This window comes from Solea senegalensis, linkage group LG16 (assembly GCF_019176455.1).
Source record: "Solea senegalensis isolate Sse05_10M linkage group LG16, IFAPA_SoseM_1, whole genome shotgun sequence".
NCBI classification, from domain to species: Eukaryota; Metazoa; Chordata; class Actinopteri; order Pleuronectiformes; family Soleidae; genus Solea; species Solea senegalensis.
The window spans coordinates 1-142,974 of NC_058036.1; the positions used below are offsets into that span (position 1 = coordinate 1).

Here is a 142,974-nt window from a genome sequence, read left to right on the forward strand (position 1 = left end):
AAATCAGTCAAAAAAGTCATAGTATTGTATGTTGTCCAAAACGAGACAAAAAAGTCATAGAATAGTATGTTGTCCAACATCAGTCAAAAAAGTCATAGTATCGTATGTCTTCCAAAATGAGACAAAAAAGTCATAACATAGTATGTCGTCCAAAATCTGTCAAAAAGTCGATAGTAAAAAGTTTGACATTATAGAAAGAACGAAAATTTCATGGATGGTTTTTGTCATTTTTCCAGCACCTGTACAGTATTCACCTGACGGAGCAGAACGAGGACTGCACTATGCAGTTGGCTGATCACATCAGAGTGAGTATCAATAGTCAGTGTGAACAGTAGAAACACTTACAATCACAAAGGATGTAAATTCTGCTTCTTTTTAAACTCAAGTTGATGTAGCTTCTTTGTCACAAATGGACACAGTGAACGTCTCTTGTACGTTCTCAGTTTACCCAGAGTGCCTTGGACTGCATGGCCGTGGAGGTCGGGCGTCTGCGCTTGTTCCTGCACGCTGGTCAGGAGAAGGCCGACCTCGCCGTGCTGCTCAAAGACCTGGAGACGTCCTGCAGCGACATCAGACAGTTCTGTAAGAAGATCCGCAGGAGGATGCCAGGGACCGACGCACCCGGCATCCCAGCGGCACTCAACTTTGGCCAACAGGTAACCCACTAACCAACTAACCTTAACTTACCTGCTGGGTTGTTTGAATCATCACTACAACTCTGTTAGTTGCAGTGTTGGGGTTAACCCCGCACTACGCGCACGCGTGCGTGTGTGAGACAGGGTTAACCTCGCACTACACGTGTGTGTGTGTGTGAGAGACAGGGTTAACCCCACACTACACGTGTGTATGTGAGACAGGGTTAACCCCACACTACACAAAAGACAATGTTTGTAATCTGTGGTTTTCCTCCAAACAAAAATTATAGTGAAGTATATAAAAATACTTTGTGTTTTATTGTTAGAAACTGGAAATTTCAACAGTTAAAAAGAATAAAATGTATATTTTTGCACAGTCAGTGATTTAATTTCGCAAGAAGAAAATAAAATTTGTAATATTAGCCCTATAACGCTAAACGTATCATATGTGATACATGAGTTTTTGAGCCCTCCACATGAGCAGTGTGACATTTTTTTCCCTGAAAAACCCGATGTATACGATTATATACATGCAGTACACGGATAATCCACCAGAGGGCAGTAATCTGCTCACTAGAGGGCTTTCCAGCCATGCTACAAGACTGCCATTAACCAAGAAGTGGTCTCATGTGGTATTTGCAGAAGAACTTTGCCAATTTTGAAAAGGTTAAGGTAAGAATTTTTCTTTTTTTTTGTGAAACATCAATTGGAACAGTTACTGGGTTGATGCAACGTGAAATTACTTAATATTTCATAATCTATGGTTTAATAAAACCGTGTTAAAAATGACGCATCAAATTTGATACAGCGCGTGTATAAGTTCATGTAACTCTAAATCAGTCAATTGTCATTTTATTGTATTTCATGCATTATAAATATCATCAAGCAACATACAGTCTTTTTATTTTTCAAGTAAACTAATTAAATGTTTAAATTACATCATTTGGTCCGTTCGGAGCAATAAATTAGATATGCAACTTGCTGTATCATGATGACTAGTTGGGTGTTGCAATGGTATGATTGATAGCAACTTTGTTTTGCTTACTGATTTTCACTAAAAACTGACCAATTCAAGAAACACACAATGATCTGTTTTTGGTATGCATGTGTGTTTTAGATGGCAAAAAAATACAGTGTTGAAGATTATTATGGATGGGAATTCAAGTGACTTTGAGCAGCTCGGGGAAGATGATGATGAGGAGGATGAGGAGGATGAGGAATGGACCCCAACTGCAAGGATTGGGGGAAACCCAGATAGTAGTGATGATGAGGAAGAGGAAGGCCCAGAGGTCCCAGAAGAGGACACAACACCAAAGCAGTTGGCAAGGGGCAAAGTGAAAAAGAACAGTTTGAACCTCCATCTGTTGAGTTTGTGGAATGTGTTGAGGAAGACTCTGAAGAGAGGCTTGACTGGACACCATATATGTATTTCAAAGATATTGTGACTGAGGAAATGCTACAGTATCTTGCAGAAGAAACAAACTTGTACAGTGTGCAGAAAAATGGAAAGTCAGTGAACACAAATGCCCAAAAAATTGAGCAAATTCTGGGTATGTACATGCACATGGGGTTAGTACAGATGCCCAACATACGAGCTTACTGGGAGATGGAGACAAGGTACCCCCCAGTGTGTGATGTGATGTCACGGGGTCGATTCCTGAATTTGTTGACGTTGGTTCACTTTCAGGACAACCTCAACGTGTCTGAGGATGCAAAAAAGGATAAAGTGTGGAAACTCAGGCTATGGTTGGAGAAACTACGCCGACAATTTCTTTGCATACCTCCTGAAGAATGTCACGCTGTTGATGAAATCATGGTGCCTTTCAAAGGAAAATCACATCTACGATGCTACATGCCAGGAAAACCTCACAAGTGGGGGTTCAAGATGTGGGGACGTGCCGGCCAAAGTGGCTATCTCTATGATTGTGACGTGTGCCAAGGGAGAGAAAATCCAGACCAAGAGAAATCTGATGTTGGTGCAACAGGAGATAAAAAATCACAAAGTTTTGCTGACAACTTCTTTACATCAGTTCCATTGGTGGAGCATCTGAAACAAAGAGGAATCTACTACATAGGGACAGTCCGAAAAACTGCAAACTGATGGATGAGAAAGAACTGAAGACAAAGGGAAGGGGGTCTCTGGATTTCAGAGTAAATCAGGAAGAAAACATCATTGTGAGATGTTATGACAACAAAGCTGTGAACCTGCTCTCTTTTGTTGGTGTTGAACCACTGGGCAATGGGAAACGTTGGGATCGGAAAGCCAAAACCTACATCATGGTTCCCAGACCAGCCATTGTTGACACATACAACAGGTTCATGGGAGCTGTTGACCTTCTTGATATGATATCTGCACTGTACAAGTTCAACTTCAGATCCCGAAGATGGTACATCTATATTTGGTGGCACACCGTTACAGTGGCATTAATCAATGCATGGATCCGCTACAGAAGAGACCTGGAGAAACTGCAGCCCAGACAGAAAGCCCTGCCCTCACAAGCGCAGGAAAGGTCAAAAAGTGTGGCAGACCACTGTCCTCTCCAGAAGCAACGCCAACCCCTCCCTGGAAGAGGGAAACCCGACAGAGATGCAAGCACTGCGTAGGCCACTTTGCCCATGTGTACTGTAATAAATGCAGAGCGCATCTTTGTCTAAATAAGGACAGAAACTGTTTTCAAGCCTACCATCACTCAAAATAAAAAGGTTGTGAACAGCAAAATGAGTAAAAATAACTGAGATGTTATGTCTTCCAGACTTCCACCCTGCCAGTTCCATTGCTGCATTGTTTTTGTTGCATCTGTTTGTCCAAGAAAAAAAAGAATCTCTGAGAATTGTGACCCGCTGTATAAAATATGATACAAATTAAAACTCTTTTTTTTTTTTGTTGTTGTTGTTCAGAAGGACCACTAAAGGCTCCAGTTTCAAACTATTTTTTTCATGGTTTGGGCTTTACAGGGTTAATTGCGTTTTAAATGTTTCTGAACTTGAGATGATGATGATGATGATGATGATGCGCAGGTGTCGGACACGCTGTCAGACTGCAGGAAACACCTGACCTGGGTGGTCGCCGTGCTGCAGGAAGTGGCTGCAGCAGGAGCTCAGATGATGTCGCCTCTCGCTGAACAGGACGGACTGACGGCCGTCAAACTGGAGGACGTGGCGTTCAAGGCGGGAGAACAGGTGCGTACATCACAGATTAGATTATTGATCCCACACTGGGTTACAACAGCAGGATTACGATCAAATATCAACACACAAATGTTCAGTAACTAAACTATAACAATAATAATTATAATAATATCATTACTCACTTACACTGTCCACTCATTTCAGATTTATGGATCTCAGGGCGCTAACCCCTACGAGTATCTGCGACAGTCCTGTAGCATCGTCATAGCAACCATGAACAAGATGGCCACCGCCATGCAGGAGGGAGAGTACGACTCTGAGAGGCCTCAGAGCAAGGTAACTATTTATGTCTCTTCAGGATCTAGGGACTGAGGTGACACAGGTGTGCGTTCTCAGTCCATCTGATCGCTCACGTTTCTCTCTGTCGTCTCCCAGAATCCTCCACCAGTGGACGTGCGAGCAGCCGCTCTGCGAGCAGAGATCACAGACGCTGAGGGTCTGGGTCTGAAGCTGGAGGACAGAGAGACGGTCATCAAAGAGCTGAAGAAGTCGCTGAAGATCAAGGTGAACAGAAAGCAGGTTTAGTGAAAACTCTTGAGTTAGTCAATCCTGAGATGAGCCTGAAGCAGCTGACACTCGTCTCATGTCCTCATTCATACAGTCGATATCAGAGCGTTCACCTGCAGAATGAATGAAATCCCAATCACATGTTACTTCCAGTGTGAGAAGAACTGTACAGACTCCTAACACGGCACGGGTTCATACTCAACTCAGCACATATCACACACACACACACACACACCTTAATCAAATCAATCAAAAAAACAATATTTTAGAGACGCCCCCAAAATCTCACAAATCATGTTTCAGGGGAGCGCGTGTCTCATGTCGGGGGCTGTGTCAGATTGTGTTACTGTCACAGATCACTGATCATGATGATGTGAGTATTTCTGATGCAGCTGGAAACACTTTAACTCCACTGTAGCTTAAAAGTGACTTTTTGGATCTCAATGTTTGACAGTGTTCATATTTACACGTGGAAATATAGTGTTGAGCAAAATGGTTTCATGTAAAATAGAGTCAAAAAAAGTGAGTCAGTCGGACTTTATATTTCTGCCCAACTGGATTAAAATGGAGGCTGTGCTCTTTGTTTACCTGTTGCCATGGTGAATTGTAGTATCAGAGCTCCATTGATGAAACATTTGGTTCATTTGGATTCACAGACTTGTGTTTAAAGTTTTTTAAACACAAGTGCAGTTATTTTGTATAAAACTAAAACAGCTTTTGAATTATCATTGAATTCTTTACTTTCCATAATAATCACGCACATCTGTCTTTGTCATTTTTAAATTGACTTGGACGTTTTTCAGCGTCTTGAACATGAAATGGACATTTGTGTGTTTGTCTTTTACTCACTGACATGAAAACAAACTCAAACAGCTGATCGTAAACACCTGTGCGCGTGCGTGTTGTTTAGGGGGAGGAGCTGAGCGAGGCCAACATCCGCCTTAGTCTGCTGGAGAAGAAACTGGACAGTTCGTCCAAGGACGCAGACGAACGCGTGGAGAAGATTCAGACTCGACTGGACGAGACGCAGACTCTGCTGAAGAAGAAAGAAAAGTGAGAACGAGCACAAACGTCTCTGCACGTTTGTTCAGGCTGACGTGAAGTCACTGTTGTTTTTTTTACTCAACAGGGAGTTTGAGGAGACGATGGACGCTCTGCAGGCCGACATCGACCAGCTGGAGTCAGAGAAGGCGGAGCTAAAGCAGAGAATCAACAGCCAATCAAAGATGACGGTGGACGGACTGAGAGGAAGCAGCCAACCAGGAATCGCCTCCATCATCACAGGAGGTGAGTGGAGGGGAAACCATAATGTGATTATAGTCACATGCTCTCACATCTTTGTGCAAATCTAGAAGAGTTTTAATCTATGATTGTTGTATTCTGGTGTTAATGATTTTTTTTTCTTTGTCTTAATGTTTTATCTTCAGCAGAGGAACAAAAAGGTATCCATCGGGCTGCTCTGCATGTGACATTCTGATGATATTTGAATTGATTATTATTTTCTTAGCTTCTTAAATGTGAATAATTGCTGTTTCTTTGCTCCACGTAACAAAGAAATCGTTCAAAAATGCAGAAAACACATAAACTAACGTCCGACACCTGGTCCACAGGAGCCATGATGTCTGGAGCGGGTTCATCCTCAGGAGTCCAGGTGATCGACTCTCCTCTGCTGACTCAGCAGATCCACGCTCAGAGACTCTGCATCAAACACCTGAAGAACGACAACAACAGGATGAAGGTAACAGTCTGTCTGACACTCGTCCTGAACCTGTCTGTCTGACGTTTCTCACTGTGGCGTTTGCGTGCCCCTCACAGGCTGAGAAGATGCGCGCTCAGCTCGCCGCTCTGCCTCCGCTCCACGTGACCAAACTTCCCTCCAGAGATGGAGGACGTCCCGAAGTGCTCTCCAGCGCCCTCTACCGCAAGACTGAGCAGCTCCTGGAGACTCTGCTGCAGATGAGCGCCAACATGAAGGTGGTGGACATCACCGGAAAATCTCCAGGTACCAAGAAGACACGAGGTTTAAAGACTTTTAACAGTTTGTGATGTTGGCTTTGTTTTGAGTAAAATGATAATTGTGTGCTGCAGTGACACCTGGTGGTCAGCTCCTGGAACAAACTGCTAGATTACAGTCTCTGAGGGACACGCTGGACAGACTGAGGGTAAAAGTTTAAAATGATTCATCACTTCAAACAAAGTTCTCACCTTAAACTGAAACTTTTCACCCGTCAGGACGAAGTCGCCGAACACGTCGTCAACCAACAACCTGGAGCTCGAGTGTCGTCAGACTTTGCCACGTTTCCTTCCACGTTGTTTGTTAAGGTACAGCAGGAGCGTTAGGCGGCTGATTTAGTGTCATCCGCTTCCATAAACATGACGTTATTTATTTCTCTCCGTCGTTCAGGTGAAGGAGGAGAAACAGGGCGACGCGGTTCTGGTGGGTCGGGTCATGGTGCCGTGTCTCCGTGGTCAGGAGCAGGTCCACCGTCTCGTCATGTCTCAGTCTCAGCTGCACAGAGTTCACAGTCTGCTGCGAAACTAAAGCCTCAGCTGTCCTTCTGTCCTGCATCTTCATCATCATCATCCTCAGAGCAGACGTCAGATTACAATCTTTTGTCCAATTAAGCGTTCAGTCATAAATTTGTGTCATAACAGACGACATGGAAGAGGGGCGGAGCAATGGGGCGGAGTACTGTAAGCAAACAACAGCATGTGTTTGGAAATGGCTGAAAAATACTTCAACTCGCTGCTGATTTAATTAAGTAATTGATTAATTATTGTTGCCCTACTTTTGGTTTGTCTATGCTCGTGACTGATGTAGAGGAATCAAACACGCCAGACTGCTTTCCTGTGAGGGGGAGGAGTGGGGGGCGTGGTCTGTGACCTGACCTCGAGTGCTTTCAGCCACTTAAATATTGACGACTGATCGTGACTTTATTGGTTTTATCCTTTGACTGAGTGATACTGAATTTTGACAGTAATTAGAAGTTAAATTAATGATGAACTGTATTTACATGTCTGCTGCATGTGTCCACTGAAAACTACTGTGTGTTTGTTGCTGAATATATATTGAGAACTGGCTCTGGTGTGGAAGCTGCAGTTCACGCTTGAACCACTGGATGGCGATTTCTGTGTTCAACTCCATTTTTATAACCCGGCTGTTTTAAAGGGAAAAGAAACTAAACTTGTCACTGACGACAAAGTTTATGATTAAAGCAGGTTAATCTTTACTTTACTGTGTAAAAAGAAAGCTAAATTATGTCACAGATTTATGCACTTTAGTCTGATAAACGGTAAAATATGGTTTAAATGATTTACTATTTATTACTGTGTACTGTTACATGCTTGAAGTAGAAAGACAGTCTTTGTCCGAGCGTTAAACCTTAAAGCTGTCATGTGACAGAGAGCGACGGTCACATGACTTCACCTGTTTTCAAAGCAAATCCACATCTTTGCCAAAGAATGTGTTTGAATTTATTTCTGATATTTGTGTTCTGATAAAAGGGCCGAGTGCATTGATGTGACTGTTGTACGTGTTGTGGCTTCCTGCTCGTGCACAAACCAATAACTGATCAATAAAGACGGTTAAATCCACTTCATCACTGTCAGCCTCCTGTCTTAAATCAATCAAATGCATTTTTCAGTAACTTGGTTTATTTTATCTTCTACTTTACAACATTTGACTGCTAAAAATAAATATCTGTTTTTAAAAATGATTTGTTTGATTATTGCCAGGCTGTTCGCCTGCCCAGGACGTGGTTGGTGATTCTCTGAAAAATTAAAATAAACAAATGTGTGTTCATTACTTTCCATCAGCGACTGTCACAGTCTCTCTCAGGTTAATGTGTGTTTGTACCTTGTTGTAGAGTTGTGCGTTTAGACGGTAAGATTTGTACTCTGCTTTCCTTCGTTCCTCCTCTTTCCTCCTCTGAACCTCGGGCAGACTCTCATAGATCCTGGAGGTGAAACATGTACGAATCACTTTCACAAATTAAAACACTACTGTGATTCATCTGCTTTAAATCATTGAAAAGGTTCAGAGAAACACTGGTTAAACATTAGAACTGTGTGTCTTCAAGGGCTTTCTATAAACATGTATTTAAATATATACACTTTCAAAGAAAGGACTCACAGTTTGGATCTCTGGATCATCTCCTTCCTGGGAACAGCTCTCCTGAGCAGAGCAGCACCTGAACAAAGTTAACAAAGCAGTGAGTGAGTGAGTGAGTGAGTGAGTGCACTTGCAGAACCTAAAGACAGATTGCAGTGAAACACTGTTTCGTCCTCTCGTACCTGCAGGCTTCAGCCTCACTGCTCCTCCAGCCTCGTCTCTCTCCCCGGTGAAGACGTTGTGCAGCTTCCTCTTCTCCACCTGCAGAGTCAGACGCTTCAGACGCTGCATGGACCGAGAGATGAAGTCTGGACGCCGCATCGCCAGCGCCTCCTGCAGGATTGTCACAGTTAAGTAACAGTGAAGAACATTTACTAACCATCATTCAAATCTCCAAGGACGACAAAAAACTTAAATATCGTAAGAATGGTGACGATATTTAAGTCTCAGCTTTGCGTTCTAAGGGTTAAAGGTCAAGTGCATAACAATAGAATGTCTTATATTCTTTTTTTCCAGCACAACCTGATGAAATTATTGTTATTATTATTGTTGTTGTTGTTGTTGTTGTTATTAGTATATACTGCCATGAAAACCATCCATCAAACAGCTACTGTATAACCTGCCCTGTAAGTGAGGTTTGATTAAAAAGCCAAAAATAACCTGTAAAGAGACTTGTGTGAGACCAGAGGATGTGGTCTTGGTTCTGGAGTGTTGATGAGGTTCATGGTGGTGTATGAGGTGATGCTGCAGGTTTCTGTCTTCATGGACTTGTCTCAGTCTGAGGGGTTCTCTCCACGGTCGTGTTCTGCTGTACGGTACAAACATGGCAGTGCTTGGCCCTGGCCTCCACTCTGCCACCGCCTCCTCCTCCTCCTCCTCCTGGTTCTCCTTCCTGGCCTCTGACCTCAGGTCGTCGGCAGAGACAAACCATGAAACTCCTGGAGGAAACAGAGTCACATTCACGTCAGTAAATTTCAGCCTGGTTTTATTCTGCTAAAACTCGACAGATAAAAACAAACCTGCAGGGTAAAACTTTGACGGACTGCGCTTGTTCTTTCTCTGTTTATGTGACGACTGACATTTCGAAGGAGTCTTGTTTCCTCCTCTCCCTCCTCTTCCTCTCTCTGCTCTGGATGATGACGTGAAAACATGTCTCGGTGCTCTGGATTCATGGGGCGAGGGAAAAGTGGTGCCGACGTCTCTGGTGTGGCGCAGAGTCCCGTTACTAACAATCTCCAGGTCACTGGCTAAAAAAAAGAAAAGAAAATGTTGTTACGTGTGTGTGAACACTTTTGATCAATCTGTTTCCCTCATTACGTTCAGTTCAATCTAAACAAACACTCCTTTATTCAAACATAATTATTATTATCATTATTAATAATCATCATCATCATCATAATACAATTAAAAATAACAATAATAATGATAATAAAAATAACAATAATAATAATAATAATAATAATAACCAGCTCACAACAGGCCTCACACATGTGTTCTATAGGATTTTTGAATCAGTATCAGATCAGCACTGATAAAAAGTACAGTTAGTTAGTTAGTTAGTGATGGTTGACTGACCGGTCTGAATGCCTTTGCTGAGCAGTTTCACCGTCAGAGTTCCTGAGAGTCCTCGCTCTGATGAGACGGTGAAGGTGGACGACGTAGAATCAGGGAGAATCTAAAGAAAAACAAAAAGCTCATCATCAATGACATGTTTTTAGTTAGACAACTATATTTTTTCTTTTAAAATAATAAGACTAATAAGTTTACTTTAAAGGGCAGTTTTTAAATGAACTATTAAGCAGCACATGAAACATACCGAGGACTGCTCTGTCTCTGATGGAGGGCGTCTCCCTCTCCTCTGCTCCCTCCCTTCTTTCTGCTTGTTGATGGTCTTGTAGAGTTTACTGAGGCTGGAGCTGCTTCTCTGGTTCTGGACTCTGCGAGTGCCGAACACTCGGACCAGCCGGTCCGTGTCAATGGTGGACGTGGTCTCTGACTCGTCTCTGTCAGCTGGAGTGAAGCCCAGACTCTGGGAGGAGCTGTGAGACAGAGCGGAGGTGGAGGAGGCGCGACTGTCTTCTTCTGCAGGCTGTGGCTGCAGCGTCTGTGTCCAGGCCTGACGGGGGTCAAACTTCCCACTTCCTCCCACTTTCCTCTGCATTCCTCTGACCTCAGTGTGAAAACTGCTGCTGTCCTGACTTTTTCCTTGCTTGGGTTTTGTGTTGTTAGCATCACGACGCTCCTCCTGTGCCCCTGACACGTTAGCCGCCCTCTTGCTATGAATGAAACGAGACAGAAGCTCCAGTCGCTCCAGCAGCGACGCCTCTCTGTCACTGGTTGGGCGAGAGTCGTCCATGTTCCTCTGCTCACAGAACCTTTGCCACAGCTGCTCCAGATTGCTGCTGCTGCTGTGTTGAGGATGAGGATCATCATGGTCTCTTTCCTGCAGGTCAGCTGAGCTTTGGTTGACGTGACGTCTCGTCTTGATAAAGACAGTTGTTTGAGGATCATCGTGATGGAAGAAGTGCACTGGGCTGGTTCCCTGGTCTCTCACAGACACCCGCTTTGGAGTCTGGTTCACACTTGTTTGTGAGCTTTTATCTGCTGTCACACAACAGAGTGGTTTAAACTATATTACACAGACAAACACTTTTTTGTTCCAGCTTCAAAACACACTAATATTATAATAGGTTTGTAATAAAAGAACATGAATGGAGAGAAGTGAAGACTAGTCTGGACTTTACTGATCCCACATCTGGGAAACCTCCACTGGAGATTTAAAATGTGTTTTCTCTTGTTCTTCATTGTGTTATGATTGTTTTTTGTTCTAAGGTCTCTCTGCTTGACTCTGTGTGTGTGTGTGTGTGTGTACCTCTGTGTCCAGACTCTTGCATTTTAAAGGTGGCTGTTTTTGACCTCTTGCTGTAGATGCCCTCCGTGTGTCTGATGGTGACGCCTCGGTCTAACCCCGGGTCCTGGTGCCCGAGGACGTCGCTGCTGAAGCGGGGGGGCACAGCGTCGTCTGAGCCTGTTCACATTTAATGTTCAAAAAACTCTCTTCATATCTGAGATGAAGGACTGATCACAAATGAACAGAAGCTGTTGCCTGCATATCTCTCGCGCTCTCTCTCCCCCGTCTCCCTCTCTGCTGGGCCCGAGCTCTGCCTTTGTCTGTGGAAGGCCCTGAACATGAATAATTAATGCTGTGCCTGGTGTACGTTACAATAGAGCAGCTGCGACTCACTGGGGCTCAGGGGAAATGAGAGCGGAGCCTCTTTACTCATCACAGCTTCAACTGACAAATCAACTCTGTGGACTCATAAATTCCTGATTTTCTAATTTGCAGAGTTTAAGGCAGTTTTTAATCCTGAGGCTGCAGCTGAATCCACAGAGACACAATGATGACACACAACAAATAAAGCATTGACATCAGAGCAGGTTCCAATCCCTGCTAACACAGAGAGCACAGTGTCTGTGACAGCACAATATTCACCTCATCTTTTTGAACATTATAAAGCACAGATGTGTTTAATCAGAATAAACTAGGACTGAACGATTTCAGTCAAATATAAAATATTATTGAATATAACACACTCTGATGCAAGGATGATCCTCACTTTGTGCAGTCATCATTTCCATGTTGATAAAAGCGAGTCGTCAGAAGGAGATAATAATTACAGAGCTTATATTGGCCGTGTATTATTTCTAATAATGTACAGAATAAAAGTGAAAAGTGTGCCGCACCTGTGTGTGAGCTCTCCATTGTGGTGTCAGAGGTGTTTGAAGAGGAGACGTCGGCTTCTAACTGAGGGACGTAGAAGAAGTCCTCGCTGCCGTGAGGTTTGTACGGTAACAGAACTGTGAGAGGGACAATCACACACACACACCAATGTTAGCTGAGCATGTAGCACCACATACAGTTGTCTCGTTTTAGGGTTCTTTTAATGGAGAAATGCTGTATATTTGATCTGTAAAGCTGGTTCTTTCCATATAAAGTCTACCTGGTAATTCACTGGTTACAGGTCTTTTGGAAACATCGGGTGTGAGATGTGGTGTAAACGTTTGTTTGGACGTGGAGGTCATTCTTTCCTGCGGTGCCGCCGTTTTAAAAAGGGTGGATGTGTCAACTCTTTCAATCGTCCTCTGTTTCTGTGGTTCTCTGACCTCGCGCCACTCTGCAGGACTGGACAAACCAGCACCTTCATCTGGACTGCTGGCAGCAGAAGGAGAGCGTCGGAGGGAAATGAATTCTCGACGCGTCAGCCCAGAAAGAACCTCAGCTTGAGTGGCCGAGCTACGATCAGTGGCTTTGGGAGACAGAGTGACATGGACGTGTGAGACGTGACCTGACCTGGTGAGGGATTCACAGGTTTGTCCTGAATCTGAGGTGTTGTGGACTCTCAGATAATCTTTGACATTCAGATCTTTTCTCCTTAAACCCTGAGAAGCATCATGGCCACACACAGCTTCTCTCCTCTTCTGATTTCCTGACATTAAGTGAGATGTTACGTTGCTGGGTGGATCAAACACTGATGTTGGATCTGTGGTGGGAGCTTTGTTAGTTTGCGGGTGTTCAGCTGCCTCTGTGGAGAGCTCTGGGCTCGGGCTGATTGCAGGTACAGGTGACGGAGAGGGAGAGGGGGAGGTTGAACGCCGGCAGTCGGAGATGGAGATGGATGTGAGGGTTACTCCTTCTCTAGCAGCTATCTTCTGTACCTGAGCTTCTAGAGTTTCTGAGGAATGAGGGACGTGAGAGTCAACGAGGTGTGTTCTGATGCCCGAAAGAGGCGGAGCCAGCTGCCTGTTTAAATCAGCGGGGTCAGTGAATGTCTCTGCACTGGTAGGTGGAGCCTTTTCATTTGGGACTCTGACACTGGATACTGCACTGCTGTCAGTATCTGTGCTCAGCTGACTCTGGCAGAACAAACACACACAAACATAGTTAGAGACACAGAGATACAGTTTAGCTTGTTAGTTAAAGCTATAGTGTCTGTCAGCTACACACACAGTGTCTGTCAGCTACACACACAGTGTCTGTCAGCTACACACACAGTGTCTGTCAGCTACACACACTTTTGTCTCTCTGCATGGAAACCTGCTCAGACAAAAAGCAGGTTTCACACAGAAATGATTGTCGGTCACCTCGTTTGACATCGTCATTTACAGTTTTTTAAGTGAAACAGAGTCTAATATATTGCTTTTTTTTTTTAATCACAGTGTGAACAATAATAAATAGATGTATAATCAGTCAAAATAAGTGATAAGAAGAAAATGATAAGTGATTGACCTGCACACACACACACACACGCACACGCACACACACACACACACCAACTCCAAATAAACTATGAGGGATGAATTATGTACATGTTGTCAGCTGAACTGATGATCGTTGAAATGTTTGAATATTCATAGCAGCTTCCTGTTGGATGTAACGATGCCGTCACCGTGAATAAAGTGGAACAAACACTGTGAGACAGACTCAGAGGATATTTCCTCAAAGTTTCAGATGAATGCTTCTCGTCTGAAAAAGGACGCAGCATAGAAATGACAAAGTTACACACTGCAGCTTTAAAACACCGCTCAAGAGGATTTGCATGAAAAAAAGCATCAGCACTGCAACCACTCCTGAATCAGAACAGGGAAGAGTTTGTCCGACATGCGTGAATGAAGGAAGCCAGATTTGAACTTAAGCGTCACTGACACACAGCAGTTACCTTCACTGTGAGACCTGGACTGTCCAGACAAGAAACATCAAAAAACAAACACAATTACATGATTTTAATAAAGAAACCTTTTGTTTTCTAAACTGAACTAAGCTTGTAGTCACTGTTTCATAAGCTACAGATGTTTTTATTTACCTTCATAGGATATTTCAGCAGCAGCTCTCTCGTGATCTCTTCAATCCGTTTTTTATCTTCTTCGTCCAACTCCAGAGGCTCACACTGCCGTCCTGAGAGCTTCTGCTTGATCCACTCTGCAACATCACAATGGACTAACAGTCATTTTCTGAAAGTCTTCTCCTTCTGTGAGGAACATTGTATTTAACACAGAATCTCTAAATCTCTGTTTTTCCTGCAGGTTTCCGCTGATCAAATCAAATAAAAGTGAACAGTTGAATATAATGGAGAATCAGCATGAATTCAATTATTATTTACCAAGTTGTGTTGCATGACAGACCAATAAGTAGATTTTATAAAACGACTAATATAATGACCTTTAACCTCTAACACTACGACAGCTACAGGATCAGGAGTTGTAGATTCTATGGATGCCAATGTCATTCTGACTGTTTTGGACTCGGTCCTTGCAAAAGTTAAAATCGAATAATTTCCTGCTTATTTTCCTAGACTGGTCATGAGGGTTTTGTATTTTGAGGTGTTGCTATCAGCCCCTGCCGCCTCTGAACCATCATACCTCTGGCTCTGCTCTCCTCCTGGTCGGTGCTGCTGGCTGTGCTGGACATCATGGTGGCTGGAGGTTCCCTCTGGAGTAACTCGGCCACTCGGGCTGCCAGTGAGCTCTCACTGCTCCCGTCACTCAACACTCCCTGATCCGTGTCCTCAGGGGCAGCGGATGAGGAGTTACTCTGTGAAGCATCTCCAAGTGCAGCCTGTTGTTCCTCCACTGAGGCGTTCTCTGGCTCTGCAGGTGCAGAGGTGAGCTGTTGTGCAGGCTGTGTTGGCACAGTACTGTCAGGAGGTGCAGCGCTGCAGCCCTCAGGTTCTGCTCGACGCGCTGATTTGGAGAGGACGGACCCTGCAGAGGGTGCAGTAACCACAGCTGATGTGGATGGATAATCTGGTTGCCATGACGAGGCCACACTCTCCTGACCCATAGAGCTTTGCCTCAGATTATCTGAGGTCAGCATGGAATCGGACGAGGACCTGGTCCACAGTGAGGAAGATCGAGTTTTGCGATCTTCAGCTGCAGAGGAGGAGAAAGAGGAATCCTGGGGTTTACTGGTTTTCTTCATGGATGAGAGAAAAATGTCACCATCCGACAGCAGATGGCGCTTCGCTGCCGAAGCTGAGGAGGCTGCAGAGGAGCGAGCAGACACCACGTTGTCTGCCTGAGAGAGTTCTTTTTGGAGGTTAGACAAGGCCTTGGAGCCGACAAAAGAATCCTCTCTACTTTTGTCCAGGCTGCAGTTTGACCGCAAGGGTAACTCAAAGTCTTTTTGTGTGCACCTCGGCTTAGTAAATAATGACAGGTCAGACCTTTTGCCCACCTGGACAGCACTCTGGCTGCTGATTAAACTGCTGTGCTGCTGCTGCCGAGTGGGCTGCAAAATGGAGGCGCGACAGTCTTCATCAGGATGGAAGTTGGCTTCTTGTCTGCATTCACTCTGGAAAGCTTGTGTGTCTGTTGAAGGAGAAGTTCGTCGGGTCTGATCCGGCATCGATAAAGCTGGAGCAAGACTGTCCAGACTTAAAGGTATGGATATACTCGAGTCCACCGACAGAACACTGCACCTGGAAAACTCTCCCTTATGAGGACTCTCAGCTGAAAACACAAGTTTATTTTAAATGAATTACATAGCTTCATTATGGATTATGAACATCTGAGAATAATCCATGACATAGACATTTAACAAAAGACATTAGATATAACATAGATAACCATGTAACTGTAGATAAAGTAAAAACCTTTATAACTTTTGTCAGTACAGATGTAATGTTCAAGGATTTTGGATTCACGCACCTTCAGAGGGTTGTGTGCTCTTGGTCGGCGTTCCAATAGATCCTTTAATCGTACAGATGTCAGTGGGAGAGAATTCAGGTTCTCTGATTGGCCCTCTGGGTGCAAATGGAGTCAAGATTGTTGATGGAGACTGGTCAATACCCAAGTTGTGGAGATATAACTGTGAAAAAAAGAGAATCAGATAAATGTATTCATGGTGTTGTTCAGATTCAGGAGTTAGCTGAATTAAGATGTTCTTAACATATTCTTTAGGTTATTTTTTACACTCGTTCATGCCGGATTTTCAATTTTTCAATTACCGGAATGCGCTCGTCAATGTTGAGCTGAGGTGGTGTTGACGGTGGTCTTGAAGTCCAGAACGGAGCGTAGTTATCAACCTCAAGGCTGATGATAGATGAAGCTCCAATGGAAGTTCCCAACTTCAACCCACTGTTGTAACTTTCTTGTGAACTTGAAAGTGTCAAATTTCTATCGTCCGACACGTCACTGAAGTGACCGAGGCTCAGAAGAGGTGACAGTTGAGCTTGACCAGTTTCCTTGTCTTTCTGGCTCGACATGACGACCGTGTTGAGAGAGGAGTGGGACTGCGACATACCAAAGGGTGAGTTGGATGGTCTTGCTGCAGACCCGAGGTTATCTTTGTCACTGGGAGCTCTACCTACTGCCTCCCCTCTTCTTGGAGAAACGGAGGTAGATGGAGCATCAGAGGGGCTCTGTGTGACATTCTGCGTAGCAGCACTCTGTAGATGCTCACTCAGTATGCGATTCAGGGAGTCAGAAACTGCGTCATACGCTTTCTTTTTCGGAGATACCCCAGAAAAACCTTGCAGTGCTAAACTATCAAACAGTGAAGTTTTGCAGGAACTGTGATTGGCCCGCCAAGCGTCTACTTTCTGCATGTAGTTGAGACTTGGAAGCGATTGGACTTTTGCAGAGGTGTTTTCTTCACGGCACTGACTTGCTGTGCCTGGGTGATGGACATCACGTTCAGAAATAGCTGGTTGTGGAGAGATCCTGGAACTTGATGGATTAGAGTCCTCTTTATCAGATTCTATGGCAGAAAGTCGGCCTAATGTAGCCTTGACACTGGATTTAGGTGGGGCCTTAAAAACCCCTGGAGTTGACTGAGACTGTGGCAGGAAACCCAGGTAGGACCCATCAATGCCCGTTTGGTTCCCTGAGGACCAGATGTCTTGCTCTCTGTGAAGCCGTTCAACACCGGCTGAAAACGGCCCCGTCGACGGCTGCACTGTTGCACTGTTTTTTTCTTCAGATGCTTTTGTGGGATACGGAGTGACACATGGACCAAGAAGTGGTTGGTTTCTTGATTCAGCTTCAAGGTTGCTGTGCCTCGTGACCTCAGACAGCAGCTCCCTGTGTAACATTTCACTGCTGGTATCAGGCCGGGTGCTGCGGGAGCCCATGGTGATGTTGGAGACCTCAGATGATAGTTCCCGTGACTGGTCAGCTTGCTGTGCCTGCTGTTCCGGCAGAGAGGCTTCACCTGGAGGACGTTCTCTTCTAAATTGGCTTTGGTGAATGTCTGATTTACAAACATTGGTGCTTTTTGACACAGTTTTCTTCACAGACACCTCAGAAGCAGAGGAAACTGCACTACTGCTGGTGTTAGGCACGCCGACATCTTTCTCAAGGAGCTCCAGAAGATGCTGGGCAGGAATATCCTTACTCAGAAAGTATGTGTCATCATCCAGTGCCTCTTCTGCTAGTCGGTCAGATTGTGTCTCTGAGTCCTTCTTTAGTGCTTCCTGTCTGTCAGTGATGGCAGTCAGTAGGGAGTGATCAATTTCTTCTTGTCTGGCTTTGTCCACTGGTGGTAAACTGTATAGTGACAGAGAGCAGCAGCTGCTTGTTGCTTCCTCAGAGAGAATAGTTGTCTGAGCCAAAGGGTGTTGAAACAGCGAGCCACTCTCTGAGGCCTGAGAGGTGCGACCCTGGAGTGAAGAATGAAACCTCTCTGATGCCATGGAGACGTCAGGATATGCCCTGAAAAAAAAAAAACACCAATAATTTAATCCAAAAAAAATTGGTTGTTGAAATATGGATTGTTGAAATTGTCCATGGGAGAAATTATTAACATTTATGAGGGTTTTTTTTTTTACCTTAAAGGTGCAAATTCATTGTCACTTTGTTGGAATAAAGAATATTCAGTGAGGTTGGGTTCCACTCCTGAGTTTACAGGCATCAGGAAAAGGGCTGGAGACAAGTTACTGTCCTGAAATTCTAATAGAACAGATGAATGTTATCCACAGACCATGAAAATCATGTAGTCAAAACCAACCAAACCTTATTCAACCCCTAACTGTCACAGACTTCCAGTTGTAATGAGATCTAATTAAATTAATTGTTAAAAATAGAAATGAAATGTGATTTCCTACATGTACAAACATAAAAGAATGACATGTACATGAATGTTAACAGTATTTTATGAATTAAGCCAAAACAGGTTTCCAATAACACATCAACCAATCAATATAAACTATTCTGAAAAGCACAAGAAAGTGCAATTCAACATACATACCCAAGTCCAGAGAGTGAAGCCGTTGATGCTCCAAATCATCAGTGGTTAGTCTGGGATGACTCTGCTCCTGACTGGTACCATGTTGACTAGAAGGATCCAGATGACTCATGGATGAATGTTCAGACTGACTCACGTCGTTGTCTTCATCTTCTGGCATGTGAGGAGAGGCCTCCACTCTCTGTGAAATAATTAGTAACAACTTCATGAAAAACTGGAATGTTTCAAAACAGAGCTGCACAATTAAAAGCATAATAATCAAAAATGCAATCTGATCAAGTACATGAATCAATTATTAGATGAAGATGAAATGTGTGAACAAACAGCTGGTGATACACGTCTTGCATTTCTCACCAAACACCACCAAAATCAGCCCCGCACACACACACACACACACACGCGCACACCGCCCCTTAGTAAGTAGGGATGCACGATATTGAACTTTTTGACGATATCCAAGATAGCGATATATCGGGAGTGCTGGACACGTATACGTTTTTCCCTGTGCCCGTCTGCAGCGGTCCCAAACAGTTTGTGTGAGTGATGCATCTATTGTTTATCTTTACTTAGTGAAATACACAAATTCAATATTTTTACATAACAGGCCCAGACCCTTAAGTCCCAGTTTAAATACAAGGTTACAGTTAGGGCTGAACAATTAACCTATATTAACTGGGTTTTTTCACTCCTAGTTCTGTTGTGGGATAAATTCACTTAAAAGATTTCATACAAGGATCAATGTTCTCTTCTTCTGTGAGTCACAAAATCTGCTTCCTAAAAAAAATGATTTTTTTTTTAAAATCAAAATAGCAATATGACAACAAAATGTGCATCAAATGACTATTTTAGATTAAATATTGTCCTGATTAATACACATCATATTCTACAGACTGAAAATCTAAATGTATTATTTAAATGAGAGTTAGAATAATTATGTAAAATAAACTATTCCCTCTCATATCATGAATCACATCGCAATTTCAGTCAAAATAATCCCAATTACATATTTATATGAAATTGTTGAGCCCTAGTAACAGCTGCTCAACTCATTGACATGTCATTTAAAGCACGGTTTCCCACAACTGGTCCAACACACCTGATTCAAATCAAGAGCTCGTTACCAGACTTTCACAGAGCCTGAAGATGAGTGGACTTGAATGAGGTGTGTTGCAGCAGGGCATCCTTTAAAACATGCTGGGAAACACTGATTAAAGCATGATGTTAGCTAGAGTCACACGTATATTAAAATACAACAGCCAGACATACGCTAAAATGAGCTAACAGTCTGGTTTTGCTATTAGCAGCTAGCTAGCCGCTAACAAACGCCAGCGCTAAGTAAACTTTAACCGGGTTTCGTAAAAGCTCACCAACGCAGAAGTGTTGTATTATATCCTCTTTTTTTTATCAACAACACAAAGTTAGAGGAATCACCTGTGGAGTCTCCATGTTGATGTTGTCGTCTACAGACCGCCACAGTGCGCGCGCTTCCGCCAGCTCGTATCCAAGCGGCGTCGCCAAGACATTAAATCGCGCGAGAAGAGATTTGAACTGACGGGAGAGGACAAAGATCGTGTATTTAACAGATTAATCACTCCATCTATTATTGATGGCGCCATTGTTATTGTTGTAATAATAATAATAACAACAATAATGATAATAATAATAAATTCATTGTCTACAGTTTCATCCTCCACCGGAGGGTCACGGAGGTGCTGCGCCAATCTCTGCTGACATAGGGCGAGAGGTGGGTTCATACCCTGGACAGTCAATGTGGCCCTGCAATGATAATAATAATAATCATTTTATCTTGACTTTTATCTTGTTTTTTGTGTGCAATTTGTAATTGGGTCTGACATTACACACATCCTACTGAACTCCTGTATTCCTGTTTTCTTTATTATTAAATCGTAATTTCTCTTTTTTTGGTCATTGTCTCCTACTTTTTTTCCTGCCAATTGCAAGAGACAATGCCACATTAGGCAGTTTGGACACTCAGATTGACCAGAGGGGTGAGTGTGGGAGGTTGTGATGGACCTGTCCAGGTTGTACCCTTTCTTTTACCCTATGCCAGCTGGGATTGGCACCAGCGCTCCCTGCAACCCTCATGTGGAAGAACAAGGCCTTCATTTGTTGGGTTTAGGGCATCAGATAATTAAACAATGCCAATAGTTTTTTTTTTGTGATGTATTAATATGTATACTTTTTAAGTATTTTTGCTGTTAAGTTGTACCTGACAGAACTTTTGTTTTCAGTTGCACGTTTCCTTATTGTCCGTTTTTCTGGGTGCACCTGTGTATAAACCGAGAGGTTGTATTTAGGTTGTATAAATCTAACAACCATATTCCCGTCTAAAAAGCGCCGGTTGTAGCAGTAACCAGTACTCTCTTAAACTGGTGCAAAAAGGGGGAACTATATATCACAGAACCGGAACTGCACAGCATCCAATCAGAGCCCCGGACGAGAGCAAAGCCTGCTCATTGGCTGAGATTTGTTCGAAGGCGGGGAAAGGAGCCTGTAAGGTAAAAACCAGGGCAACACAACCTTACAATTCAAACACGGAAAAGGAGACGTTTAACGTTTAAACTTATAGAAATCAACACAATGCCGAAAAGGAAGAACATAGTTAAAGGTAAGATAAACGCAGTGGCTGCTGTCTGTTTGATTTTTGTAATTAACTGAGAACTTGACCTGCTTTTATTTAGTAATCTCTTCAGCTAGCTAGAAGCTAGTTAGCTTCCAAGTGTCCTAACAGCTTGTCGTAGCTTTGAAATGTTTCAGACAAACTTTGAAAAATAGTCTGTATATTTAGAATCCTCCTTGTCAGGGGTTGTCATCTAACCCGTAGATATCCACAATGGCATTCTTCATTGTATTATGTCCATGACAAATGACCCAATTCCCCCAGTTTGTCATCTCACAAACCTTTAATTCACCAAAAATATGATGAGCCATAATGTCATCTTATAATATCTGTCCCAATTTACATTGAACGGGTAATTATGGCTAGTGGCCACAATTACATAGTCATAATCTCACACTAGGATTATGATTTCTATTTCTATTATTTTTTAACCTTTATTTTACCATGTGAGTTAAGTCTTTAGAAACCTAAAAACAGTGTCAAATCATGGTCAAACATGTTCAGTATACATATATACATATACAAGTGTCATTAAGACATGCCTTTAAGAGCAGAGACAGGGATAAAACAATCCAGTTTCAGTGTTTTCCAGTCATTTGATGATTAAAATCTAAAGAGAATTCCACTGACAGACCCCATATGCACAAATGGAAAAAGTTACATTATTTGTCTTAATAATAAACAATGAAGTAGAGGACAGCTAAGATGACAAGTGTGTCTATGTAAACATTTGAATTGTTAATTTTAACCAGAAATAATTTAATTATTGATACCTGTAATACATATTATTCCTACTAGATAATAAATGTTAAAAGACCAATTTTTTACCAATTGTTGTTCTTTACTTTTGTGGGCCTTTTGTAAAAGTACTATATAAAAGTATTATTATTGTTATTATTATCATCATTATTATTATTATTATTATCATTATTATTATAATACATGACATTGTTTTTTTTCTACATTTCAGCTCCTATATCCAGAATCAAGGACGACTCCAGGATAATGTTGGCTCATGTGAGTATGATGCAAGCACCTGTAAGTACATAATAAGTGATCTTCCTGCTGGCACAGGTACATGGCACCAGGTCAGTTCTTCCTCAAAACAGTATCGTGAATCATGTAATTGGTATGTGACTGTGAGTCGCTGTGTTTGTTGTCAGGCAGTTCATAAACTGGCATCCTTTAGGAGAAAGACACTACGTCATTAAGATAGAAATCCCATTCAATGCATTAAATCAGTCAATTTATTAGGTACATCTATCTAAAACTGAAACATTTTCCATCATCTTAAACACGGTATATATTATTGAGATTTAATTTCATTTCATATTGTAAAAAAATCTAATTTTAATAATTTCTTATGGCTAAATTTGACACAAACCCTATTTGTCAGTTAGTCAGTTGTCTAATTTAAAGCTCTGTTAAATTGCTGATCATTTTGCATTTCAGGAATCCATGGTGGATTTTATCAAGGCCACAGCCAACCCCATGCATCAACACCATGCTGCAGACTCCTTCATGAATGTCCTGACCTCTGGCATGTTTGGTATGGCCTTTTATAGATGGTCACTGTTAAAAAAATATACAGCTCATAAATCCTAAATTCTGTGGATTTAATTGCATTTGTTTTACAAGGAGTTCGACCTTAGACTGTTGTTAAACTCAAATATGTCGTATGAAATCATTAGTAAGTTAATGTAGCAAATGCCATTATCACAGCGCTCCAGTAAGATCCAGTAAAATCAACGTGAAGAAAACAGCATTATGTTTGAGCACTTTGTTCATTTACAGATTTTACGTCTTATAACCTGGAGGATGACCTCATATATTCAGATGATGATAATGACGAAGGTGTTGCTGCTACAAGGCTTTTGGAGCCACATCCACAAATTAGACAACTCACCGAAGAGGTAACGCACTTGTGTTGTGGAAGGAAAATGTTAGTCAGTCAGAGAGTAGCTGTTATTTCATTTAAAAGTGTGTTCTTTCATTTTTAACATAACATAATGACACATTTTAAATAAAAGTTAACTTCTATTAAAAGTTCATTTTAATCTATTTTTTTTCTATTGGGCTCATATGAAATATTAAAGTAATGACATGATTTCTGTGGATGTCAACTGTAACTTAACGTAAATAGTTGAAAAATAAGTGACGTTAAAACGTGGATGTTCTTTTTCAGGAGGCTGAGAAACACGCAGCAGAATTGATAGCAGAAGAAGAGCGACGTAAGGAGAAAACAGAAAAGAACAAGCGTAAAAAAATGGTGAGTGCTCACATGATACTGACTTTTTCATTGAACAGCCTCTAACAACACATTTTTTATTCTTTCTGTTCTAGCGTAAAAAAGAAAAGAAGCGATTAAAAAAAGAGAACGTGGTTAAAAACAATTTACCTGTAAGTTCTGTTTTACATGAATTGCATGATCTAGAAAGTAAAGCCTCTTCTCATTAGTGAACTTCTTTTTGTTTTCACGTTTTAGGAGGAAGAACAAGGCAAATCTGACTCTGACTCAGAAAATGAAGAAGAAAATCATTCAAAAAAATTTATTCAAAGTAACATAGAAGTAAATGAAGAGGAACAATCTCAACATGCAACTGCAGGTGCTGAATGTGATGAATGCAGTGGTGAGAATAATAATGAAGAAGAAGAAGGAATTCAGGTGAAGATAATTGAGGAAGATGAGGATGAGAAGGTTTGTGGAAAACTGACATGCATCTCAAATGAGATTTGGTTTTATAACTGTAATCATTGATAAAACATTAGTTTTTTATCTGATCGACTTTTGACTTTCAATTGGGGGTGCATCTATTATTAATCAATTACTAAATAAATTGTTTATAATTGTACTCATTAACACTCATATTACGCTTTATTGGAAATGTTTTTATAATTAAAAAGTTCTGGGGATTTTTCAGCTTCTTTAAAGTCAATATTTTTGGGGGTTTTTTTTTCTCCATATAACAAAGATTATTAAAACTGACTGATTTTAATTTGAGAACAATCATATCACTGATCAACATTTTCTTCGGCCCAAAGGATGACTCTAATCATCACTGCAGCCCTATTATTAATCCAATAATCAAATATGATGAGGTGATGAATGGCCTTAGCTTTTATTCTTCTATAAACATGTTAGCAGTGGTTTTCAGTGTGTTTTTAATGCTAAGACATGTTAGCAGTGGTTTTTCAGTGTGTTTTTAATGCTAAGACATGTTAACAGTGGTTTTTCAGTGTGTTTTTAATGCTAAGACATGTTAGCAGTGGTGTTTCAGTGTCTTTTTAATGCTAAGACATGTTAGCAGTGGTTTTTCAGTGTTTTTAATGCTACACGTTAGCAGTGGTTTTCAGTGTGTTTTAATGCTAAGGCATGTTAGCAGTGTTTTTCAGTGTGTTTTAGTGATAAACATTTTAGCAGTGGTGTTTCAGTGTGTTTTTAATGCTAAGACATGTTAGCAGTGTTTTTCATTGTGTTTTTAATGATAAACATTTTAGCAGAAGTGTTTCAGTGTGTTTTAATGCTAAGACATGTTAGCGGTGTTTTCAGTGTGTTTTTAATGATAAACATTTTAGCAGTGGTGTTTCAGTGTGTTTTTAATGCTAAGACATGTTAGCAGTGTTTTTCAGTGTGTTTTTAATGATAAACATTTTAGCAGAAGTGTTTCAGTGTGTTTTAATGCTAAGACATGTTAACAGTGGGTTTTCAGTGTGTTTTTAATGCTAAGACATGTCAACAGTGGTTTTTCAGTGTGTTTTTAATGCTAAGACATGTTAGCAGTGTTTTTCAGTGTGTTTTAATGCTAAGACATGTTAGCAGTAGTGTTTCAGTGTGTTTTTAATGCTAAGACATGTTAGCAGTGGTGTTTCAATCATAAACATTTTAGAACTGACCTGGAGAGTGCTCCAAAAACAACTGTGTTCAATCACCCACAGGAGTTGGATTTCAATAATTCATATGCTCGTTTGCCTGAATTGGAATCTGAGGCGACGTGTAACCAGAAGCCTCCAGAAAGAGAAAAGGACGAAAACAATGAATTAACGGTGGTTCAGATGCACAAACAGGAAAAGCCAAAAGTTGTGGGGAAAAAAGCTGAAGTTAAAAAGAAAGATGAACCTGATGCAGAGGTTAGTCATTTATATTGAAACGTGTTCTAAATAATCATTTACCTGTATATTTGGGAATTAGGTTGTTTTGAAGTCTGTCAATAAAATAAGTAAATAAAATTCTCAACAAACTAATGGAAATAAACTTATTCTTTGACAGAAATCCATCGATTCCACTCTGGAGGAGTTTGCAAAGAGAAGCAGAGAGCTGGCTCGTAAGTTCCATTTTTCACTGAACCGTGAGATTTGAATATAAATGAATGTAAAACAAACCTCTTCTCTCAGGTTCAGGGAATCGTCTGGCCGCCTCTGGTCAGTATGAGATGGCGGTGAAGTGCTTCACTGATGCCATTAAATTCAACCCAAAGGAATTCCGGTGAGAACGCAAACCTACACTGACTTCAGCTTTTTATTAAAGCAAACAGAAGCCATGAGTGTTATTGAATCCTGTTTCAGGTTGTTTGGAAATCGCTCGCTGTGTTATGAACGAATGCAGCAGCATGAAAAGGCTCTGAGAGACGCTGATGTGGCTCTGTCCATGGAGCCAGACTGGATCAAAGGTTTATTCAGGAAAGGCAAAGCTCTGTGTGGGCTCAAGGTAAATTATTATCACTTCTTATACTTTCAATAATTATAAAGATTATAAAACATTTTGGACGAATACACTACAGCTGACATTGAACCAACGATGTAAACGAACATGTGTTGTCTAAGAGATTCTTATCAGACAAATGAATGTGGGATAATGGAGGGTTTTCATTTGGCACGTGATCCACTTTACTGAAAGTGAGTCAAAGACCGAAGGACGAGCCTCTCGGATGGTTTTGGATCGTAAATTGTTTGGTCCCTAAAATGCCAGAAGAAGTCAAAAAAAAAGATCAGTGTTTCTCAAACCTGATTGGGCTGAATGACTTTCAAGGTCTTATTACACATTCTTCCTTTAAGACTGAAGTTTTAGGTTTTGAAATAAATCCCTCCCTGCTGTGATTCCTCCTCCTCTTCTTCTGCAGAAATACTATGAAGCCTCGCTGGTTTACAGGGCAGTGCTGAACCTGGAGCCTTCAAGTGCTGAAGCTGCACAGGAGCTGAAACGAGCACAGACGTTACACCTCATGGTGAGAGTTTCTCTGTTGCTGATCCCGAGAGTAACATCTGACTGATTTACCCACAATTTACACTTCCGTCCATTTGGCATGGTGTTTCAGAGTTGTTGTGCTTCAATCTTAGGAAATGGGCTTCTCCTGGGCTCAGAGCAATGAGGCGTTGAAAGTTCACGCCACATTAGAGGACGCTGTGGAAGCTCTGTTTGGAGGCGTCACTCATCGGGATCCTGCAGGTAAATGTCACCAAACCTTTGTCAAAGTTGAAAGCTGTTAAGATGAAGGCAACTTTAACGAGGTTCCTTGTCTTCAGATACTGGTGCCAGCAGAGACAACGTGGTCCAACCAGTGGTGAGGGAGGAACAGGGTCAGGATGGAGAGTGGACTGTCCTTCAATCAAACCGCACAAGAATGCAGCACGTCAAAGAATTTGATGCTCTGGTTCAAAGCAGATCAAAATCTCAATCACCAACCCATCCTGTAAAGAATCCTGGGAAACTGTAAGTCCACTGCTCGCAGATCTGCACTAAATCACCCTGGAGATACTTAACTAGATGTGTCCATGCTGGGAGCTACTACTGGAGTTTTCCACTAGGGGGCACACCACAGAATCCACACTGTTCATAGAACTAACTTGTGCCCAGGAGCAGTGATTGGTTTCTTTGCTCAGGGAAAAGCAGCCCTTGACCCATACTGGGATTTGATCCTGTGATCCTCTTTCCCCCCCGCCCCTGTGCCCTCTGACCCCCTGCTGACAGGGAATGTGGGCGAAATGATTCTAATTTTGCTGAAATTGATAAAGTCATTAGATATATGAGCAGCTGTTTCTATAAAAGCCCACAGTGATGAGATTATTTATGCTGGAATGAGTTTAATCTCTTTTTTGTCTTTTTACTTCCATAAAGGGAGCATTTCTCCATCTGGGTCGGATCCTTGTCTCCCACCGTCACTTACCCAGCACTTCACGAGCTCTTCAGCAGGTGAAGTAGCACAGACAGCAAAACAAACTTCTGTTCGGTCAGGTTCAATGAAACTGTGATAGAAGACGAGCGTTTGTTTGTTTCTTGTCTTAATCATAGCTGATATTCTTTATGTCCAGTATAAAATATGAAGAACTCTGAATGGAGTTGTGTGATTTGCCCTCTCTGTGCCTGCAACAATATTCCAAACATGACTCTTCTTACTTTCCTGTGTGTGTCTCAGAGTTGGAGCCGTTCACGGCATTAAGATGCTGCTGGAGCATCAGTGTGCGTTTGTGCATTACATAAGGAAAGAAGACTGTGACCGAGCCATCCAGTCTTTTAACGTATGTCGTCTCTGTAAACTCTGTACTTTTCTTTTCTAAAGTGACAGAAACGGACTGAAGCTCAGTGTCTGTTTGCTCTGCAGGGAATTGTGTTTGAGGGAACTCCTCTGTCTGTGCGGTATCCCATCAAAGGCCACAATGACTCCTATTCACGCGCTGGGTAAGAACATGCACGTCGTTGTAAAAACTGTGTGAAGATACAAGTGAAAAACATCCTGGTGGTGGTGGTGGTGACGATGATGAGAGATGATGAGAGATGATGAGAGATGAGGATTTGTTTCTGTCCTAGTCCGTACAAGAAGGAGTGTTTTTTCTGGAGGACGTCGGGCTGCACGAGGCAGGACTGCACCTTCAGACACGTCCCCGAGCACAAGAACATCGACCGCGTCAAGTTCACCAGCAGACTGGGACAATTCTAACACGTACCAGCTGTTCTTCTTCTTCTTCTTCTTCTTCTTCTGTGGTGTTTGTCATTTGCCTTTAAAAAAAAAAGAAAAGAAAAGAGGATTCCTTTATAATTACTCCAGGGATTATTTGTGATCTAATCTGTTTAAAGATTTCGTCAAAGTGCTTATTAGTTGTTTCTTTTATTTTAATTTAATATAATTTTAACAGATTTTTCTGTTTGACCTTTTAGTCGCCACTTGGTGGCAGTGTTTATTAATAATAATAACAATAATAATAATAATCTCTTATCGCTCAACTTTGGGGCAACAAACTGATCTGCTTTCATTTTTAAAGGCTGTGATTAAGTAGTTACACTAAAGGCACATTTAATATGCCATGTTTATGTTTATCTTGTGCTGTGATCAGACTGCAGGGGGCGCTGTGTTTGTTAGGGTTAGTGTCAATAGCTTGGACACAGACTATCACACAGTAAGTGCAGGCTAAAGCAGGATTCAGGATTGTTTAAGCCTCACTGTGTCATTCTGAGACATTACAGAATAATCCTCTCCACAGGCGGAGAGACAGTCAGAGAGACAGTCTGTCTCTCTGACTGTCTCTCTTTTCTGCTTAAAGCTCTGCACAGTTCACACCTGTGTCACTTCTGTGACTCCTGTGACGGTGAATTACAGAACTGTTTGGGATAATTACACTAAAAATGAGGCAGCAGCAGCAGCAGCAGCACAGTGTGTGGATTAAAACACCAAAGTTCTATACTTATTTAATCCTAAAGGGACGTAGTTTTCTTCTTTCTAATGTTTGATGTAATGAGGGTTTTTAAGCAGATGAAGTCGTCTCTTTGTGAACTGCAGCTTCTCTTTATGTTAAAGTGGCAACAGTCAAAATGAACAATCGTTTGTCTGGAAGATGTTTAGCCAGGATTTTGAGTGTTTGAACACATGGGCTTTCTTTCTTTCTTTCTTTCTTTCTTTCTTTCCTTCTTTCTTTCTTTCCTTCTTTCTTTCTTTCTTTCTTTCTGTCACTGATATAGAGCAGTTCAGTCAACTCAATCATCTTAATGTGAGTGTTTATTTTGGTAACGTCTTAAAAACAGAGCTGTACTTACGCTTCATTCTTCATTCTGTTGTGTGCAGATCACTGAGACTCACAGTGTGGACGCCTTTGTTTCTCTGTGAAATAAATACAGTAATTGTCACAATGAGACATTGACCTTCACTTTAATGGAGACGTTAAATAGCACTAACCCAATGAGGGAATTGATTGCTTGCTTTCATTTTCCTTCTGTGCGTCAGAGTCGTAGAGAGAAGATAAATGAACGTCGCCGTCACTCGAGGATTGTGACACACAGGTGACTGGGGCTTCACACGGAAATCTTTTATGATGACTGTGATCAGTTCTTCAAATAAAAAAATAAACTCTGAAATAACATGAGTCATCTTTATTAGCACCAGTGTGAGGAACCTGTGGTTATCCTTCACATTATTATTATATTCCGGTCATTTTTGAGGGGGTTCCTGTGCAAAAATGCAAAAACCGCCTCAGGGCCACCACAGGCCACCTCGGTAACATAGGGGATAGGCTCTTGCTGGCCTTTATGCAAGCAAACATGACAGATCAGTCAAAGTGAGCCCCCGTGTGGCTGGCTGTAGTGGCCACAGTTCATAACTCCCGCACCCTTCATCAAAGTCACACTAAAGTACTCTTCAAATACACATTTAACCTTTAGATTTAACATTTAGATTTAGCATTTAGATTTAACATTTAGGTATAACATTAATATTTGGATATACGTAGATATTTAAAATATCTCTCTCTAAGTTGACAAATGTTGTAAATGTGCAAAAATTCCTACCAGTTTTTTAAACATTGTTTGAAGCTAAATGTGACAAAATGTCGCTGTTATTTTCAGCGTGAGCCGCTTTACAAATGTCACCGCATACCAGACCAGTTCTGGATTCATTGAGAAAACAAGTGTTATCTGACATTTAAAGAGGGTTAGAGAAGCACAGAGAGAATGTCAATGATCTTAAATGACTCTTTTCTTCTTCATGCTTTCATAGACTGGGTTTTTCACCTGTCAGTCACACTGTTGTGCGTTATTGTCGACTTCCTCTAAACGAGAACATGATTTTCTTCAGAAAAAACGTTTACTGATGTTATAAATCTGGGTTTAGTTTAACAAAGTCTGTTGTAATTGTAGCCTACAGTTGTATTAGTCTGCATTATTTACATTATATATACATATTCATGTTTGTGTTGTAAGCTTTAAAATGTGAAGTACAATTAAAGGCTTATTTTTTATAGGAGGGGGAGGAGGAGGAGGAGGAGGAGGAGACTGTAGTCAGGCTGTATTTCATGTTGATATGCAGCTACATATCTGCAGGTCACTTGTACAAGAGCCTGTAAATTCTCTCATTGTTGCTTTGAAGGAGTTTGACTTGTAACAATCGTCACTCCGGCTCTTTCACACACTGTCCGCTGGCTTTTCTCCTGTTTTCTGTGATTCATTTCTCAAAAAACAACAACACCGTAAATTAACCTCTTTCAACACCAAGATAAATAATGTCACCATTAATCTTCAGGTTATTCCTCAGTGATTTACAACAGGAGACACTTGTAATAAAACTTCACCAAACTGTGAGCTTCCTGTTCAAATGAAATCTGCTTCCTTTCACACAGACGAAGCCGAAGTAACGTCGTCAGACACGTCATTTAGTCTTTAAAGGCACAACAACACAAACAACACAACACAAGCAACACAAACAACACAAACAACACAAGCAACACAACACAAGCAACACAAACAACACAACACAAGCAACACAAACAAGACAACACAAACAAGACAACACAAACAAGACAACACAAACAAGACAAGCAACATGAGGCAGTTTGTTGTGTGGTGTTTAGCAGACGCACTGAGGAGGCTGTTAATCTCTCTTGAGGTTAAAGTGTCTGTGTAGTAACCAGGATGTCTTCCTCCTGCTCTGCTTGCAGAGGATCCATCTCTTCCTCGTCTGTCAACTTCCCCTGGCCCCTGGGGGAAGTTTCCCTGATCGTTCCCCTGATCCTCTCACGATAGACCAGTGAATAACAGCCACTCTGCAGCTCTGTGTCTCTGTGTCTCTGTGTTTCTGTGTCTCTGCAGCTCTCTGTCTGCAGCTCTGTGTCTCTGCAGCTCTGTGTCTCACTCTGCAGCTCTGTCTCTGTGTCTCTGTAGCTCTGTGTTTCTGTGTCTCTGTGTCTCTGTGCTCTCTGCAGTCTCTGTGTCTCTGTGTTTCTGTGTCTCTGTAGCTCTGTGTCTCTGTGTCTCTGTGTCTCTGCTGTAGCTCCTTTACTCCGGGGACTCTCCCACTGTTGATCCGTTGCTGCTGTGGTACAGTGACCTCTGGTTATAAATAAAGCCTCCATTTGCATGATGTCATTTCATGCATTATTCAGAGCTTCAGTGAGGAGACGACTGTTAGTGACAGGACCAGCTCAACCTCCCAGTCTGCCTCCATCACTCACACACTCACACACTCACTGCTGTTTTTATATCATATCTGTTTCACGCTGCTCGTGACCATGAGAAACACGCACACACACGCACACACGCGCACACACGCGCGCACACACACACACACTCTTCTGCAGCAGTTACATGGCGCTCTTGTCATTAGAGGAAAAGTGTAAAGATGTTATTGTCATAAACGCTCATGAGCTGCTCACAGCGACTGAAACAGTCGTTATCACGGTAACACGAGAGCTTTCCTCTGCTCATCAAACACAATAGAGTGTATGTCATTAAGCCAGATAATGGTGTGTGCATTTCATTACCATAGATAACTAGGAATATTTAGATGAGGCATGAGGTGCTAATAAAGTGCCAGTGGGTCACCATGGTAACCTGGATCTTGGCAAACAAAAGCGTTGGGGAGAAATGTTTGCTAGGCGATGGAAAGAAAAGGGGAACAGAGAAAAAAGAGGGAAGGAGTCAGAGTGAAAGATTCAGGCGACATCATTACTGCTCACAGCAGATCTGTTTCCACACGACGGTGATTCAGCTGTGAACAGATGCTTTACACGTCCATGTGTCCACAGAGGTCAGTGAGAGGTCAGTGAGAGGTCAGTGAGTGAACACACGCCGCACATGCTCCCTGTTACTACACTATCAAGTCCAGCTGGTGGCTCACTATTGTTTTGGTCTAAAGAGACAATAAAGAAGACGGTAACCATGGTTGCACAAGGAAGTCTCGCTGGTACAAAGAATGCAAGGACGTACAAAAGCAGACAAAGTCCTCATGAGAAATCACTGAGTACATGTGTGGAAAACTGCACTGATGCAAACCTGCGTTTTGGAAGTTTGCTATTACCCAATAAAATATGGTCCAAACACGACCTGCGCCCTGAGTCAGATCCAATCTTGAGTCAAGTCAAGTTCACGATGACCGTCACCGTGGTCGAAGCCTTCTGGAAACATCCAGACAAAAACTGACGCTTGTAATTCTAGAAAAGTTCAGAAGTCAACTCTTTGATTTTCTACCATGGTTGATTGTTGTTAGCAACACTCAAATCCACCGTTTCCTTTAGTGTGGATGTTTCTATCTGAGAATGAAGCTGTCGTGTGGATGTGGCCTCAGGTGACCTCCAGAATCCTGCTCTGACCTCACAAGTTAAAGATGCTCCTCTTTAGGAGACCAAGGATGATCACATGCTAATGCGTCAGCGAGCCAAATAAAAAACGTAATCATCCGAATGTGAGAATCAGTGCGCAGTAAGAAAACCTCTGATCCATCCTGCTCCGCTCCTGTGAATATTACAACCGCCTCTGCCTGTGCTGCTTTCTGACAATAAGAAGCAGCATGGAGCCTAAATCAGAGCCAAACTGTGACCTTGACCTTGGGAGACAATTCTCATTCATCTCATTCATCCTGTTTCAAGTGGTTTCAGCCACTGACGATAATCACAACTGTGTTTTCATTGAACAACATCTCGTCATAAAGTGGTGAAATTATATTTGTTTCCTCTCCAAACCAACAATGTGACAACATGATACATATCAATCAGCCATAAATCACAACTGTGTTTTCATTGAACAACATCTCGTCATAAAGTGGTGAAATTATATTTGTTTCCTCTCCAAACCAACAATGTGACAACATGATACATATATACCATAAATATGATCAACTGGGATTTTTCAACAATAACAAGCATAAAAGTGTGAGTGTGTGAGTGCTGTGGTCGGACAAAACGCATGAATATTTCCATAACTACGTGATATTTTGTAGTCATTTAGTGTTTAGAATTAAAGAAGAATTTTATTATTATTAATCCCCTTTAGGATTATTGATTCTATACCCAGGGTCAAAATAGATTATATTTTGAGAAAAATTCTCCAGAGTAAAAAATATTGATGTCACATAAACAAGAATATTAACACCAAAAAAAATTCAGCCATTTAAAGAAAGACTACAGTATCACGCCATGAAATATTGCAATACTTTAGTGTCTATTAGAGTAGAATGATTTCAGCTTTTCATCTTTGGTTTCTCCTCATGGTATAAGGAGAATGTTGACAGATGGTCGATGTAAGGAGGATCCATCCTCTGGGAACATGAATGTCTACACAAGAATTCACAGAATTCCAGTCAATAGTTGCAGAGTTATTTCCATCTGGACTAAAGTTGTGGAAAACAGATCGTCTGACATCCACGTTCACTGTGCAGTCTCACAACAGCGCGGCTAAAAACCCTGCAACAGATGACACGGTAACCAGAAAACAACTCCAAATGACCTGCACACGGGGGTTCAGCCATTATATGAAAGCAGATCGGAAACCATATGGACAACTCACATCCTCCACTTTAACACCAACAGAGAGGTGCTTTCAGAAACTTTCATGTTCTCCACCAGAACTCATCACATTCATCAGAACTCATCACATTCATCACATTCACCAGAACTCATCATGTTCACCAGAACTCATCACATTCATCAGAACTCATCACATTCCACCAGAACTCATCACGTTCACCAGAACTCATCACGTTATCACATTTATCATTCACCAGAACTCATCACATTCATCAGAACTCACATTCATTCATCACCACATTTATCACATTCACCAGAACTCATCACATTCATCACCACCAGAACTCATCACATTCACCAGAACTCATCACATTTATCACATTCACCAGAACTCATCACATTCATCACATTCACCAGAACTCATCACATTCACCAGAACTCATCACATTCACAATGGAAACACCTGACAATCCACACAGGTGAACACACACACACACACACACAGGAGAGGGTGAACTCAGTCTGTGACATTCAAGTGTGATAATGTGGATTCCCCTGATTATGTATATATGTGTGTGTGTGTGTGTGTGTGTGTGTGTGTGTAATAGGATCAGCCTGTTTGGGCCTGTGAAGCCGAGCCTCTCTCTCATGGTGGCCCATCTGATCAGGACCCAGACTGTGGTGCCAGCGCTCACTGTGCAGGGACCCATCTGTGGTCCTGTGTGTGTGTGTGTGTGTGTGTGTGCATGTGCTTGTGCGTGTGCGTGTGCGTGCGTGTGCATGCGTGTGCGTGCGTGTGCGTGCATGTGTGTGTTCTGCAGATGGGATCGTTGGGTTAACTAATAACAGGAAATCACTGTGAGTGAATGAACGTGCTGAGGTGAATGCTCCACGACAGCTAGTGTTTCACTCAGGATCAGAGAAGATGTTGTTGATGATGATGATGATGATGATGAAAAAGCACAGCTGGTAAAATTCATACTTTTGGTTCCATTGAAAATGTAATATTCTTTAAGTGTTTAAGAAATAGTTCCACAGTTGATTTATTGCTAAAAAAAAAGGTTTATTTTCCAGATTTGGAGAAGAAGAAATGAAGTCTGAAGGAAGTTTCACAACATCGGTCATGAAAAAATCAAAACAACCTGTTTTCACTGAAACAAATAAACTGCAGTGATTTAGAATCATGATATTATTGTATTTCTTTATTTTTTTTTAATGAGTTTGAGTTTACACTGTTTTGCTCATGTTGTTGAGTTTGTGGTAATACGACTTCATACGAGCTCAGTAAATCAAACACATGTTTACATACATGTGTCCTCTGGGGGGCGGGGCTTTCACTGAGCTGCTGCTCATCACAAAACACTTGACAGAACTCAAAACCACCTCTTCATTTCAGGCTGACCTTGGTTTGTTTAGCATTCCTCACTGCGCTGGGTGACACTCACACGTGTGTGTGCGTGTGTGTGTGTGCGTACACGGGTATTACTAATGTTGTGGGGACCTAAAACTGTTTACACAGTCACATTATGGGGACTTGTCTTCCTTGTGGGGACAAAAATCAAGTCCCCACAATGTAAATGACTACATTTTAAGGTGAAGATATGTTTTATGGTTAGGATCAGGATTAGGATCAGGGTTAGGATTAGGCCAGTAGTAATTGTGGTTAAGGTTAAAGTAAGTCTCCAGGAAATGAATGTAAGTCAGTGCAATGTCCAACTGTGTGCGTGCGTGCGTGCGTGTGTGTGTGTGTGTGTGTGTGTGTGTGTGTGTGTGTGTGTGTGTGTGTGTGTGTGTGTGTGTGTGTGTGTGTGTGTGCAGATGGACGGACCGTTGGGGATGCAGTCTCACATTCCCAGGAGAGGTGACAGAGGTCAGGGATCAAAGCCTCCACTGACTCCTCCCAGCTCAGTGTCTGGGGAGGAGCAGAGAAGCAGACGCACAATCTGACCACATTATACACTACACAAGTAATTAATGCAGGAGCAGCTCTGTGTGTGTGTGTGTGTGTGTGTGTGTCTCTTGTGCAAGCTGCAGCAGCCTGGCACAAGACACACACACACACACACACACACACACAGAGCAGAGTGTAGGGAGGTGTGTTAATGAAGGGATTTGTTAATGTTCTATTCACCCTGACACTGATGAATGGGTGAACGGTGCCTGTGAGGCCGTCACTGTGATCACACTGTGTAAGTCAAAGGTTTTCATCCATTTGAACTGTTATTAGTAGTAGTATTATTTAAATGATGTAAACCCACAGTTTTCTTCTCAGTGGTTGGACCTGAATGTAAAAGTGAATGTGTTACATATTCATGATCAATATTTGCTTCATGTCATATTTATCTATTGTGCTGTGGCAGCCATTCATCTTTGAAACGCTCTCTCATGATTTCCTTTGTGCACACGGAGCTGGAGGTGACCTTGGAAATGGGTGATGATAATGTATTCTCACACAGAGCATGATTTTTGTGATAGTTGAGAAAGAAATTTGCTTTTTAAAAGAATCTGCAGATGTTTTCTGGATTTATGAGACTTCTCTGTAAGACTAAAGTCACATTCTTTTCCTTTGTGACAACAAATAGACATTCTCTCACTTTTGATTTTACAGAGACAAAAAATAAATGAAATAAACACTAAAACAAAATGCTCTTAAATCTGTGATAAATATAAAACTGAATCCAGGCAACAGAAACAATAGATTCTGCTTTTATTTAACAGAATTATAAACTATTCTAAAGATATTGACATATATAAAATTTCACCAGTTTGAAAATGTAACACAAAGTTTAATAATATAGTCATCATCATCATCATCATCATCATCATTATCCTATGCAGTCAGGTCAGTTATCAAGCCTGTCTTTGAGTGGAACACACACACACACACACACACACACACACGTGTCACACTCTGTATTAATGCATATTAATGAAGTTAAACGGCGCTCGCTGCAGACAATGGAGCAGAGGAAAAAGCTGGTTGTGAGCACAAAGCCGTGGACTCGGGGGAAGCAGAACAGGTGCAGGAGATCATGGTTCATCAGAGCAGGAAGGAAGTGACTCAAATAAACAATGCAGCATTTTCTGCTGTTGTTATTAATGTGTTCATCAACGTCACCTCATAAATGTACCATCGACCAAACAAAGACGAGACGTGCAGTCCACGTTTGTTTTACTTCAAATTAAAAATCCTTTTCTTCAGAATTATTTGATTCATTGTTAGTTGTTTGCACCAAATTCCAAAAAGTCCTTTTCAGAATATAATCTGACATCTTTACATAAAAAGCACCAGATTCTTTTCTTGTTTGGCCAAAAAAAAGAAAATGATTTCTTTGTTACATGTTTGATGTAAAAAGAGTAAAAAGGTCAAAGTGTCTTCACTGCAGGAGTGAAGCTGTTTGTGTTCATGTTGTTGATTCCTGCACCTGCTGTGTGTGCTCATTGTTAAAAAGACACAGCAGTAGCAACATGATGGCATAAGAACAAAGGTACTTTAGTTCTGTCATAATAAGCAAAACCATGATGGATTAAAATATTCTCTTCATTGTTTAGGGTACAGAATAATGAAGTTCCTTTGTGCTGTAAATGTGTGGCGTCATCATTTTAGAGAGTAAAAACTCAGTGAGGCGTTAAATAAAATGTATATTATAATATATATATATATGTATATATATATGATTAATATCAACATTACAGTGAACGTTAAATAAATGTATATTATAATATATATATGATTAATATCAACATTACAGTGAACGTTAAATAAATGTATATTATAATATATATATGATTAATATCAACATTACAGTGTTAAATAAATGTATATTATAATATATATATATGATTAATATCAATATTACAGTGAACGTTAAATAAATGTATATTATAATATATATATATGATTAATATCAACATTACAGTGAACGTTAAATAAATGTATATTATAATATATATATGATTAATATCAATATTACAGTGAACGTTAAATAAATGTATATTATAATATATATATGATAATATATATATATATGATTAATATAAACACTACAGTGAACGTTAAATAAATGTATATTATAATATATATATATGATTAATATCAACACATGTAAATAAATGTATTATATATATATATATGATTAATATCAACATTACAGTGTATATTACGTACAGTGAAAATAAATGTATATTATAATATATATATGATTAATATCAACACTACAGTGAACGTTAAATAAATGTATATTATAATATATATATGATTAATATCAACACTACAGTGAACGTTAAATAAATGTATATTATAATATATATATGATTAATATCAATATTACAGAAATGTTTAAGGCAGAGGTGTCAAACTCTCACCCTTCATTTTAGTAACAGATTTGATTTTGCGTCATAAAAACATGACTTTTCCTTTTATTTGGACATTCTGTGAAATATCGATCATTGATATCATGATGGAATATTGTGAGATTGTTTTAAAACAGACAGACAGTAATAGTCTGCTTTTCCCAGCTGAGACAAACCACGCCCCCCTGTTTTATCCGCGTGCACATGTGGACTGATCCTCATTCCAGACCCAGGGACAGAAGAGAGAACATCAGCTCCACAGGTTCCTCATCATCATCATCGTCATCATCATCATCAGACTGTGCTGCTGTGACACCATGGAGTTTTTAGATCACGGCTTCCTGGGCACGCGCTCGCCCTATGATTCCACTTTTAATTTTTGGAACGACTACCTCGGCCTGTCCACACTTGTCGCCAAAACCAAGATCCACAGTTCGCCCTTCAGCCCCAACTCTATCACAGAGTCCCTGAAGGCGACGCTGGGCTTGGAGGACGATTCCCCGGATTGCTCGTGCGTAATTGGGCACGGCAGGGACAGCGACGCGCACTCGGACTGCTGCTGCGCGGCCGCAGCCTCTCCGCAGATCTCCATCTGCGATCTCAAGGAGCGCATCTCGCTCCTCCAGCCCTACGAGCACCTGAGCGGAGATTCTCCCTCCTACGGAGGCAGCTTCGCGGGCCTGGACCTGCTCTCCATGGAGCCGCGGCGCAAACAGACTCAGAGGTGTAAGCCGGAGCCCAAGGTGTGCGTCTTCTGTCGGAATAACGGCGCACCGGAGGAAGTTTACGGCACTCACATCCTGAAGACAGCGGAGGGCAGAGTGCTGTGTCCGATCCTGCGCGCATACACCTGCCCGCTCTGCAGCGCCAACGGCGACAACGCGCACACCATCAAATACTGCCCGCTGTCCAAGGAGCAGCCGGGCCACAGGGTGGCGAGGGGGGGGCCCGGGGGGGCCAGGGTCATCGGGAAGAGGCTGAAAATCTTCTAACACAACAAAGACCACATGATCCACTTTGATTTGCACTGTGCGCGCGTGCGCGCGCGGCATTAATGTTGCCCCAATTCATGCACAAGACAAACCTGAGAGAGAGAGAGAGATTTAAAAGAAAACACTGGCTCACAGACCATAATATCTGCCTGCTTTTCAGGCCCGTGTGTGTGTGTGTGTGTGAGCAGTGATCTGCTCTGATCCACAGGTTGTGTCCAAAAACTGACGTCAGCACAGAACAGATGAGCAGGTTTTTCATATTCTAACTGTGAAAGAGTGATCGAGGGGAAAGAGTTCAGGAGTTTGAACTAAAGAAAGTTCACTGTTAAACTCCTGAAAGAACTGTGGATTGAAATGAATGCATGAAATTGTCAGAATAATCCCACAGTGGAAAAGCACTTCATTCACACATGCATCTTTAAGGCCAGGCAGAGTCAGTTTAACGTTCATTTGTAATGTTTTTTTTTTAGTTTACATTTGGACGCATTGTGCACAACATACAGAACATATATCATTTCAACTTTGCCCAAACAGCACAACAGAAATCTCCAATCCATTCATCAGAGTGTTTTCATGATTTACTTGTTTACAGCTTCTTAACTGTGAATATGTTCTGGTTTCTTTGCTTCACAGAACAAATCAATCATTGAAACTGAATCATTAATATAGTTGACATATGAAACCCAGCACTCTGAGGACTTGAATGCTGCAGCTTCAGTGAAGACACATTGGTCCTGATGTGAGCTGAATGTCTCACAGACTCTGGGGCACATCGTCGTTGTTGTTCTTTTCTTTTTCTCTTGAGATGAAATATTTTCTACCAAAGAAATTCACTTTTGTATTTAGCATTTCAGTGCGTTTATATCTGTTGGATGTCTTATATTCTTTAGTCTATCAATGTGATTTTAGTACTTTGCAGACTTGAACTGAATGTAAACATTAGATGAAGCTCTGTTGATGTTCTTCGGATCTGTCACAGGTTCATATGTAACTGCAGTTCTTGTGTAAAGTTGTAGAAAAGCTTGACATTCCAAAGTCTATCTGTCAATAAAAGTGTTTTATGTACTTATTTTTACCTGATGTATCAAATATCTTCACTGTAAATAACCTCTGAATAAACAACTCCTTTTCTGTACAATAACCGGACTGATGACTGTTGAAAAACTGAGAGGATTTTACATGTGATGCAAACACGCCACCTAGTGTTCAAAGCCTCCAGTTTGCATGTATTAAAGGGGACATATTATGCAAAATCAACTTTTTAACCATTTCAATACTTATATTTGGGACTCTGGAGGCCCTACCAGTCGCCAAAGTGTGGATAAACAATACTCAGTCATGTTTTCGTGGTCCCTCTTAGTGTAAGTATAGGCCATAAAACACTCCATGTTGAATTCCCTGCGCTTATGACGGCAGCATGCGCATTTCACCGCGAATGTTACCGCCCACCAGTAAGTTTACTTGGAGAGCTCCACCTTAGCTCCACCTTGTCCCTGCGAGAGTGCAGGCGAGGGAGGAAGAGCGCTGTTATGTCAACGCGGTGGGACAAGTGTGCTGTTGGTGGCTGCACAGTGGAGCACAGTGTTTTACAGAGGATTTTATATATGAAGCTAATGTGCCGGATAAAGTCAGCAAACGTGTGTTTCTTAACACACATTGTTAAGAAAAGGTCACACAGAGGTCATAACTGACCATTCTGACACGTCCTAATTAAACATATTTGTTCAGTACGTCCTCCATGACCGGAGCACACACTCAGTCTGATACAGTCACATACAGCAGCTGTTTATGCAGCGATCAGCGGTGGATCAGCGGTGGATCAGCGGTGCTGCACTCTCTGTGAAAATCAGTTAGGGGCATAGGGACAGCAGCGACAGTAAAGCAGCCTTTACTGTCGCTGTATGTGTGAGTGCCGTCACAGGGACAGACCTCCGACACATGGATACCACTAAAATTCAACATAAATCACAGTTTAAACTAAAGCATTATTCTTCCTTTTTAAATGCTGGAAAAAAATGTCACAAAGCAAACACACTATTGAATATTAATGTCAGGAAATACTGCACGGCTTTTTATTAAACTGTCAAAACAAGATGATTTGTATGAAAACTGGTTTTCTTCATAGTTTTTTGGGGGTTTGGGATTAAAAATGACTACATTTCATTAAATTAGCGACAATTCTGTAAGAATTATTAAATGTCTCCATTAATCGCTGACTAAGCCACTACTCTAGGTGTTTCTTTTACTGCACTTTTTTAAACGATGGTGTTTATCTGTAAGTATGACCTATGACTTTTTAACAAACAACAAACTGATAAAATCATTTGGATGATTTCTATTCTTTATTTAAAGATATCTAAAGAGCACAGATGTAATGTTATGTTGTTCATGATGAGTCACAGATTTACAGCTAAACTCTGAGAGGTCAAAGGTCAAAAAGGTTTCATTGTGTTTCTGTGGTAGTAAATAACTTTCCTTGACCTCTACTGGCAGCTGCGGGGAACTGCAACTACATTAGCTCCACCTCACCCTGCTCTATAATAGAATACACAATCATATATAATATATAAAAGCCTCTGGATGTAACTGAGAAGGGCGTGTCTGCAATATCTATGGTTCCAAGACAATGACTGAACTGCAGAGGAAGACTTTCACTTCATTGTTCACTCACAATTAAAGTTAAATCTCTAACAATGCTTATATTTTATCACAGCTGAAAAGATTCACCCAAAAATAACATCACACAATAATTTACCTCCAAATTTGACCTGATAATGAGTGAATTGTTCTAATGACACAGATTATGTCACATGCAACTCTCATATTTATTATTATTATTATTATTAGTAGTGTTTGTGTAGAATAAACCTTTAGAACTCAGTCATTAGCTTAATGTGGTCATTAGCTGGAATAACCACTTCCAGAATCATTATTCTTTTTTCAGTGTTTGGAGTTTATCTAAGTGTTTGTAAAAAAAACACTCTTATTTTCATATGTTGCACTTCACTGAAGATAACAAATGTTATTGAACTAAACTTTTAAATAAAGTCAGAAACTGCAGTCTTCTACGTCGTTAGGTGGCGCTGTTAAGGTGAAACGTGTGGCCGACTGGGACTACTGTCTCCGGTTCTGCAGACGCATACTATTGCAATCAGTGAGTTTCATTGACCTCTACTGGCAGCTGCTGGAACTGCAACAACATCCTGCTCTACTGTATAATAAATATATATATATATATATATATACATATAGATTGTATATATAACTCCATGAAAAGAATGAGCGACTGAAACCAACACGTGTGTATTTACAGAAACTACAAACTAACAAAACCTTAAAAACAGACACTAATGTTGAATAAATCCTCAAAAATGAGCCATGAAAGTGTCAGAAATCCTCAATGATGACGTTAACATGATGAAATCATAAGATAAGATAAGAGACGAGAGCTCAGAGATCACAGACCAGAGATGAGAGATGAGAGACGGGAGATCAGAGATCAGAGATCAGAGACGAGAGATCAGAGATCAGAAACCAGAAATCAGAGACCAGAGATGAGAGATGATCTTTGTAAGGACCAAAAGAAGTCATAAACCATAAGGAGTGAGGAGACTATATAAGGACCATAACTCGAACATTATTTAAATCCACATACTTTCTCAAGCATGCGCTGCATAAAATTCAAGCATTGTTTGATTTATTTCGACGTTGGTTACTTTTTCTTTGACCAATTTTCCACAGATAATATAAGGACACAAATAAGTCTCCATGCTTCTGTGTTTGAGTGTTTTCCTTTGTCAAGTTGAAATATCAACAGCTACATTTTATATATATATATATATTATATGTAATATTAAAAGTTATTTCATTTTATGGCTCCTCTGATGCTAAACACCTGGGCTATGTCTGTGAGGAGTGAAGAACTTCTTTATCTTCAAACGTTTGTTTGAGTCCAGCCAAACCTCACCGATTTACAACTATTGATAATAAGTCCTGCCTTGGTCCTACAGGGGGAGGTGTTGCTCTGCAGGGGCAGTAGTAAGAAGAGAGCAGCTGAGGTGAGAGACAGAGGGCGGCAGCCGCAGTGTAAAGCCTCACCACAGTAATCTTATCAGCTGTTTCACAGACTTCACACGCACACGCATTTCTGGGAATGGAGAAGCCTCATTTTCAGGTATTTTCCTCATGTCATGTGATAACCTTCAGGTGTCTGAACACAGGTGAGCGATTCCCCTGCACAGTGTTTTTGGTTGATTTGGATCTTTATTTATTATGCTGCTGTTTCCAAATAAAGCATTTGTTATTGTTATAAAACACTTCATTGCAAACTAAATGCTATAATGCTATGAGATATCATTATTATCATCATTTCATTATGAGAGTTTCATTACGGACTCAGCTGGCACAAGAGAAGACTGGAGCGGAGTTCTGACAGTGAAGTCAGTGCAGGTCAGACTGTCCGTGAGCATCATATTCATCCTGTCATTGCATCATATTTGCATTATGACAATGGTGTTCAGCTGAGTAATGCATTCACACTGTGGGTCAAAGTAAAACTACTGTAGGAGCCAGAGCTCAGTTAGTTTTAGATTTGACACTTGTTACAATGTAATGTATGAACAGTTGAAGTAGTTAACGGTTAGTCTTAAGCCTTTGATTAAATATAAATATTCTCACAAGGAAAGGAACGTGGCTTTGTGGCCCTTCTGATGTGATTTTGTTCTTTAGATAAAAGCTACCATGGACACTTTGATATCTTTGATATCTTCGACAGCTATGATAGATAACTGAAAATGATCTAGCAGTTGGATGGATGTGTTCTTGTTTTAGAAGCTCTACTATGTTTTGGTGTAACTACGTGACATTAGGTTGTGTTGTCTTTCTGTTGGAATCTTTAGATCGTCATTCACAAAGTGAACATCAAGGGAATAGTTCTATGTGTTGTTGAAATAAATGTGCAAACCCTTCACACAACTCTCTCTCGTCCTCGTGATTGATGAATTAAAACAATTCAAACCTGCTCACAGCTAACAACTATTCAGTGGCTTTGGAATTAAGTGTACTTTCACCGCTACAACTACATATTATGCAGAATGGCACATTGCAAAATGAAATGTATTCTTTTATAATTAGAGTTTACTTGAATGTCTTGATACAATATTTGAATATTTCAGTAGGAGCTAATTCTATTCAACTTTAGGTCTTAAATAAAGTGAGTGTTGGAACATGTTCTCTGTAATCATATCAAAGAAGCAGGTGAACATCTGAATCATTTTTGTTACAATTTTTTACCAAATTTGTGATGTTTTGGCAAATCAATGAGTGATTGTAGCATCAAACAACGTTATAATGCAGCGATTTAGCTTAGGAACAGTGTTCTGCTGAAGTCCTGAGACAATAAAGAGATCGTACTGAGCGACGTCCCGCTGAAGCCACGCCTCCAGCGTCGCTTTCACACAGATTCACAAGCTCTGTGCAGCATGGCTAACTTTCACTACTTTTCAGTAACAAAACTTGTTCACATGACAACGTGAAGCCAAAAAACAACAAATACTGAAAAGACCACAGACATGAAGTGAACCTGCCTATCTAGTAGAAACAGCGCCACCATGGTCCCCAGTGTTCAAACGCAGCACGACGTTCACGCGGCATCAGACTTGTTCTCGTCTTTGTTGCTGTTCAGTTATCTACAGTTGTCTTTTATGTATAATGTGGAAGAATCTGAGCTTAAGTGCACAGAGAGCGGTCCATGCATGGAGGGGCGGAGTCAGTGTGACTGATGCATCACCATGCAATGAATGAGCTCGGGCTGCTGAGATGATGTTTTTACTGACATTTCTCATTTTTGGTTACAATCAGAGTGTGAAGAGGATTTTAACCTTTAAGATGAAGAATGAAAAGGTTTTAACTCTTTTATGGACAAACTCAACAGAGCTGGATGAAATGATCTGTGCTTAACAAAAATAACACAACAAAATAATGTGGCAGCCAGATTTAGCACAAATAAAAACAAGCAACTTGAATTGAATCTTTCATTTCTGTCACTTTATAGTGGAAGTGAAAATCCTTCAGTGATTGCAGCTGAACGAGTTCATGTAATCTGCACTCTATGAATCATCACAGTGGCTCTATAATGTGTGTGGCATGTTCTCCTGTGGTCAAAACAATGAAACATCACCGACGCATTAAAACACTCATGATCAGAAATATAATAAGTATTGTGCTCATATTGTTCAGTAATTGAATAATAATCCATTTAAACAGCTAAAGTTGAAGTGACTGACTAATGACGTCTCCTGCTGATCTCTGCACATGCTCCATATGTTTGACCGCTCTAACTCTCACATCAATTTCCAGGACGAGGTGACAGAGAACGTCATATTTGAAGGTGTTTAAACGTGTAATCATGTGCAGGCCTGCACACCTTGTGTAATGTGTTTCTGAATATTGCTTAAACATGAGAGATTCATGGTTTGAGCTTCACTTATGACGTCAATGGTGAGGAAACATGTTCATACCGACACTTCAGTAACAACCGTGTTTGTTGAATTATGTCCACGTCCACATGGTGAAGCAGAGCGACAGGTTATGTGAGGTGTGAAAGTGAAACCTTTTATTATGTGCCAAGGACTACCATTGTCTTTATGAGACACATATTCTAGAAATGTAAAATTTGAGCCAGCTAATGATGGGCTGGTAATGTAGTACAGTAAGTGTGTGATTATTATAGGTTCATCTTTGAAGAAGACCTAGGAACAAACTCTGAGACACTGAGACGTCTTGTTCCAATGTAAACAGGAACTATCAAGAACACTTACACATACACTTGGAACAGGCCTCTTTTGTGGTATTAGAGCAGGAGAACTCATGTTCTTACAGTGTTTGTCATGTCAAAGGAAGGAGAGTAACTGGCATGTATGTGCACACTCGTCTAATCACAACCTTATGTGTAAATGTGTGAGTGGAAAACTGTGGTACTAAGTACTAATGCTGCGTTAATAATACAGTGTCATTCAGATGTTAAAGTATTTTCTTTAACTTCCTGTGTGGATGTGCATGTTTCTCTCTGAGTACGACGGCTGGGTTTTACTGGATTCTCTAATGGTGTTTTGTGCAGATCCATGTGTATCTGAAGACTTATCATAAAGTTGTTTCCAGTCTTCATTTTCTCAGATGTGCATAGATATCTGTAAATGTTGGAAGATGAGTGGGGCTTCACCAGAACACTCTCTCTCTGTGTCTCTCTCTCTGTTTTCACCACCTCAGTGATGATGATGAATGAATGACATTCCTTCTCTTTAGATTTTTCCATACCCATAAATATAACTATTGATGAAGTTTGTTGTTCATGGACGGTTTCACAGATGGATGATGTTTCATCCACATGCATCATAGCCTGGAATTCCTTAAGTCCACAAACATCAAACCTCATTGCATGCTCACTTTTATTAGATCTATGTGGTTTGTGATTGCTGAAGTCTTCAAGCACCTTCGATCAAGACGGAGGAGAGAAGGAGAGGAGAGGAGAGTCTGCTCAATATCAGTCCTCACTTTGAACTGTGATGTTGTTGATGTCTGCTGTGGGCAGCCCTACCCTCGTGTGTGTGTGTGTGTGTGTGTGTGTGTGTCTGAAATGGTTACAAATTCAATTTTTGCTTTGAAGTCCAATTTAAATTCATTCATCACCTCTTCTCTCTTCAAATGTCAGCTGTACATCAGAGATAAATAAGCAGTCATCAGATTATGAATGGCATTATGCAGGTATGTTAGTCTGATTAAGCTCGATTTTTGTCGGACTAACGTGTTTATGTGACATTAAAGAGGACATATTATACCCCGGTGTCCTAATGAACATGTCAGTGACATGCTTTGGCCAAAATACCATAAGGATGAAGCACCATAGCAGTTCAATAACCCTGCGAAACCCTGCGTGGTCCCTTTATATGCAAATTAGACACAGGCAAACACACGCCCACTTCTTCCAGGGGGTTTCTGATTTGTCCTCTTTATAGCGCTCACTCGCTCATCTCCTATTCCCTCAGCTCTATTTCTCTTCCCTATTCCCTCCCTCCACTAGTTCTCTGACAATATCAACATGGCAGCGTGAGCAGAAAACAGCGAGAGTGCCGTCACAGGAAGAGACGTCCTACATAAGGATGGAGCCGAACGCTGTCCAACTGTAAATCAGTTAAAAACACAGGGACAGCACCACTGATCCACCGCTGATCGCTGCATAAACTGCCGCTGTATGTGACTGTATGCTCCGGAGCGGCAGTTTATGCAGCTCACGCGCGCCGGTGGCGATCAGTGGTGCTGTCCGTCACAGGAAGAGACCTCCGACACATGGACACTTAGGGACAGCACCGCTGATCCACCGCTGATCGCTGCATAAACTGCTGCTCTATATGACTGTATCAGACTGAGTCTGTGCTCCGGTCATGGAGGACGTACTGAACAAATATTTTTAATTAGGACGTGTCAGAATGGTCAGTTATGACCTCTATGTGACCTTTTCTTAACAATGTGTGTGTTTGTACGTCCCCTAACTAAATACTAAGTCTGATGTGAAGTGGTGCGAACACACGAACACACGTTTGCTGACTTTGTCCGGCACATTAGCTTCATATATAAAATCCTCTGTAAAACACTGTGCTCCACTGTGCAGCCACCAACAGCACACTTGTCCCTCCGCGTTGACATAATACCGCTCTTCCTCCCTCGCCTGCACTCTCGCAGGGACAAGGTGGAGCTAAGGTGGAGCTTGCGAAGTAAACTTACTGGTGGGCGGTAACATTCACGGTGAAAATGCGCATGCTGCCGTCATAAGCGCAGGGAATTCAACATTGCGTGTTTTATCACCTATACTTACACTAAGGGGGACCACGAAAACATGACAGAGTATTCTTTTTCCACACTTTGGCGACTGGTAGGGCCTCCAGAGTCCCAAATATAAGCATTAAAATGGTTAAAAAGTTGATTTTGCATAATATGTCCCCTTTAAGAAAACCAAATCATTGTCTTAGTATTTGCATGTAAACACACTGACTGCATTCACACCAAACCACTCACGATTCTGTAGCTAAAGAAAATCCTACGGGCCAGCACGAGCTTCTGTCATAACTTCACCCTTTGCCAAGTGGAACCCTGAGGTGAAATGAGTCCAGTAGGGTGAAGGGAGCACTGCATTGTCATAGCTGAGCTTTGCAGGGATTTAAACACGACTACTTAGCGGCTCTTAACCTCACTGTCCTCTAATACAGATCGTGTTGTGCTAGAGAATTACAGTAAGCTGTAAGCCCTTTGAACCATGGACAGGAATATTCATGTGGGCTACCAGTAATCACACCTTCATGTCATGTGCTCTACTGGAGCTGGATTCACTGGTTGAAGATAGGCCACACATAATAACCACTGTTATGTTATTTTAATAAAGCTTGTCAAACCTCTACAAGTACAGAGATGTTCAATGATTTGTGCCTCATCATGCATCTGCTCATGTTTTATCTCTGGACTTGTGTCACAATCTAAACAGTTAACTTCAGCTCCATGTTTCAGTCTCACCTCGTGGAGTCTGTGCTGCAGGTGCTGGCTTTCACTTTTGTTTGCATTTTCTTTTTCCTTCTTTTTCTTGTCTCAAAAGTGATCTGGAGCTCATTTTGTCAGTGAGTTTCTCTCAGCACCAAGTGAGCAGTGAGATGGTGAACGACAGTAACTGCTGACATGATTCAACTGTCCAACACAATCAACGGACGCAATTCACAATTTATTCTGAAATTATGGTGCCATCGGACTTGTATCTGATTTATTTATTTCACCAGGTATATACTATACTATAGTATAGTATATATCCTACATATACTAGGGGGTTGGAGTGGCTCAGTGGTTAAGACCGCCTGTGGTTAAGACCCTGTGTACAAAGACTTCATGGTCGAAGTTCAACTCCACTTCAACTCAATTCCCTTCCCTTCCCGCTTTGGATAAAAACGTCTGCTAAATGACATTTAATGTAATGTAATAATAGTATACTATATATACTATACTATAGTAATAGTATAATATAGTATTAGCATGTTTGTCACACTTAAATGTTTCAGATTATCAAACAAATTTAAATATTATACAAAGACAACACAAGTTAACACAAAATGCAGTTTTTAAGTGATTTCATTTATTATGGGGAAAAACCTATCCAAACCTACATGGCCCCATGTGAAAAAGTAATTGCCCCCCCATTGTAAAATCATCAGGTCACAAAGTGAAGTCGAACAAAAGATCCCAAAAAAGTAAGACATCATGCCGCGATCTAAAGCAAGTCAGGAACAAATGAGAAACAAAGTAATTGATATCTATCGGTCTGGAAAAGGTTACAAAGACATTTCTAAAGCTTTGGGACTCCAGAGAACCACGGCGAGGGCCATTATTCACAAATGGAGAAAACATGGAACGGTGGGCAACCTTCCCATGAGGGGCCAGCCGACAAGAATTACCCCAAGAGTGCAGCGACGACTCATCTAAGAGGTCACAAAAGAACCCAGAACAACATCTAAAGAACTGCAGGCCTCACTCAGTGTTCATGACTCCACCATAAGAAAGAGACTGGGCAGAAATGGCCTCTATGGCAGAGTTCAAGACCAAAACAAACAAATATTATTAAACTATTACAGAAGAAATCATCTGCCTCACACTACAAATAACAAATATTATTAAACTATTACAGAAGAAATCATCTGCCTCACACTACAAATAACAAATATTATTAAACTACTACAGAAGAAATGATCTGCCTCACACCACAACAAATATTATTAAATCTATAAGAAATGATCTGCTCACACCACAAATAACAAATATTATTAACTATTACAGAAGAAATGATCTGCCTCACACCAAATAACAAATATTATTAAACTATTACAGAAGAAATGATCTGCCTCACACCACAAATAACAAATATTATTGAACTATTACAGAAGAAATGATCTGCTCTCACACCACAAATAACAAATATTATTGAACTATTACAGAAGAAATGATCTCTACACCACAAATAACAAATATTATTGAACTATTACAGAAGAAATGATCTGCCCACACCACAAATAACAAATATTATTAAACTATTACAGAAGAAATGATCTGCCTACACCACAAATAACAAATTATTAAACTATTACAGAAGAAATGATCTGCCTCACACCACAAATAACAAATATTATTAAACTATTACAGAAGAAATGATCTGCCTCACACTACAAATAACAAATATTATTAAACTATTACAGAAGAAATGATCTGCCTCACACCACAAATAACAAATATTATTAAACTATTACAGAAGAAATGATCTGCCTCACATCACAAATAACAAATATTAAACTATTACAGAAGAAATGATCTGCCTCACACCACAAATAACAAATATTATTAAACTATTACAGAAGAAATGATCTGCCTCACACTACAAATAACAAATATTATTAAACTATTACAGAAGAAATGATCTGCCTCACACTACAAATAACAAATATTATTATATTATTAAATTACAGAAGAAATGATCTGCCTCACACCACAAATAACAAATATTATTAAACAAATCTGCCACACCACAAATAACAAATATTATTGAACTATTACAGAAGAAATGATCTGATAACTATTAAACTATTACACACACTACAAATAACAAATATTATTAAACTATTACAGAAGAAATGATCTGCCTCACACAACAAATAACAAATATTATTAAACTATTACAGAAGAAATGATCTGCCTCACACCACAAATAACAAATATTATTAAACTATTACAGAAGAAATGATCTGCCTCACACTACAAATAACAAATATTATTAAACTACCACCTAATGGCATTGTTCACAATCTCACAATATCAAATCCTCAAGATAAAAACAACAACGTGACAACAATAACAACAATGCACAACAACACACACACACACACACACACACGTATCGCCAGTTACACATTACAGAAATTCCACTATAATTCAAACAACATGTAAACTACATGATCAATGACAAGTAAACTAAATTAATAAACATAATTGAGAGCGACGCTCTGCGCTCCTTCATGTGCACAAACCAGTGACCGCCCTCGCTTCAAATCAACCAATGAGAAGCGCTCTGGGTCCCTGAACTTCTGACCCCACTGCTGAAACTGAAGCGTGCGCTGCACACGCACACATACACGCACACGCAGCAGTTCAGCAACACACAACACTGCAGGCGCTGGGAGGATATCTCGACCGGAAACGGAGGAAGCGCAGCATCCGGCACGACGACTATTCACATACAACTACACCGTGTGTCTACAGAATGAAAATGAAAACTTGAAGTTATTATTGACTTGTGCTCCACGACATTTTTGACACAGGAAAACAGAAAAGCTTATAATCCTCCCCTGCACAGCAGCGCCCTCTGGTGGGCCCTTTATGCAAAGACAGGTTAGTGTTTAGTCTTAGTGAGTGGGTTAATGTTTAGTGTTAGTGAGTCGGTTAGTGTTTAGTGTTGGTGAGTAGGGTTAATGTTTAGTCTTAGTGAGTAGGTTAGTGTTTTTTAGTCCAGTGTTTAGTGTTAGTGAGTAGGTTAGCAGTTTGTCTTAGTGAAGTTTTCCCCTAGTGTTAGTGAGTGGTTAGTGTTTAAGTAGTTTAGTTAAGTTTGTCTTAGTGAGTAGGTTAGTGTTTAGTCTTAGTGAGTGGGTTAGTGTTAGTCGTAGGTTAGTGTTTTAGTGAGTTAGGTTAGTGTTAGTGAGTTTATGTCTTAGTGAGTAGTTGTTTAGTGTTAGTGAGAGTGAGTTTAGTGTGAGTAGTGTTAGTGTGGTAGTGAGTAGTAGGTTAGTTGTTAGTGAGTCTTAGTGTAGTCTTAGTAGGTTAGTGTTTAGTCTTAGTGAGTCGGTTAGTGTTTAGTCTTAGTAGGTTAGTGTAGTTAGGTTGTTTAGTGTTTTAGTGTTAGTGAGTAGGGTTAGTTTAGTGTTAGTGAGTCGGTTAGTGTTTAGTCTTTAGTGTTAGGTGTTTAGTAGGAGTGGTTAGTGTTTAGTCTTAGTGAGTAGGTTAGTGTTTAGTGTTAGTGAGTGGGTTAGTGTTTAGTCTTAGTGAGTAGTGTTAGGTTAGTGAGTGGTTAAGTCGGTTAGTGTTAGTTTAGTGTTAGTGTTTAGTGAGGTGAGTTAGTGTTTAGTCTTAGTGAGTAGGTTAGTGTTTAGTGTTTAGTCTTAGTGAGTAGGTTAGTGTTTAGTTAGTGGTTAGTTAGTCTTAGTGAGTAGGTTAGTGTTTAAGTTAGTGTTTAGTCTTAGTGAGTAGGGTTGAGTGTTTAGTGTTAGTGAGTAGGTTAGTGTTTAGTAGTGAGTTTAGTGTTAGTGAGTAGGGTTTAGTGTAGTGAGTAGGTTAGTGTTAGTGTTAGTGAGTAGGTTAGTGTTTAGTGTTAGTGGTTAATGTTTAGTGTTAGTGGTAGGGTTAGTGTTTAGTGTTAGTGAGTGTTAGTGTTTTAGTCTTAGTGAGTAGGGTTAGTTTAGTGTTAGTGAGTAGTTAGCTTAGTGTAGGTTAGTGTTTAGTCTTAGTGAGTGTTAGTGCTTAGTTAGTGTTTAGGTGAGTAGGGTTAGTGTTTAGTCTTAGTGAGTAGGGTTAGTGCTTAGTCTTAGTAGGGTTAGTGTTTAGTAGTGAGTAGGTTAGTGTTTAGTGAGTAGGGTTAGTGTTTAGTGTTAGTGAGTAGGGTTAGTGTTTAGTCTTAGTGAGTAGGTTAGTGTTTAGTGTTAGTGAGTAGGTTAGTGTTTAGTGTTAGTGAGTAGTTAGTGGTTAGGGTTAGTTTAGTCTTAGTGAGTAGGGTTAGTGTTTAGTGAGTAGGGTTAGTGTTTAGTCTTAGTGAGTAGGGTTAGTGTTTAGTGAGTAGGGTTAGTGTTTAGTCTTAGAGAGTAGGGTTAGTGTTTAGTGTTTGACTCAACACACACATATTTTAGCACAAAGTGAAAACCCCCAGAAGCAGAGATATTTTAGCTGAACTTTGGTGAGTCAACCATTCTTTGGTTCTTCCAGTAAGAGAATCTTAACTGGTGGCAAACATCTACTGGAAATGCATCACTCCTGCTTCATTGTAAGCTGAGACGCGGCTGAGGCAACAGCAAATCACCAAAGCATGCCCTCGTCTACGAATCATTGTCTTCTTACAAATAATTTCCTCAGTCATGAGTAAAGAGCATCTGTGTGACATTTACAGTAAGTACTTGACAAAAGAGATTAAAGAGTTCATACAAGTTAACATGAATCTGAGAGAAAGATGTTCATTCAGCTTTAAAGGCTGCTGTCTTTCTTCTTCTTCTTTAAATCCAGGAGGCCGGCTGTTACTAATTGATGTGCATCATTCTTTGTTTGTCCTCCCTCTCATTTGACAGCTTCTAACTCCTTCTTAATATCCAGAAAAAAAAACATTCACACAGGGAAGTTAGCAGCAGCAGACTTTAGGCCGCGCTATATTCTTCTAAACTCATCTCAGATATGAAACCTAAACACTTACTGGAGGAAAAGACTAAGGTTCTCCTTCACCAGACTCTGCTGGGCTGACATTCAATAGTTCTTTTTCTGGCACGGAAAAGCTGTTTTATGTTAACACCCTCACCCCCCATCTCCAGGGAATCTTTGAGGGTCTGTACTGTAGACCCGCTACGCATATTTTATGGAAACCTAAGGGAAAAGCTTGCAGCAAATGTAGGAGGACATAACAGAGGACAACAGCCAGGACACAAAGTTCTTCTGTCAGGTTTTCATCACATGTGCTTTTCAACCACATGTGATGAATACAATCAAGTAGCAAGTGCAATTGTAAACAGGGTCAAACTCAAAGAAATGAAGGTATAAATGAAGGTAGTGTGTATGCTGAGCATCCCTCCACATACATTCTGCTTCTCCCCGCCCCCAAAGTCCTGTAGCCTTTCATCCATTTATGTGTCAACAGAATTAGCAGAGAATCGCCTCAGTGTCCCCAACACACGACACATTTCTGTGACAGAATCTGTTTTTCTCTCATGATTTCCATCAGGAAAGCAAATTTAGTTTCATATTAAAAAAATGCATTTTGTGAGGTTGAAATTCACCCTCTCCTCTGCCATCTGCTGCCAAACCCCGCCCCCCAAAAACTGTGGCTAATCTCAACACTGAGTCTACAAATCTGTCCTCATCTGAACTTGGGTGGATGAAATCGTCCTGAAGCCTCTCTACCTTTCCATCTGTCTGTCTCTCTCACTCATCTGTCTGTCTGTCTTTCTCTCTCTCCGTCTGCCTGTCTGTCTCCCTCCCTCCTGTAAGATCTGAGGTGTGACTGTAATGTTGGACTTGTATCTGGTCTAAATATTCCAGAGAAATGTCATTTAGAATTCTCAGCAGGGGACGGTGAGAGAGAGAGACAGACAGACAGACGAGAGAGAGACAGACAGAGACAGACGGAGAGAGAAACACACACACACACACACACACACACACACAAACGCTGCACAGCGCTTTTCTATAAACAGGAGGATGTAACAAGTTATCTGTTCATCTCACTCCTGATGACATGGATGCAGAAACCACGGTGCAACCACGGTGCAACCACGGTGCAACCACGGTGCAACCAAAGGAGCAGGAAAACCAGAAATACTGCACTGTGTCATAGAGTTTAATCCCAGCAACTTGTGTTTGCACGGCCACCGTCCTGCTAATCCTGAATGACTTCAGAACATGGAGGATGATGATTATGATGATGATGAAGATGATCACTCACTCACACTGGGCTAAAGTGCTTCTTACTTATCCTCTCTTTAAAATGGAACTATAGCAGTAGCAGTTATCGTTGTTCTTTGGACTTTTGTGATCAGTTGTTGCTGAAGTAGGAAAAACATCTTAGGTTTTCAGCACCTGATACTTTATAATAAGAAATAAATGACAGTCTGATGTAAATTCCAGAATTACTAGTTTAAAGAGTCAAATGTTTTATATCATCAAATCTTAATGTTATTCATGACTTTAAATATGACGTATACCAGGTCTAGATAAGATACTTTTTAAAGATGTAACTCAGTGCTTTTGTCTTCAGTGGTCAGCATCACAGTTTAGTATCAGCTCATTAAAACCTCACTAGAACAGGGACTAGAAACAAAGCACCAGGTAGCAGTTTCCATGTCAAACACATTTCATGTGAACTGTATGTATACATACATACGATACATGTATGCATACATATACTGTATGTATGCATACATACAGTATATACACACACATACATATATACAGTATATACACATACATACATACAGTATATACACATACACACATACAGTATATACACATACACACATACAGTATATACACATACACACATAAAGTATATACACATACATACATACATACAGTATATGCACATACATACATACAGTATATACACATACACACATAAAGTATATACACATACATACATACATACAGTATATACACATACATACATACACACATACATACAGTATATACACATACATACATACATACAGTATACATACACATACATACAGTATATACACATACATACAGTACATACATACATACATACAGTATATACACATGCACACATACAGTATATACACATACATACATACATACATACACGTACATACATACATACAGTTTATACACATACATACATACACACATACATACAGTATATACACATACATAAATGTATATCCAGATCAGAATATCTCACAGTCAGACACATTTGCTGGCACATACACTGGCACAGACATTTTAAATAATATATAGTTTGTGAAAGGAGGAAGTTCTGTTTTCATCGCTCTTGCAGAAGGTAACACTTATGAAAAATGATTTGTTGCAACATTAGACTTCTTGCAGCTGTGGGAAAGTAATTCAAGTGTGACAAGAGAAGTGAGTTATATACACATACACATATATACGTGTATGTGTATATATACACACACATATGTGTATATTTACACCCATGTATATATGACCTGTCACAAACCTGACCAACGCCCTGAATGGATTATATGATATTACAGCTATCATGCTGTGGGTGAGACGTGGTCAGTGTGAGCCAGAGAACTCTGGACGTACACACGCGCGCGCACGCACGCACAACACACACCTGATATCAGGTGTGTGTTGTTGTAACGTTGCGCTAGTTTGTGATAACAACCATGTTTTGTGTATAGTTGTTTTTCTTGATTTTAAATGTGATACAGAATCTGAACATTGACACACGATTGACTAAATGATTAGCGCACAAGTAGAAACGTGTTTGTTCTCTCACACGCTGGCTGGTACGTAGGTAGGTGTTCACTCCTTAAAAAACCTCTCACCTCCTCCACAAACACATTAAATATGGAATCACAAATTGAAAGTGGACTTGTGTTGACTCCTTATGTAACCAGATGATTTGAACAGAAAGTTTCTCTGTAGACCGCGTAGGAGGCTGTGGACATCGACAAGATCTTTTGCCAGACTGAAACTCATGGTTTGTTTTCATTCTCTGTCTCTGTCCCTTCTGTAAGACACAGTGGAGATAAACCGTCGTCTTTGGTTTATTAAAGTCCTGCAGGTTGTGGAGTCAGTGAACGGAGCGTCTGACGCTAATATCACAATGATGAACCGTACTGTTCTGTAATATTATCATTCCTTTGTAGAAAGTAGAAAGTTGTGCGGCTCATTCTTTTAAAAACATCATCAGAATTTCCTGCAGGTTTGGTGAGAATCTGTCGCACCACAAGCATCTTTCTGTAAATAACAGTCTAAACATGGCTCCTCACATTTATTCAACTGTTGGTGTCTTTCAGTTTATATATAGAGTTTATTTTCTTTTAAATATATATATACTTTCATTTAAACAACAAAGAACATTAACTAAGCAACACTTTTGGTTCAGTTCTCACACTTGAGTTTGTTGTGAGCGACTTACCTGATCATCAAATCGCTGCATTGTGAGAGGGAGTTCTGGTCCAGTGATCCACAGACGAGTGTGTGATTCTCTGCAAATCAAAATCAGGCCTTCAGATTTGTGCTGTGCCTGTATTATGGTCTGTAAACACCCCAGGGTCTGGTGGTTATTCCTGCTGCTGCGTTTACGTTTTTCTTCACAACTCTGTCATCAACTCTTATTCCTGAGCAGCAAACAACTATTTATTTTGGGGGGGAAATTGCGGGTCACATGGTTGGTGTAGTGATTAGCGCTCTTACCATTGCAGCAGGAAGATCTGGGTTCACAACCAGGTCAGAACCAGGCTCTGTGTTCATGGAGGTCATGTGCTCTCCCCGTGTGTGCGTGGGTTTTCTCCTCGTTCTCCGGCTTCTTTCCACCGTCCAAAAACATGTGGATTACCTGGAAAATACAAACCAATGTGATGAAACTTCACACAAATGTGTTTATATGTTACAAAGTGTATGCTTGATACAGTAGTGTCACATGATCCATCTATCAAGACTTGAGCAACATTTCAGAATTCCTTTATTGTGCAAATCGTTCTTGAATCAGAATTCTTTTCTAATCCTCGGGTCAGATGGTTGGTGTTGTTCTCCACGTATGTGCGTGGGTTTTCTCCGGTTTCCTCCCACAATCCAAAAAAACATGCAGATTTGGGCATTAGGTCGATTGGAAACTCTAAATTGACAGTGAGAGTAATTGGCTGTTTGTCTCTGTGTCCCTGTGATGGACTGGCCACGTGTTCAGGGTGTAACCCCGCCTGGGATTGGAACCAGCGCCTTCATGACCTTCATGTGGAGGATAAATGGCAATAATGGAGAGGAGAGGGGAGTGAGGGGGAGGGAGGGGGAGAGAGGAGGTGTGAGGCTGCAGATTGGTGAGACTGAGGGAGACGAGATGATGGGGTTTTTATTATTTTATTAATAATGTGCAATAATGTCATTTCTGACAGTCATGGTCCTTTAAAAGAAATTCTGAAATAAATCTGAGTTAAACAACAAATTCAAAAGCAAGACAAGAAGAAGTCTGTTGGATTTTAACACTGTACATTACTGAACTAACTTCCTGCTCCTTGTTTATATTCTACTGACACCTGGAAAACATGCACTAAAGAGACCATGTTTGTCCCTTTAGACACCAACGTCCCCCAACTGGGGACCCAGAGAAATCTGGTGAAAATATTGTATAAACGTCTTTTAAATGTGACAAATAGCTCAAATAACAACTAAATGAATGATAACATATCAAACTAATGACGGCACAGCTGTGTAAACCCACTCGTCACATTTCTGGGTCTAATGCTGACACACAACACACCACACAACACAACACACAGCTGAAGAAGCGATTCTGAGGATTTAAGTGAAAACGCTCGACACTAAAACAAGCACAGAGATAAAAGTCAAAGAATAAAGACAACAGAAGTCGCTCGTGCTGTAAAATGTCTCTTACCTTTGATATTTCTCCGTCAACAGTTGATTTAACAGCGAAAACAACGCTGTGTGTGTCACACGGACTTCCTGTGTTACACTCAAATCATTCCGGGCGTCTATAACTGACATTAGGACCCTGGAGGAAGCATTACGATCTCTATCATGCAGCTGCCTGTTCCGGTCACATGACGGCATTCTGCTGATTCTGATTGGCTGACAGTTCTGCCAATCTCATTTTGGCCATGATAGCTTCTTTATGAGCTATATACACACACACACACACACACACACATATATATATATATGATCATATTTATATATATGATATTATATATATAATCATAGATATATGATTATATATATATATATATATATATATGATTCTATACATATATATGATTATATATATATGATTATATATATATGATTATATATATATAATCATATATATATGATTATATATATATGATCATATATATATAATCATATATATATGATTATATATATAATTATATATATTTAGTAATAGTTAGAAAAGAAAAGACTCAATCAACTCAAAAACAGACACAAATAGATCAATAAAGAAACTGTGAGTGTGTGTGTGTGTGTGTGTGTGTGTGTGTGGGAGGGGGTCAAAACTTGATTTTAGGGCAAGAATTAGGTTATGGTGACTACAGGGAGTACAGAAGGTATTATGTCACAGGGAGAGTGAGAAACAGGTGTGTGTGTGTGCATGCGTGTGCGTGTGTGCGTGCGTGTGTGACAGGTTTTCTCACTCACCGTCTTGCCACCATCTGTCCTGTGGACTGGCATCAATGACTGTACAGACGGGCACTGACTAATAAGCTCAGACGAGGACACAGGAGGACACATGAGGACAAGCTCACCATCATTGCCGAGTGCAAACCAGGGCAGTGACAATTGGAGACATTAAGTGGTGTGAAGGATTTCTACAGACGTTATAGTGTATCTTTGAGGAATGGACACTTTTTCAAACAAGATTTTTGTGAGTATTTCTGCAAACATATGTGAAGTCAATCCATTATTAAAAATAAATGCATATTGTTGAATGTGCTTGCAACAGCTTCAACATCTTCACAGACTCCTTTTGTCTTACAAAGTTATTAATGCTGCATCATGTCAGGTTATTCCAGAAGTCGACAGAGAGAGTCAACGTCCACAGAGCACAGAATCAGTCTTCTGTGACAATAGAACATTTAAAAATATAATAAAACACAGGTAACGATGTACTGCTTCAAAAAAAGATGAAAGGTAAATTAAAAAAAACAAAAAAAAAACGTGATGAAAAATGAGAGGAAATCTCCTCCTTAGATGACGTGTGACGCTCCATCATGTTGCTGCATAAAAGCTAAAAGCTCGTTGTTCACTGGGTTTTTCTTCCCCTGGAAAAACAGCCTTAGCAAACCTGAGTGGGTAATTAAGGTAAGAAAAGATCTGAGATGAAAGAAAGCACAACATTGTTCACAGTTTTGTGAATAAACGGACACGGAAAAGCAATTCTAAAAGAAAAAGGAAGCTGTGCACGGAACATAATTCTCTCTCTCTCTCTCTGATTGACACTGATGCAAACCACTAGAAACTAGGCCGAGCCAAACTCATTTAACTGCAGCAGCAGAGACAGCAGCAGCAGAAACATCAGCAGCAGAGACAGCAGCAGCAGCAGCAGCAGCAGAGACAGCAGCAGCAGCAGACAGCAGCAGCAGAGCAGCAGCAGAGAGACAGCAGCAGAAACAGCAGCAGCAGAAACAGCAGCAGCAGCAGAAACAGTAGCAGTAGAGAGACAGCAGTAGTATATAGAAACAGCAGCAGAAACAGCAGCAGCAGCAGAAACAGCAGCAGCAGAGACAGCAGCAGAGATAAAATAGCAGAGAGACAGCAGCAGCAGAGAAGTAGCAGCAGAAACAGCAACAGCAGAGACAGGCAGCAGAGACACAGCAGCAGAGACAGCAACAGCAGAGACAGCAGCAGCAGAGACAAAGCAAATAGCAGAAAGTCAGCAGCAGCAGAGACAGCAGCAGCAGCAGAGACAGCAGCAGCAGAGAGACAGCAATAAAGAAGAACAGCAGCAGCAGAAACAGCAGCAGCAGAACAGCAGCAGAGACAGCAGCAGACTCCACACACACACACACATGATCCCAGAAAAGTTGAAGTAAACGCTGTTTATCAGAGTAAAAGTATTTAAATACATTTCAGTGTCTTCTCATAAACATATTGTCGCTCTCCATAGTGCGCAGAAGCTCTGCGTCTCTTGGCTGTGTCTCTGCAGCTTTGTGTCTCTGCGTCTCCGTGTCTCTTGGCTGTGTCTCTGCATCTCTTGGCTGTGTCTCTGGGTCAGCTCTGTGTCTCTGTGTCTCTGTGTCTCCTTCATGCCTCTGTGTCTCTAAGTGCCTCAAGGCTTCCCCTGTGTTCCCCTCATGCCTCTAAGGCCCCTGCGCCTCTGGCTGTGTCTCCTGGCTGAATCTCCGCGCCTCTTACAAGGCCTCTTTGGCTGCGTCTCTTGGCTGCGCGTCTCTGTCTCTTGGCTGCCCCTGTGTTCCCCAAGGCCTCTGTGTCTCTGCTGCCTCTTGGCTGTGGCCCTTTTGGCTGAATCTCAAGGCCTCTTTGACACCCCCCAAGGCCTCTTGGCTGGCGCCTCTTGGCTGGCGCCTCTGGCTGCGCCCCTCTAAGGCTCTCAGGTCTCATGGGCTCTGTGTCTCTTCTGGCCCTTGGCTAAGCAGGCTTCTGCCTCTCTGTGTCTCTGTGTCTCCTGCTGCCCCTGTGTCTCTTCATAGCTCTTGGCTGCCTCAGGTCTCCTTTGGCCGCGCCTCTGTGTCTCTCATGCCTCTGTGTCTCTTCTGCTGCCTCTTTGGCTGTGGGCTCCTGGCTGAATCTCTGTCTCTTGGCTGCATCTCTGCGTCTCTGTGTTCCCCTGTGTCTCTCAAGGCCTCTGTGTCTCTGTGTCTCTTGGTCATGCCTCTCAAGGTCAGGCCCCCAAGGCTTCCCCAGGTTCCCTCATGCGTCTCTTGGCTGAATCTCTGCGTCTCTTGGCTGTGTCTCTGCGTCTCTGCGTCTCAGAGGAGTGGACAGAAGGTAAACCCTCGCCATGTGAGGCCTCAGTTTGGAGGCGGAGAGTGAATGATTCAAATCTGCCGCTGCTATAAAAAGAGGGGAAGCGTGACGAGTTCACACTGGAGCTCAGCACCATCACACTTGTTGTGCTGTGATGATGAAAACGATCAAAGCTGTCAAAAGGACACTCGTGTGTCTCGCGCTGCTGCCTCGCTTCCTGATGACCGCAGTCATGTTCTGGCTGCTGGACTTCATCTGCATCCGGAAAGGGCTCTTGTTCAGGATGAAGGAGCAGGAGGGGGACGCCATGGATCCTCCTCTCTGCATCTCAGACTCCAACCGCTTCTTCAGCCTGGAGTCGCTGAAAGCAGTGTGGCACGGACACAAACTGGACTTCCTGAAAGCAGCGCGTCTCGGACACGGAGCGCCCAACACCGAAGTCGTCCAGCTCGAGGACCAGCGGCGCAGCCGCATCCTCGATTACGCAAAGGACAAGAGACCGCTCATCCTCAACTTTGGCAGCTGCACCTGACCGCCGTTCATGGCGCGTCTCAAGGCTTTCCGGGGAGTTGTGCAGCAGAACGCAGACATCGCGGACTCTGTGGTCGTGTACATTGAGGAAGCGCATCCTTCAGACGGCTGGATGAGCACTGACGCGCCTTATCAGATCCCCACACACCGGTGTCTGGAGGACAGGCTGAACGCAGCGCGGCTGATGCGCGTGGAGGTGCCGGACTGCGCGGTGGTGGTCGACAGCATGGAGAACTCCTCCAACGCGGCGTACGGAGCTTATTTCGACAGACTTTATATCCTGAGTGAGGGGAAGATCGTTTACCAGGGCGGCAGAGGACCCGAGGACTACCGCGTCTCTGAGCTCAGAGACTGGCTCGACCAGTACAGACACACGCTGGAGACATCCAAGCCTCCAGTTATTCACGTGTAGATTGATTCGATTCGATTATATAGGATATGACTTTATATTGTAGTATATTATATTTTATAATAATACATTATATTATATTTGATGATGTTATATTATATGATATCTTTTTACAGATCAGTAGTATAGCTCCATTTAGATTTTCTTCACTTATCATTGATTTACGTGTATTTATTTTCTTTTAATAGTTGGATCAAAGTATTATGGGATGTCCCGGACAGTTAGGTTCTGTTAAACATCCACAAAGACAATCGTTTGCCCGTGTTTCTGTTCCTTCTCCGTGCGTAATCGCGCCGCCAGGATCTTGGGTTTTACGCGTCACTGTGCTCATCAGCATTGTTGTGAAGTTCGGTTTTTAAGCGGAATCAGTCCAGAGAACCGGTACTGATGTGTTCTGATGTTGGTGATCACAGTGAAGCTGCTGCTCTCTGTCCTGCACGGAACAAACTAACTGTTGTGTAAATATAGATCTATTTTTCATACAATAAAAACACTTTCATCTACTCGACCTTTTTATTGATGTACATAAGTTACATATCCTCTATAAGCTGCATTACAGCTCATATTTCTGTCCTATAGGTTCCACAGACATATGCTCTCTTATACATAACAGGGACTTAAAGAGGCAATGTTTCATTTCCTGTGGAGCAGCACAGTCAGACCTCCACCTCTCATCAACCCTTGTTGTCTTTTCAGTGTTTGATGAAACAATGATCAGATTTCACCAAATCTACAAACATTAAATGAGTAGAGGAAACTCTCAGGATGACCGTGGCTGATTAGGCGTCAGCCTCCTTTAACACTGATGGTGATTATCAGTCGTTGGTTTAAGCTCAAGCAAACACACTGTCCTCTCTTAAGTGAGGATAATCACACCTGATCCTGTGATGATTGATAAATCCACCTGTAAGGATCCAAACACAGCTTAGCTCCACAAAGACACTTAACTGTGAGTCTCCATGAATCTGCTTTACTCTACACTTCCTCCCTCGCCCACCTGTCTCACCTCTATGTGAGATCAGGAGGTGTACTTGAACATGAAGTCCGCAGAACACGGACCGTCTTGTGATTGGCCAGTGACCTGGAAGTGACGTAATTGGCACGTCAGCTCTCAGACCCGCAGCTCCCCCTGTGGTAAGGCAGACGCACCGTCGGCAATGATCAAAACATCGAGTAATGTCGTAATGTCAGTGAGGGACTGCTGCAGGACGCCTGGAGCTTGGATCAGGTTGTGGTTACTGAGATGATAAACACACATGCAAATCAAACACCAGCGTAGCGTGTAGCTTAGCCTTTAGCCGGCTATCGCTAATGCTAAACGACAAAACAAGCACACAAAGACAGTTATATACGTATTGTTGGCACTGCTCCTTCTTTAAGTGAAGTTTGATGCTGTGTCCTGCTTTATATGTACTGAAGAAGAAGAACTACTCTCATTGTAGCTGCTGAGCGTACAACGAGAGTAGTTCTTCTTCTATGGTTGAAAGTAAGTCATGTGCTCTATGTCACCCATGTCACTCTAGTGACTGGGACTCTCGTGACCGGGACTCTCGTGACCGGGACTCTCGTGACCGGGACTCTAGTGCCCGGACTCTAGTGACTGGACTCTAGTGCCCGGACTCTAGTGCCCGGACTCTAGTGACCGGACTCTAGTGACTGGGACTCTAGTGCCCGGATTCCCCAGTGAGACTCTGTGGACTCTGCTGAGTGCCCGGAGTGCCCGGACTCAGTGACTCGAGGACTGATTCCCCGGATTCCTCTAGTGAGTGAAACCTAGTGACTAGTGACCGGACTCTAGTGACCGGACTGAGGACCTAGTGACCGGTGACCGACAGTGACCGGACTATAGTGCCCGGAGTGACCGGAGTGACCTCATAGTGACCGGACTCTAGTGACCGGACTATAGTGACCGGACTATAGTGCCCGGACCAAGAGGTGCTGCTGTTTAGGAGTGGTGAAATTTGCCATTGACATAACTAGTCAACAGAAGTGCTGTTCCACTTTGTAGAACAATCAAACCTGCGCTCTCAGCAGTGGCTGAACTGATTGATCTGGACTTTTAGGGCTTCATAAACGAGGCCATGAGGCAGATACACACAGAAACGCAGCGTTAATTGGCACTTCTGGGCTATGGGTTCTTTAATTCTTTTACTTCTAAAACTTCAGTAGATTTTGTATCAGAAAATGATAAGTAAATGTCATAAACTTTAAGACTTTTACTTCAGTCATTTTAATAAAATAATGTGTATATATATATACATATATATATATATATATGTATATATATATGCTGATTTCAGCTCATTAATATACTTTGACTTCTTTTAAAGTTCAACATTAATCATTTAAAAAAGAAAAGAATCCACCTTTCATTGACACAGAAAACAAACCCCTGTGGATTCGTTTGAATCTGGATTCTTTCCATGCATGATTTTCCATGGAGATCAAGTTTCATTTGTCAGAAGACACAAAGCCGGGGTTAAGGGTCTCAAGTTTAACTTGTGCTTTATGACTCGTCCTCGCTCAGTCAGAGGTTTGGAGGCGAGGGCCCCTCTCTCTGGGCCATAACTCCACAAATGAATGTCTAGTGGCAGGAGGTTGAGAGGCCCCAGCAACCACAGAGGAACCTACATCAGCATGTTGTTTCACTTTGAACCAAGAATCTACTCACGGTTACACCACTGTGCACAAGTGTCAGCCTTCACTGGAGTTTGTGTTACAATGAACATTCTATATATCCATATAGATATATACATACATAGATATATAGATTTATTCTCAACACGAAATAAAACATAGGTTTGAACAATAACATTAATTCGAATTTAACTTTAGCTTTAAGAGAGTCAGGGTCATTGCTGCAGGAAAATGTGTCAAACATGAGAAACAATGACACTGTGTGGTCATTGCACAGTACTGCACATGTTTCAGAGGTCAGAGGTCACTTGCAGAGTTTATGATCAAACATGAATAAACATAATAACACGTTCACCTGCTCGTCCTCGTCTCCTCTGATGATCGTCAGGACCAGTTGTCCTCATGCAGAGCAAAACCTGGTCCTAACGAGGCCTCATTTCTGAGGACCTGGTTAAGGTTAAGGTTAGGCATTAACTAGTTATGGTTAAGGTTAACACTTTTGACTGTGTGTGTGTTGCAATGAACCCATGGACAGAGGATGAAAAGCTGTAAATGAGTGACACCCTGTGGTCACAGAGTGAGACTGCATGTCCTGACAAACAGCTGAGTAAAGATTTCAAAATACAACAGTTCTATGTTAACTTCACATATTTCTGTGACTAGTTATGAAATGAACAGTTGAAAGTTGAGTGTTGAATTTGAATAACTATGATTCAAATAAGTCATCACTTTCTGTACGAAACATCACAAACGACAAACTAAAGGTTCAATCACATCACAGACTATGATGTGATATCACGTTCTAATCACGATATATATACATATACATATATATATAGACAGACAGACAGACAGACAGGTGAGCGCAGTATATATATATATATATATATACGTACATATATACATAAACATGTATATATCTATATGGATATATATAATGTTCATTGTAACACAAACTCCAGTGAAGGCTGACACTTGTGCACAGTGGTGTAACCGTGAGTAGATTCTTGGTTCAAAGTGAAACAACATGCTGATGTAGGTTCCTCTGTGGTTGCTGGGGCCTCTCAACCTCCTGCCACTAGACATTCATTTGTGGAGTTATGGCCCAGAGAGAGGGGCCCTCGCCTCCAAACCTCTGACTGAGCGAGGACGAGTCATAAAGCACAAGTTAAACTTGAGACCCTTAACCCCGGCTTTGTGTCTTCTGACAAATGAAAGTTTTTATGCTCTAGTTAGTTTGGTTAGCGGAGACCGACGCACAGTAACCTGGTAGTTTTTAATGATCTAGTTAGTTTGGTTAGCGGAGACCGACGCACAGTAACCTGGTAGTTTTTATGCTCTAGTTAGTTTGGTTAGCGGAGACCAACACACACAGTAACCTGTTAGCTTTTAATGATCTTTGCTAGCCTGCGAGTGCTAAACACTTCCTCTTTATTGATTTCCTGCAGTTTGATTGGATGTTGTGCCGACAGCGCACGTACACACACACACACACACACACACACACACACACACACACACAGGGAAAGATACAGAGCGTTTCGTTAATAACATACTTTGTAATCTTTGAGTCTTTTCAAAGGCAAGTGAAGTCACGTGTCGCTGATGTTAAAGTATAACGTCTTTTTTCTTTCAAACATCATTTCTGTCAGTGTGGAGATGAGATGTTGCTGACCTCTGACCTGATGATGTCATGACACAGTTCAGATCCTCTTAGATCCTGAACCCAGAGCCTCAGTCCTGCTTGTGTTTGTTGAATAATGATATTATTGAGTGTATTTGTTCACTGTGAAACATTAGCAGACATTCACATGTAGTTATACTGCCATCTTGTGGTACATGTACTCAACTACAGGTCTGAGACATTAACTCATGCAGCACACTTTGAAGTCAGGTGGAATTCTATCCTATAATATCCTATAATAACAAATACGACACAGTCAGAGTCTGGATCAGGTTTTCCTGACGTCGTCGCTCCAGAGGAAAAACTCTTCATTACCTTGATGTTTTTCAGCTGTTCCTGTCACCTGGTTTAAAATGTATTGATTTTTTGGAGCAATTAGTGTGTGGAAAATGTCTTTTTAGTCATTGTTAACTTGTCAACTTTAATTTCTGTTTGTTAGTCCCGCTCAACTCAGTGTGTATTTCATTGTTCCTCATCTCACAAAGTTCCCAGGGTTACTCCTTGCCTTTGTCACGTCCTGTTCTGTTGTCGGTCATTCACATGTGAGCAGAAGTAGTTTAATCTTTGTAGATGTTGTGGACGTGTTTTCACGTCTTGTTGCTGAAACACCATCAACAGAAACAGCTGTGTTAGTAGAAGTTAGTCGATGAACCGTCTTTATTTGAACCCAGTGGTTTCCTGTCCCATAGATAATGGAGATTTTAACAGAACTATGAAATCATTCTGCAATAACAGCAAGTATTTAACATTTGTGTAAAAGAAGAAGAAACAAAAGGAGACAGTCAACCTCACATTCCATCAGTTGCCGGGGGAAACGTAGTGAATTATGTGTGAAGACGTCCACTGACCCGTCTCTGTCTGCTGCTTCCGCCCGGGCCTCTGTGTGTGTGTGTGTGTGTGTGTGTGTGTTGTGTGTGTGTGGCTGACAGTAAGTCCACCTCCTCTGTTGAGTGACGCTTCCTTCTTCAGACGTAGGTGGACAGCTAAGTTCTGTCCAGATCTTCTGTGCTTAAATGGAGGTTGGAACATTTCTCATTAGTCAGAAATGAAGAAGGTGAAAGTCTTCAGTCCAGTTACCTCCAGATAACTACAGAAGAGTGAGAACCTTCACAGGTTCTTCAGGTTCTTCACATTTCATTTACACCACACACTTTTTCTTCTTGTGAATTATTTGCATTTAATACCATTTTTCTAAACTGTATCCAGTCAATGCAAGCGTTATCATCAGTGATGGACAGTGATGCTGAGCAATTTTACACCTTTTATTTATTTAAAACTAAGTCAGTTAACGACAGATCCTCTGCCATTAACTGTCTCCTTCATGAGTGAAAGATTGCCACTCACAGGGAACATGACACCGACTTAGAGAAGAATAAATATCTTTTCACGTTACACACACACACACACATGTAGAAATATTGTGACATTCTAAATGTGAATGTGTCCAGAGTGAGTGTGTCAGTGTGCAGGCCTAACACTGACGGCTCCAGCTGTGATCATTCTAATTATAATATGTCATTTAGAAATAAAGGGGTTATTAATCTATCCCATCTTCACATGAAAACAATAATATACGTATATGGGAGTTTCATGTGATTCAGGGTTTGAGTGTGGGAGCGCCGGTGCTCCTGCGTTTATCAATGGCTGAGTTATCAAATGGATAATTAACATAATTATAGAAGAAAGTGGAAATAAAATGTGTTTCAACATAATGAACCGTATATAAAGAACAAAAACATTCTGGTCTCTCCCAGAGGGACGGACAGTTGGCATGAGAGACAGGAGCATGTGCACTAAACCAACACAACTCACTTCCTTCCTCTCTTTTATGTTTCTTTACCACTCTTTGTTCTCCTTCATTCACGCTTTTTCTCCTCCTCGGATTAATCGGTAAATTTGAACAAACAAAAGTTCAGCCTGGTTGAACAGGGTCAGCCAGAGCGCACCGTAAGCTTCTCTAGTTCACATGACCCCACACATTTCCATGTCCTTACAAAACACGCTTTCATCTCCTTAGAGTTTTATAAATCATGGAATCGCTGCCTCTAACCCGGAACACATCCTGTTTTATTCTGATATGGTCACCACCTTCTCACATTGCACACGCCCTCTCTCTCCCTCTGGTGTTGCTCTCTTCCTGTATTATTTCAATTTTTAACTCAGATTCAGTTCAGACTCAGCTCACTGTCACTTTACCTGCACGTGTTCCAGCAACAGTCTTGTGTGTTGTGTTGGTGTGATTGTGTGTCTGTGATTGTGTGGTTGTGTGTAGGTGAGACTGCATGCAGTTCTCATGTAAACAGCTTCTTCTTCAGTTCTGTGGTAAAAAGGTGTGCAGGTGTGCAGGTGTGCAGGTGTGCAGGTGTACAGGTGTGCAGGTGTGCAGGTGTGCAGGTGCAGGGTCCAAACCCTGGCACTTGTGAGAGTGAGAGACACTGTATGTTTTTCAGCTGGTTGTCATGTGCAACTAAATCCTCCCTCTAAGAAAATGATGCCTTGTTATAATAAACTTGATTCACACCCATGTTCGTGACTACACCTGGTGATACTGACTCCACCTCTATCTTTAGGCTGACACTTGTCTTTACATGTCGGTGTAAGCATGAGAGGACAGTGGAAGCATGAGAGGACAGTGGAAGCATGAGAGGACAGTGGAAACATGAGGACAGTGGAAGCATGAGAGGACAGTAGAAGCATGAGAGGACAGTGGAAACATGAGAGGACAGTGGAAGCATGAGAGGACAGTAGAAGCATGAGAGGACAGTGGAAACATGAGGGACAGTGGAAGCATGAGAGGACAGTGAAAGCATGGAGGACAGTAGAAGCATGAGGAGAGGACAGTGGGAAGCATGAGAGGACAGGAAGCATGAGAGGACAGTGGAAGCATGAGAGGATGCAGAGGACAGCATGAGAGGACAGTGAAGCATGAGGAGGACAGTGGAAACATGAGAGGACAGTGGAAGCATGAGAGGACAGTGAGAGACAGTGTGAGAGACAGTGAAGCATGAGAGGACAGTGGAAACATGAGAGGACAACATGAGAGGACAGTGGAAACATGAGAGGACAGTGGAAGCATGAGAGACAGTGCGAGGACAGTGGAAACATGAGAGGACAGTGGAAGCATGAGAGGACAGTGGAAACATGAGAGGACAGTAGAAGCATGAGAGGACAGTGGAAACATGAGAGGACAGTGGAAACATGAGAGGACAGTGGAAGCATGAGAGCAGCATTGAAGCAGCTGCATCTCTGAAACAACACGTGAAGCAAAACAACATTAGAGAGGTTTTAGTGCAGACTCGTCTGTGCCATTTTCTCATGTATTAAACTTTTATATCACTGTCAGTGTTCAATAAAACACTATACATTTGTTTCAAAGTTCAATAAACAAAAACGAACACCAGGGGGCTGCACTGAGCTGAATCTCCGCCGGTTTAGTGAACGACAGCTCATTTTGCACTGTCAGTCAATCAGAAGCAGCGAAATGGCGTCATGTGACCGGAACGGCTGCGGGTCGGCAGGTGGACCTACTTGTCCTAATGTCCAACATAAACGCCCGGAATGATTTGAGTGTAACACCGGAAGACCTCCTGCATTGTTTTCGCTGGAACATAAAAAAGGTAAGAGACGTATTTTACAGCAGCAGCGACTTTTGTCTTTATGTTGTGACTTTTATCTCTGTGATGTTTTTAAATCCTCTGTCGTATTTAAAAGAGGTTTTTAAAGTGTCGTACTTTCATTCATGTAGTTGTTGTCTTGCTGTGTTTGTCGTATTTAAAAGAGGTTTATAAAGTGTCGTACTTTCATTCATGTAGTTGTTGTCTTGATGCACTTTCATTCACAGTTGTTGTCTTGATGTGTTTGTCGTATTTAAAAAGAGGTTTAAAGTGTCGACATTCATTCATGTAGTTGTTGTCTTGATGTGTTTGTCAAAAGAGGTTTATAAAGTGTCGTGACTTTCATTCATGTAGTTGCTGTCTTGATGTGTTTGTCGTGATTTAAAGAGGTTTATAAAGTGTCAGACTTTCATTCATGTAGTTGTTGTCTTGATGCTTGTCGCATTTAAAAGAGGTTATAAAGTGTCGCATTCTTCATTCATGTCGCTTTTGCTGTCTTGCTGTGTTCTTGTCAGATGAAGAGGTTTATAAAGTGTCAGACTTCATTCATGTAGTTGTTGTCTTGATGTGTTTGTCGATTTAAAAGAGGTTTTAAAGTGTCAGACTTTCATTCATGTCGTTGTTGTCTCTGATGTGTTTGTCGATTTTTAAAAAGAGGTTTATAAAGGTCGACTTTCATCATGTCGTTGTTGTCTTGCGTTTTTGTCGATGAAGAGGTTTATAAAGTAACGACTTTCATTCATGTCGTGCTGTTGTCTTGATGTGTTTGTCGCATTTAAAAGAGGTTTATAAAGGGGTCGTGACTTTCATTCATGTCGTTGTTGTTCTGATGTGTTTGTCGATTAAAAGAGGTTTATAAAGTGTCGACTTTCTTTAATATGAAGCTGTTGGCTTGCTGTGTTTGTCGATTTAAAAGAGGTTTATAAAGTGTCGCATTTCTCATTCATGTAGTTGTTGTCTTGATGTGTTTGTCGTATTTAAAAGAGGTTTATAAAGTGTCGTACTTTCATTCATGTCGTTGTTGTCTTGCTGTGTTTGTCGTATTTAAAAGAGGTTTATAAAGTGCTGTAGCTGTGAATCATCTCTATATTCTCTGGTGTTTAGTTCAGGTTCAGCCTCAATCGGGGGACCTTCAGGTTTAAAGGGCTTCACTGATGAGTGCAGGACTCTTAAATGAGCAAATCAATCCATCCTTACATGTACACAAGAAGAAAAACCATTTCTGTAGCAAACACTGACTTTATTACTTTCCTTTGACACTAGAAAAATAAAACCTTGCACTAAACAGGAATAAGAAAAGGCCAGTTGTTGAAATAGTCACAGAGATACAGGTGTGTTAGAGCACACACAGATGAAATGGTTCTAGTCTTCACTGACCAAGTGCAGTTCACATCCAACCAGAGGCCGAGTCTGGGACTCTTTCACCAAAGGCTTTCATTGGCACACCTTTGTCACTGAGACCAGAACTAAAGCATCTGTGCGTCCTTCACAGCACTCACTCCACCAACGTCTCAGTTTTCTTATACTTTTCATTTTATCCAGATAAATTCAAACCTTTAAATCTCCGTCTGTCCTTTTACTTCCTCATAGTCTCCTTCTTGACCTTCTGTGCCCGTGTGTGGAGTCTTGACTAGTTTCTACTGTAACTGTAACACTGTTTTGCTGCTTGTTTGTTAGTTAGTTAGTTAGTTAGTTAGTGAGTGAATCATCTCTAGTTGATCCTGGACTGAAAGTCACATCTAGGCTGGAGGCCTGTATCACAAAGCAGGATTATGTTATTCTTCTGTGGGCTTCTCCTCTTATCTCTGGATTTAACTCAGATTTCCCTGTGTCAAGAAGCTTCAACAATGAATCACCATGGTAACCAATGCTGAGTCTAATCTTCTCTGAAGCAGCCACTATAAAGGCTCAGATTAACAACTGTCAATCTACCGAAAAACAAAAGTCCTCACTCCTACTGACGGGAACAATGTCAGTCACATGACAACAGCAAAGTTAGAATTATACGTAGATAACTGTGTTTTAACTGCACAGTTTTAATGTGGCAATAAAGTAGAGCTGAAACGATTAATCGATGAATCGGTTATTAATCGATTACTAAATCAATCGACAACTATTTTGATAATCGAATGATCGGTTTGAAGTTTTTTTCAAGATTAAAAAAAAGATTTCTGATTGTTTAAGCTTCTTAAATGTGAATATTTTCTTCATTTCTTTGCTCTGGAGAACAAAGAAATCATCAAAAGTTTATGGACAAAACAAGACATTTGAGAACATCATCATTTCCAGGTTTGACGAACGCCGATCCACATTTTTTAAGGTTTTCTAATATTCTGAACATCAAACGATTCACTGATTGATCAAGAAAATAATCGACAGATTAATCGATTATGAAAATAATCGTTAGTTGCAGCTCTATAATAAAGTTGTTTATGTCTGAGGGAGCTGGAAAATCTGAAGAATCAGTAAAAGTAAAAGTTAACTGTGAATAAATGATGATGTTTAGAAATAGCATGAAGTTGCAACTTCTGCTTATCTTGATGAACTGCTGTGTAATGCTTTTATTTTGAAAAGCACTTTGGTCAACTGTGTCCACACAGCAGCAGTGAATAATCCATCAAACAAAAGCACACCCTCCTACAGGACATGATCTTTAGGTCTCATTTCATATCAACAACATTCTTCTTCTCTGTGTCGTGTTCATCAACTGAACACACAAGTAAACCCAGAGTTAACTAGTTGCTAATCTGCTTTGTGATCCAGGTCATCCAGGAGTTTTAGAGACGCTGACAAAGTGGATCAAATGTCAAATCTGCCACATCTCATCGGAACAGAATCACAACATGGTTCAGACTTCAGCGCGGCGGTCTGTGGAAGATGACAAAGGTAATGAACAGTCCAATGATTCACAAAACCAAACCAATGCTGATGTGATTTATCTTTCTCTAACAAGAGTTTTAGTGTCTGAACTCTGGTTACTGGTGTCATATTAACTACAGTTAACTAGTTGTTTTCCAGAGAGCAAACCAGGTGACAGCGCTGTTTACCAATGCCATTCATCATTTCATGTCCACATGTTTTTCTGTGCGCGACGTCAGAGCCGTGTTTCCATCACGTGAACAGGATGTTATGTGTGGTTTGAAATGGTAACAAAATGTCGTTACCCTGAGGTAGTCCAGTAAAGTAAGCTCCACCCACGACAGTCAGCTGGTCTTCTGTCGCTTTCTCTCCAACATCCGTAGTCTGTTCTCACACTGACCTGCTGATTTCATCACACTGACCTGCTGATTTCATCACACTGATCTGCTGATTTCATCACACTGACCTGCTGATTTCATCACACTGACCTGCTGATTTCATCACACTGAGGTGGTCATCAGGCACAGCCCACACCCCCGCCATGTATATACCGTGTATATACCATGTATATACTGTTTATATACCATGTATATACTGTGTATATACCGTGTATATACCGTGTATACCATGTATACCGTGTATATACCATGTATACCGTGTATATACCGTGTATATACCATGTATACGTGTATATACCGTGTATATACCGTGTATATACTGTTTATATACCGTGTATAGCATGTATACCGTGTATATACCGGTGAGTTACATTACATGTCATTTAGCAGATGCTTTTATCCGACTTACAATGGAATTGAGTACAATCAACCAGGGGTGGAGTCGAACTTGCGACCATGTTGCCTTTCACACACAGGGTACCGGTCTTAACCACTGAGCCACTTTACCCCCTGAAGGTAGGAAATAAAACAAGCAGCCTGTGCACAGAAGAAAAACATTTGTTGGACAGATCTTTTCTACATTGCCTGTAGTTTGAGAGTGAATGCTTGTCCATTGCCTTTCACTCTGTGTCAGCTGGGATTGGCACCAGCAGCCCCTGACCCTCATGTGGACGATGGATGAATGGATATACAGTATCCTCTCTGTTTCTCACCCAAATATAAGGTAAAGTGATATAAGTGCGTGTGAATTGCTGTTTAGTCAGAATAATTGTCACGTGGAATTGTCGGATTCATTTGGTCCCATGGACATTATAGCCGAGCATCGTCAAAGCTACACAGGAAACATGTTTCGTGTCAGAAGCCAAACCTCCAGCCGGAAGGAAGTGAGTGGCTGGAGTTTTCTGTCACTAGTGATCTCCAGCTGCCACTAGTGACTCCATGCATGTAAAAGGCTCTTGTTGTTGTTGTTGTTGTCGTCGTCGTCGTCGTTGTCATTGTCCATCAAAGCCACATTTGATGGACTCTGGTTCAGTGCTGTACACAGGAAAATACTTTTTATGGGCACTATAAAAAAATAGTTATCAAACGATTTTGTATCAATGAATTTTTTCCCAGAAAGGAAAAGAATGATTGAATTGAAGATGTTGAAATAGTGAATACGAAGGTGACATTAAAAAACCTTAAGAAGCAGGTTCATAAAAATAGGAACGTTTGAGCTCTTCCTAAGTTATTTGGTTAGTAGCCGGCATAAATCCAGGTGAAGCAGAGACGTGATCTGTGTCTTTGTTTTTTAAGTGCTGGTCTCAGAGTGGGGGCAGTTTTGGCCTGAGTTCACAGTCGTCCTCTTCTCCTACCGTTTACCGTAGCTCTGCTCCAGCCACTGCCGCACGTCCTTCAGACTGTAGAAGAAAGGGCCTTTCCCCCCCAGGTAAGCAATCTTTTTGTGCTGCACTATGCACACCCGTTCATTGGCCACGCCGTACGCCACGTTAGCGTTGTTGTCCATGCAGTCCGCCACCAGCCGGCACTGTGGCGGCAGCGAGAAATGCTCCGTGAGCTTCCGCGCTGCTCCCAGCCTCTCCTCCAGGTTCTGGTGCTTACGTACATTGAAAGAGGACGAGCCCATGGGAGGAGCCACCCAGCCGTCAGACGGGTGAGCCTCGTCAATGTACACCAGCAGGAAGTCTGCCACGTCACTGAAGTCCTCCACCAGCTGCCGGAAAGCTGGCAGGTGACTGATGAAGGGGGGTCAGGTGGCTGAGCCAAAGTTGACCACCAGAGGGCGGTCTAATGACTCAAAATCCAGAAGATGGCATTCGTCCCCATTCCGGGTCCTGGCAGCGTTTGGCAGAGTGGTGGCGTTACTGCGGGGGCCACCAGGCACCACCACCACCTTAGAGTTTGGTGCTTCATGGCCAAGTTTGACCTGAGGAGACAAATAAGGAGGTCATTTTTACTCTTTAAAAGTCCAGTGAAATAGAATTTATAAGTCTGTTTCACATTAGTGTTTAATCCAGGGCTTCATTTGAATCGGATCCTGCTGGAGCACAGTCCAGAGGCTGAGACCTTTCAAGTGGATCCAGCTCCACCCATCAAACAGCGTCACAGCCTTCAAACTGTTTGTGCAGTTCAGATAAATGCGATGCTGCTGTATACACACAAACGCTCCCTCAGTCAGGTCTGATAGTATTGCTTGACGGAGCTGGTGTTCAGATGAAGGATGCAGCATACAAATCATGTTACATGGTTAGAGTTCACGAGGCCAAACAGCTTTAATCAAATAGCTTTAAAGTCTCTCAGAGTGGATCACAGCTGCAGCTGATACTGTGTTTATGTGCAGTGAAATGAAAACAATAATTACAAGATCATTCAAGAGAGTGCAAATCTTCATTGGTGACACACAAGTTAACTTGGTTATTTTGTTAACTGTTAACAAAATTAACATTTAACAAAAGTTAACTGTTAACAAAAGTTAACTTGGTTATTTTGTTAACTGTTAACAAAAGTTAACTTGGTTATTTTGTTAACTGTTAACAAATTAACATTTAACAAAAGTTAACTGTTAATAAAATTAACTGTTAACACAAGTTAACTTGGTTATTTTGTTAACTGTTAACAAAATTAACATTTAACAAAAGTTAACTGTTAACAAAATTAACTGTTAACAAAAGTTAACTTGGTTATTTTGTTAACTGTTAACAAATTAACATTTAACAAAAGTTAACTGTTAATAAAATTAACTGTTAACAAAAGTTAACTTGGTTATTTTGTTAACTGTTAACAAAATTAACATTTAACAAAAGTTAACTGTTAACAAAAGTTAACTTGGTTATTTTGTTAACTGTTAACAAAATTAACATTTAACAAAAGTTAACTGTTAACAAAAGTTAACTTGGTTATTTTTTTAACTGTTAATAAAAGTTAACTTGGTTATTTTGTTAACAGTTAACAAAAGTTAACTGTTAACAAAAGTTAACTTGGTTATTTTGTTAACTGTTAACAAAATTAACATTTAACAAAAGTTAACTGTTAACAAAATTAACATTTAACAAAAGTTAACTGTTAACAAAAGTTAACTTGGTTATTTTGTTAACTGTTAACAAAAGTTAACTTGGTTATTTTGTTAACTGTTAACAAATTAACATTTAACAAAAGTTAACTGTTAATAAAATTAACTGTTAACACAAGTTAACTTGGTTATTTTGTTAACTGTTAACAAAATTAACATTTAACAAAAGTTAACTGTTAACAAAATTAACTGTTAACAAAAGTTAACTTGGTTATTTTGTTAACTGTTAACAAATTAACATTTAACAAAAGTTAACTGTTAATAAAATTAACTGTTAACAAAAGTTAACTTGGTTATTTTGTTAACTGTTAACAAAATTAACATTTAACAAAAGTTAACTGTTAACAAAAGTTAACTTGGTTATTTTGTTAACTGTTAACAAAATTAACATTTAACAAAAGTTAACTGTTAACAAAAGTTAACTTGGTTATTTTGTTAACTGTTAATAAAAGTTAACTTGGTTATTTTGTTAACAGTTAACAAAAGTTAACTGTTAACAAAAGTTAACTTGGTTATTTTGTTAACTGTTAACAAAATTAACATTTAACAAAAGTTAACTGTTAACAAAATTAACATTTAACAAAAGTTAACTTGGTTATTTTGTTAACTGTTAACAAAAGTTAACTGTTAACAAAAATTAACTAATACATAGATTTTTATTTTGTAATCTGAAATTGTTCATTAATTACAGTCTAATGAAAAAGACATCTCCTGATGTATAAACTGAGATTAAATATCAATAAAACGAGTATTAAATGACAGCTTGACACTAGCAAATGTACTTGTATACTTAAAATGTGTAATTGCTTTGATAGCATTTAAATAAATGTTCATATAGACAGTGTGTGGTCTAGATTTAGAAATGGTGGCAGGTTCCCAGCAGAGAATCTTTAGATTCAGGTTTCCAAACGCCTCAGGGATGATTTTCACAGGTAGACTGGGTCATGTGCTAATCCATGCACTCTGATTTATTATGTTTTAATTCCTCTGTGACGACGTCACAATTGTCAGATCTAATTAAATGTTGTTATTGCAATAGGTTTAAAAATAGATCTTTTTTTTGGTGTGAACATTTTCACCTTTAACACCAAAGCCTTTTTCATTCTTTTTTGCTTATTTAAACCATAAAAGGGCCAGAAAAAGTCCTGTGACTTCAGTGATTTTGTCCAGTTTTCCAGAATAACTTTCAATATCTGACAGTTATTTCCAATTTACCGCATGTTGAAATAGTGCATTAACAATTTAAAATCAAGTTTTATTTCGAAAAAAACACCTGTGAATTTAAAATAACATGTGTTAGAGTTTTTGACTCAATGTCCAGAAACAGGACAAAAAATGGAACGTTGAGTCCAACTCTGTCCTCTCTGATAACCACACGACGGCTTTTACTAGAAACTAGAGTTGGAATTTTCCCCGTCGTGTGATCACAGTCATGCAAACGTGTCGTCAGTGATGTGCTCACTGTTAAAGAGTTTAATCCTTCACCTGGGATTCTGTGCGGCTCACACTGACCTAGCTCCACATGTAGATATCATCAGTAATCACTAGGACTGTAAGTGGACGTCTGTGTGTTTGCGTTGTGTTAAAACTTGATTTAGTTGTGATGCAGTGAGAGAGACAGTGATGTGAGGGAGGAGCTGGAGACAGCAGGAGCATCTGCGCTCATTCTGTTTGTGGAAATAACTACAATGAAGTACGAGGTCACACTATTTTTATTTACTCATTGTAATTTGGACGTGAACATATGGGCTTTTTATTCTAGTGGAGTATTGTTGTAGTAGTTTTACATTGATTTATTATTTATCAATATATTTATGATATTATTTATGTTGCTTTATGTCTATATTTCGGTTTCTGTTAAAAGATATAAACAAAACATTTTTAAAACATCTTCTTAAATGTGAATATTTTCTGGTTTCTTTGCTCCATAAAACAACAAAATGAGTAAAACTCGTTCATTTTTTCATCATTTATTTTTGTCTGTGTTTTAAAATGTTTAAAGTGATTGTACAGCACTTATATTAAACATGCTCTATAAATAATCAATAATGAAAATAATCTTGTTGTTTAGCTGTTTCTGTTACTATGGAAACATCAAAACAACATGTACGTGTATAATATACATATCTATGTGTGTATATATATGAAAAGATGTGAGCAGGTGGCTTCTGATGTTCTTATGAAGCCACCTGTGATTTCATGGAATGACTTGTTACCTGGAGCTCAGCAGTTTGGGAATAAACGACATGTTTTAAACTGCAGACACAAAGTAAAGTGCAGCGGTTTACCTGCTTGTGCGCGTCCAGCAGGAAACTGTTCCAGATGGAGCGCAGACCCGCGGAGGTGAACATGCGGCGCCACTCAGCGGAACCTCCGGACCTGGAGCTGCTGAGCAGCGCCACGACGCGCTTCAGCAGCACCACAGAGTCATAGAGCATGAAGAAGAGACAGTTGGAAAAGAAACCAGGGAGAATCTGCAGCGTCACGAGCACGTCCTCACTCGCCGTTCCCATTTTCTTTCTTTGGTCTTTTCCGCGTTTATGTCAGACTGTCGTGGAGCTTCATTACGCACAACTCCGCTGCTTCTCTCTCAGTCATGTTCCGTGGACTGTTGCAGACACACATAGACAGACAGGGAGGTCAGGTGTGTGTGTGTGTGTTTGAGTGAGAGAGAGTGTGTGTGTGTGTGTGTGAGAGAGAGTGTGTGTGTGTGCGCGCGCGCGCTCAGGTGCTCCGCGCCACCACAGGCTGCCTGAGCTCCACGCTCCTGATAAAGAGACGAACATTGTAGTTCAGATGAATCCTTATCTTTGCAGAAACACTGTGACGTCAGAGGCAGCCTGTCCCCTCCCCCCCTCCCTGAGTGAGTCCTGTGCACCGTTTTCCACATGGAGCACAGCTGATGTGAGAGTTTAGACTTCTGCAACAGTTATTCTGTAATCGATCATTAATCAATAACTAAATTAATCGTCAAGTATTTTGATAATTGTAATAATAACTAATGTGACATTTTTGTATCACATTACCAAGTAAGTGTGATGATACTGAACTGGAATTATATAAGTCAACCAAATCTTCAACTACAAAATAAAACCAAATAACTTAAGATGGTAAAAGTTGGGCAGCGGCAGCAGCAGCAGCAGCAGCAGCAGCAGCAGCAGCATGGATAGACTGATGTCAGAATTAAAGCAAAGAACAGAAGCAGTAAAATACACCGGAGCACTCGTTCACCTTTCTGAAAAGACGTTAACCTCCTGAACATGAGACCTGCAGACACTTCCCTCTCATGTGACGCAGCCTGAGACGCTCTGCCACCAATAATGAGATAAAGCATTGAAATTCCAGCTGTGCAAAGCCTGTAGAAACCTGCCCCTGAAGCTGCTGCCAAAGGGGATTTCACCCTATGTGTGTGTGTGTGTGTCCAGAGTCATTCTTCATCATAGTTACATCACACACTCTTCATTTACATTAATCACTGCCAATGAAAGACACATTAACTGAGATTACATTACATGTCATTTAGCCGACACTTTTATCCAAAGCGACTCACAAGGGAATTGAGTACAACCTGCTAGGGGTGGAGTTGAACTTGCGACCATGAAGTCTTTTGCACCCAGGGTACCAGTCCACTGAGCTACTCCACCCCGAGAGAACACAACAGCATCCGTTCTTCAGGTTCTTCATTACTGGAAACTGTTCTTTAAGATTTCACTGCTTTTGACAACTTGATCGACTGCATAATTCAAGCTAATTTGTCTGCTTTAATGAATGCTGTCAATCACAGGTTTGACCACACCCTCAACAACACTGGAGACATCAGAATGTTTCACTGCAGTCTAATCCCACCTTTCACCTCATTCACTCACTCACTCACTCACTCACTCACTCACTCACACTTGGATAAAAGATAATGTTTAACAGATTCAGCCTGGTGTGTGTGTGTGTGTGTGTGTGCGTGTGCGTGTGCGCGCACATATATACAGAACATGTTTCTCTGACATAAACACTGACCTTGTTAGGACCAGTTGTCCTCATGGAGACCAAAACCTGGTCCTACTGTGGCAGATTTGAATTGTGGTGAGGTTAAGGTTGGGGTTAGACATTATCTGGTTAAGGTTAAGGTTATTGTTAAGGTTAAGGCTAAGGTTAAGGTTATTGTTAAGGCTAAGGTTAAGGTTGAGGTTAATGTTGTGTAGCCTGTCCAAATGAATGGAAGTCCATGTCCTCAGGCCGTACTGTGCTCTGGTTCTGGTTTGAACACAGACCTGGTCTATTCCATTAGGCTCCTCCCTCACTATAACATTAGTTATAGTTATTAGTTTTTGGTGCTTTAAAAACTTTAAAGCTATAAATATTAAATAGCAGAAAAAACAGTGAATGACAAGAAGACCTGAACATGGTCCCAGAACCAGAACGATCTGGTTCTGTGGCCTGTAGTGAAGTGGAATTTGTCAACATGATCTGTCCTGATGGTCATTGCTCTTCTCTGATCAGATGAGTTCCTGGGTATCAAAGGTAATCAAGAGATCAGCGAGCAAACATTTACTACTCATGTAAAAACGGACACAAGTCAGAAAATGAAGAGCCAACTCTGATGATCTCTGCATGTATGAGTGGAAATGGAGTCGGGCTTTGTGTTCTGTGCAGAAACTAAAATGTCCTCTCTGGTCTTTGACCTGAAAGCAGAAGCAGACGACGTGTAAACTGCAGGCCACGACATCTGTGAGAGAAAACGCTCACTCTCACGTTCACTCTTTGTTTTTCTGTGACGTAAAAGGTGAACAGTAAGCACTACGCTATAAGCTTCTAGAGATACAGCGCCACCTATGGAGGCGGAGTCAGACGCGGTGCGCGGTCAATAAATCAAATTTCTACTCCGCACTCGGACTTGGAAAGTTGTCCAATTGAGAGCATGTAAGCGTGAAGAGCTTTACGACAGGAAGACGAACAAACCAAACTCTGAGCGAGAGTCAGGACACTCACTGACGATGAAAGGCTGAATACTGAATGATCTGAAGTGATAAATAAACTCACGCGGGACCTGAACTCACCACTGTGTGACGAGGGTGAACGCATACGTACGTATACATTAACATTCTCTGTCCTCAGGACAACGACCCTGACGTATAGAATCCAAACAAGGTGAGGGACTCGCACGCGGTGGATCAGTGACGACGACTGTGCTGTATCTGAAGGGTAAGTTTGTTGTTGTCTATGAACACATTAACATTCTGTGTCCTCAGATTCATCCAAATGCAGGACAACGACCCTGACGTATGGAATCTTGTTGGGTGAAGGTTGGCTGCTTATACACACACACGCACACACACACACGCACACACACACACACACACACACGCACACACGCACACACACACACGCACACACACCACACACGCTGCACACACACAGACACACACACGCACACACACACACACAGTCTGAAAACATGGTTTTCCACTTTTAACTAAAGTCTGGAGCTTTTAGAATGAAGAGTTTGAATATTCTGACGTCTCAGTCATACTCCTGTAATCCTCATCACATCTCTGACTCCAACTTAGATTAAGTTTGCTGAGACCCAGATCTTTGAAGTTAAGCTTTATTCATCCATCATGTCCTCGCATGAGACTTTTATTCTGTCCGTCATCATGAAGAATTCCTGTGTGTGTGAAAATGTGGCCTTTGTGAAATTCATGCTTTTCATCGTGTAAAATAAAAATATTTAAAGTTCCTGTAAATCCTCACCTGCTCACACACTAACCAGGGAAGTTTCTGTGGTCTACGCTGTGAAGAATCATCCACACGGATGTTTTTGTCCCTGTTTCTTTGTTCTTTGATCAACTGTATGTTTCTGTCACCAGCACACGTGTGTGTGTGTGTGTGTGTGTGTGTGTGTGGCAGTGAACGCAGAACACACTGAAGCAGGTCCAACAGGAACTTACACCCCTACTCCAGAGGACACACCCCCAGCGTCTCAGAACAGAGAGTGTGAAACTTGAATCACTTTAATCCCTTAGATTACAGACCATCAGCAGCCTGTGAGAGATTCTTTTTTAATTGTTTGTCACAGAGCAGCACTAGTAACATACTTTTATAAACCATTTTTGTACAAAAAGGTTAGTAGAAAATGAAGATATGACGTTTTGGCCAAACTTTATAAATACAGGATACGATGCAGTCTGAAGTAAACTGCTCTTTCTCTCCTCTGCACCAAATCTGTGTTTTTAGCAGGAACTCAGGATTAGTTACAGAAAATCCAGAGAAAAGCAGGACTAATGGCCTTTTCCACTATGGTCCTGGCACGGCACGGCACGGCACGGCACGGCACAGGTTTAGGTTGGTTTACGTGACAGTGACTTGTAAAGCAGTTGTTTTCAGTGTAACTGAATCCCAGCTGCAGGTCTGTGATCATCAGTGATGTCTCTAAATAAACCAGACTCCTGTTAGAACATCTTAGACATTTGGAACCCAGGTGTTTAGGATTAAGTCTTTGGAACTGAACCGTGCCGAGCTGGTGGAAACGTGCCATCAGTGAATTCTGATTTTTACAAGATGAATTCCCAGTGTTTGGTTGAGCAGTTATATCATGTGTTTCGTGTCTTTATTTCTGACACACAAAAATGCTTCACTAAAATCTAAACAATCTTAAAACAGTAACTTTTGGACCACTCATGGTGACGATCATGTTACTTTATTAAACGTAAAATAAATCAGTTTAACCTCACAGTCATTGAGATGAAGCAATGATGAGGTTTTCCTTCAACACGTCAATCTAACGTTACCTAATTATATAATTACATGACAAAGACAGTCAAACAGTTTTTGTAATATTCTGAGTAACAGTTTTGTCTGCTTCCTTTATGCAGGACAGGTGTGTGTGCGTGTGCGGGTATTACTAATGTTGTGGGGACCTAAAACTGTTTACACAGTCACATTATGGGGACTTGTCTTCCTTGTGGGGACAAAAACCAAGTCCCCACAACGTAAATAACTACACTTTAAGGTGAAGATATGTTTGAAGGTTAGGATTAGGCCAGTAGTAATAGTGGTAAAAAGTAAGTCTCCAGGAAATGAATGTAAGTCAATGCAATGTCCCCTCAAGTCATGAATGTCCAACGTGTGTGTGTGTGTGTGTGTGTGTAGTGGACGGTACTGAGAAGAGACAGAATCAATAATTGTGACACAGTGCGCTGGCCTCGCTCTCATAACCTTATATAATGTGACAGAAGCAGTTTGACCTCCTCTGTGCTTGTTATCGATGTTGTTCTCTGATGTTTTATATTAAAATGCAGTTTCATCTGTGATCATCATGATTGATCTGACATATCTAAGTGCTCTATATTATGTAAAGCTCCTTCTCTCACACACACACACTCACACAGATTCCATGAATTGTTTGACAGTGAAATACTAGCTGACACAAGTTGCACATGAAACAGAACAAAGCAGCTAAAGGAACTCTGTTTGAATGTTTGAGTGGAAATAGAATACCTGGCATATGTAATGATTCTATGTGTGTGTGTGCCTGACATATTTATAGTATATAAATACATATATATATATATATATATATAACAACATAAAGCTCTGCTGTGTGAGGATCAGGTCACATGATACAGGTTCTCCATGTTTGGGTTAGAGTGGAGTGACAGATGTTTCTAAATCCTACATACTGTACCTTTAATGTCAGTGTTCTTCAGCTCTAAGTTCATCAAGTTTGTTACACTGTGACACACACACACACACACACACACAGCCTGTGGCAGACAGACAGACAGACAGACTGACTAATGACAGTTGCCTGAGACCTGAGCCCAGTTCCATCGGTGGTTAAGTCAGGATTATGAGAAGAGTCTGGAACTGTTATAATAATATTAATGAGTGTTGATTTTGTTAGCATTGTTAGCATTGTTAGCATCAGTCATATTATTGGACCTTTAATTGTGTAAAGCAGCACAAACATCACATGTGAATGAAGGCCACAGTGAAGGACACACTGACCAGACATCAAATCAAATACATTTCATTCACACTAAATAAATAATTGCCGTGCTGTTTGTGTGTGAGTGTGGATGTTTGCTGTCCGTCTGTCCTTTCAGACAGGTCAATACTTGTTTCACCACACACACACACACACACACACACACACACACACACAGAATACTTCCCACTTTCTCTGAATTCACTGATGTTGTTCAACATCATTTATTCCTGAGTATTTATTTGGAAATTGTTTCTTACTTTCACCACGTTGTATTTGTTGTACTTGATCTTTAGATGAGCCAGTGTGTTTCTTTGAATGTAGTCTTTACAGTTAATGTTTAACTAAGTTTAACTTGTACCTGCTCGTGTGTCACTGGAGACACATTCTCACTGTCGCTGCTAGTCTTCATGTTCTATATACTCATATATCCACCAGTGATGAACCAGTGATGAATCAGGGATGAACCAGTGATGATGAACCAGTGACGATGAACCAGTGATGATGAACCAGTGATGAACCATGGATGATGAACCAGTGATGAACCAGTGATGGACCAGTGATGACGAATCAGTGATGACGAATCAGTGATGAAGCAGTTGACAGTGGTTATAACATGGGATTTTAAATATGAAATTATGAATACATGAATCATGAAGATCAGATCTGTAGCAGCAGTAGATTATATCAGACTTACAGTTCCTGTGGTTATAGCGCCATCTTATGGTGCTTTTTGTACCTGAACTTTAATGAACAGCAGTGAATGACGTGGATTCAAGTTGAGCTCATGAAACACTTGATCTATTCTAAAGTTACACAGCACATGCTCACCACGTCACGTTTCGTCATCAGAGGTCCAACGTCATGGTCATGTGACAAGATACAGATATATTTATGCATTAAAAAAACAAAAAGATTGTGATTCTAAAACAAAGTGTTCCTGACTTCATGTGAAACACTCTGTTCTTTCTTGTGCTCATTTACAGATGACACAGTAAAAACCAGCTGCTCCTGTTGCTTTGTTCTGTCTCTGCTGTAATCATGTTTGAGTCTGGTTCTCTCCTGACACCGAGTGCTTGCTCACTTTGTCAACTTCTCTCGAAAATACTCTATTCTAACATTTATATTTACAAATCCCTCACAGGGCAAACACAAAGGAAGACATAGAGAAAGGCCGTGAACCCGGGTCCTGAGTCCTGAGATATTCATGTTAGTGATTCTATGAGTCTCCAGAATAAATGATCTTTATAGTCGAAACATCCTGCTCCTCTGCAGGCTTCCAGCTTCTCAGCTCATCTGTTCCTGTTGTGAAGAGGCTGGTGTTGACTTTAAGAACCCAGTCTGTGATCCTCTGCTCTGTGTAGTACTCATCATCATCGTCATCATCCTCATCCTCATCCTCATCATTCAGTCGCTCTGTCTGACCTATGTCTTCAGAATCCTGATACTCAGGGAAAGCTCTCCTGACGTCATGTTCAGCTGCTGAAGGTTCCACAGGTGCAGGACCTGGCTGCTCGTGTCTGTGGTTCTTCTGAAACACTGAAGGTTCCACAGGTGCAGGACCTGGCTGCCCGTGCCTGTGGTTCTTCTGAAACACTGAAGGTTCCACAGGTGCAGGACCTGGCTGCCCGTGCCTGTGGTTCTTCTGAAACACTGAAGGTTCCACAGGTGCAGGCCCTGGCTGCTCCGTCTGTGGTTCTTCTGAAACACTGAAGGTTCCACAGGTGCAGGACCTGGCTGCCCGTGCCTGTGGTTCTTCTGAAACACTGAAGGTTCCACAGGTGCAGGACCTGGCTGCTGGTGTCTGTGGCTGTGGTGAGAGGGTGAATCCACCAAAGCGTTGTTGTTCTCCTGGTTGTCTTTGGCGTGTTGTGAAACCAACACACAGAACACTGGATTTTTCACCGTCACATTTCCAGTTTCTTTTAGTTTGACCGCCTCCTTCCTGTGTGGAGGTTCCACTTTGCCAGAGCTGGTGTTTGATCCACTGATGGGCGGCAGTGGGATGTTTGCTGTTTGTTCTGCCCTCAGATGTTTAGGTCTGGACAGAACATGAGCAGCATTGGCTAATTTCACAGCTGCTTGAAGATAAACAGACGATCGCCTGTCGACGTTGGCAGCGAGTGCTCTGAACTCCAGAGGTTTCCTCTCTGCGACATCGAGTCCTCGTCGTCCAAACCTTCTGCTCCTGCTCCAGCCTGTTGTGAACATCACAGTGTGAACCTTTCATTGTCTCAGCTCAACTGACATCTTCATCTTTGCCTTTATACTGCTCGTCTTTCCCCCGCCCTCACACACACACACACACAGAACCTTGAGCAGTCATATGATCTGTAACACGAGCCTTGAATTCTTGACCTGGAAGAACCCAAACCTTTTCACAGTCTCTGCAGACGCTTCATCCTTCATGATCAGATGACTTCAGTTCAGTGGAAGTTTGCAGATAATGTTGTAATCTGTAGTGAGAGCAGGTGACAGGTGAAGGTTAGTCGAGGTAGAGAAGGTGGCTGAGTTTAAACACCAGTGCAGACATGGCTGATGTCAAATAACAAATGAAAACCAAACCTATGAAAAACATGAGCTCCTGAATGAATCACAAACACACACCCAAAGAATAATGGATGATTAAATCCAGAAGAAGGCAGACATGCAGCTGCCCTGAAAACACCAGCACCACTAAACCAGAACTAAACAAACAGGATTTACATGTTTAAACTTCAGTAACTCCAGCTCTGTGTGTGAGTGAGACTGTGACAGTGTTGACTCTCCCTGACCAACAGGGTAAAATATTCACCACAGAGGGTATTTGATCCGTCTCTGTACATGTGTGTGGGACCTGCCGCTTCCAGCTCAGGTAAGATGGGATCATTGAACTGAACCTCAGCGCGGTTCTTGTCACAGAATGTGATGGTCGATGAATGTGTGGACAAATACTGCATCACTCACAGTCAGTGATGGATCTGCCTGCAGCTCCAGAGTTAACTCACCTCAACTCACTCCTTCCACTGACTGACAGTCACTGATGTGAATGTGTAACAAAAGCAGGGTTTGATTTTTACAAGAGTGAAGGAAACAAAGCGTGGAGCAGGAAGAAGAAGAGGTGAGACTCGACCTGGAGGACGCTGCAGACGACACTGGATGTCATTTCAAAACCGAGATCACATCAGCAGAAAATGTCATCAATGTCCCTTTTTAACTTTTGAAAAACAGAGAATAGTCAGAGTCAGAGTTTTCTTTTTCTTTAAAATAGCTACATTTCCGGGTTAGTTTTGGTCTCCATGTCAAGCAGCTGACACCTGAGGACACGTTAAAAACAGCATTAACCAGAGCCACAGTTGAACCTGAATTTAATCCACACGGTTGGTAATTCCAGATTAAGAAAGATTTTCATGCAACACTAAACTTTTATCACCAGAGGGCAGTGTTGAGCTGCTGTATGACGTGAAACAGCGATCACATTGTTGTCAGGAGAAGATCATCATGACGTCATATGATATTCATCAACATTATTATAATTATCGTCATTGTTAGAATAATATTTCCGTGTGTTGCTGATGTCATTTCCACGTCATCGTGCAGTTTTCTCACGGTCTCGCGCTCACTGAAACACAGCTGTTCCTAAATGAATTGGGTCACGCGCATGCGCAGACCGCGTGCTCCGTGTCTGTCAGTGCCATAGCAACCAGAGCTCACGAACCGAGTCGTCAACATGGTGAGTGTTGATGTTTGAACATGTTGTAAAGCTCGTGCTTGTGTTTTCCGGTCAAACCGTGTTCCAAACGTTTACCGGACATTTAGCGGACACGTAGAGACTCATGTCAGAGACACACGGCTCACATTTGTCCTGTGGTTCGGGCTAATATAGGAGCTAACTGTGATTAGCCAGTCCGCTAACCTTATGTGTGTCCGCATGTTTACAGAGAGCAAATATAATGTCCTGTTCTTTCCTCAGGCCAAAGGAACGACTGTGAAAGAAGCTCTGACTAAGTGGGTGAGTGATGTTCACGCGTCGATAATCACGTGCACGAAGGCTGAGTTCCATTTAGCTGCTGCCTCACTTTCAAAAGCCCTGCAAAAGAACATGTATGTGCGCTACACTTTACACTGCTGCAATTAAAAACAGCATGACGCGTGAATGACGTCATATTAGAGACTCGATGACGCTCATTAGCTCGAGCTCAGAGACAGTCGTTCTTTATAATAATCTTATATCAGAGTCTCACTCATATCATCATCATATTGTGTGAGGTCGTCAGTGGACACTGATTTAAATGTTAGAGCAGCTGCTGTATGTGACATTCTACTGTTATACGTCTGCTGTCAACAGCTGCCATCACTCACCACTGTGACGTCACTCTCACACACTGTGCGTGCGTGCGTGTGTGTGTGTGTGTGTGTACAGGAGGAGAGAGCAGGGGAGAAAGCCACTGATGCTAAAGCAATAAAACTATATGGTCAGGTTCCTCCTATAGAGAAGATGGACGCTTCTCTGTCCACACTGACCAACTGCGAGTGAGTCCTGAAGTTTTCTATCAATGTGTTCCACAGGAAGTTAGGATTAGAAATCTAGATTATTCCTTTAATCTCCACTTTTAATAATGATGTAGATGTTTATTCACAGATTGTACTGTGTGTGTGTGTGTGTGTGTGTCCTGCAGAAAGCTGTCCCTGTCCACAAACTGTATTGAGAAAATAACCAATCTTAACGGCCTGAGTAAGTACTGACTTCACACGTTCAATATAAACTCTGTTCATGGTAATGTGCTGTTTTACTGTTTTACTGTGTTCACCAGAAAACCTCAGGATATTATCATTAGGAAGAAATAATATAAAGGCACTCTCTGGACTGGTGAGTCAAATAACTACATTAGCTTTGTGACCTCGAGGGATTTCAGAAAAACCTTCAAATGCTAAACATATTGTTTGAATGCTGTGTGTGTGTGTGTGTGTGTGTGTGTGTGTGTAGGAGGCAGTAGGGGACACATTAGAAGAGTTGTGGATCTCCTATAACTTGATAGAGAAACTGAAAGGAATCCAGTGTATGAAGAACTTGAAAGTCCTCTACATGTCCAACAACCTGGTGAAAGAATGGGGTGAGTGTGAAACATAGAAGGTGAACACACTTGAATTAGTGGGATTTATGAGATTGTGTCAGTGTTTGTTCCCTCTGTTGCACAGCGAACGCTTCAGTTGCACTTTCTTCTGGATAAATTGTGTCACATGATGTAAAAGGTGCTGTTGTGTGTGTGTAGGAGAGTTTGTGAGGCTAGCTGAACTTCCGTGCCTCGTAGACCTGGTGTTTGTTGGAAATCCTCTGGAGGAGAAACATTCAGCCGAGGGAACTTGGATGGATGAAGCCTCGAAAAGGCTTCCTAACCTGAAGAAACTAGACGGTGAGAATATCAGTTCATAACCAATGTTCTTGTAGTTATTTCCTTCCCAAAAAAAGAAATGAAAGAGAAAATCAGCAGACCACAGAGACATGTCACACGTAGCCACATGCTACCATGTTGAGCACATTTAGGTCATTTTAAGTCCTCACTTTGAAGATTGTTCTTTCTTTTTTAGGAACCCCAGTTATCAAACAGGAAGAGGATGAAGGAGACGGAGAGAGCTGAGAAGCATGACTGTCTCTATGTCTTTTCTTATGTTATGTATAGTTTCATTTCTTCTTCTTTATATACAGTATATTTATAACCTTTACATCAACAAGCACAGAACAGCCAATAAATACACAGAATAAGTGTGTAAGTAAACTGACAATACTTTAGGTTTAGACAGATGACCTTTCTTTCTTTGTTTTTAACGAGTGCAGCTACACGATAAGCACAGTTCCTAATGCTATTTACATCATCAGCCTGATGACTTCTCTTTCTAATCCTTTGAAATATGAAGGATATTGAAGCCAGCGCTGATGTTTTGTAGTGTCCAAGGTTGTTCTAACGACAGCTAAACAAACAGATATTAGTCAGGTAATTCTATTACCGAGCCTTCTCCTTCTGTGGCTGAACAAACACAGATGAACTGGATTATGCTGCAGTCACATGACGTCAACAGTTAGAGACAAACACAGTGGATTATGCTGCAGTCACATGACGTCAACAGTTAGAGACAAACACAAATGAACTGGGGAAAGAAGCAGCAAGTGTTCATCAGACGTTTAATCAAACTGTTTATTAACTGTTTAAGGGCAAAAACCAACGACCACTGTACTGTATGTTGAAATCATTTTTTATGCTTTTTAATGATTTTAGGCATGTTTCTACTAGCAGTTTTTAGAATTGTATGACTTAAAATTTGATATGTGAAATAAATGCTGATGATACAACACGATATGTTGTGTACATGTTATCTCACATACACTCAAGTAAAGCGCCCTCTGGCTGTTACTCTAACTTTAACCATAACCACAAACCTTTGCCCTGAACATAACCACTAGCTCCTGCTTTATTATTCATAGAGGTCTGTGTAGTAACCTTCGGACTTTAGAACAAAGTTATTCCCTTCAGGTCTCAGCAGCTGACTTCTCTCAAGTAAGTATATTTCTATTCTAACTCTTGGAGACGTTATTATTTAGTATCATCATTATTATTATTAGTAGTAGTAGCAGTATCATTATGAGTACATGTCCCCACAATGCAGAGAGTCAAAAGTATAATGAATGTTATGAGATGATAATTATGACATGTACAATATTATCATCATCTTAAGAACCTCGGAAGTCTTTGAATACTTTGCACCTTTTCACAAAGTGACATTTATGCATGCTGTCACTTTTACATGCTAGTAGATATCAGTGTCCTGAACTGTATCAGTGTTGTTTAGTCTCTTTACACAGTTCTTAAATCTCTGAAACTTGTTCTGCTCGGGGTTTTATTTTGAAAACAGGATGTTGCTGTCCTTACAAATCGGCGCGCTTCACTTGTTCGCACGCTTTTTTCCTCATAAAAGCCTTCGTAAGTTCAGCGTCAGAGACTTTGACCATAGTACATTCATGGTGGAGTGTCAGAGAGTTCGACCGCAGCAGTTCCTGCAGAACAACTGTAGTATTAGTTGTAATACGGGGTTGGAACCTTCTGCATGTAACCTAGGCAACCGGAAGCGGAAGTCATTCAAAGGAACACAGTTCACACGTCTCCACGAGTCCCCTTGATATTTATGATAATGCAAAAACTCAACAACCACCACTTTTAGGAACGACACCGGAAGTAGATTAGCTGCTAGCCTCTCGTGCTACGTCATGTTTGTGTTGAGTTAATTTGGTGCTGCTTTCACATTCTTAGCTCCAGGTTGTTGTCAAATAAACTGCGTCTCATCTCAGCCAAACGTAAGTGGGCGTTCATTAGCTTTGTTTTTAGCACTGTGACGTCACGTACACGACATTAGCATGGTACTGATTAGCAGCGTAACCGTGTCACCTGGCGTGTGGTGATGTATTCACGTAACACAGTTCGACTCAATAACAACGTGTCTCTGTGTCTGTCTGTCTGTCTATCTGTTTCTGTCTGTGGCTCTGTGTCTGTCTGTCTGTGGCTCTGTGTCTGTCTATCTGGCTCTGTGTCTGTCTATCTGTGGCTCTGTTTCTCTGTCTGTGGCTCTGTGTCTGTCTATCTGGCTCTGCTGTCTATCTGTTCTGTCTGTAGTCCTTCTGTAGCTCTGTGTCTGTCTATCTGTGCTCTGTCTGTCTGTCTCTGTCTGTCTGTCTATCTGTCTTCTTGTCTCTGTGCTCCTATCTGCTCTCTGTGTCTGTCTGCACCTGTCTGGCTCTATTTCTGTCTGTGCTCTGTGTGTGTCTGTCTGTGAGTCCTCTCTGTGGCTCTGTGTATGTCTGTCTGTGGCTCTGTTTCTGTCTGTCTGTAGTCCTGTCTGTGGCTCTGTGTCTATCTGTGCTCTGTATCTGTCGTCTGTCTGTGGCTCTGTTTCTGTCTGTCTGTGGCTCTCTTTCTGTTTGTCTGTGAGTCCTTTCTGTGGCTCTGTGTCTGTCTGTCTGTGGCTCTCCATGAGTCCTGTCTGTGGCTCTGTTTCTGTCTGTCTGTCTGAATCTGAAACAATCAGAAATCTTGTTGATTAATCGATTATCAGAATAGTTGATACTAACTAATGGAAATCTTTGAGGCACCACACACACCTGACTGATACTGTGATACTGTGAGCAGAGCCGGATTAAATAAATGGATTATACTAGGCAGACTGTATTTTTTGGGCCCCCCTCCATCGATGTTATTTATGAATTGAAATCTGAAACCTACCAAAGTTACTAATAAAAGTTAATTCACATTTTACATAGCGTAGTCTTTGGTTACGAGTTGGTTCTTTGTATGCCAAAATAAGTCATGTGTCGTATATTAAACAGTCTATCAGACTATTTTTGGTTTTTATTACCGTATTTATACGTTACTACAAGGCTCTATTAAATGATCCTTATCTTATCCATTGCAAGTGTCATTGTTAAGGCAGTAGTACCAGTAAATCACCAATAGGTGTCAGAATTGCTATGTAAACAGAGCAAATAAGATAAATGTTGTAAGCTATTGCATCTTAATTAAATGTGTTGATTAAATGGAATAGTTTAATAAGTAGTCAAATATACAAAGACCAATAACATGTGCAGTAAGAGAAACTGTGCTGTCGTGATAAAGAGGTTTATTTTCATGGACAAGCATCACCTCTCTTCCATGTTCTGGTATTCAACACTCAGCAGCTCAGCTTTTTAGATTGGCTTGGAAGGGCTCGGGGCGAAGGTGGTTTACAGCGACCTCCGCCCGGACCTCGCTGCGGCTTCTCCCGCCCACCTGCCCCCAGCGCGACTGTCCTCAGAATGCCCTGACAGCGTCGCGTCATCAGGACGAGGGGCGTAAATCGTCTTGAAACGCGGACCAAGTCATATTTAGGTTTTGATTGTCCCTCTGTCTGGGCCCCCTGCCAATCACGCCCTAGGCACGTGCCGAGTTTGCCTTTGCGTTAATCCGGCTCTGACTGTGATACTGTGATACTGTGATATTGTGATACTGTGATATTGTGATATTGTGATACTGTGATATTGTGTTACTGTGATATTGTGACACTGTGATACTGTGATATTGTGATACTGTGATATTGTGATACTGTGATATTGTGATACTGTGATACTGTGATATTGTGATACTGTGATATTGTGTTACTGTGATACTGTGATACTGTGATATTGTGATATTGTGATATTGTGATACTGTGATATTGTGATACTGTGACGTAATCAGCACGATGACGGAGCATTTCCACCTGAACACACCACTGCTGGAGAGCGTCAGCATGTCCAAATGTGCAGGAACCACCGTCTATTTAAAGATGGAGAATTCACAGCCTTCTGGCTCCTTCAAGATCCGGGGCATTGGACACATGTGCCAGCAGGTAGCACCCCTGACACTGATGGTGCAGTTTCATCATGTTCTCTGTTTTCATGTCATTGCTCTTCTCTGCAGCTCGCCACACAGTCCAAAGGAGTGGTGTGCTCTTCAGGTAACAGTGTTAACACTCAGACACATACATATGAAGAGGGTTCAATGCTTTCATGAAATGTGGCAACAATGTCTGACACCCAGGACAGAAATAGAGGAAATATTCACTCAAAGCACTTAATTCAATTAAAGATTACTTTATTAATCCTGTAATAATTGACTCATTGTTTCATCCCTTTTTATGAGGGCATCATGTGGAAGATTAAGGATGAGATCTCTTATTTACTGATTGATGCAACCTCTTCATTTATTTCTTTTATTGCTGTTATTATTTATTTTTATTTATTTGCTTTGTGGGTTTTTTCCATGTTTGTCCATCAGAGATAGATGACTGTTGTTTACATGATTTAAAACTGTAATTGTATAAATCAAATATAAACAAAACCCCAGATGTGCTTAAAACATTAAGTACACAACGTAAACAGGTGTGGTCAAATCAAAGGAATAATCATAAGAGATGCTTCAGAACAGCGCCAGGACTAATCGTTATCGTAAACCTTGCTGCTTTTGTTCAGGTGGAAATGCAGGCATGGCTGCAGCCTACGCAGCCAGACAGATGGGTGTACCTGCCACCATCGTCGTTCCCTCCTCCTCTCCTCAGGTGGTTATTCAGAGACTCCAGGATCAGGGTGCTGCAGTCAAAGTCATTGGAAAGGTAAACGTTTGGTGTTATATATATAAATAGTACTGTATATACAGTGTCTTACATTTGTTTGCATGTATTATGTATTCTGAAACTTTAATAAAGATCTCTGCAGGTTTGGGATGACGCCAACGCTGAAGCTCTCAGACTGGCAGAGAGTGAAGGACTCACCTATGTCCCTCCATTTGATCACCCCTTACTTTGGTACACAACACAAAGTTAGATTTCTCTGTTTATTACATTAATGAAGTCAAAGGTTTAAAGTGGAGTCGCATGAGGCAAAAATATCCTATCATGATTTTTTGTTAAAGTAAAATCACACAAACATTTCATTTTCAGCCTCAGAATCAAACATGGTGGACATGAGACAGACGAGCAAATACAGAGATGTAGCTGAGGGTAGAAAACCTGACGCGTCTGCACAAGAGCACAACAGTAATGGATAGAACCACACGAGGAGCTCTCTCTCTCTCTCTCTCTCTCTCTCTCTCTCTCTCTGGTCATTTAGAGCCTCCTTCTAACGCTGTAGCTATAGCTAAATATGACTCTCACCAGGGACAACAGAAAATACTCATTTTTTGTTCATGGTATGTTCATTGAAAGCTTTTTTCTTCACACATGCACATGAGGAGATAACAGAAAAGGGGCCACAAGGGGAAATTAACAGTGACGACAGAACATATATACATGCAGAAAATAAACATTAAAAAACCATAAAGAATAGAATATATATAATAAATAAAGAATCTATATATCAAAGCACATATCAGAGCAGTTACAAGAGAAAGGTCACAGTCAGGCCAAGATGACTGTCGATGTACAGTAAATGCACAGTGTCTGTAGGTTGTCCAATAGAAAATACTGATTTTACTGAATAATAATAATAGTTCAAATCTGCATTTTTTTTATTCCAGATGAATGTTCACTTTGCTGTCGGACAAATTTGTCCCCCTGGGACCTAAACTTTAGCACGTTGTAAACAGCTCACAGTGGAGCAGCAGGACACATTCACCACAGTTACACTGGATGTTTGTGTGTTCTCGCTCCACCAGGCAGGGCCACGCCTCCATCATGTCAGAGGTCGCCGCCTCTCTGGGTCCCGGCGTGAAGCCTGGAGCGGTGGTGCTGTCTGTGGGTGGAGGAGGTCTCCTGTGTGGAGTTGTCCAGGGCCTGAAGGATGTCGGCTGGGCAGAGGTCCCAGTTATCGCCATGGAGACAGTGGGGGCAGACTGTCTGAACGCTGCTGTTAAAGCGGGGAGGGTGGTCACTTTGGATGACATCACCAGGTCAGAAGTCACAGAAGTTCACGTGTTTTTGACGATGAAGTCATGTGATGCAGTCTAATAACATCTCAGTCCTGGTCTCTGTCCTGGTCTCTGTCCTCTCACAGTGAGGCTAAGTGTCTTGGAGCAAAGACAGTTTGCAGACAGGCGTTTGAATACAGTCAGAACGGTGAGACGCCGGTGCTGTCAGAGCTGGTGACAGACGAGCAGGCTCTGCACGCTGTGGAGACTTTCCTCAGTGAGTTTGTGTGTTTACATCAGAGTCATTCTGTCTCATTACAATAATAACTACACAATATCACTACTGTTTCATGTGTGTGTGTTAGATGAGGAGCGTGTGTTGGTGGAGATGGCGTGTGGAGCAACACTGGCAGCTGTGTACACTGGACTCGTCCACAGATTACAGCAGGAAGGTAAATGACATAATGACATAATGTCATAAATCACATGACATAAATGACATAAATCACTTAAATGACATGAATGACAGGTTACAAAGGGCAGAACATTCCAGTAAAAGCTCAGTACGCTGTGTGTGAAGCAGCGGAGGATAAATGTTAAAACTCGTGCTGAAATAATCTGTGTCCGTGTTGTTGCTTTATCGAGCGTTAGACAACATGTTGTGACGTGAGTCTGAAGTTTGTGTTGTGTGTGTATGAACATCATCACTTCATTTTACATCAGTTTGGTCTGTTACTTTTATTGTTTATCAATGATGTTATTATTTTTAACCGTGGTTGTTTTAAATCATTCATTTGGATTTACAAAAGAAATAAGTGAATAAGTAAATCAAGCAGCTGTAGACCAACACCTGAGTCCTGTGAGCAAACTTCATACAAAACTGTGTGTGCTTTGTCATTGACATCTTTGTAACGACTCATCTTTGGTCGCTCCTCTCAGGTCGCCTGCCGACCCCGCTGCGCCCCCTGCTGTTAATCGTGTGCGGTGGCAGCAGCATCGACGTGGAGCAGCTGAACAACCTCAGAAACAAACTCCGGACCTGAGCTCCAAATATGTGACAGGTGATCTCCGAGTGATGTGAGCACGTCAGTGACACAGTTCACTTTGTTTCATTTAAACAAACTCCACATCACAGTGTCGGCTCTCTCATTTAAAAACAAACAACAATAATAAAGTCATTCGTTTTGGTGAAGCAGCAGCAAAGGATCATGGGAATTGTGTCTTCACCACCTGCAGAGATTCAAAGTGCACAGCGAACGACAGAAATGGTAAATGAACTGAGAGGAGGACGGAATACTGCACACATCTGTGTTCTCAGACACTTCACAAAAACAACGTTTATTTGACATAGTTGTTATTATTATTATTATCATTATTATAAGTGCACTGCAGATGGGAGATAAAAGGTTTGTTTAATGTTAGTGTTCAAAAGAAAACACACAAAAATCAAGCACACAACAAGGTTTTCCTCTAAATCAAAGAGACTAATATTAACATTTCTCACTCTGATATTTCATATGAGTTTCACTGATTATTTCTTCTACATAGTAGATACATACATGTATGTGTGTATATATATGTACATATATATATACATGTATGTGTGTTGAAATAGATACAACGAGATGATGCAGCCGTTACAAGCTGAACAAAATGGTTTCAAAGAATATTGTAATGTAAATAAACTTCTCCAAACATTCAGTCTATTTTATGTCTTTACATTACATGTCATTTAGCAGACGCTTTTATCTAAAGTAACTTACAAGGGAATTGAGTACAATCAGTTGAACTTGGTACCGGTCTTAACCACTGAGCCACTCCACCCCCTCTTTAGTTTCAACTCTCATAGACGTCTTAGTGCTTTCCCCACATGGTGGCGCCACAGGTCAGTGCTCACACAGTCATACAGAGGTGCTCTGTTTTTATTCTTGTGAACACAGCGTCACACAAGGGAATTTCTTTGTTCTAACTTTGGTGCTTGATGTCCTCGTGTCTCAGGGACATGTCCACAGATCCACTCATTTCTTTTTTGTGCAGACTAAAGTGCATGGTTAGTAAAGACATACAAAATCTAATTTGTATTTGTATGTGCATTTAACATGACCGTGTAAATCATATATCATCATATATCATCTTATTAGTGTATCATATATCATCATATTATCATATAATAATATATCATAACACATATATCATTATAATATCATATATCATCATATTATCATATATGATATTATATATTATATTACACACTGCTTTAGTGACATTAGATTCAGATGGAGCGAGAAATAAGATGAATTTATTACAGTTTTGTACCACCAGAGGACGCTCACGCACATGTACCACAGTTTGAGAACCATGGTAAACCTTTGTATTGATCAGTGTATTCTTGGTCAGAGCAGGAAACTCGGAAAAATACTTGACTCTACAAACTAGGATTTGAATAATAATATTTCATATAATATAATAATATGATATTAGTATTGTGTGCATGAGAGCAGTGTCCAGGTTTATTACTGTGAGCTGATCGTTTGTATTTTAACTGAAAACAACAGATTTAATCTTAAACTGTGACATGGTGAAGGTGAAGAAGGTAAATTTAGTGACCATGTCATGGTCTATTTGTAGAGGCCACTGTATCACCATGGAAACAGCATCTGTCTCCTTTAACACACACACACACACACACACACACACACGTGACTCCAGATTTATAAACTACTTTAAAGAAATCTTTTCACGCTGAATTGCTGAACCCTATTATCAGATTATTTTTCTTAAAATCAATGTGAGAATGTTTGTCTTATTTCTAGTGATGATAAACATATAGAATGATGAGCGGAGGCTCACCTGCAGCTGCTCCCTCCTGTGGTCAGTGTCAGTGTGCGCGCACACACACACACACACACACACACGCACAGCAGCTGATTTCTATGACAACAACAAGGAGCCGAGCAGCAGAGCTGCAGCTAAAAATAGAGCAGAGTAAACAAGAAGTGGTGAAGAGGAGACAGACAACCACACGTCGGTCCTTTCATTCCACATTATTTCACAGACTTTGTATTTGAACTATAGTCTTAATCTAACACCATAGTTCTCAAACTGTGGTACGTGTACCACCCGTGGTACGTGAGCGTCCTCTGGTGGTACTTGGAGGAAAATCCGAAATACTTCATCGTACTGTATAAACCGGGGAATGACCCTAATTAGAGTCTTAATCTAATCTGTGTAAATTAAGCTGTTCAAGTGTCACGAGCCTAAAGTCGTGTTTCACTGACTTCATGTTTCCTTTTCCACCTGAAGTTCACCACTTCATCGTGTTCTGGTCATTTTGATGTTTCCACAGGAAACACACAGGTGTGTTCTGTCCACGTCAGTCAGGACACCTGTGAACACCTGTGAACACCTGACACTGACTGTGTTTCGTGTGGATATTATGGTATGTATGACACTGACTGTGTGTTTCGTGTGGATATTATGGTATGTATGACACTGACTGTGTGTTTCGTGTGGCTATTATGGTAGTATCTCATAGTCACAGTCTTTACAGAATGGTACACATCATAATTTAGAAGCAGGCCAAATATGGTCAGATGGGAAATGAGACACAGTTACAAATAACAGAGGTAGACCTCAGCAGCTGCTGCAGGCTGTGTGTGTATCCATGGCAACCCTGATGATGACGTGTGTATGCTTTTATATGAGAAGCATGATTTAGTGTAGTAGTGCAGTGCATTTGTCATTTATCATAAACAGTCAGTAAATCTACTTAATTACAATGTGATTAGTCGTAAATGACAGAAGGTTTAATGAGGCGTTGGTGAGTAGAAACACAGGGATTTAGATCCTGTTCATATACATTTTTTCATGTATTTATTTTGTGACCTTGAGTTTTTGAAAGGTGACTAATAATGAATGAATTATTGTTATTACAGATGTATCCATTAAAAACACACCATAAGCGTATTTTATCATCTTTTATTCATCGAGAGAACAAATACATTTTAATTTCTCAAAATGATGAATTAATATCTCATAATTAATTATGACTTAGTATAATATAATATATGTATATATCACAGTATATATCTATCTTTATATATATCTATGTATATATATCCATATAGATATATATATTTATGGATATATATGAAAAACATTTAAACCCAAAGCTTGTATAAAAGTGTATAATAATGCAGTGAGTTTTTTCCTCGTCGCTGTCTGAAGGACTGAGGACTGTACCACTCTGTGCCCCCCGCCCTCCTGTACCCGTGCAGTGGTCCGCTCCCCTTCTTCACCTCCTGCTTTGGTTGCAGCCAGAACAGAACATGATGGCGATGGACGGTGAGTTCATGTTTAACCGTCTCTGCTTCACCTGCTGCTGCTAACTGCTAACTGCTAACTGCTGCTACTAACGTGAAGAAAGCTGAAGGTTTCAGGAGAATCAGTGACTGTAGTTCGTGTGTTGTCTGTACAGCGGTGTGTGTGTGTGTGTGTGTGTGTGTTATTCGGCTGCAGTTTTCATTCATTCACACAAACAAACACAGACTCGATCATATGAAGCGTCTTTAGAACTTGGATTAAAGAGAAGACGCCTCAGCTCTGGTGTAATCAGATCGATCAGATCAGATCATCTACAGTAGGAGTTTTAAAGGTGTCAGTCATTAAAGTCAACATCAAATAATGCTAAAAATATGCTTATGGTGATTTTAATCATTCTGTAGAGTTTGTTATTTAATTGCACTGATATTGTTTTACTAAACTAAACCAAACTAAAGTTTCTCTGGGCTCGGTCTAGACTTGACCCCTACCATGGTCTCATTCCTGAGTCAGTCTCTGTCAGCCGAGGGGAGATGTGGGACATGAAGACATGTTGCACATGGGGGACATGTGGACATGCAGGGGAATGACAGCAGCACAGTGATGATGTGAACTCTTTATTTGTGTGTGTAAAGAAGACCTGCTGCTTTATTTAGATCATTGCAGTCGGCAGCAATTGTGGCTCTAACAGATATTGATATCATATAAATATGTATATGTATATGTATATGTATATATATATATGTATATGTATATGTATATACAGTTGAAACCAGAAGTTATATATTTTATATATATAAAAAGAGACATATGCTTCTTTTTTTTCTCACTGTCTGACATGACATCAGACAATCACTTTTCCTGTTTTAGGTCCGTTAGGTCCAAAATTATTTTTTATTTGCTAAATGCCAGAATAATGAGAGAAGGATTTTTTTTTTTAGACATTTTTTTCTTCAAAGTCAGAGGTTTACATACATTTCATTAGTATTTGGTACCTTTAAACTGTATGACTTGGGTCAAATGTTTTGGATATCCTTCCACAAGCTTCTCACAATAGTTGGCAGGAATTTTGGCCCATTTCTCCTGACACAACTGGTGTAACTAAAGTTCTTAGGCCGCCTTGCTTGCACATGCCTTTTTAATAGGATTGAGATCAGGGCTTTGTGATGGCCACAGTAAAACATTGACTTTGTTATCCTTAAGCCACTTTGTAACCAGTTTGGCAGTATGCTTCGGGTCATTGTCCATTTGGAAGACCCATTTGCCTTTAACTTCCTGGCTGATGTCTTGAGATGTTGCTTCAATATTTCCACATAATGTTCTTTCCTCATGATGGCGTCTATTTTGTGAAGTGCACCAGTCCCTCTTGCAGCAAAACAACCCCACAACATGATGCTGCCATCCCCATATTCCACAGGTGGGATGGTGTTCTCAGGCTTGCAAGCTTCACCCTTTTTCCTCCAAACATAACGATCGTATGTGTGTATATATATATATATATATATATATATATATATATATATATATATATATATATATATATACTTAATTATACAGTAAAATGACTTTACTGGGGGGGCGGAGTCTCTGTAGATTCTCATTCCAAGAAGCTTCTTCACTTCTGAAAATTGAAATTCTTCAATTCTGAATATATACATACATACGGTGGGTATGGAAAGTATTCAGACCCCTTTAAATGTTTCACTCTTGTTTCATTGCAGCCATTTTCTAAAATCAAAAAAGTTCATGTTATTTCTCATGAATGTTCACTCAGCACCACATCTTGACAGAAAGAAAACATAAATGTAGACATTTTTGCAAATGTATTAAAAAAGAAAAAGTGAAATATCACATGGTCATAAGTATTCAGAGCCTTTGCTCAGTATTGAGTAGAAGCTCCTTTTGAGCTAGTACAGCCATGAGTCTTCTTGAGAATGATACAACAAGTGTTTCACACCTAGATTTGACGATCTTCTGCCATTCTTCCTTGCAGATCTTCTCCAGTTCTGTCAGGTTGGATGGTGAACGTTGGTGGACAGACATTTTCAGGTCTCTCCAGAGATGCTCAATTGGTTTAGGTCAGGGCTCTGGTTGGGCCAGTCAAGAATGGTCACAGAGTTGTTCTGAAGCCACTCCTTCGTTATTTTAGCTGTGTGCTTAGGGTCATTGTCTTGTTGGAAGGTGAACCTTCGGTCCAGTCTGAGGTCCTGAGCACTCTGGAAGAGGTTTTCTTCCAGGATATCTCTGTACTTGGCCTCAATCATCTTTCCTTCAATTGCAACCAGTCGTTCTGTCCCTGCAGCTGAAACACACCCCCATAGCATGATGCTGCCACCACCATGTTTCACTGTTGGGATTGTATTGGGCAGGTGATGAGCAGTGCCTGGTTTTCTCCACACATACCGCTTAGAATTAACGCCAAAAAGTTCAATCTTGGTCTCATCAGACCAGAGAATCTTATTTCTCATAGTCTGGGAGTCCTTCATGTGTTTGTTGGCAAACTCTCTGCAGGCTTTCATATGTCTTGCACTGAGGAGAGGCTTCTGTGGGGCCACTCTGCCATAAAGCCCCGACTGGTGGAGGGCTGCAGTGATAGTTGACTTTGTGGAACTTTCTCCCATCTCCCTACTGCATCTCTGGAGCTCAGCCATAGTGATCTTTGGGTTCTTCTTTACCTCTCTCACCAAGGCTCTTCTCCCACGATTGCTCAGTTTAGCTGGACGGCCAGGTCTAGGAAGAGTTCTGGTTGTCCCAAACTTCTTCCATTTAAGGATTATGGAGGCCACTGTGCTCTTAGGAACCTTGAGTGCTGCAGAACCTTCTTTTGTAACCTTGGCCACAATTCTGTCTCTGAGCTCCTTGTGCAGTTCCTTCGACCTCATGATTCTCATTTGCTCTGACATGCACTGTGAGCTGTAAGGTCTTTTATATATATATATATATCTATATATATATATATATATATATATATATATATATATATATATATATATATACAGGTGTGTCTTTCCTAATCAAGTCCAATCAGTTTAATTAAACACAGCTGGACTCCAGTGAAGGAGCAGAACCATCTCAAGGACAATCAGAAGAAATGGACAGCATGTGAGTTAAATATGAGTGTCACAGCAAATGCTCTGAATACTTATGACCATGTGATATTTCACTTTTTCTTTTTTAATACATTTGCAAAAATGTCTACATTTCTGTTTTCTTTCTGTCAAGATGTGGTGCTGAGTGAACATTCATGAGAAATAACATGAACTTATTTGATTTTAGCGAATGGCTGCAATGAAACAAAGAGTGAAAACTTTAAATGGGTCTGAATACTTTCCGTACCCACTGTATATATGTGTATATATATACATTCATATACGTATATATATATATACACATACTGTACATATATATACATAGTGAATGAGTGAATGGCAGAACTGCGGCGTAAAGCAGCTTTGAACAGCTCTGTATTAATACAAACCAGTTACAAATAACCACAGGAAGTGTGTTACAGATAAAAAGGTCAACTGTACTTCCTTCATGCTACGTGTCCTGCACCATCATTAGGTTCATCCTCCTCTGTGCTGAAGCCAAACTTTACTCACAGGAAGTGGGACTGACCCTGAACAGACTTCACCTTGGTTTAGTTTGCAGAAGCAGGTGACTTCATATGTTATGGGCTGTTTTACATTGGCAGGCATTAGGAATGTAAATGCTGCTTGTTTCACACAATGTTGATTGGTTTTATAGTTGTGTTGCTTCCTGTGTTTCACTCAGAAGAGAAATGTTATTTTTGACGTGAGTGAGTGAGTGAGTGAGTGAGTGAGTGAGTGAGTGAGTGAGTGAGTGAGTGAGTGAGTGAACATGTTTTACATGATACAACTAAACATGTTTTACATGATACAACTAAACATGTTTTACATGATACAACTAAACATGTTTTACAACTAAACATGTTTTACAACTAAACATGTTTTACAACTAAACATGTTGTGTATATATATATATGTATTATACCGATGTATAAGATTTATAACCAACAGAAACAACAAAGACTTTCCTTTTATACTGAAAATACAAGAAGAGACCTCAGTGTTTCCTGATCCTCAGGCGGCCTCTGTCCTCACCTGTCCTTATCTGTCCTCACCTGTCTTCATCTGTCCTTATCTGTCCTCACCTGTCCTCATCTGTCCTTACCTGTTCACTGTGAATGTAACAGCTTCTTGCAGAGTTTGTTAAGAAGCAGGGGTGGAGTAAATATGCTGCAGACTCAAAAGAATCAGAGACTCACTGACTCAGACTCATAGACTCTCAGACTCACAGACTCAGACTCGTAGACTCAGACTCACAAACTCATAGACTCACAGACACAGAGACTCATCAGACTCACTCAGACTCACAAACTCACAGACTCACAGACTCACAGACTCAGACTCAGACTCAGAGACTCACGGACACAGAGACTCACAGACTCAGAGATTTGAGGTCAGCATGTGAGGAAGTCCGTCTCTGTGTCTGCATCTCTGCACTGTTTCAGTTTCAGTGTCAGTGGACACATTTTGAGACATGAAGAGACATAAAGGTTCCTCACTCGCTCACTCGCTCACTCACTCACTCACTCGCTCACTCGCTCACTCACGCTTCAACAGTGACATGATTGACGTGTGTGTCCGTGTAGTTCCTTGTTGTCGCTCCATCACAGCGTGGCTCATTGAAACTGCTTGTCTTCCAGGTGGCGAGCGTAACTGTGGAGTGCATGAGCTGATCTGCGTCAGAAAAGGTAGATCAGAGCTGTGGGAGCTTGACCCCGCTCCCCCACCGTACCTGTCTGCATGTCCCTCTCTGTCCTGCTGTCCTGTTTGTCTCTATCTCTCTTCTCATTTGTCACGTGTCATCATTTTGTTTGTTTAAAGAGGAAAGAGCTTGTGCAGGCGTTTAAAAATGAAAGTGTTATGTAAGGTTTATATAAATGGTCGACTCCACAAAAACCTTTGACCACAGTGAACTGAATGAATCAGTCTAGAGATTAAGAAACTTGTAAAGTCATTGAGACACAGAGTCTCTCTGAGCTTCAGTGTCTTATCATCCACTGTAGGCAGGTCTTCTGTGTGAAACTGTCCTGTTGCTTATATGAATGTATAAATATGTTACATTACATTACATCACGGCCCTGCGATGGACTGGCGAGCTGTCCAGGGTGTGACCCCGCCTATCGCCCGATGTAGCTGAGATTGGCACAGCACCCCCCGCGACCCTCTGGTGGAGGATAAAGCTGTAGATGATGACTGACTGACATTACATCACATGTCATTTAGCAGATGCTTTGATCCAAAGCGACTTACAAGAAGTGCATTTAAACATTTGGGTACAAATAAGAGCTATAAGTAAGTAAGAGCTTCAAGTAAACCAAACTATGAAGTGCTAGTCATAAGTGTGATGTATAAGTTTGTTTTTCTTTTTTTTTTTGTCATCGTCATCTTAGTCGAGGTAGAGTCAGGAGAAATGTGTTTTTAGTCGACAGCGGAAGATGTGGAGGCTTTCTGCTGTCCGGATGTCGATGGGGAGCTCGTTCCACCATTTGGGAGCGACGACAGTGAACAGTCTCGAGTTCTGTCAATGCCTCTGCGATCCTCTCAGTGAGGGGGCAGCGAGCCGGTTTGTCGATGCAGAGCGGAGTGGGCGGGCTGGGGTGTAGGTTTTGATCATGTCCTGGATGTAGGCTGGACCGGATCCGTTTGTAGCATGGAACGCAAGCACTAGGGTCTTGAAGCGGATGCGAGCAGCTACAGGAAGCCAGTGAAGGGAGCGGAGGAGCGGTGTAGTGTGGGAGAACTTTGGTAAGTTGAAGACCAGTCGAGCTGCTGCATTCTGGATGAGTTGCAGAGGTCGTATGGCACATGCAGGGAGACCAGCCAGGAGGGAGGTGCAGTAATCCAAGCGTGAGATGACAAGAGCCTGGACCAGAACCTGTGCCGCCTTCTGGGTTAGAAGAGGCCGAATCCTTCTGATGTTGTGCAACATGGAGCTGTTGCAGCAATGTTGGCAGTGAGGGAGAGATGGTCATCAAGTGTCACACCCAGGTTCCTTGCGGTATGAGAAGGAGGGTGATGGTTAGATCTGTGGTGGGAGAAACTCAGTCTTGTCGAGATTGAGTTTCGGGTGATGGTCAGACATCCACTGAGAGATGTCAGTCAGACAAGCGGAGATCCGTTCTGCTTCATGTGTGTCGGAGCTGGGAAAAGAGAGAATAACAGAACCAAGAGAGTTGGTGTATAGAGAGAAGAGGAGAGGGCCCAAGACAGAACCCTGAGGGACCCCAGTAGCTAGAGGACAGGGTTCAGACACAGATCCTCTCCAGGTTACTCTGTATATTCGGTTTTGAAGATAGGACGAGAGTCGGGTAAGTGCAGAGCCTGAGACACCTAGTTCTTGTAGGGGAGAAATAAGCATCTGGTGGTTAACTGTGTCAAACACCGCACAGAGGAGAGAGAGGCAGCCCTGACTCAGTGACAACAAAAAGTGCAGTTTAGGTCGAGTGACCTGCTTTAAAACCAGACTGAAGAGGATCAAGAAGGTTGTTCCGGTGAAGGTAGGAGGAAATGTTGAAATGTTTGACCTCTTATGTTCAAGGTCGTCTGCTGAGTTACCAAAGTGGTTTTTAACAGATGAGTTTTTATGAGGTCTGAACATCGTGTTTAAACCAACACATTCAGAGAGTCCTTGTCGTGTGTGTGTGCCATGAGTGTGTGTGTGTGTGGGAGCTGATGACAGTGTTTATGGGCTGCCATAAACACTGTCCGCTACCGGTAGCGGTAGCATGATATATTAGTATGATATATTGTACTCTGTATCGGCCAATACCCACAGCACAAGTATCGGAATCGGTATCGGGACATCTCTAATTTTCAGCATCATGTGCTGAAGAGAGCTCTCGTTTCCCTGTGAGTAAGAGTCTCTTTAAATGACAGATTTTCTGGTCCTGACACATTAAAGACTTAGAAAGGCTCAGTTTTATCTTGATCTTCACTGTGTCAGTTCTTCATGTAACACAAAATAAACCTTTGACAACACTGAGTCATCATTCAGCTCCCACCTATTATCTAAGGTCCATGTATTGAAATAAGCACTGTTGATTTATGTCACAGAGGGAACTGAGGAGTGATGACAGTCGTCCTACACACTCACTCCTACACTGTGTTACCACAGCAACATTATTAATCAGCTCATGAAGATAAACTGGGAACAAAACTAGACCATTTAGTTTGTTGAGTTTATAAAGAACAGATGAAAATCATGTTATTCTCAGCATTAAAGACAGGAGGAAGATTAAACACACTGTTATGCTAGAACAACAGTAAAGTGAGTGTGTAAGTGACAACAAACAGCACTGACAGTAATGTTATGTCATGTTTGTTTAGGTGTGAAACTGGGATTATGTAAGATTCTTGTTTCTGTAACAGACACTTCATCCACTATCCTCCACGTGAGAGTTGGTTCTTTTTTTTCTTACTTTCTCGATCTATAGATACATAAATATGTGGATGTGTAGGTGATGATGTTGGCAGCAGGGTAGGACAAAGACTGACTGGTAATGCACTGATGCCTCAGAGACACACACTGTCCCCCTGTGGACACACCGGATACCCACATGGCTCCACCAGGGCGTTTGAAGGTCATATTTGATGTGTCCATGTTGTCTCATGTCGATAAGGATGATGATGATTTCCATACCAAACTAAATCTGCTCATGTGTAGCAGCCTGTGTTGCATTTAATGAGATTTGACTTGCTTGTGCATCCGGAGTATTGGAGTGATGCTGCCCCTGAACCTGTTGCTATGGCAACCGACGGGTTTGCGTCTCTGCTGTGTTACAACCTGTCTCTCTCTCTCGCTCTCTCTCTCTGCACTTATTTTCCATCTCTTCCACACTGTAGAAAGTAGGCTGGTTATTTCAGTGTTGCATAAAAACAGACTTTTGTTATCACTCAGTTCATTTTCACATAAAATACTAAATGAGCAACAACAAGTCTCAGCAGGCAGGAAACACAGCACAACCACACACAAAATAATCGACAAAAACACAACATTTCACGATCCAGGATTATCACACGCTGCTGTTCAAGTGTTAGCTGTGCAATACTGTCGCGAGCAAGTCGTCTGAAAATAGCATCTGAAGCACTTTAGGATGAGATGGAGTTTGACATGGATCGATGTAGAAATGAAACGTGTAATATTCATGGACCAAATCTAAGTAAAGCTGCTGTAAGTGTGGAGGTGAATTGATTTGACTTTATTTGTAACACATGTCTTTGTGTTCAGTGTCTCCAGAGGTGCTGGGCTTTCTGACGGCCATCGGACTCTTCATCATCCTCATGACCTTCCTCTTCTGGTACGTCAACAACAAGTTGGCACTCGAGAGCTCAGGGAGTCTTCAGTGCCTCGATGAGTTCAGGAAAAACCCAGAGCGACAAGGTGAGGCTGCACAGACACACGCACGCTGTGTCCATCATGGTCCAGTCCTGAGTTTATAGATGATGTGGTTTTGGACATGACAGATGTGTGATCGCTTACAACTGAAAACGAGCTATACTCACAAACACATGCATGGTCCTGGCCAAACACATGGTCCTGGCCTTTCTCAGCCTGATGTCGCCCACTGGGATTCAAAGGTTGAAAAGGTTGCTTTCAGCAGGGGTCTGCAGGTCTCTCAGAGGTCTGCAGGTTTCAGAGGGGTCTGCAGGACTCACAGGGGTCTGCAGGTCTCACTGGGGTCTGCAGGGTCTGCAGGTCTCACAGAGGTCTGCAGGTCTCTGCAGGTTCCAGAGTCTGCAGGACTCTCTGGTGGGGTCTGCAGGTCTCACAGGGGTCTGCAGGACTGCAGAGGTCTGCAGGTCTCACTGGGGTCTGCAGGTCTCACAGAGGTCTGCAGGTCTCACAGAGGTCTGCAGATCTCACAGAGGTCTGCAGGTCTCACAGGGGTCTGCAGGACTGTAGACAGAGGTCTGCAGGTCTCAGAGGTCTGCAAGTCTCACAGAGGTCTGCAGGTCTCACAGGGGTCTGCAGGTCTCACAGGGGTCTGCAGGACTGTAGACAGAGGTCTGCAGGTCTCACAGAGGTCTGCAGGTCTCACAAAGGTCTTATTTTTGCTTGATTCTCTTTAACACGTCAGTAAAGACAGATTCATCAGAGTGAAGCTCTGCTGCCCTCTTCTGGAGGAAACTTGTAGGTACGGCAGGTGCATCAACATCAACACAAAAACAACAACACAACACATGACACAACAACACAACACATGACACACAACAACACAACACATGACACACAACAACACAACACATGACACACAACACAACAACACAACATTTTAATAGTGTATTTTGTTTGTATTTTTATATTTTTAAGTTATTAAACTGGTTGACTGATTTAATTCAAGTTGAGTATCACTGCACTGAGGGCTTCTCTTTGAAAATGAAAGTGCAAACTTAGATTAGATTAGATTAGATTAGATTAATCTCTAACCATTGTAACCAGGCTGTGACTGTGTCCTCAAACAGACGCTGACCTGCAGGCCTCGTCCTCAGACAGCGAGGATGAGGTCATGGGTCAGTATCAGGAGGCCGTCAGCCGCTCCCAGGGTCTCCGGGGGGGAGGAGCCAAGGCGGCTGCTACCATCAAACATGCCGGAGGTTTCAGCTGGAAGAGCCGACACAAGTACAGCGGCCTGAGCGCCGATTACCACGGCTACAGCAGCGAAGCTTCAGCTGATGATGGTACGCTCTGTACACACACACGCACACACACACGCACACTCTTCACCTCACTCTCTGTGGGAGGATTGTGAAACAGTCAAATATGCTGCACAGACAAAGACTCACACTTTTCCTTTAAATCTAGACAAAGAGAGACAGCAGCAGCAGTATCATCATCATCATCATCATCAGCAGCAGCAGCGGCAGCAGCAGCAGTGTTGTGTTGTATAAGACCTCGAGCGTCTTTCACCTTCTATTTACAGCAGTGTATGTGTCGCTCAGAGATAAACAGTGCATGAGTTGCTTGTGACCTCATTAGTGAAGACGTGCTGCAGTGGATGTGACGTGTTCGTCTCCTCACATCCACTTCATCAACTGAAGGATTGTTGAGTGAAAATCAAGTGATAGAACAGGTAATAATGTGTTATTAACAGATTATTGTTCATTCTGTCAAGGTTTTTTTGACATGTGTTGAATGGAGAATCCTGTGTTTCTCTCTTTTGAATTGATTTCAAACACAGCAGGTGTAACATTGTTGTTGCATTTCTTACCTAATATACTTTTAATATTGATCACGTGTAGATAAGTCCACGTACAAATAATTCTCCAGATCAGTGACATCATCTGTCGTTGAGACTGAGGTGAAACAAAGTGATCGTGTGAATGAATTCCCTGAAACAATCACTAACCGGGCCGTGGAATGATGATTGAACTAGTACTTCCTGTTGAGCTCCTACTAACTAGGTACTAACTAGGTACCACATGCGTGAGAAGGAGACGCTGACCCCGAACATTAATGTCATTTGTCTTCATAGATATTCACACCTGAGTTTTGCTGAGGCAGGAGGAGCAGAAATGCTAACCGTCCTAATGAATGTGCTGGAGGGAAGAGAACGCTGCTTTTACTCAGCAGCTTCACTCGCACTCAAACGCCCGCAGCTCAGCGGGGGAAAGAAAGCTGTTCAAAGTAGATTTGCTCCTTTTATCAAGTCCTCCATCGTGCCACTGATATGTGTCACTGACGTTATTAAGAGACAACGTTTCAAGAAGTTGGGAAGAAAACTCCAACAATGAGCGGCTTCTTCCAAAAGTTAGAGGACAGTGTTTTTCCAAGGTTTGAGGCTCTTCTGTCTCTGTGATGTGGGGACCACGTCCACCACCATAGAGTAGCCGGTGTTTGACTGTTACTGAAACAAATGTAACTTTATAAACTCCATTCATTCTAGTTAGTATAGTATAGTTGTGTCACTCTCTCAGCTCTGTCTGTGGGAGGAAAAGCATCGGTGTTAAAGCTTCTTTATCTTCTCAGTAATGACTGTCGGTCGTGCAGTCAGAAGGTTCCTCCTCATCCTCTGCTCTCATGCTGTTTGTCACTGAGTAACTTGACGTACCTCAGACGCTGCTTCATCTACACTGAGAACATGAAGCAGCAGAGACATGTTATCACGATGACAAAACAAAGTCATCTCCACTCACATTTACTGTTGTGACCCTGCCAGACGGAGAAGCTTCTAGAAGTAATCGTGTATTACACGAGTTGTTTAGCAGGTTTTTAGCAGCCTGACATCGAGCTCTCACATGATTCAAATCCAATCTAAATGTGATCACAGCTCAGTTCTGATGGTTCACAGACATAACTGCTGTACAAGTGTCTGAACATGACACGGTTTCAGCTGTAGGGGGCACTCTTCGTTCATGTCACACGGCCACATACTGGGATATTTATGTGATCAAGGACGCAGATCAACAACAGACACACAAACACTTCAGCTTAGTTATGTGAACGTATTCATCAGAGACACAGCCAGACCTGGTCTAAGCAGGGTTTAACCTGGAAACCCTGCTGTGACTTAATAATACACCGCTTCATTGTTCTCTTCATCAGTAAACTGCATTCAACGAATGAGAAGAACTCCACCGCTGGACGAGCTTCAGCCGCCGCCGTACCAGGATGAGAACGGTTCTCCGCGGATGTCGTGCACGCTGTCCGACCTGGGAGACGCCAAGTGTGATCTGTCTCAGACCAGCGGCAGTCCTCACTTGTCCTTCGGCAGCGACGGTCCGGAGACGGAGAGTTACCTCAACAAAGGTTATGAAGAAGATGCTCCCAGTGACAGCACGGCTGTTCTCAGCCCAGAGGTGACTCTCACATCACTGCCGGACATTTTAATTACACTCCATGTTATTGTGTGACGCTGAACTGATTGAACATCTCTTCAGGACATGTCAGCCCGAGGATCTGCAGCACGCTTCCCAAAAGGTTACCAACCAGACCCTGGCACAAAGTTCGGGACCCTGGATGTGGTGTTTGACTACGACTCAGAGGAGCAGCAGCTGGCTCTGACCATCATGGCAGTGACGGACCTTCCTGCACACAAGCGCACCGGAAACTTCTCCTGGCAGGTCCACCTGGTGCTGCTGCCCACCAAGAAGCAGAGGGCAAAGACGGGGATCCAGAGAGGCCCCTGCCCCGTCTTCACGGAAACCTTCCACTTCAGCCACGTGGATTCAGAGATGATCAGCAACTACGCCGTCAGATTCCGCCTTTACAGTATGAGACGGATGAAGAAGGAGAAGGTGTTAGGAGAGACGGTGTTCTACCTCACCAAGCTCAACCTGCAGGGCAAAATATCTGTGCCCGTCATTCTGGATCCATGCTGTGTTCTCCTGGTGAGTCCACTTTCAAACTAGGTTCACAGCAGTCCTTGAAATCCTTAAGGTTTGTGAAAATCACCTTAAATAGACGTGCGTCATTGAAAGTGCTTGTTGAGTTGATGTTTAAGTGAATGTCTCCCACTGCTGATGTGTTCTTGTCTGTTATGACGCCACCTACAGGTTCATTCACCCTGGTGTACGCAGACCAGGCAGAACACACTGTTGTGGACGCTGTCCTAACACGTCTCTGTTTGTCCAAAGACAAAGACAGAGTCGTGTGGGTTTTATCCGTTGTGACTGCAGAGAAATGTCAGGTCTGAAAAATGAGATTTAGTGAAACAGTGTGTTGTAAGCTGAGCTCATTACTGTGATGTAGGTGTGAGTTTGCACTGAGGTGAATGGAAACGTTCATTATTTTCATCAGATTTGACTTCTTGGCATAAATTAGCATTAAACTTTATTTGTACAGGACTGTCAGCATTTTTTTAATTGGCTTAATTGTGAGTAGAATCTCAGACGGGGAGCGTTGTCACGCTTTTAAAAATAGAAATGAATAAATGTACAAAGTTCTGCTGAGAAATAGTCATATGTTAACGCTTTCATTTGCTCAACCTGAAACAGAGAAGCAACCAAACAAGTGACGTGATGTCAAAGTTTGTTTTTAAGTAACAGTATAAAGTTATTAAAGTTGATTCCTAACCAACAAACACCAGTAGCAGCTGCTCTATGTTCTTTATATGGACTTTTTCAAACGTGCATCTTGTAGGATTTAGAGGTTTGTGACTGTGTGAGAATGTTTGCAGGGCGCTGAATCTCAGGTCAGCCTCTCAGACACGACGTGCACTGACAGCGCCTCATCGTTCCAGTCTGTGAGTCCGTCGTCCACACCTGAGATCCTGGTGGGTCTGGTTTACAACGCCACGACAGGACGTCTCTCTGTGGAGATCATCAAAGGCATCCACTTCAAAAACCTGGCTGCCAACAAGCCACCCAGTAAGTACCCTGACAACAGTTACATCCGGCAGCAATGATGTAATATTAACTTCATACTGAACGTGTTTAATCACTGAGACAAAGACACTGAGTGAGGCTAAGGCTAAAGCTAACAAACACTAAACCTAGTGAGAAAATGTCTGAGGTGTCTCCAGTCTCCACATCCTCATCATTAGTTTATAGTGAACCAAACTAAGAACAATATTAATGTAACAATAATCAGTCAATGTCGGTACCGTTCCAAACTGTACTGTAGCGTACCGTACTGTACTGTACCGTACTGAACTGTACCGTACTGTAGCGTACCATACTGTACTGTACTGTACCATACTGTACTGTAGCTTACTGTAGCATATTGTAGTGTAGCGTACCATACTGTATGTAGCGTACTGTAGCAATTATTACTGTACTCGTAGTGTACCGTGTAGTGTAGCGCGTACTGTACTGTAGCTACTGTACCGTAGCTTACTGTAGTACGTAGTGTAGCCACCATACCGTACTGTAGTGTACTGTAGCGCATCGTAGTGTAGCGCATCGCACGTACCGTAGCGTACTGTAGCTTATACTGTAGCATACCAGGTGTAGCGCGACATACCGTACTACTGTACTGTAGCATACCGTGCATACCGTAGTGTAGCGTGGCGCATTGCTAGCAACAAGTAGTGTGGAGGCACATACTGTACCGTGCGCGTACCGTAGTGTACTGTAGTGTACTGGTGGTAGCGACCGTAGTGTAGCATACCGTAGTGTAGCGTACCGTACTGTACTGTACTGTACCATACTGTACTGTAGCTTACTGTAGCATATCGTAGTGTAGCGTACCATACTGTACTGTAACGTACCGTACTGTACTGTACTGTAGCGTACTGTACTGTACTGTACTGTAGCGTACTGTACTGTAGCGTACTGTAGCGTACCGTAGTGTAGCGTGACGTACTGTAGCATACTTTAGCATACCGTACTGTAGTGTAGTGTAGCGTACCAACAATAAAATATGTATGTATGATCAATGTGAAGGCCACTGCACATGTTGATGTTATCTACAGTACATAATAAACTCCAGCTGCACTTTTCCTCTGGTTTGATCCTTTAGTTTCACTCAGTTTCAGGATCTCAGCAGAAACGTACTTTCCTCTTGTGTTGTGTGTTCTCCTTACTTCCTGTTTTGACGTCTTGCTCTGCTGTTTTTCTTACTGCTGTCCAACCCTTGTTGTCAGACGGGCTGTTCTGTTGTCTAAAACACTTGATAGGTGGACAGGTTTATATAATCAGAGGTGAGTCCCTGCTCCTGTTCTCCATGTTTCACTGTACTGTTGTTCATCTTCATGGATGCACACAACTGAACACACACATTTGTAATTTACATGAACTGAATTCACATGCTGGGATAAATATCTAAACAACATTTTACAAGAAATTGTGAGGAAAATAAAAAATAATAGTCACTGATGATGTGTGTACTGTCAGACACTTTCAATTTTATGAGATAAAATCATTTTTTGACTTCCTTACAGAGACTTGTTTTTATTGTTTTTCACGTCTTCAGTTTAAGAATCCATGATCAGGAAATGCACTGCAACAGAAACAAGAAACAGCTCAGAACAAAGAGAAAGCTTGGGGTTTAGACCGGCTCAGCCATCCATCCCCTCAGTGTTGTGTGTTTGTGCCTGTGTTTGTGTGTTTGTGTCTGTGTTTGTGTCTGTGTTTGTGCCTGTGTTTGTGTGTTTGTGCCTGCCTGTTTGTTTGTGCGTTTGTGTCTGTGTTTGTGCCTGTGTTTGTGTGGTTTGTGCCTGTGTTTGTGTCTGTGTTTGTGCCTGTGTTTGTGTGTTTGTGCCTGTGTGTGTGTTTGTGTCTGTGTTTGTGCCTGTGTTTGTGTGTGTTGTGCCTGTGTTTGTGTGTGCCTGTGTGCCTGTGTTTGTGTGTTTGTGTCTGTGTTTGTGCCTGTGTTTGTGTGTGTTTGTGCCTGTGTTTGTGTCTGTGTTTGTGCCTGTTTGTGCCTGTGTTAGTGTGTTTGTTTGTTAGTTTGTGTGTTGTTTTGTGTCTGTGCCTGTGTTTGTGTGTTTGTGCCTGTGTTTGTGTGTTTTGTGCCTGTGTTTGTTTGTGTCTGTGTTTGTGCCTGTGTTTGTGTGTGCCTGTGTTTGTGTCTGTGTTTGTGCCTGTGTTTGTGCCTGTGTTAGTGTGTTTGTTTGTTTGTGCCTGTGTTTGTGTGTTTGTGCCTGTGTTTGTGTGTTTGTGCCCTGTGTTGTGTGTTTGTTTGTTTGTGCCCGTGTTTGTGCGGTGTTTGTTTGTTTGTTTGTGCCTGTGTTTGTGTGTTTGTGCCTCGTGTTTGTGCCTTGTGTGTGTTTGTGTGTTTGTGCCTGTGTTAGTGTGTTTGTTTGTTTGTGCCTGTGTTTGTGTGTTTGTGCCTGTGTGACTGCCTGGACCTCTTTGGCCAAATCCACACAGAAACCCTGCTGTAGTACAGCTGCCAGGCCTGTAAGTGGCGCTGTGACGCTGCTCATGTTTCACCAGTGTGATAAAAACAAACGTCTGTTTCTGTGTGTGCTGAAGGTACACGTGTTACATGTAACACGTAACACAGGGCTGGGACAGATTAGTGTAAAGGTTCAGCGTCCATGTTTTATCCAGATTGTGATATTATTTGTGCAGATCCACAAACTGTGAAGATTTCAAATTACATTAAGAAAAAACAAGTCACATCTGGTAACAGTGAAACATGTTTGTGAAGCTTTGATTGACTTTGTGAAAAGTGGGAGGAGTCAAGTTAATGACGAGCCACAGCCTCTCATTCTGCAACAGTAGCAAAGAGCCATGCACCACCACTGCGACACACACACAGCGACACACACAGCTACACACACACACACACACACACACACACACACACAGACACACACACAGCTACACACACACACACAGCACACACACACAGCTACACACACACACAGCACACACACACACACACACACACACAGCTACACACACACAGCAACACACACACAGCTACACACACACACAGCTACACACACACACACAGCACACACACACACACACACACAGCCCATTCAGCAGCAGTCAAAAAAGAAATCAAGGCTATTTTTTCCAGTCTGCTTTTCTGTCAAAGGCAGCGAGTGAATGTGTGATTGAGGGCGAGTGCGGTGTTAGAAAGCAGCAGCTGGCACTCTGCTCGTCTCTGCTCGTCTCTGCTCGTCTCTGCTCGTCTCTCGCAGACACAAACACAAAAACACAGTGTTATTACAGAGAGTGAAACCCTCTCAAAGGCTCATTGTGATCATCCGTCTCATTTACTTTCAGCTGGATCTGTGTCTTCAGTTCACGCCGTGATTTGTGAATAAAGCGTCGCTAAATACTGAATCACTGCGTAATGACAAACTGATGATGTTTTTCTTTTTCACTTGATTCTTTTGCAGTGAAATGCATGACATTTATTGAGATTCTTTTGTTTGCTTGCAAAAGGAGTCGCATTCACATTAAAATGATCAGTGATCTGCTGAACTTGCTCTGTGCTCATTATTATTAGAAAGTTGAGGTGGAGTGTCGTGTAATTGTCTGCACGTGTTTGCTTTGCAGCAGCAGGTGTTTAGACTCTGGCCTCAAACCTCAGAGAAAACAGCAGCAGCTGCTGAAGAATAAGCAGAATAACAAACATGAAATGACCTTTCTTCCATTTTATTTAGTCACATATACGTTCTGATTGAAGCACTAAATGAAGCCTGTGTCCTCCTTGTTTAGGATCAGTGACATTGACAAGAATCAGCACAGTTTTTCTGTTCATAGAGAATAAAACAGTGGAGACACGAGGATTTTGCACAAATGATACAAATTCTCATGTTACCATGGTAACCGATGATGAGGTTTAAACCATGTCTACTCCTTCATTTGTGTCTCATAGATACATATGTTAAGCTGACGCTGCTGAACTCCATGGGCCACGAGATGTCCAAGTGTAAGACGTCCATCTGCCGGGGTCAGCCCAACCCCACCTACAAAGAGACCTTTGTTTTCCAGGTGGCTCTTTTCCAGCTGTCGGACGTCACGCTCATCCTCTCTGTCTACAACAAGCGCAGCATGAAGCGCAAGGAGACCATTGGCTGGATTTCATTTGGTCTCAACAGCTCTGGAGAGGAGGAGCTCAGCCACTGGACGCAGATGAAAGAGTCTAAGGGACAGCAGGTTTGCCACTGGCACAGTTTACTGGAGTCGTAACGGCAGCAGGTGAAGCTGAGAGATTTCAGCACGGTTCCAATCACACGTCTTGTAATGACCTTTAAATTCATGCATACGCACTTTTATTTCTTAATGAATGGCTTTCATTAGTTAAGATAGAGCTGGAGTTTACCCAGAATCCTCTGGCTCTAACAAAGGTATCTTTATTAATCTTGTTATTAATGTTTCAATTACAGATATTTATTTGTGTCAGCATTTAAAGAACAAGTGAATTATTGCAATTAAAAAAAAAAAAAAGTTTACACGGGCGATGAACTCAAAGATGCTACAGCTTCACTTTCACAGTTTCTATCATAATCATTCATACATGATTATTAATATCATAGAGGTTTAATTCCACACACACACACACACAGGTAAAGCCTCAGTTCATCAGTGCACGTATTTTCACTTCATTTCATTTTCAGACGACAACAAATACACTTTATATTTCTGACTGTGCTGCAGCTGTGCTGAAAACTAGCTTTGTGCAGGGTTGACCGTGTGTGCGTGTGCGTGCGTGTGCGTGCGTGTGTGTGTGTGTGTGTGTTGAATGAAAGCTCCGTGGAGCGGCTGTGGTTTTAGTAGCTGCTTCGTTGCTGGATGTGATGTGAAGTTATTTCACTCTGTGATTGTTTCTCATATTCTTTATAAACACCAAATGTTTTCTGATCTATTTTTCAACAAGAAATGAAGTGAATTTGTTTGTTTTTTAAAGCTAGGGTCTGTAAGTTTTTCAAATCCTCTTCACATTCCAAGAAACCCCCCCCCAAAATATAATAAACCCAACCAATCACTTTGTCCAGACCATAATAATATACGTATCCGTCTTATCATTCAGGGCCAGTTCAGCCTGTGGTTCACTTTATTTAACCTTCCTTAGCAGTGTGACAGCACCACCTACAGGCCTGGCATATGTACTGCAGTGTTGTGGATGTAGATGGAGTCATTTCCTAAAAACCTTTCCTTTATGATCGTTCATGGTTTGTATCAGAAAATTACAACTGAACTAAACTAAACCTCCATTCTTCACTTTTTAAAGTCTAACTAAACTAAACCTCTGTTCTTCACCTTTTAAAGTCAACTTAACTAAACCTCTGTTCTTCACTTTTTAAAGTCTATCTAAACTAAACCTCTGTTCTTCACCTTTTAAAGTCAACTTAACTAAACCTCTGTTCTTCACTTTTAAAGTCTATCTAAACTAAACCTCTGTTCTTCACCTTTTAAAGTCTAACTAAACTAAACCTCTGTTCTTCACTTTTTAAAGTCTAACTTAACTAAACCTCTGTTCTTCACCTTTTAACTAACTTCTTGTCTAACTAAACTAAACCTCTGTTCGTCACTATTTAAAGTCTAACTAAACTAAACCTCTGTTCTTCACCTTTTAAAGTCAACTTAACTAAACCTCTGTTCTTCACTTTTTGAAGTCTAACTAAAAACCGCTGTTCTTCACCTTTTAAGTCTAACTAAACTAAACCTCTGTTCGTCACTATTTAAAGTCTGTTATCTGTTCTTCACTTTTGAAGTCTAACTAAACTAAACCTCTGTTCTTCACTTTTAAAGTCTAACTAACTAAACCTCTGTTCTTCACTTTTAAAGTCTAACTAAACTAAACCTCCTTCACTTTTTAAAGTCTAACTAAACCTGTTCTTCACTTTTAAAGTCTAACTAAACTAAACCTCTGTTCTTCACTTTTTAAGTCTAACTAAACTAAACCTCTGTTCTTCACTTTTAAAGTCTAACTAAACTAAACCTCTGTTCTTCACTTTTTAAAGTCTAACTAAACTAAACCTCTGTTCTTCACTTTTAAAGTCTAACTAAACTAAACCTCTGTTCTTCACTTTTAAAGTCTAACTAAACTAAACCTCTGTTCTTCACTTTTAAAGTCTAACTAAACTAAACCTCTGTTCTTCACTATTTAAAGTCTAACTAAACTAAACCTCTGTTCTTCACTTTTAACTAACTAAACTAAACCTCTGTTCTTCACTTTTTAAAGTAAACTAAACTAAACCTCTGTTCTTCACTTTTCTAAGTTCTTCACTAAACTAAACCTCTGTTCTTCACTTTTAAAGTCTAACTAAACTAAACCTCTGTTCTTCACTATTTAAAGTCTAACTAAACTAAACCTCTGTTCTTCACTTTTTAAAGTCTAACTGATAACAGCTGATCTACTGCCTCTCTGCTCAAACACCAGCTGCTGTCTCACTCTTGTCCAATAATGTCGAGACGTGTTGTTCTAGGCTCCGCCCCCCCACTTTTATAAACGCCAGTGCTGTCGCTGCATTTCTCTCTCTCCGTGGGAGCGATTGAGAGACTGGACTCCACACAGCTGCTCAGTATATTAGACCACGCCCCCTGCACTACTCCCCACTCCCCCTCCCTCAATCAGATCCCTGCCCACTTCTTGTCATTTTTTAAAATCAGACATTGGGCGGAGCCTCAGCGAACCCTGAGCCTGGCCGCTGAGTTTTCTAACTTCTTTTCTTTTGATTGTGTTTATTTGTCTCTAATAAATGGAGCAGCTCACAGCCAACTTTGCTTGTGACCGCAGGGTTCTGGGGTTCCGAGGTACCCATGAGCAAGGTACCCAATCCCCATTGCTCATTGGTAAATTGTCCCGGTCCCAAGCTCGGTGTAAAATATCTTTGCCAAATCAAATCTGTGGGTCATGCGCTGTGGCGACCTCTAGAGATTCACAGATAACGCGGAAACTAATGATCCGATGCTGCGTCCCTCGTCATTTTATTGTTACTGAGCGTTGAATGTAGTGTTTCAGTGTTTGAGGGCGGGGCTTTAACCAGAGGGGCGGGGTTTGGATGCTTTTTCCAGACTTACAGATCTGAGCTTTATTCATCAACTCTGTCAGCAATACTAAACTGTGTGTCGCTACTGTCGAGCATTTGTTCTGAGATGATGTTAATGTGGAAGAAGGAGCTCATGATAAGCCTCAGCTTTGATGCTCTCTAACAAAAAAGCACAACCGTACGATCGTAATCCACCGGTACTTGACCTCGCAACGTCTCATGCTGTCGCTCTGCATTTGAATGTAAACTCAGAAATGTAGAAACAGGCGTGGCTTTGTGAGGAGGAGGAGTAACCTGTGATCAGTGGGCGTCTGCTGGCACAAATGATCAGCGGTGAACTCTGTCCTGAAAATAACTGATGTTAGAAAGATTAGTAACTGAAACTGAAAGCATTCCAGGTGCTGCTTCTTTATCATATTGTAATAATAATAATAATAATGATGATAATATATTATATTATATTACTCGACTGAGCTGCCACGGATTAAAGAAAGAGACAGCTGTTGTTTGTTTCAGGTATCAAATCTAGTCTCTAGTCTCAAAGTTGTGCTTATCTTTCAGTAACGAGGTTTTTAAACTGTATATTCTCTGCTTTGAAGTGTGCTTTCTTTTTTAAAAGACTTTTGTGCTATTTAACGACGGGGCTTATTATTTTATAACAACCTATGTCACACAGGGCAGACGGTGCCTTACTGCCTCATGTACCTTTCTTCTGTGCTTCAGGCTGAGTTTGACCTGTAAATTGTCTTCTTACAAATGAAATATGATAGAGAAAGTTTATATATGTGATCATGTTGTTTTAAAAAAGAGCAACAAAGAAACTGTGTGTGAGCAGGTTTTCTTTCCTCTTCATATAAAGACACTGCATCAGAACTAATATGAGCAAACATCTTCTTCCTGCTCTGTGTCTGCAGGAGTCTGCATGTGAGCGCGTTGAAGCTTCTCGTCTGGAGTTAAAGTGCAGCCTGCGTTAGTACAGAATAACCCACAGGTGGAGCAAGTACTGCATGTTTCTGTGTTTGTGGACTCACCGCACATTTAAGCACTAAATTCCATTTCATTTAATACTCAGGAGTTAAAAAACAGTCGTGCATTTTTATTACTTTATCAGGATTCATGTTGCCTGCTCCTGACGACAGTAACTGTTAAAACACAGACGTGGGAGAATAGAAGTGCATCTGAAGGAGATTAAGATTAGGATTAGGTGAGAATGTCCAGGTGTAACATCTGCAATACTCATAACTTTTATGTTGGTGATGTTTGCTGTGAGAGACAGAAAAACAACATCAGAGGTAAACTGCTTTTCTTTTTTTAATCCAGTGAACTGTCCTCTCCAGCACATTCCACAGCTGAACACAGAACAAAGCACTTCGGGGGAGAAAAGATGGAAAATAAGATTCAGTGGCTGCTGCTGCTGCTGCTGCTGCTGCTGCTGCTGCTGCTTAATCAAAGGGGAAATGCATAACAGATGAGAGGGGCTCGCCCCCTCCCCTCTCTTTGTCGGTCACATCCCTGCAGAACAGATCTCCAACACACGAGCCATCAAACGGAGAAAAAAAAATGCCTTCAAGTGCCGTAGGAAATCAGAGAGTTATTACTAAGTCAGTGCACAGGCCAATAGAAAGTGCTTTTAGTTTGACTTGTGCGATGTGTGTCAGTAATAAGCGGGACTACACACACATTGGTTATTCTATAGCTATAAAAACAAATACGTTTTTATTTTAAAGGAATTACACACCAATACAAACTTTTGAGAAATATGTTCAAATTCTGAAAATACATGAAAAGCCAAAAAAAAGCCACTCCGAGGGCAATTATTAAAATAAACAAACCATTAATGTATTTAAATGTAATTAAAGTGCCTGTCTGCTCGCTGTCAACTCAGGGAGCAAGACAGTGTTATAAATTCCGAGCCGCACCTGAACTCGTCCTCAGTAGTTGACTGAGCTGCGGCGCTGCTGTTGTTTTCACACGAGCTGTCAACGCAGCGGCGACGACGACGTCATTCAGCCCGGGAAACCGACACACCCGCCTGTGTGTGTGCGCGTGTGTGCGCGTGTGTGTGTGTGTGTGTGTGTGTGAGAGAGAGAGAGAGTCTCACTGAGCGAAGGACAAACACTAACTGAGAAAACAACAACAAACACAGTGAGAAGAACAGCTGTCAGCCTCACGAGCAGCAGCAGCGGCGGCGGCGGGAAGATGCTGCGCGCGGGTCCGGCGGGAGAAACGCGAGCGCTTTTAATGACGAGTATTTAGACGAGTAGATAATTACGTGGTAATTAGGTGAGTGGTGTTTAAAGCGTCTGTCGCTACAGGCTGAAATTAGCAGGAGCCCGCGCCGGAACTCAGTACCGTGTTTTTTTTCCCGCGGGAGTTTTTCATTTGTCTTTTTGACCCCTGAACGCACCTTGGTTTTCCGTCGTTGACACAAAGCCAGTGTGGATCCGAGGACGACGTCAGCGCAGAGGCAGACAGGTGAGCACTGAGGTGTCTCACACAAACTACATCCCATAACATCCCATAACATGACACGACACGACAGTCTGCCGCAGCGCCACTCTTTGTCTGCACCGTGGAATCATTAGTTATGTAAAGTCACTTTAGACCAGTGCAGTGTGTATATGTAATTATGTGATGAAAAAGCTGTTAATGTGTGCGGTGTTTGGTGAATGAAGCTGCTGATTGTGGGGCCCTCAGGTCACCAGGAGGCCCCTATGGTGTGTGGACAATTTAACATATTAAAGACATGTTGATATCTTTAGATATCCAAATAGTGTTTATCTGAAGTTATCTTGCAGTTGAAGATTTGTTTAATTAAAGCACATTAGAACATTTGTCTGTTCTAAGTTTTAAAAACCAAAGTCATTGGTCTGGTTTACTTGTTTATTGTCGGGCTTCACTTTTCAGGGTTTCATGGTTAAAAACCACAAGTGTAAATAACACAGCTTTATTGTGTGTTATTGTGTTAATAATGGTGAGTTCAGGTCTCAGTCTGTGAAGTCTTGGTAATAATGTCCATTTTTTCACCAGCTGCTGCTTCATCGTTCTTCATCGTCTCATGATGAGTGTGTGTGTGTGTGTGTGTGTGTGTGTGTGCGTGCGCGCGTGCGCGGTCTGTCTAACACACTGTGAAGATACACTTGATCTTTCTCTTCTGTCCGTCGTGGCCGCCATTTTAGCAGAAAGTGTCCCCGGCTGCTTTAAGAACAGCGGCATGTTGTTGATAACGTGTCAGACAGACCATAGTAAACACTTACAGTGTGACAGTACTGACATAACCGCCGCCCTCCTGGCGTCCGTCCAGACTCACTTGATTATTTTGTGTTTGGCTGCAGATCCCAAAGTAAACACTGCTGCTTTAGCAGAGCGCTGAGCTTCTGTGACGTCGTACACTCACAGTGGACTGTTAACACTCTGATCCAGGGAATCATTCCAGCATGTGCTCTGAATAAAGATGATTCTGTTTCACTCTCATTTGTTGTGTGGCTTGTAGCACAGTGGGCTGCTAATAGGTTTGGATGTGCCTCACCTCCACTCACTGCCAACAACATCTGGAGTCACTCGCCTGGAAGTCCACCTTCTTGCTATTTGATCCGCTGGGAGGGAAAAGTGTGTTCTGTGGAATATGTGAGCGTCCAGGAATCTGCAGCACGGTCCACGGGTTCCTGGCATGGAGCTCCGTCAAGTCCTCTGCCAGATTCCTTCTGTTCTCCGCCTGCCAAAGCCCTCCATCCCATCATGTCTATCAAAGCCCTCTCGTCTCATTGTAGTGTCGCGGCTCTATCAGTCATATCTTGCTCCTTGCAGACTCCTCTGCTCATTAAGGATCTCAACCTGTTGGTGGCTCTCAGTGGGGGCGCGGGGGCGCGCCGTCTCACATCTGGAGCAGCATTTCAGAACACTGAAGGAGATTGAACAGACTTTTAAAGGCTGCGTTCAGGCGACGCAGAGACGAGCATGAAATCAGCAGCACGGTGTTTGATGCTGGAACACCAACCTGTGTGTGTGTGTGTGTGCTGCAGGGTGTAGTCTCAGACACAGGCTCTCTCTCTCTCTCTCTCTCTCTCTCTCTCTCTCTCTCTCCCCTCCCTCTGCCGCCCTGTCATCAATAAGCCTTTGTGCTCCAGAGAGACTCAAAACTAAGGTGTACTACAACATGAACACACGTTGTTTATTCACAAGTTTAAAAATAGAGGAAGGAGTGACATGACCTTTATTTATAGCAAAGAAACACATGGAGTTACTCTTGGATTATTGAGTTTAACTTTGACTCAGTCAGGAGCAAAACTCAGTATCTGACATCGTCCATGTGTTGCCAGATTTAACTCACATTTAGGGATGTCCGATATCCGATATTGATATCAAAAAACACATATCGGATTATATTCTGTGAGATACCCACAAAGTCCAAAATGCACACTGTGACACACACACACACACACACACACACACACACACATTTAACCCAACAACCATCCACACATCCAACACAGCGTGTCTGTGTGTAACCTCACGGTCAGCTCTCAGGAAACCCTCACAGCCCTGAACCCACGCTCAGTCCCACTCAGTCCCACAAGTGCTGGGAGCCAGGCTGTGTATCAGTAATCTAAACAATAATCTAATCCCACTGGTGTAAACGAACTCTTATAATCCCAGGTTTAAACAGGTTTTTTCTTCTCTGATTGAGTCCCAGGTCAAAGGTCTCTGCGATACACGCACGTTTTTATCGACTTGATCTCGTATCGGCGTCGGCAGCTAAAGAAATGTTAGTTCTGCTAAATGAACAGAAGGTTCACGGTGAACATGGGCCTCGACCTCGCGACCTTTTCCTCTGCTACTCCAAAGGAACGTCAATCTGTTCCATTTGGTGCAAACACAAAATACAGAGCAGAGAATCTTCTTGCTGTCAGCTCCAGCACGTGCATGTGCACCTGAATGTGTTTTTTGGTTGTGTAGATGTTGCATATTCCTGCTGATACGGAGCTTTTATTATTGTTATTATTGTTATTATTGTTATTATTATTATTATTATTATTATGACTTTCAGGTCCATACAGACAGTGATAATACATATGTTACTTCACATTTAGCCAAACGCAGATGTACAATCGTAGCTCATGGTAAAGTATCACAGACTCAATAAGCAGTGACAAATCATGCAAGGGCTCATTAGACGTTCGCCCATCCAATAATACACACACATGTTTTCTTTAAATACAGTAACATAGAACATAAATATTTATATAAATATAAATATTTGACATTAGAAGAAACATTGTGTGATGTTGTGGCACCCAGATATAAAGTCTCAAATTGAAATTGAATGTCTGTCATTTGCAAAACGGTATCAATGATGCGCAGGACCAGAAGACGTGAAAATGGTTTGCTTCGAGGCAGCCGCACTGTCGCCAGCATGCAGAAGTACTCGTGTAGTGTCTCTTTTGTGCTGGAGTCATAAAAACAGTAGAAGGTTTTTCCAGCAAAATTCCAAAGTTTTCTCATTTCTCCCGATCTTCTTCATTCAAAACAAGGTTTCCTTCCTGTTTTACATACAGTGAATCACATTAAGTTTGTTGGAACCCCTTGTAGATGCTTGAGATTAGCCTCTGGTTAGACACAGAACTATAAGCCTCTATAAACACTTTGAACAGAATATTGTCCCAGCCTGCTTGTGTGTTTTGTTAATTTAATCCCTGACCTGTAGGTGTCTGGAAGAATCGTCCTTATTCGAGTCAAACTGGAAGCTATTCATAACGCACACACACCAACAGCCATATTGATGGAATCAAGCTTGTCCGTACTGAGGAGAGTGGGCTGTGTTTATGGCGTGGAGCTCTCGGCTCAGTGTTTTACCTGTGGTGGTGAGCAGCAGCTGGAGGGAGGAGCTAACCCTATTACACTGTGTGTTAGTGCTTTAAATCAGCGACCGTCTGATAATGACGTATGATGTAAAATCCTGCTGCAATAGTTTTGATCGATGCTGTGATTTACATGAAGTATAATCATTAATCATTTTGTATCATAAAATATCACAATGATTTTCTTTTCGTCAACAGCAAACAAAACATTTCTCTTTTTAGGGTCAGTGACTTCACCATGCTGTTTGGTTCCGGGTCCTGACCTGGTCTGTGAGACTCCGGGTCCCGACCTGGTCTGTGAGACTCCGGGTCCCGACCTGGTCTGTGAGACCCCCGGTCCTGACCTGGTCCCGTGCTAGATTATAGATGCACGGTTAGATTACAGGTTAGATTATAGATGCACGGTTAGATTACAGGTTAGATTATAGATGCACGGTTAGATTACAGGTTAGTTTATAGATGCACGGTTAGATTTCATTCTTATTGATAGTAACTTTTCAGCATAATGTAAATGAATATGAGAGATTACTACTGTCCTAGCACCTACCTTACCCCCTCTGTCCTTCTCTGACCCTCTGTCAGTCCACTGTTCATATCGCGTGCAGTTGTTTGTAAGACTTCTTCTCTGGAGCCTGGTCCTCTTTTGTAAATACTGGAGCGTTTACAGCTGTGTTCAGAGAAGCATGTGTGACTCTTTGGTGGAACATCAAGGATTCTAAATCAGAGCTGGTAGACGTCTACAATCCTGACTCAGGATAGAGAGCTGTGATCTGAAGACATTAGAAGTGATGAGTAGAACATGACACAAACAGCTGCTGTGATGTTGTGCAGAATGTGAAAACAGGAAAGATTCAAAGACAGTGGTAAAGCTCTGGTGAGTTCACCAGAGTCATGGTCACGCTCTGCAGACACTACAAGATCACTGACTGTCAGCTGATTGGAACGACAGAATTTCCTGTTTTGTCGTCGATGTCCAGAGACTCTTCACATACGATGCTTGACATCTTGTTGAGACAAAAATGTGGAAAATGTCCTCCGCTGTTGTCTCTCTGACTATTTTGACCGATTTTCGACGACATACTAAACTATGACTTTTTTGACCGATTTCTGACGACATACTATCTCCGTCGACTAAAATCTGATTCAAATAAATTATGTTGCTAGAATTGACAGTTAATCTAAATCAAATGTTTGGTTTGAAAAATAAACATAAAAACAGCTTTTGATAACAGCCAGGTTTGTAGTCAACGTTGGTAAAATAACTACATAGACGATTCTTTACATTTAAATGATGCACAATAAATATTGACAGCACGAGTAGTTGTCTCACACGCATTTGTCTTTTTTAAGGCAGGAAACTTTTTAAGGCACTTTACCTGATGAAGATAGGACATTTTGGCCCAATATTTTCAATTTCTTACAAAAGAAATTGGCCCTCAGCCACATTTACTTGCTGCTCTAAAGTGCAATGTGAAAACAAATATTTACAAAGTATTTAAAGAAGTGTAGCAAGGTAGAATTAATTCCCTCTGGAGTTGCATGTAAATGAGGAGAGGCTCTGTTGCCTTTTTGCGTACGTGATTGGACTACGATGAGGATTGTGATGCTAAAAATATCTGCAGTTGTTTTGTTTAAAAAAAGAATTCCATATCAAAAAAGTCTGATGCTCAGCCTGGGTGCAGTTTTCCTGATATCAAACCACCACAGCGCATGGTTTTAACTGTATAAATCACGACTGATCTGAGCCAAAAACAACTGCATCATTCTCTGTCCAGATTGGCACAAAGACCAGTGATGTGTCACAGATTGTTAAATGCAGTAAAGCAGCACTAGATGTCCCAGCATGATCTGTCTGCACATATTTAAATGAATCATCATCACATTTTGACTCTCGGGGGTCATTGCCATATCATGGAAAAAAACTAAACAACCTCAGTGTAAATTCTAACCAGGAGCTAAATGCTAATCACAGCTATTAACATACAGTGCTGCATGTGGAGTGAACAGCTGCTTGTTAGAAGTGTTGCAGGAACATTTTCGTCATGTTCAGTCTGGTTTCTTTCAAAAGTGAGTCACTCTTTTCAGTGAGATGGCGTCACATCGAGAGAAAAAGCAGCATCAAGTGAAGAATATGTCCACAGTGGGTCATTGTATTAACATTCCATTGGAATGTTTGAGAACCCAAATTTACTCTATTTGTCTTCCAGCAACAAAATAAAGCTCAAACTAACCAGACAGTGCTGCAGATAAAAGGCCTGAGGGTCTTCAGTCTGCTGCTTTTGATATAAATGATTAGAAAAACAAATGCTCACAGCCAGTTATCTGCACAGTGTCCAAGTATAAAAACCGAGCCCTGTGGTGAAGCTTTTCCTGCAGTCTTTGTTCATGGAACTGGCCCACTTCTGTCACATCATCTTAAAAAAAGTATATATAATTATATATTCTCTGAAGGATACACCGTTCCTTCCAATAGCAGGATGTTCATAACGACAGCTAATCAGGGACAAATGTGGCAGGTTCAGTCTTGGGACCAAGTTTGATAAAAGACACTTCTGCTGCTTTACTCGTCAGGATATGCAAAAACGGATGCGACACACTTTGAAGAGGCGAGTTAAAAAGCCATGTTCTCCAGACGTCATTCACAGATAAAACTTTTATTTATAAAAAAAAAAAAAGATTCCATAAAAATGGAATAATGGGGGCATTCACATTCATTGGTATCCTAGCATTAAAGGCGTGATAATGTCCGGCTGAGAAGGTGAAAGAGTGTAGTGGTTTTGCCGCCGTAGTAACCGCAACCTCAATGTGTGCTCACCGCTATGGCAAAACAAGGTTTTACAAAAATATCAGCTAATCCTGCCTTTCTTCTCATCTGTACAGTGTCAAGTATGTGAGAGAGAATACATCAATGTGTCAAAGACAGAAACGAGAGGAGATTCAGGACATAAACACACAAAAAAAAGAAATATCGGGTTTGGACATTTTGCAGTTTCAATCGATCTAAATGAACAATTTGAGTACATTCAAATTACAATCTTAATTAAAGTTCAGTAGGCTACATTTATAATGAAGCGAATATAAACACCAAATTGCGGTAGACCAAACCTTTACCCAACTGTGTCAAGGCGTCGTACAAATAGTAACTTTGCTTAGATTTACATTATCAACCTATTATCAATAAATTAAAAAAACAGCATTATTAACATTAAAAACCTGTACAAATAATAAAAAAAACTGTTCAAATATATATATAGGCAAACAGTGTTTACAATAGTGCACAAAATAGCACAAGAAAAAAGGGTTTGCTGCAAGTCTATCCACTTCCTGTTTGTATAAACCCATGTCCTTATCGGGGGAGACTGACTCGTGCGTCACAGCTCCTTATTTTATTATTTTAAAAAATAATATTTATAGCAAGTGGTGACCTACAGTCTTTGGTTCTGTTGGACCTAAACACAAAAGGAACTCTTCATCAAACTTGAGCCCATGTGTCAGAACCTTTCCAAAGCACTGACGTGACTGTAAATCTATCCTGAGGGGACACGTGTGGACGCTGGGGCTTGAAAAAGCCATCGCAGTCGTCGCCACCGTGGCAGAAATCGCCCGATTATTGCATCTCGAGGAGGGATAAGTGTTTCGTCTGCCATTGGGCTTTGATCCCAAGACATTTGCAGCCTTCAGCAGGCAGCTCTGTGGCGGTTAACTCAAGCAACTTCACAGCCACACGTGGTGAATCGCCTATGAAATTAGGTCCAGGTCTCGTCCACCGCGCGCCCTACGAGGAGGTGGGATTCCCAGAGTCAGCGGCACAGCTCTCAGCTTGGTCAAAGAAGAAGTCCTCGTTGACGACAGACGTCAGACTCTGAACGCTGAACTCCCGCTCCAGCAGCACGTTCAGGTCCACGACCACGCCAGAGGACGCGGCCGCGTCGGTCTGGCCGTCCAGCGACCTGCTGTGCTCCTTCATGCTCAGCAGCGCCGGCTGGCTCCTGAAACTGTTGGGTTTCCTCCTCATGGCGCTGAAGTGTCTTCGCATGACTTTGGGTTGCGTCTCTGGAGTGTCGTCCACCTCCGTGCCCTCGGGTTGGACACAGGGCGCCAGCGCGGCGGCGTCTGAAGCGGCGTCCTCTGAAAGAGTGAGCTGGAGGAACTGAGCCTCCACGCCGCTGGCCGGGGAGCTGCCGTCTCCACTGTCCGTCCTCGTCCCCCCCTCACTAAAGCCGTCGTCGTCCTCATCACTTAAAATATCGGACTCTTTGACTGACGAGGAGGAGCGGGGCTGTGAATTGGACGCAGACGTCTCCTGCACGGGGAGGACGCGGGAGTCAGGGGAGGGGGAGGAGGTGCAGGGCGGAGGAGCGCCAGATAAACTGAAGGTTCCGCTGCTCAGGCTTCCCTCGTCTGAGTCTGGCCCCGGCTTCGGGCTTCCTGTCTGCGTGGAGAGATCTCCAAGTGGCTGTTTACACAACCAGGAAGCCCTGGAGGAACCTGGTAACGAAGGTGGAGACAAGTTAGAAATGCCACTCTTATCTCAGCAAAACACTCGAGCAAATCATGGCCTGAAAAACAAGATACGATCATGTGAAACTTAGCGTTACATAAGTGATGGAATGCATTTCAGGCCAAATTAACCTCAGGCCTGATTAACGGTTCCACGTAGTTCCTACACGCGGTCTCTCGAACCCTAGAACTGTAACCACGGACAACAACAGATGTGATGGCTCTGCCCACACTCCTGGCTGCTTGCCCTGAATTTAGTTTAGTTTAATAAAGGACGATTTAAATTAAATAATGACGATGTCGCCGTTGTGTGCAGTAACAAGCGGGAGCTGAACGTGAAGAGAGCAGAAACACAGCGGCACAGAACTCACGGACGGTGATGCAACTGCAGAGAAACCAAACACCAGCGCGCAGCATGTGCTAAAGCCGGCTTAAAGCTGCACTGTGCAACTTCTGGAGGGAGTTTCCGGGTAAGATGCACAAGTTCAGCCCTTGTACTCAAACATTTCTTGTACATTATTACATGATTTGTGCATCTCTGTGCATTTCTCTTGACAAACTGCTGAACGACAGGCTGTTTACAGCCGTCAGGACAAGAAAAACCCTCCCTAACCTGCACCTGCACTCTGGGCGTCGTCCTCACCTTTCCAAACCAATCCTGTTCCTGTCTTTTGGTGTTATAAGTTAATTCTGAAAAACAAAGGAAATAGATTCTTTGTGTTTGAGTTTTTTTGTTTATTTAAGATAAATAATAATTATAATATTGTTCGAGAGAAATTGTCCATTTTTAAAGGTGACATAGAATGCTTGTATCACACATATATGTTAGTTATGGAGGTCTACTTACATATATTAACTTGTTTTCATGATTAAAAACCTCCTAATCGCTGCAAACAAGCCGATCAAAATATCTCGTCAGCCGCGCTGCCAACGAGAGCTTTCCCACTGTCCTGTGATTGGCCAGGTACCTGGAAGTGACGTAATAGATACACAGCTCCCCCTCTGGCACGGTGGATGCTCTGCATCTCAGTAGCTACAACGAGAGTAGTTCTTCTTCTTCTGCGGTTGAACGTACGCAACCGGATGTGCCCGGACTAGTGCCCGCACCAGGAGGCGCTACGGTGGTGAGAGGAGTGGTGAGGATTACTGATGACAACATCAAATTAAGGAAGTGCCGATCCGCTTCGCAGGGGGTGGAGTGGCTCAGTGGTTAAGACCCTACCCTGTGTGCGAAAGACATCATGGTCGCAAGTTCGATCCCACCCCTGGCTGATTGTACTTAATTCCATTGTAAGTCGCTTTGGATAAAAGCGTCTGCTAAATGACATGTAATGTTATGTAAAAGCCCAGGAAAACAATACAACACTGTTTGTTCTGTCGCCTTTAAGTTAAAACAGTAGCAGGAGTAGGAGAGAGAAGCCATTTTGTTTCATCTTTCTTCTATCCTGTTTTGAGTTAGGAGATTAGATTAGGAGGTAAGATTAGGTTTGTTGATCCTCTCTGAAGTTTAATAAAAACTGCTACACTTTTAAAACAGACTTTAACAGGATTTATGTTGGATTTCTTTGGAAAGATGAGGTTGACAACACACACACACATTACCCCTGGTTTTCCTAGGCCAGGGCTGTAACACTGCGTCACGTGGAGCTGAGAGAATCAATCAGAATTCTGTGAATTCCTTTCACGGTCGTTTGAATCGAAGTCTCGTCAGCAAAAATAAGTCTCGCGTCACCGCGGATACAACAGGTTCTTATCGATCTTTTTAAGTGCGGTTGCTTCCGCTCACTCACCGAGCCTCGCGGACGAGGGCAGCGTGCAGCGCAGAGGGGCCAGACGCTCTCTACCGCTCCTCTGCTGCGTGCCGACGCTCCTCATGCTCCTCCTCACGTTCTCTCTGAGGATGGAGCGGATCACCTTGATGACGTTGACCTTGCTCTCTGGCAAACTGGGGAGGAAGCACAGAAAACGTGAGACCCGGGATTTTTTTTAAACTCAATTTCAGAGGCTAAATATAAATAATGAGGAGGGAGGGGGGGAGAGAGAGAGAGAGCTCCATTGTGTCCCCAGCGTCGCGAGTGATTTAATTCATTAGGAGTGATCCCAATTTCACAGTGTGTAATGGGAATTACCAATTTGGTCACAGGCTTCACTCTCGACATGGAGACAGTGTCACGATGCAGTAAACATCAGCATCACGGGTTAGAAATAAGATTTGTCTTTGGAGACTGTGATGTGAACAAAAGCTACATGAAGAGGTGAAACTGTGAGGCGCACTCCCTTATGGGAAAGTTAGATAACGTACTGTATGAATATATACTTTATCATTGACTCATTTGTCTTAAAACCTGTGTGAAAAATGAGTGATTTAACGTTGCAGGAGTTTCCATGTTGACTGTTTCCTTGTTCCCAGGCTTTATGCTAAGCTAATTTAAGACAGGTGAGTGTGGTACTTCATGTTTAAGACGTTATTATGCATTTTTTTTGTTTTACTTTGACACCTGTTTGTTGCCAATAGTGATGAGTCAATTACTTTGAGTACAATTATTATTATAAGCAACTGAAACGGTGGCCAAAAGTACAAAAGTAAGGCCAAGGCTGTAATAACCTTAATTATTATTTTTTTCTGGTTTCTGTGATGGGTAAGAAAAGTGTGAAAGAAGATAAAAAAAAAAAAAAGAGAATGATTTCACACTTAAAGATTTAATCTCTGACCTGCTGCACAGCTGAAAGACCGTCTCCGGTCGTCCTTTCACCTCAGACCTGGAGTGAATCAGCTCCCAGATGCAGCTGCTTTCTGTGCCTGTTCCTGCGAGAGCGAGGGAATAAAATAAAAAAGGAGAGACTTTTAATCACACAGGCCAAATATGGTTTATGGTTTCAGGAGGAGATAAGGAAGGAGGGAGGGAGGGAGCTGAATGGAAATGCCAATGTGTGTGTGTGTGTGTGTGCGAGTAAAATATGAAGGGGGAGCGGGAGGGAAAAGATTTAGTGCATGTACTTTGTGAGTGATTTAGTGGGGGGTGATGTGGCAGAGTGCCAGCCTCATACCTGCAGTATTTCCCAATCTGACTTGCAGCGCCGACAGCGGGATGAGCCAGCGGAACTTAAACGGGTCTGAATCTCCGTGACAGAGCGCTGAACGTGGGTTGGCCTGAGGTGTCACATGGCGAGGAGAAAAAAAGAGCGCGCGTGATGTTTCACACCAAAAAAAACGACTACATTTATGGCATGTGGGGAAGTAAAAATAATAGTCACATGACTCACCATTTTCTTTTTCACCTTGTTGTTTTCCCTGTAGACCAATATCACTGCTCTCTTGAACACTGGTGAGAGAAAACATCAGCGTCTCAGGAAAAGCGACTGAAGGAGTGCGTTTTAGTTGCTCGCTGGAGGCTTTAAAGCACGTAACTGCTCTGATAATGAAATTCACTGAATTTGGTCTGTTTGAACTCAGTGCACGGCTCTGCAACACAAACCTAAAGGTTGTGGTGTGCGCCGTAAAGTAGTAGAATGTTGTCGTTCCATAGTGTCACTGCCAATGTGGGCAATTGTGTTGCTGTTTATTTGTGGAAACGGGAAACATCAACTCACCAAACACGGTCATTTCGGGGTCTTTCCTCATGCGGCCCAGAGAAGCGTGTGGGTTGAGCCAGACCACGGAGGAATGCATGAGAAACTCACCCATGGAGATTTCTGTGACCTGAGAGCGAGAGACACACACAGAGAGAGGACGTCAGAGCAGAAGACAACACGTCAAACTTCTAACGCAAAGCTATTTTAATTCACAGAGATCGCGCAATGCATTATTTAGCGTTCGCTTATATATTTATTTACGCTGCAGTGCTTTCCGAGCCCGTTACTCGACCCGATCTGTAAATGCATCCAGTCCCGAGAGGAGATGCAGGCGTAAAACAACACAAGGCCACTCCACACTCTGAAGGATTTACTGCATCTGTTTGAAAACACGCGCTCACCTCCTTGTCGTGACCCGTCTGCTCGGCCACCAGCTGATCGAACACGGAGCCGTAATCCTCGTAGATCTTCTGCATCTCGTTGATGTGGCTGGCCACCTTCTCCATGGCTTTCAGAGCCTCTGTGGCGACAAGAACACGCGCGTCACATTTGGAGTGTTTGTGTTTGTGTGCGTGTGTGTGTGTGTGTATTTCTCTCCCGTTACCCGTGAGATGGTAGTGTTCCTCGCTGTCGGCGTCGGTGAGCGACACCAGCTCCCTGAGCAGCAGCGGGTACTTGAGCACCCTCTGCACCGGCTTAATCAGGTAGGACTCCAGGGTGGATGAGTGCTGCTTGGTGGGGTTCCTCGCGTCCAGGAATTCCTTAAAGGCCTGATCCGTCTTAGCTGGAACAAGCACACGTACAGGATTAATAACTGTGATCTTTATTTTTACACTGTCATTTATTCACGGTCCCCAAAAAAACATAGTTTGAGACACAGTTGTTTTTATTCTATTGTTTTTATTTTTATTTCTAAATTGTTTTTATTCAATTATTTTTAGTGCTTTTATTTTTATTGCTGTTAAATGTTTGTTTCCTGTAAAGCACATTGCGTTGCCTTTGTGTATGAAATGCGCTATATAAAGAAAGCTGCCTTGCCTGGCCATGTGCTGCTGAATCTTAGTGCAATAGTCTCCAGCAGGGGGCGACGGCGGCCTCTTCTCAACCCACCATTGCAACGCAGAGTAAATATTAGCTAATTAATTACACTCGCCTCATCACCTGTGATTATCTTAATGACTTAAAGCAGCTGGGGGGTTTTTTTCAGCCAGGAAACTGTGATGAGTTCGTGAAACACTTCACACTCCCACCGTGATCAGAGGAACAGAGTTCCCGAGTTTACGCTGAAGCCGACGGCAACTGCAACGGTTATGAAAACGGAACAAGAAACGAGCCTTTCTGTAAAAGGTGACGATGACATTTTCTCCGCACAGTATGCTTGCACAACACGAACTGAGGGGAGCCATTAAAGTATTAATTATAACACTGGAAACCACAGACAGGCAGCTGTGCATCGACACATCCCCGAGTAATTGGCAGGCAATTAACGAGTCGACAAATAAACAGGGGAAACTGAGGCAACCCGGCGCCCCTGGCATGACGGGGGAAAAGGGAGGGGAGTGATGAAGATGGCAAAGACAGGCATATAATTACTTGAAGGGTTGACACACACCCACTGATTTCTTCTACGTGTCCTTGGATCAGCTGGTTGTGACCGGGCTGAGCCGAGCACATTACTCTGTACTGTACTATCACCTCGTTAAACTCTGCGCTCCCATTATTGTGCTACGTGTTGTTCATGTATTAGTGATTAGTTTGTGAGAGCGGCGCAGGCAAACTCTTAGTCGGGCACTTTCCTCCTTTCACTCAAACTTTAAGAGCGAGTGGCTCTGACCACGAGCTCAAACACTTAAGAATTAACATAACGCATAGACCTGAGGAGCGTTCAGGACAGTCAGCATTTTCTTTTCTTTTCTCACACAAAGCTGCATTAAATAGAAGTTACAGCTCACATAGAAGCTATAGGGAGCATTTTCTATGTAGTAAAACAACTATGAATAGCCTGCTGGTGGATTTATTATAGTTTTTTATGATTTTTTTTAAATAAATATCCTTATTTTTCAATATTTTGTTCATATCTCTGATCCTATTAGCTGTCCGTTCTACTACTACTAAGGAATATCACTCGCAGTTCTGGTAGTGGGGCAGATTTAAGCCGTACTTTTCCCCACCGTCGTATATCATCCACATGTCAGCAGGTAACAAGTCAACTTTAACAGTTCCTCTCTGAATATCGAGGGCTCTGTGGACAAGGTTATTAAAAGTCTGTGTATAAATGTGTGCATGTGCTGCAGATTTGAATGTTTAGAAACCGTAAATCCTGTGACAAACTGTTATTGTGACGTTTTTGTGATACAATACAATGCAAGGAAGCAGAGTTTATATTTGTGCGACTCAAGTCCTTGCAGGCAAAGTCTCGATGGAGAACTTGTGATGTAACTGCACTTTCACTGGGAAAATAAACACAGTGCACTTAGTCACTACTTAAATGTGATTAGACCGTTTTTGGGTGACTTTGCACTGAAAAGGGACTTTAAAAATGGAGGATTCTATTAGAATTCTATTCATTTCTGTCTCGGCTTCTAAAGTATTTGGTCTCACCTCTCTCCAGGACCTTCTGGACCTTGATGTGGTTGGCACAGAAGCCACTGTAAAGCTTGAAGTGGTCGGCGTAGTAGAGGAACGAACCCCCGAGAGAAAACAGCAGCTTCTGTAAACAAAGAAGAAGACAAACGCACAGAAGTGAGTGTCGCACACGGGCTGAGAGAGTGTGACGCTCCACAGTGTGGGTGAAAAAGAGTGTGAACATGTGAAATCTGGAAACCTTTGTCCTCTTTATGTCGGGGGAACTTTTCCACACCTTTTGAGTAAAGTCGCTTTCAGCAGCTCACCACAAGTAGATCAATAGAACCCCAACAACCTGTCATGTCCATCCTACACATAAGCCAGCGATGCTCCTGTCACATCAACTCAACTACAAGCAACCACAAGATCTCAAACATCATGTGTGGCTAAAATTAGGAGCATTAAGACCTGGTTTTAGGGTTAGGTTAGAGTCAGGGGCCAGCGGTCAGGGAATGAAGGCACAAAGAATGCAAAACCAGTGCGTGCATGTACTGTATCTCACCTTGAACTGTGACGGGGTCTCCAGGGTGCTGAAGTCCGGCGAGGAGGCAATCCTCTCCTCCAGCGTCTGTAAGAAGACCCTCTGGAAGTCCAGCATCTCTGGCAGGCTGCCAAACAGACTCTCCATCTTCAAGAGGGCAGGGAAACAGGGATGGTAGCATAATGGATAGAAGGAGGAGGAGGAGGAGGAGGATAAGGATGTATGAGAGGAAAATTGAAAAATGGGAGAGAGAAAAAAAAGTTAGGTAATATGACGCTGCGAGGGGGAAAAAAAAAGGTGAGAAAATAGCCAAACAATCTTGTACTTCATAAAAATCAGTCATATAGAGGCTTAGGAGTGTTATAAAAAACCTCAGTCTGATGGATCCATCTCTGAAAAAGGCACTTAGGGACATGCTATAAGGCTGCTAGACATACACACACACACACAGAGTTTCAGACAGGCTCTCTCCATCACATATATCCAGTCACCACTTCCCTTCATTAAAAAGCATTCTGGGGGCAAACACATACACATCCACTGTGTGTGCGAACACATCCCGCTGCCTCATAATGGCCTTTTAATTTGCCCCCGATGCTAAGTAGCCTATCGACTAGTTATGTCTTGGGAGAGACATCCTGTCTTTGAGGTCACGTCTCTGCAACGCTACAGTCATTAGCATGTTGCAGCTCAGCTCCTATTAACATTATCACCGGACCACATACAGGGGGTGGGTGTGTGGGGGGGGGGGTCAATTTTCTTAATGAAATAGTTGCATTAAAACCAGCAGACAGGTACGCGGTGACATGTGAGAGTACGCTGAATGCTTTAAGGGTAGGTTTCCTCTTAAGATGCCCCTTATTCCAGAGTCCCCCGTAGGACAGTAGAAGGTCAGTGGAGGGAAATGCTAATTTGTCCTTCAGCGGTAATGAGGTAGATGTGACCAGCGAGAGTTCATCACTACCACCTCTGGGTAATCAGCACTCAATGAATTCAACATCCTTATGGACCCTTCCAGGACAGGACACGCCTGTGCATGGCTCTACACCTCCTCCTTTACATGTTCCACTTACTTCCTGATAAACACACACACACACACACTTGCCACCTACCTCGTCCAGTGAGAGGAAGCTCTCATTATGCAGGGGTTTCAAGTAGATCTCAAACAAACACTCCAGGTCCTGCAGGAAAAATAGAAAACAAGGTTAGTAAGAGGGGAAAAGGGGACTCAAACACCTTGAGTTAACATTTTAAAACATCCTCCCAGAATCCCTCACCTCAAACCCCCCAGCGTGTCTCAGTATCAGAGGGACTATTCTCATTTTCTCATTAGGTTGATTTATGAGCTTTCTCCTCAGCCTCATCCACCGTCTAAAGCTACCTATACAGGCGCAGATCTGTGAGAACAGACACCCTGCAAAGACAATCGGCCTCTTCAATTACACATCAACAATAGGCTGAAGGAGAAGGAGATGCACGGGGAAAGGGACTTAATGAAATATGTGAGCCATTTCAAGCAGCGCAGACACGAGAGGATCTTTAACATGCATCAGCTGGAACAAGGTCATATTGGAAAACATGAGGGCAGCGACCCGATTGGGCGGGAGGACGATAAATACGGGCAGACGGAGAGGGAGGAGCTTCAACTGTGACACAGGAGACACTTCTCTCCGTTCTCCTTGATGTTATTGATGTGCCGTATCACAGCTAAGCACAGTATTAAAAGGGTAATGTCACAATTGTGAAATGAACTCCTTCACTCTGATAGACCGCTCTCATATATGCAGATGCAGCACTTTAATTGAATCTAGCCAAACTATAAAAAGCTAATAACTTGCAGTTTTATGGGGGTGTGCTTTGCAAAAACTGTGTTAAACTTTAACTGTTATTTGCAGTTGGGCAGTAACTTTCTATATTATAACCTAGAAAGCACATAAAAACTTGTTTTTCTCAGAAAAGGTGATTTCTACATTTTCAGAAAGAACCACTGCCTGTCTTTAATAATAAATGCCGACAGGATCGAAGTCTCACCTTCACGTATGATTTCTCCGTGTCCACCAGCTCCTGGATGACCTTGCGTAACCTCTCGGTGGCGCTCATGTGTTTGGGGCAAGGTCTACGCAGGGTGGCCGCCCCCGCGGGACCTGACCCCAGCTCCACTCCCTGCCTCACCCGAGATTCCTTGGTGTCCTCCATTAGGCTCCCGGCACCTGAACCTGAGCCTGTTCCTTCCTGAGAGGAGTGGTAAAGAGTGCACACAGTGTCCACACTCTGTAGGGGGCGACAGAGAGTGAGAGAGAGGGAGGTTGTATTTTGGTTAGACAGCACAGCTCATAATTGGCGGCTGGATAAAACAAGGCTCATACTTTGAATACATGCAAAACCAAGTCCTGCATGTGCACACATGTATTCAAATGGAAAATTGTTTTACTTTGCTCATATAAACATACACAGCTAACGACTTCAGCTGTACAGCTGTATAAATTAATAATCTATACAATTCCACACTGTTACACGGGCCAGTCGTTCCCTATGGGCATACTAATGACGTTATGGAGATTTAGCTGTGCACTCTATGTTAATAGGATTTTCATCAAAGACTTGAAAGTGCATGTGGAAGATTGACTGGGTATCCCGGGCAGATAGTATGGCACATTACGGCACATTACATTCCTCTTCGTACATCCATTATGGACAGTAATGCAGCTTTGTGTCACATCAGTGCCAGAGAATCCGACATGCAAAGAGGACCCAGGTGGCCGTGTGCGTCGGACCACATCACATCCTCCAGCACTGCTTTGTACCACTTAAATAAACTGTACCAAGCAACAAATAACGGATCATCATTTAATTTTAAAGAGGTGTTCAATGGAAACCTAAGTGCATTATTTTATTATTATCAGTATGGGCTGAGTTTTTTAGAGTTTTTAGTCCAAGGGGAACGGTGGCTTCTACAGTTCCACTTACAGACATAAAGATCGTAATAGTGAGATAAAAACATGGTTGCCGCGTCACTATATAAGCAAATATAATTTCTAATTTCTCACCTGACGAATGTACCAACAAGCCATCATTTATGATGTCTGAGCTAAAAAAAAAAAAGACTGTTCCTCTGTATTACAAGTAAATAACATGATGTGGCATAATAATAATAATAATAATAATAATAATATATGGCCAGTCCCTGCAGTGTGCAGAGGCTGCTGAGTGCCAGTAATGGCAGGTTCCAATCAGCTGCACAGCAACACAGCATATGCCAGGCAACACAAGTGCTCAGCACTTTCCATATTCCCCCGTGTGAATATGTGTGTGTGTGTGTTATTGAAAATATTGTGCGAGCAAGCATTCAAGTGAACCTCGCTACTGCAAGGCTGTACAGTAACAAACACGGATCGATAAACCCCTTCATTGTGACACCGCAGGCATCGATGCACACACGCACGCGCTCCCCCGAGATGTGTGTGCGAGCGCTTGTCTGAGTCATTCAGCCCCGACACTGGTGTGAGCGACCACCCACGACCTCCCCCCCTCCCCTCCCCTCCCCCACATCACATCCACTCACACATGAAGCCTCGCGGACAATCGAGGCTTCCATTAATGAGCCTGCAACTCATCAGCTAACTCATTACCGCGCGGCCACTCCAGAGACGGCCAGTATATACAGAGTGTGTGAGAGCGACAGATGGAGGAAAAGCCCTCGCTGTGTCGTCTGGGCTAAACCTCTTTGAAGTGATCCACCACCCACAGCAGAGCCAGTCTGGATCACTTTGAACGTGGCCAGATCATTTCAAGAGGTGACTTGATGCTTCTCTTTTTTCGACTGGTGGAGGAGAGTGAGACACGTTGAGATGGAAATAAATCCTTTAAGATGGGAGGTGAAACACTGCCTTCAAATAAATCTATAAAGACGTGACAATGAGGTCAGACATCACTTGTCCCTTAATGGTTAAAAAACAGGTATGATTGAAGAACATCACTGAACATTTAATGACGTCACCCATCGGTTTGTGAAGTGACATTTTGAAGTTCAACCAGTGACAAATCATCCATCCATTCATTTTTTAACCACTTTATCCTCCACATGAGGGTCTGTGCCAATCTCAGCTGACATGGGGCGACAGTTCGCCAGTCATATAAACACAACCACCCACTCTCACAATCACACCTATGGTCAATTTTAGAGTGTCCAATTTACCTAATTAATCCCATATTGCATGTTTTTGGACTGTGGGAGGAAGCCTGAGAAGACCCACGCCCACACACGGGGAGAGAACATGCAAACTGACCACAGAAGTGACCATATTTGGATGAGAGGGAGGAGCTAGTGAAAAGAGAGGGTGCAGCTGTCAATCTGCTATCTGTCAATTCTACTGAAACTAAAAACTCTAGTGGCCATTTTACCACAGACTTGCACACAAACTGACTTGATGGCCCCCTGTTGGCCATTCGGGAAACTACAGACCCCACAGCACTTCCACACTGGCTTCAATTCATGGAGCCTGCGACTATAGTCCATTTAATGTAATCTATACATGCTAAAATTAGCCAATTAAGTACAACAATGGCCATAATACCACACTGCTATGGCCCAAAATGTATTCTACTGGTTGCATAACATTAACGTAGCTAATGGTTATTTATACAAAACCAAATACCATCTATGTACCAACAGCTGACCCACAAAAGGTCACAAAATCTGCTTCACACACACACACACACACAGTGACGACGGTGCCACACACGGCGCCAGTCAGCCTTTCACTC

The 142,974-nt window shown here is 41.8% G+C and overlaps 9 protein-coding genes, 1 long non-coding RNA gene and 1 pseudogene across 19 annotated transcripts in view; 7 read left to right on the top strand and 4 right to left on the bottom strand.

The window, feature by feature from the left end:
* Nucleotides 1-194: 194 nt before the first annotated feature.
* On the top strand, nt 195-7,925 carry LOC122783086 (dynactin subunit 1-like; the record flags this gene model as incomplete). Its single annotated transcript, XM_044047735.1, has 13 exons — nt 195-305; nt 444-656; nt 3,654-3,815; nt 3,969-4,100; nt 4,200-4,328; nt 5,242-5,384; nt 5,461-5,618; nt 5,759-5,773; nt 5,942-6,069; nt 6,147-6,333; nt 6,420-6,493; nt 6,564-6,653; nt 6,736-7,925. Coding segments are annotated over 13 exons (1,680 nt in total), but the record flags the coding sequence as incomplete, so codon positions are not given.
* A 42-nt stretch (nt 7,926-7,967) lies between these two features.
* Nucleotides 7,968-20,187, bottom strand: alms1 (ALMS1 centrosome and basal body associated protein). Of its 2 annotated transcripts, none has more exons than XM_044047645.1 (18): nt 20,114-20,187; nt 18,686-18,863; nt 18,267-18,387; nt 16,446-18,150; nt 16,147-16,306; nt 14,860-15,948; nt 14,304-14,419; nt 12,444-13,356; nt 12,187-12,300; nt 11,315-11,470; nt 10,259-11,043; nt 10,018-10,117; nt 9,462-9,689; nt 9,103-9,380; nt 8,625-8,775; nt 8,464-8,521; nt 8,188-8,287; nt 7,968-8,101 (listed from the first exon to the last, which is right to left on the bottom strand). In XM_044047645.1, the coding sequence occupies exons 1-18, from the start codon at nt 20,126-20,128 to the stop codon at nt 8,057-8,059; spliced, it is 6,312 nt and encodes a 2,103-aa protein (XP_043903580.1). In that variant the 5' UTR covers nt 20,129-20,187; the 3' UTR covers nt 7,968-8,056. The 2 variants fall into 2 exon arrangements, with proteins under 2 accessions (XP_043903580.1, XP_043903579.1); XM_044047644.1 differs by having other exon boundaries at nt 10,259-11,046.
* Nucleotides 20,188-21,163: 976 nt separating this feature from the next.
* si:dkey-33c12.4 (uncharacterized protein LOC560112 homolog) lies at nt 21,164-29,664 on the top strand. The gene is made up of 18 exons (XM_044047736.1): nt 21,164-21,311; nt 22,294-22,340; nt 22,776-22,872; nt 23,118-23,236; nt 23,509-23,592; nt 23,667-23,723; nt 23,809-24,021; nt 25,260-25,451; nt 25,591-25,645; nt 25,716-25,806; nt 25,887-26,028; nt 26,441-26,545; nt 26,658-26,766; nt 26,844-27,030; nt 27,436-27,510; nt 27,734-27,836; nt 27,920-27,996; nt 28,126-29,664. Exons 1-18 carry the CDS (start codon nt 21,284-21,286, stop codon nt 28,253-28,255), a joined length of 1,911 nt encoding a protein of 636 aa, XP_043903671.1. The 5' UTR covers nt 21,164-21,283; the 3' UTR covers nt 28,256-29,664.
* An 8,978-nt stretch (nt 29,665-38,642) lies between these two features.
* On the top strand, nt 38,643-40,526 carry LOC122783099 (nanos homolog 1-like). The gene has a single exon (XM_044047746.1). The coding sequence runs from the start codon at nt 38,711-38,713 to the stop codon at nt 39,383-39,385; it is 675 nt and encodes a 224-aa protein (XP_043903681.1). The 5' UTR covers nt 38,643-38,710; the 3' UTR covers nt 39,386-40,526.
* A 16,814-nt stretch (nt 40,527-57,340) lies between these two features.
* LOC122783248 lies at nt 57,341-58,937 on the bottom strand. The gene is made up of 3 exons (XR_006362014.1): nt 58,812-58,937; nt 57,617-57,758; nt 57,341-57,408 (listed from the first exon to the last, which is right to left on the bottom strand). It is a non-coding gene; the product is annotated as an uncharacterized LOC122783248 (long non-coding RNA).
* A 2,930-nt stretch (nt 58,938-61,867) lies between these two features.
* LOC122783190 lies at nt 61,868-63,304 on the top strand (annotated as a pseudogene).
* An 11,201-nt stretch (nt 63,305-74,505) lies between these two features.
* dio2 (iodothyronine deiodinase 2) lies at nt 74,506-79,732 on the bottom strand. The gene is made up of 2 exons (XM_044047984.1): nt 79,352-79,732; nt 74,506-75,920 (listed from the first exon to the last, which is right to left on the bottom strand). Exons 1-2 carry the CDS (start codon nt 79,574-79,576, stop codon nt 75,345-75,347), a joined length of 801 nt encoding a protein of 266 aa, XP_043903919.1. The 5' UTR covers nt 79,577-79,732; the 3' UTR covers nt 74,506-75,344.
* An 8,943-nt stretch (nt 79,733-88,675) lies between these two features.
* On the top strand, nt 88,676-91,377 carry dnal1 (dynein, axonemal, light chain 1). Of its 2 annotated transcripts, XM_044046730.1 has the most exons (8): nt 88,676-88,756; nt 88,997-89,035; nt 89,447-89,556; nt 89,703-89,758; nt 89,838-89,893; nt 90,011-90,137; nt 90,297-90,437; nt 90,613-91,377. In XM_044046730.1, the coding sequence occupies exons 1-8, from the start codon at nt 88,754-88,756 to the stop codon at nt 90,660-90,662; spliced, it is 582 nt and encodes a 193-aa protein (XP_043902665.1). In that variant the 5' UTR covers nt 88,676-88,753; the 3' UTR covers nt 90,663-91,377. The 2 variants fall into 2 exon arrangements, with proteins under 2 accessions (XP_043902665.1, XP_043902667.1); XM_044046732.1 differs by lacking the exon at nt 88,997-89,035 and having other exon boundaries at nt 88,716-88,756.
* Nucleotides 91,378-91,494: 117 nt separating this feature from the next.
* On the top strand, nt 91,495-98,129 carry sdsl (serine dehydratase-like). Of its 4 annotated transcripts, none has more exons than XM_044048266.1 (10): nt 91,628-92,371; nt 94,284-94,434; nt 94,506-94,542; nt 95,057-95,196; nt 95,300-95,388; nt 96,237-96,470; nt 96,575-96,705; nt 96,794-96,880; nt 97,368-97,489; nt 97,622-98,129. In XM_044048266.1, exons 2-9 carry the CDS (start codon nt 94,288-94,290, stop codon nt 97,469-97,471), a joined length of 969 nt encoding a protein of 322 aa, XP_043904201.1. In that variant the 5' UTR covers nt 91,628-92,371; nt 94,284-94,287; the 3' UTR covers nt 97,472-97,489; nt 97,622-98,129. The 4 variants fall into 4 exon arrangements, with proteins under 4 accessions (XP_043904200.1, XP_043904201.1, XP_043904202.1 ...); XM_044048267.1 differs by having other exon boundaries at nt 97,625-98,129; XM_044048265.1 differs by lacking the exon at nt 91,628-92,371 and adding an exon at nt 91,495-91,577 and having other exon boundaries at nt 97,368-98,129.
* Nucleotides 98,130-99,418: 1,289 nt separating this feature from the next.
* LOC122783243 (synaptotagmin-14-like) lies at nt 99,419-119,549 on the top strand. 3 transcript variants are annotated; one of them, XM_044047945.1, is made up of 11 exons: nt 99,419-99,452; nt 99,775-99,867; nt 100,706-100,772; nt 105,478-105,525; nt 109,065-109,217; nt 110,300-110,515; nt 112,380-112,633; nt 112,715-113,164; nt 113,953-114,142; nt 115,360-115,416; nt 118,056-119,549. In XM_044047945.1, the coding sequence occupies exons 2-11, from the start codon at nt 99,865-99,867 to the stop codon at nt 118,367-118,369; spliced, it is 1,752 nt and encodes a 583-aa protein (XP_043903880.1). In that variant the 5' UTR covers nt 99,419-99,452; nt 99,775-99,864; the 3' UTR covers nt 118,370-119,549. The 3 variants fall into 3 exon arrangements, with proteins under 3 accessions (XP_043903880.1, XP_043903881.1, XP_043903882.1); XM_044047946.1 differs by lacking the exons at nt 99,419-99,452; nt 99,775-99,867 and having other exon boundaries at nt 100,692-100,772; nt 115,339-115,416; XM_044047947.1 differs by lacking the exons at nt 99,419-99,452; nt 99,775-99,867; nt 100,706-100,772; nt 105,478-105,525 and adding an exon at nt 107,562-108,972 and having other exon boundaries at nt 115,339-115,416.
* Nucleotides 119,550-129,669: 10,120 nt separating this feature from the next.
* The window catches only part of LOC122782884 (rho guanine nucleotide exchange factor TIAM2-like), a 64,403-nt gene continuing 51,098 nt past the window's right edge, over nt 129,670-142,974 (bottom strand). For all 3 annotated transcript variants that reach the window (XM_044047454.1, XM_044047452.1, XM_044047453.1), the window contains 12 exons: nt 140,242-140,481; nt 139,323-139,391; nt 138,232-138,357; nt 137,706-137,814; nt 135,709-135,888; nt 135,506-135,624; nt 135,123-135,231; nt 134,796-134,854; nt 134,580-134,682; nt 134,244-134,337; nt 133,322-133,476; nt 129,670-131,519 (listed from right to left, as the gene is read on the bottom strand). In XM_044047454.1, coding sequence (XP_043903389.1) covers nt 130,807-131,519; nt 133,322-133,476; nt 134,244-134,337; nt 134,580-134,682; nt 134,796-134,854; nt 135,123-135,231; nt 135,506-135,624; nt 135,709-135,888; nt 137,706-137,814; nt 138,232-138,357; nt 139,323-139,391; nt 140,242-140,481 — 2,076 coding nt within the window. In that variant the 3' untranslated portion in view covers nt 129,670-130,806. The remainder of the gene's footprint in view (nt 131,520-133,321; nt 133,477-134,243; nt 134,338-134,579; nt 134,683-134,795; nt 134,855-135,122; nt 135,232-135,505; nt 135,625-135,708; nt 135,889-137,705; nt 137,815-138,231; nt 138,358-139,322; nt 139,392-140,241; nt 140,482-142,974) is intronic.

What these genes read in the sequence shown, in the direction of transcription:
- dnal1 (XM_044046730.1), top strand. An exon ending in AACCAATCTTAACGGCCTGA is followed by an intron (nt 89,759 to 89,837) that starts GTAAGTACTGAC and finishes TGTGTTCACCAG; the next exon opens with AAAACCTCAGGATATTATCA. An exon ending in TAACCTGAAGAAACTAGACG is followed by an intron (nt 90,438 to 90,612) that starts GTGAGAATATCA and finishes TTTCTTTTTTAG; the next exon opens with GAACCCCAGTTATCAAACAG.
- si:dkey-33c12.4 (XM_044047736.1), top strand. Translation starts at nt 21,284, where the DNA reads ATGCCGAAAAGGAAGAACATAGTTAAAG. An exon ending in CCAGGATAATGTTGGCTCAT is followed by an intron (nt 22,341 to 22,775) that starts GTGAGTATGATG and finishes TTTGCATTTCAG; the next exon opens with GAATCCATGGTGGATTTTAT. An exon ending in AAGATGAACCTGATGCAGAG is followed by an intron (nt 25,452 to 25,590) that starts GTTAGTCATTTA and finishes ATTCTTTGACAG; the next exon opens with AAATCCATCGATTCCACTCT.
- alms1 (XM_044047644.1), bottom strand. An exon ending in CAGCAAAGGCATTCAGACCG is followed by an intron (nt 9,690 to 10,017) that starts GTCAGTCAACCA and finishes TCTTTTTTTTAG; the next exon opens with CCAGTGACCTGGAGATTGTT. An exon ending in ACGCACAACTCTACAACAAG is followed by an intron (nt 8,102 to 8,187) that starts GTACAAACACAC and finishes TTAATTTTTCAG; the next exon opens with AGAATCACCAACCACGTCCT.
- LOC122783243 (XM_044047945.1), top strand. An exon ending in GAAAAACCCAGAGCGACAAG is followed by an intron (nt 109,218 to 110,299) that starts GTGAGGCTGCAC and finishes GTCCTCAAACAG; the next exon opens with ACGCTGACCTGCAGGCCTCG. An exon ending in ATCCATGCTGTGTTCTCCTG is followed by an intron (nt 113,165 to 113,952) that starts GTGAGTCCACTT and finishes GAATGTTTGCAG; the next exon opens with GGCGCTGAATCTCAGGTCAG.
- sdsl (XM_044048265.1), top strand. Translation starts at nt 94,288, where the DNA reads ATGACGGAGCATTTCCACCTGAACACACCACTGCTGGAGAGCGTCAGC. An exon ending in ACTTTGGATGACATCACCAG is followed by an intron (nt 96,471 to 96,574) that starts GTCAGAAGTCAC and finishes GTCCTCTCACAG; the next exon opens with TGAGGCTAAGTGTCTTGGAG. An exon ending in CCACAGATTACAGCAGGAAG is followed by an intron (nt 96,881 to 97,367) that starts GTAAATGACATA and finishes CGCTCCTCTCAG; the next exon opens with GTCGCCTGCCGACCCCGCTG.
- LOC122783099 (XM_044047746.1), top strand. Translation starts at nt 38,711, where the DNA reads ATGGAGTTTTTAGATCACGGCTTCCTGGGCACGCGCTCGCCCTATGAT.